General features: G+C 48.3%; 1 protein-coding gene and 6 long non-coding RNA genes across 8 annotated transcripts; 1 reads left to right on the top strand and 6 right to left on the bottom strand.

Moving 5' to 3' along the window:
- Nucleotides 1–7261: 7261 nt before the first annotated feature.
- Nucleotides 7262–10381, bottom strand: LOC122390455. The gene is made up of 2 exons (XR_006258156.1): nucleotides 10343–10381; nucleotides 7262–8104 (listed from the first exon to the last, which is right to left on the bottom strand). It is a non-coding gene; the product is annotated as an uncharacterized LOC122390455 (long non-coding RNA).
- An 18086-nt stretch (nucleotides 10382–28467) lies between these two features.
- LOC122390452 lies at nucleotides 28468–31588 on the bottom strand. The gene is made up of 2 exons (XR_006258154.1): nucleotides 31550–31588; nucleotides 28468–29311 (listed from the first exon to the last, which is right to left on the bottom strand). It is a non-coding gene; the product is annotated as an uncharacterized LOC122390452 (long non-coding RNA).
- A 17825-nt stretch (nucleotides 31589–49413) lies between these two features.
- LOC122390449 lies at nucleotides 49414–53302 on the bottom strand. Its single transcript, XR_006258151.1, has 2 exons — nucleotides 53251–53302; nucleotides 49414–50254 (listed from the first exon to the last, which is right to left on the bottom strand). It is a non-coding gene; the product is annotated as an uncharacterized LOC122390449 (long non-coding RNA).
- Nucleotides 53303–54897: 1595 nt separating this feature from the next.
- Nucleotides 54898–58786, bottom strand: LOC122390448. Its single transcript, XR_006258150.1, has 2 exons — nucleotides 58735–58786; nucleotides 54898–55738 (listed from the first exon to the last, which is right to left on the bottom strand). It is a non-coding gene; the product is annotated as an uncharacterized LOC122390448 (long non-coding RNA).
- A 17627-nt stretch (nucleotides 58787–76413) lies between these two features.
- Nucleotides 76414–80302, bottom strand: LOC122390447. The gene is made up of 2 exons (XR_006258149.1): nucleotides 80251–80302; nucleotides 76414–77254 (listed from the first exon to the last, which is right to left on the bottom strand). It is a non-coding gene; the product is annotated as an uncharacterized LOC122390447 (long non-coding RNA).
- Nucleotides 80303–90680: 10378 nt separating this feature from the next.
- Nucleotides 90681–93801, bottom strand: LOC122390453. The gene is made up of 2 exons (XR_006258155.1): nucleotides 93763–93801; nucleotides 90681–91524 (listed from the first exon to the last, which is right to left on the bottom strand). It is a non-coding gene; the product is annotated as an uncharacterized LOC122390453 (long non-coding RNA).
- A 10863-nt stretch (nucleotides 93802–104664) lies between these two features.
- Nucleotides 104665–143037, top strand: LOC122390441 (corticotropin-releasing factor receptor 1-like). 2 transcript variants are annotated; one of them, XM_043383395.1, is made up of 11 exons: nucleotides 109206–109427; nucleotides 111602–112085; nucleotides 117873–118031; nucleotides 118597–118697; nucleotides 118934–119040; nucleotides 123880–124009; nucleotides 125515–125671; nucleotides 126801–126931; nucleotides 131663–131748; nucleotides 136648–136786; nucleotides 140212–143037. In XM_043383395.1, exons 2-11 carry the CDS (start codon nucleotides 111614–111616, stop codon nucleotides 140500–140502), a joined length of 1773 nt encoding a protein of 590 aa, XP_043239330.1. In that variant the 5' UTR covers nucleotides 109206–109427; nucleotides 111602–111613; the 3' UTR covers nucleotides 140503–143037. The 2 variants fall into 2 exon arrangements, with proteins under 2 accessions (XP_043239331.1, XP_043239330.1); XM_043383396.1 differs by lacking the exons at nucleotides 109206–109427; nucleotides 111602–112085 and adding an exon at nucleotides 104665–105206.
- Nucleotides 143038–144179: the final 1142 nt, after the last annotated feature.

Raw genomic sequence — 144179 nt, 5'->3', positions numbered from 1 at the left:
GCCGGTCCCCCGATGGTACCATACCATAGATGGTAAACAGGTTAGTTCACATTCCCGCCGCTATACGGGCGGCGGCGGCGCCACCTGTCCTCGTGACCGCCTGACACCGTAACGATATAGGTCTGAGCTCAAATCTCGGTAATGTCGTGCTTTTTTACTATATTTCTCAAAAACGGCAGCACGTGCAATAATGTTGTATATATCATTGGAAAGAGCATCAAAAGTTGTATAAAATATCAACTTTTGACTTAAACATATCTTAAACGTAAAAAGTTATTAAGCAGCGAAGACGCTCCCATTGACTTTCCATGTTAAAATTTTTCATTTTTAAACGAGCTTCAAAAGAGCAAACGAATTCTGACAGCTTAACGAAGCATAACAACATGTTCTATGGTCTTTTCTCAACAAGTCCTGAAAGTTTAAACAAAATCGTATCATATAATTTTGTACAATGAGCGAATGAAAATGTCTCTGCAAAAACGCCCATTGACTTAACATGGGGAGCGAAAAAAATTCAACTTTGACCTCGTGCAAAGACACGTTACGAAGTTCTGAGGGGTATACGGCGCACACCAGCGTGTACCCAAACGTGTTTGCCATAAAATGCTGGGAAGAAAACCACCTCTTCCTTGGCTCGTTTTCCCGCCATTGGCGATCGCGCAAAAAGTGTCCAAAACCCCGTTGACTTAACATGGGGAAAATGGAATCGCACGTGCCACGTGCCACGAGGTTTTAAGCGAGTAGCGACCGGTGCCATCAGGTAGATCGCCCCGGGAGCCCATACACTGAAATTTTTAAGAAAATCGAGCCACAAGTTTAGGCCTGACCCAAGTTGCCCCAATTCGCGGCCAGACATGCAAAACATAGCCCGGAGAAGGACCGCTCCGGTTGTTTTTCAATAGAAAAACACAATTCTAACGAATAGTGTTTGTCTTTTCAAACAACCTGCGGTTACCAGCATCTGCGATGCTGGGCTCCGCATCGCGGGACCGCAGGTTGTTTGAGCAAGCACCTTTGTAAACGCAGCAAAAACGCCCGCCGCCAAACGAGAGGATGAGCCTTGCACGTGCAGACCGGAGTCGGTGTGTTACAAACTGACGTGCACGGCACCCTACTCGCTGATCTATAGCGGTGTGCCAAATTTGAGTGTAATCGGCTCGGCCATTTTCGAGATCTGGAAGCGTCACCCTGCACGTGCGCACGTGCAAGCTGTGTCCAATTGCATTGTGCATGGGACCCTATTCGCCGGTCCCTAGCGGTGTACCAAATTCGAGCTCAATCGGCCCAGCCGTTTTCAAGATCTTGAAACGACCCCTCCACGTGCGCACGTGCAGTTGCATCTCAACCGTGACACATGGAAATACATACTAACTGACTTGTGCACGGCACCCTACTGATCGATCTCTAGATGTTTGCCGAATTTGAGTGCAATCGGTCCAGCCGTTCTTGAAATCTGGAAGCGTCACCCTGCACGTGCGCACGTGCAAGATGGGTCCAAACTGACTTGCGCACGGCACCCTACTAATCGGTCTCTAGCGGTGTACCAAATTTGAACTCAATCGGCCCGGCCGTTCTCGAGATCTGGAAGCGTCACCCTGCACGTGCGCACGTGCAGTTGCACCCCAATCGTGGCACATGGAAATACATACTAAATGACTGCAACCTACTGATCGGTATCAAGCGTTATGCCAAATTTGAACACAATCGGTCCAGCCGTTCTCGAGATCTGGAAGCGTCACCCTGCACGTGCGCACGTGCAGTTGCACCCCTACCAAGACACATGGAAATGCATCGCCTGGAAAGTGTCTACCTCCATGCCAAGTTTTAGCGCAATCGGCCCAGTAATTACCGCGAGCTATTGCGCTTATTACAAAACAGGCACCTCTTGGCTTTGCACGTGGAACGTGCGTTAGGGGTCACCCATATGCATCGAGAGTAGCACACTATGTGAAAGAAGGGAAAAAGCTACCCCACACAAAAAAACCGCACGTGTATCAGCCCAGTGGTTGCCGAGATATAAGTCGTACAAAAACGTCCCCACGGCGGCCGGCCGCTATTTAGCAGTAAAATCGTGTCGCATCCTTCTATTAGAGGTATCCCCGTCACCTGTTCGTATACTGTCTGAGCAAAGGCCATACGTTACGGTCCAAACTCCATAGTGAGGCGGACATACGAATTTACGAGAGTTTAGCGACGAAATGATTCACTTAATTGTTAAGTAATGGGTACCATTAGGTAGACCATAAATTTTATCTAGCATCTCACCGTAGATGCAGTAAAAAGTGCTTTACTTTTCAATGTATGTAAAGACTTGCTCAGCTCAATCAGTTCACTCTGTATTGGCTCAAGCCGTATCATGCGAACGCAATACAAACTAGAGCACCGACAGCGCAGCGCTCCCCAACTCACTGCTCGCCCAGTCCACCCGGGCCGCCGCCACGACGGCCCCCCCCCCCCCGCAAGTAGGCATCCCGCACTGCACCGACAGCCGCGGGCGACCAGCTGACCGGCCAGCTGACCGGCCAGCAGCCGGCGGGCGGCAAGCCACGGATGGCCGACCCGCCGGCGCGGCGAGGGAGGGGAGGGACGCAGCTGAAAGACCCGACTACATATATATCAAAGAATGATACATTATATGTAATCATCGATGACGCGACATAAATCTGCTTTATTGGGTTTAGCGGTGTAGTCTGTGATGCCATCACAATGAAAATAGCCTAGTTTTGTAGAGCATCAAATTCTGATTCCATAACGACTCTCGCTAGTCCATTTTCAATTGTAAATAAGCCTTTTATTGCGATGCAAAGTCCCGAAATGGTGCCGACGGCGGCCGGTCCCCCGATGGTACCATACCATAGATGGTAAACAGGTTAGTTCACATTCCCGCCGCTATGCGGGCGGCGGCGGCGCCACCTGTCCTCGTGTCCGCCTGACACCGTAACGATATAGGTCTGAGCTCAAATCTCGGTAATGTCGTGCTTTTTTACTATATTTCTCAAAAACGGCACCACGTGCAATAAAGTTGTATATATCATTGGAAAGAGCATCAAAAGTTGTATAACCTATCAACTTTTCACATAAATATATCTCAACTGTAAAAAGTTATTAAGCAGCAAAGACGCTCCCATTGACTTTCCATGTTAAAATTTTTCATTTTTAAACGAGCCTAAAAAGAACAAACGAATTTGCACAGCTTAAAGAAGCATAACAACATGTTCTATGGTCTTTTCTCAACAAGTCCTGGAAGTTTAAACAAAATCGTATCATATAATTTTGTACAATGAGCGAATGAAAAAGTCTCTGCAAAAATGCCCATTGACTTAACATGGGGAGCGAAAAAAGTTCAACTTTGACCTCGTGCAAAGTCACGTTACGAAGTTCTGAGGGGTATACGGCGCACACTAGCGTGTACCCAAACGTGTTTGCCATAAAATGCTGGGAAGAAAACCACCTCTTCCTTGGCTCGTTTTCCCGCTATTCGCGATCGCGCAAAAAGTGTCCAAAACCCCATTGACTTAACATGGGGAAAATGGAATCGCACGTGCCACGTGCCACGAGGTTTTAAGCGAGTAGCGACCGAAGCCATCAGGTAGATCGCCTGCGGGAGCCCATACACTGAAATTTTTAAGAAAATCGAGCCACAAGTTTAGGCCTGACCCAAGTTGCCCCAATTCGCGGCCAGACATGCAAAACATAGCCCGGAGAAGGACCGCTCCGGTTGTTTTTCAATAGAAAAACACAATTCTAACGAATAGTGTTTGTCTTTTCAAACAACCTGCGGTTACCAGCATCTGCGATGCTGGGCTCCGCATCGCGGGACCGCAGGTTGTTTGAGCAAGCACCTTTGTAAACGCAGCAAAAACGCCCGCCGCCAAACGAGAGGATGAGCCTTGCACGTGCAGACCGGAGTCGGTGTGTTACAAACTGACGTGCACGGCACCCTACTCGCTGATCTATAGCGGTGTGCCAAATTTGAGTGTAATCGGCTCGGCCATTTTCGAGATCTGGAAGCGTCACCCTGCACGTGCGCACGTGCAAGCTGTGTCCAATTGCATTGTGCATGGGACCCTATTCGCCGGTCCCTAGCGGTGTACCAAATTCGAGCTCAATCGGCCCAGCCGTTTTCAAGATCTTGAAACGACCCCTCCACGTGCGCACGTGCAGTTGCATCTCAACCGTGACACATGGAAATACATACTAACTGACTTGTGCACGGCACCCTACTGATCGATCTCTAGATGTTTGCCGAATTTGAGTGCAATCGGTCCAGCCGTTCTTGAAATCTGGAAGCGTCACCCTGCACGTGCGCACGTGCAAGATGGGTCCAAACTGACTTGCGCACGGCACCCTACTAATCGGTCTCTAGCGGTGTACCAAATTTGAACTCAATCGGCCCGGCCGTTCTCGAGATCTGGAAGCGTCACCCTGCACGTGCGCACGTGCAGTTGCACCCCAATCGTGGCACATGGAAATACATACTAAATGACTGCAACCTACTGATCGGTATCAAGCGTTATGCCAAATTTGAACACAATCGGTCCAGCCGTTCTCGAGATCTGGAAGCGTCACCCTGCACGTGCGCACGTGCAGTTGCACCCCTACCAAGACACATGGAAATGCATCGCCTGGAAAGTGTCTACCTCCATGCCAAGTTTTAGCGCAATCGGCCCAGTAATTACCGCGAGCTATTGCGCTTATTACAAAACAGGCACCTCTTGGCTTTGCACGTGGAACGTGCGTTAGGGGTCACCCATATGCATCGAGAGTAGCACACTATGTGAAAGAAGGGAAAAAGCTACCCCACACAAAAAAAACCGCACGTGTATCAGCCCAGTGGTTGCCGAGATATAAGTCGTACAAAAACGTCCCCACGGCGGCCGGCCGCTATTTAGCAGTAAAATCGTGTCGCATCCTTCTATTAGAGGTATCCCCGTCACCTGTTCGTATACTGTCTGAGCAAAGGCCATACGTTACGGTCCAAACTCCATAGTGAGGCGGACATACGAATTTACGAGAGTTTAGCGACGAAATGATTCACTTAATTGTTAAGTAATGGGTACCATTAGGTAGACCATAAATTTTATCTAGCATCTCACCGTAGATGCAGTAAAAAGTGCTTTACTTTTCAATGTATGTAAAGACTTGCTCAGCTCAATCAGTTCACTCTGTATTGGCTCAAGCCGTATCATGCGAACGCAATACAAACTAGAGCACCGACAGCGCAGCGCTCCCCAACTCACTGCTCGCCCAGTCCACCCGGGCCGCCGCCACGACGGCCCCCCCCCCCCCGCAAGTAGGCATCCCGCACTGCACCGACAGCCGCGGGCGACCAGCTGACCGGCCAGCTGACCGGCCAGCAGCCGGCGGGCGGCAAGCCACGGATGGCCGACCCGCCGGCGCGGCGAGGGAGGGGAGGGACGCAGCTGAAAGACCCGACTACATATATATCAAAGAATGATACATTATATGTAATCATCGATGACGCGACATAAATCTGCTTTATTGGGTTTAGCGGTGTAGTCTGTGATGCCATCACAATGAAAATAGCCTAGTTTTGTAGAGCATCAAATTCTGATTCCATAACGACTCTCGCTAGTCCATTTTCAATTGTAAATAAGCCTTTTATTGCGATGCAAAGTCCCGAAATGGTGCCGACGGCGGCCGGTCCCCCGATGGTACCATACCATAGATGGTAAACAGGTTAGTTCACATTCCCGCCGCTATGCGGGCGGCGGCGGCGCCACCTGTCCTCGTGTCCGCCTGACACCGTAACGATATAGGTCTGAGCTCAAATCTCGGTAATGTCGTGCTTTTTTACTATATTTCTCAAAAACGGCACCACGTGCAATAAAGTTGTATATATCATTGGAAAGAGCATCAAAAGTTGTATAACCTATCAACTTTTCACATAAATATATCTCAACTGTAAAAAGTTATTAAGCAGCAAAGACGCTCCCATTGACTTTCCATGTTAAAATTTTTCATTTTTAAACGAGCCTAAAAAGAACAAACGAATTTGCACAGCTTAAAGAAGCATAACAACATGTTCTATGGTCTTTTCTCAACAAGTCCTGGAAGTTTAAACAAAATCGTATCATATAATTTTGTACAATGAGCGAATGAAAAAGTCTCTGCAAAAATGCCCATTGACTTAACATGGGGAGCGAAAAAAGTTCAACTTTGACCTCGTGCAAAGTCACGTTACGAAGTTCTGAGGGGTATACGGCGCACACTAGCGTGTACCCAAACGTGTTTGCCATAAAATGCTGGGAAGAAAACCACCTCTTCCTTGGCTCGTTTTCCCGCTATTCGCGATCGCGCAAAAAGTGTCCAAAACCCCATTGACTTAACATGGGGAAAATGGAATCGCACGTGCCACGTGCCACGAGGTTTTAAGCGAGTAGCGACCGAAGCCATCAGGTAGATCGCCTGCGGGAGCCCATACACTGAAATTTTTAAGAAAATCGAGCCACAAGTTTAGGCCTGACCCAAGTTGCCCCAATTCGCGGCCAGACATGCAAAACATAGCCCGGAGAACGACCGCTCCGGTTGTTTTTCAATAGAAAAACACAATTCTAACGAATAGTGTTTGTCTTTTCAAACAACCTGCGGTTACGCAGCAAAAACGCCCGCCGCCAAACGAGAGGATGAGCCTTGCACGTGCAGACCGGAGTCGGTGTGTTACAAACTGACGTGCACGGCACCCTAAACTAATAGTATTACCGCAGGGAACACGACGCATTTATAGCCGATACATTTGCTTTTTTTCTTAAATAAGATTGAAACATTGCGAGTACTGGCTTTTCGCCTAGCAGTTGGGCGTGAGGTGAGTGACGATAAAAATTATTTCGCTCTCCCTTGCTCCTGCACCTGCGGAAAGTGGATGGATGGGCATTGGATACTTACTGGAAGGGTGTAATAAGGGCAATACACCACTTCATGCTCCGATAATTGCATTACGTCTATGACGGTGTAAAGTAAAGAATAAAGATGTGTGAAGAAATAGACATCTGACAATTGGCTGACTTCCCTGCCTCCCGGCCGCTACTCAGGTCCACCACTCGCCGTTGTCAGTGCACGGTTTTTCTAGCAAGCTCCAGCCTAGTATTGATCTTATTCAGTATTTACGGTACGAAGATTTGATAACGGAATGTGACGTTTCCACATCATGCTTGATGGTTGAAGTTTGCACCGTTAACAACTACCAAGTCAAGTCGCAGCCCCAGTCATCTGGCACGTCTCTGTCATCGAATAAAGCCAATGAACAAGAAAGTTATTATTTTCCAGCATAAATGAAAATATATAACACTGCTACAGGCGGTACGCGGATGTCATGCACATTACACACAACGATTCAATCGAATAAAAACTGGATTAACCATAAATCAGCACTGGATTAACCATAAATAATAACAGTACAGCACCAAACACTTGAGATGCACATTATAGTACTTTAGAATGCACAGAGGAGTAATGAGACTAAAAGTTTTAACACGCCCTATCTTAAAAAAATATTGAACGAGATATTTCCACAGTGCAAAAACAAAACCGAAATCCGACAAAAAACCGATTCCAGGTTCAATGTCCACAGATTTAAAAACAAAACTTTCAAGTGCCCCCATGGTAAAAAAAAAAAATGACCAAAGACGGAATTGTAACAAAGAATAAATAAAGATATGTGCGGCAAACGAAGGGCGGCACTGGACGAGCGTCTGCACAAAGTAGGCGCACAGAGTTACTCCTTAGCCCAGCGGGCAGCAGCAAATGAATTACAACCAAAGGAAGAATATGCATTAGTCTATTAAGGCTCATCGCACCATGACGAGGCACAGCTAGGATAACGCGATTCGCCTGCGTCCTCCAGGCGAGAAGCACCTCGAGTAGGCTGCCGTGTCTTGACCAACTGCCGCATCCGTCGTCCGCGCCGCAGGCCTCCCAGTAGTGCCTCGGAGTAGTGCCTCCATCGCATCGGCCGTCGACCGGCGTGGGGCCCGGATGTGACTAGTGCAGCTCCGTGGGGTGCCCTGCCGCGCTCTGCCGAGTGTGCAGAGAGCAGGTAGACTGGTGGCGGTGAAGAAAACAAGCAGTTATCTTCTTTCGGGATCTGTAAAGAAGCATTCTACTAAAAACTACATCCAAAACGTTTTCCATATTTTTTTTTTTACAGAACACAATGCAGTAGCCAAAATAGATATGAAGTATGTGAAGACAACAGTCTACTGCCATTAGATAACTGATCCTGATGGACAAATACATTAGATACTAGTAAATCATAAGGTGGTTCAAAGGCACACTTTGCAGCTCCAGTAAAAAATCACTGTTTTTCATACTTCATACTGTAAGGGGAAAGGGTGGGGTGGGGATGCAGCCAAGAGTGCATCATATGGGGTTGTAGTGGTCGGACCATCTGGAGCAATAGCCTGTTTTTGCCGTTTTTAATGTTAACCCTATGGCGCACATGAGCACGCGCCACGGGCGCACCCCCGGCCGAATCGTGCCCAAAAGCTAATACGACCTGTTGAATTACATGACCCACGAGTCGTGAAAATTTCACCCTCGTGCGTCAATCGACGGCGCCGCAATATCCGTTTTGGGGCATCACGCCGCCTATAAGCCTCGCAAAAGCGTCCGCACGGCCGGCCGGCCGGCCGGCCGGCCGCTCATACTCAGAAATTTCCGTTAATCTAAGGAAAGACTTCGCTCGCTTCGCTCGCTCCGTAACAAAAGTGACACCTCTCCGTTTTACACGTGTCACGTGCAGTGGAGGTCACCCGCAAGCATTGTCCATAGTAAATACTTGTAAGAAGAGTATACGCTACCCCACACAAAAACCGCAAGTGTAACAGTGTCCGTCCCCCTCCCCGGCGCCGTTTTCCTCCAGGGGAGGCGCCCCAGCCGCCGTACTGGGGCGTAGCGGAGTCCGTGCTTTTAGCACAGCAAAATATCCACCCAGGCTAGATTAACGTCACGACAACCTAGGATTAAGAGTGGCTAGACTTCAGACTTCATGCAGACTTAACATTGAAGTATTATATATGCAACTAAATGACACACATGGTGTTTGTTCTAACCTTCTCAACAGAAAGTGAACGTGTCAGGACAGCACCCCTTGGTGACCATTATATTCAAGGGGTGCAGGAACTGATTCCCCAGGGGTGAAGCGATAGAAGCAAAAACATGAGTCACTAGTTCCCTCCTGTGTCTTCCCTCCTGCAGAAAAAAAAATACATGTGTGATGCCCAATGTGACTGATAACTGCATATTATAAAGCTGGAAATATTGTACAAAGTTGTGACAACACAAGCAAACTATGCATGTCACTGCTCTTGTATAACTTTTCTATTTTTATTGCTATATGAGACCTCACAAGACACAAAAATATGCATGGTTAGAAAGTGGGTAACAATACATTTCAAATGAACTAAGCAGATTATTTCTAAGCTCCTTTAAGTCCCAATTTCTGCTATATTTCGCTTGTTGTCACTTCATATTTTGAACTCAAGGTGCCTTGTGGATTTACCTCAGGTATGTAGGTAAATCCACAAGGATTTATGGGCTTTACCACAGTTGAGTAGCTGCTCCCTCAATTTAAGTTTCTCGTTAAATTTCATTGAGGCGTTGCAAGATGGGCTGAAGCCGAATCCTCTTCCCTGTTTAGCTGATGCTCATAATACCTGAACATTTTTAATTCCAATTTTTATAGCTGTTAACAATTGGTAAAGGCCCATGTACCTAGACAACAATGACTTTACAGAAGAAACCCCTGGCTGTGTTTCATGGGCGCGCTGCCAGCCGCTGCCAGCGCATTCCGCGTGAGCTAGCGTCAACCTCCGGTAGTGTTGGAGGTATAGGCTTGTTGATGTCTCTATGGAAGCCAAAAGCGGCTGGCAGAGTGCTGTGATATGCTGTGATACACCACCCTTATTTTTGCACAATAATGCTGTGATAACTGTTCCTGCAAAAAATATAAGGTGAAGTGAAGTAAAATCAGGTCAAACATTAATATATACCCGAAAATAGCAGTGTTTGGAGTACCTATATTCACATTACCAATAATATAAAATCAGGTCAAACATTAATATATACCAGAAAATAGCAGTGTTTGCCGTTTGGAGTACCTATATTCACATTACCAATAATATGATACACAACAGGCCATAGAAAACCAGTGAATCAGAATGTTGAATTGTACCCCAATTTCAATATCAATATGGCACTTGGCAATAACAGTTAAACACACCGTTTTTGATGTTAAATCAACAGAGAAAACTCCTGAACATAAAAAATGATCAGAATGTATAATAAGGATAACAGTATAAATAAAAATCGACGACATCAGCACCTATCATCGCCGTTCCACATTCACCACTCCCCATTCCACGCACAGATTGTTTACTCCTTGGTTTACCCCGTGTTCGCAGTCTCCCTGACGACGGAGATTCTTTACGCCCACCGACCAATCACGTTCAAGATCAGCGGGGCTTGGCCGCAGTTCTCGAACGCTATTTGCCAGATTAAGCAGGACCTTCGTCGTCAGTAAACTGTGAACACGGCGTTACATATTTCGCTATGGTAACAAAAGCGCCAGAATTGACTACCAGAATTGGATCCGAAGGTCAAATGGGTCACGTGACTGACAAGTTCAGATGGACAACACCAGGAAAACGGAACAACGTGCAATAACGTTCTATATATCATTGGAAAGAGCATCAAAAGTTGTATAAAATATCAACTTTTGACTTAAACATATCTTAAACGTAAAAAGTTATTAAGCATCAAAGACGCTCCCATTGACTTTCAAAGTTAAAATTTTTCATTTTTAAACGAGCTTCAAAAGAGCAAACGAATTCTGACAGCTTAACGAAGCATAACACCATGTTCTATGGTCTTTTCTCAACAAGTCCTGAAAGTTTAAACAAAATCGTATCATATAATTTTGTACAATGAGCGAATGAAAAAGTCTCTGCAAAAACGCCCATTGACTTAACATGGGGAGCGAAAAAAATTCAACTTTGACCTCGTGCAAAGACACGTTACGAAGTTCTGAGGGGTATACGGCGCACACCAGCGTGTACCCAAACGTGTTTGCCATAAAATGCTGGGAAGAAAACCACCTCTTCCTTGGCTCGTTTTTCCGCTATTCCCGATCGCGCAAAAAGTGTCCAAAACCCCGTTGACTTAACATGGGGAAAATGGAATCGCACGTGCCACGTGCCACGAGGTTTTAAGCGAGTAGCGACCGGTGCCAACAGGTAGATCGCCTGCGGGAGCCCATACCAGCATCTGCGATGCTGGGCTCCGCATCGCGGGACCGCAGGTTGTTTGAGCAAGCACCTTTGTAAACGCAGCAAAAACGCCCGCCGCCAAACGAGAGGATGAGCCTTGCACGTGCAGACCGGAGTCGGTGTGTTACAAACTGACGTGCACGGCACCCTACTCGCTGATCTATAGCGGTGTGCCAAATTTGAGTGTAATCGGCTCGGCCATTTTCGAGATCTGGAAGCGTCACCCTGCACGTGCGCACGTGCAAGCTGTGTCCAATTGCATTGTGCATGGGACCCTATTCGCCGGTCCCTAGCGGTGTACCAAATTCGAGCTCAATCGGCCCAGCCGTTTTCAAGATCTTGAAACGACCCCTCCACGTGCGCACGTGCAGTTGCATCTCAACCGTGACACATGGAAATACATACTAACTGACTTGTGCACGGCACCCTACTGATCGATCTCTAGATGTTTGCCGAATTTGAGTGCAATCGGTCCAGCCGTTCTTGAAATCTGGAAGCGTCACCCTGCACGTGCGCACGTGCAAGATGGGTCCAAACTGACTTGCGCACGGCACCCTACTAATCGGTCTCTAGCGGTGTACCAAATTTGAACTCAATCGGCCCGGCCGTTCTCGAGATCTGGAAGCGTCACCCTGCACGTGCGCACGTGCAGTTGCACCCCAATCGTGGCACATGGAAATACATACTAAATGACTGCAACCTACTGATCGGTATCAAGCGTTATGCCAAATTTGAACACAATCGGTCCAGCCGTTCTCGAGATCTGGAAGCGTCACCCTGCACGTGCGCACGTGCAGTTGCACCCCTACCAAGACACATGGAAATGCATCGCCTGGAAAGTGTCTACCTCCATGCCAAGTTTTAGCGCAATCGGCCCAGTAATTACCGCGAGCTATTGCGCTTATTACAAAACAGGCACCTCTTGGCTTTGCACGTGGAACGTGCGTTAGGGGTCACCCATATGCATCGAGAGTAGCACACTATGTGAAAGAAGGGAAAAAGCTACCCCACACAAAAAAACCGCACGTGTATCAGCCCAGTGGTTGCCGAGATATAAGTCGTACAAAAACGTCCCCACGGCGGCCGGCCGCTATTTAGCAGTAAAATCGTGTCGCATCCTTCTATTAGAGGTATCCCCGTCACCTGTTCGTATACTGTCTGAGCAAAGGCCATACGTTACGGTCCAAACTCCATAGTGAGGCGGACATACGAATTTACGAGAGTTTAGCGACGAAATGATTCACTTAATTGTTAAGTAATGGGTACCATTAGGTAGACCATAAATTTTATCTAGCATCTCACCGTAGATGCAGTAAAAAGTGCTTTACTTTTCAATGTATGTAAAGACTTGCTCAGCTCAATCAGTTCACTCTGTATTGGCTCAAGCCGTATCATGCGAACGCAATACAAACTAGAGCACCGACAGCGCAGCGCTCCCCAACTCACTGCTCGCCCAGTCCACCCGGGCCGCCGCCACGACGGCCCCCCCCCCCCCGCAAGTAGGCATCCCGCACTGCACCGACAGCCGCGGGCGACCAGCTGACCGGCCAGCTGACCGGCCAGCAGCCGGCGGGCGGCAAGCCACGGATGGCCGACCCGCCGGCGCGGCGAGGGAGGGGAGGGACGCAGCTGAAAGACCCGACTACATATATATCAAAGAATGATACATTATATGTAATCATCGATGACGCGACATAAATCTGCTTTATTGGGTTTAGCGGTGTAGTCTGTGATGCCATCACAATGAAAATAGCCTAGTTTTGTAGAGCATCAAATTCTGATTCCATAACGACTCTCGCTAGTCCATTTTCAATTGTAAATAAGCCTTTTATTGCGATGCAAAGTCCCGAAATGGTGCCGACGGCGGCCGGTCCCCCGATGGTACCATACCATAGATGGTAAACAGGTTAGTTCACATTCCCGCCGCTATGCGGGCGGCGGCGGCGCCACCTGTCCTCGTGTCCGCCTGACACCGTAACGATATAGGTCTGAGCTCAAATCTCGGTAATGTCGTGCTTTTTTACTATATTTCTCAAAAACGGCACCACGTGCAATAAAGTTGTATATATCATTGGAAAGAGCATCAAAAGTTGTATAACCTATCAACTTTTCACATAAATATATCTCAACTGTAAAAAGTTATTAAGCAGCAAAGACGCTCCCATTGACTTTCCATGTTAAAATTTTTCATTTTTAAACGAGCCTAAAAAGAACAAACGAATTTGCACAGCTTAAAGAAGCATAACAACATGTTCTATGGTCTTTTCTCAACAAGTCCTGGAAGTTTAAACAAAATCGTATCATATAATTTTGTACAATGAGCGAATGAAAAAGTCTCTGCAAAAATGCCCATTGACTTAACATGGGGAGCGAAAAAAGTTCAACTTTGACCTCGTGCAAAGTCACGTTACGAAGTTCTGAGGGGTATACGGCGCACACTAGCGTGTACCCAAACGTGTTTGCCATAAAATGCTGGGAAGAAAACCACCTCTTCCTTGGCTCGTTTTCCCGCTATTCGCGATCGCGCAAAAAGTGTCCAAAACCCCATTGACTTAACATGGGGAAAATGGAATCGCACGTGCCACGTGCCACGAGGTTTTAAGCGAGTAGCGACCGAAGCCATCAGGTAGATCGCCTGCGGGAGCCCATACACTGAAATTTTTAAGAAAATCGAGCCACAAGTTTAGGCCTGACCCAAGTTGCCCCAATTCGCGGCCAGACATGCAAAACATAGCCCGGAGAAGGACCGCTCCGGTTGTTTTTCAATAGAAAAACACAATTCTAACGAATAGTGTTTGTCTTTTCAAACAACCTGCGGTTACCAGCATCTGCGATGCTGGGCTCCGCATCGCGGGACCGCAGGTTGTTTGAGCAAGCACCTTTGTAAACGCAGCAAAAACGCCCGCCGCCAAACGAGAGGATGAGCCTTGCACGTGCAGACCGGAGTCGGTGTGTTACAAACTGACGTGCACGGCACCCTACTCGCTGATCTATAGCGGTGTGCCAAATTTGAGTGTAATCGGCTCGGCCATTTTCGAGATCTGGAAGCGTCACCCTGCACGTGCGCACGTGCAAGCTGTGTCCAATTGCATTGTGCATGGGACCCTATTCGCCGGTCCCTAGCGGTGTACCAAATTCGAGCTCAATCGGCCCAGCCGTTTTCAAGATCTTGAAACGACCCCTCCACGTGCGCACGTGCAGTTGCATCTCAACCGTGACACATGGAAATACATACTAACTGACTTGTGCACGGCACCCTACTGATCGATCTCTAGATGTTTGCCGAATTTGAGTGCAATCGGTCCAGCCGTTCTTGAAATCTGGAAGCGTCACCCTGCACGTGCGCACGTGCAAGATGGGTCCAAACTGACTTGCGCACGGCACCCTACTAATCGGTCTCTAGCGGTGTACCAAATTTGAACTCAATCGGCCCGGCCGTTCTCGAGATCTGGAAGCGTCACCCTGCACGTGCGCACGTGCAGTTGCACCCCAATCGTGGCACATGGAAATACATACTAAATGACTGCAACCTACTGATCGGTATCAAGCGTTATGCCAAATTTGAACACAATCGGTCCAGCCGTTCTCGAGATCTGGAAGCGTCACCCTGCACGTGCGCACGTGCAGTTGCACCCCTACCAAGACACATGGAAATGCATCGCCTGGAAAGTGTCTACCTCCATGCCAAGTTTTAGCGCAATCGGCCCAGTAATTACCGCGAGCTATTGCGCTTATTACAAAACAGGCACCTCTTGGCTTTGCACGTGGAACGTGCGTTAGGGGTCACCCATATGCATCGAGAGTAGCACACTATGTGAAAGAAGGGAAAAAGCTACCCCACACAAAAAAACCGCACGTGTATCAGCCCAGTGGTTGCCGAGATATAAGTCGTACAAAAACGTCCCCACGGCGGCCGGCCGCTATTTAGCAGTAAAATCGTGTCGCATCCTTCTATTAGAGGTATCCCCGTCACCTGTTCGTATACTGTCTGAGCAAAGGCCATACGTTACGGTCCAAACTCCATAGTGAGGCGGACATACGAATTTACGAGAGTTTAGCGACGAAATGATTCACTTAATTGTTAAGTAATGGGTACCATTAGGTAGACCATAAATTTTATCTAGCATCTCACCGTAGATGCAGTAAAAAGTGCTTTACTTTTCAATGTATGTAAAGACTTGCTCAGCTCAATCAGTTCACTCTGTATTGGCTCAAGCCGTATCATGCGAACGCAATACAAACTAGAGCACCGACAGCGCAGCGCTCCCCAACTCACTGCTCGCCCAGTCCACCCGGGCCGCCGCCACGACGGCCCCCCCCCCCCCGCAAGTAGGCATCCCGCACTGCACCGACAGCCGCGGGCGACCAGCTGACCGGCCAGCTGACCGGCCAGCAGCCGGCGGGCGGCAAGCCACGGATGGCCGACCCGCCGGCGCGGCGAGGGAGGGGAGGGACGCAGCTGAAAGACCCGACTACATATATATCAAAGAATGATACATTATATGTAATCATCGATGACGCGACATAAATCTGCTTTATTGGGTTTAGCGGTGTAGTCTGTGATGCCATCACAATGAAAATAGCCTAGTTTTGTAGAGCATCAAATTCTGATTCCATAACGACTCTCGCTAGTCCATTTTCAATTGTAAATAAGCCTTTTATTGCGATGCAAAGTCCCGAAATGGTGCCGACGGCGGCCGGTCCCCCGATGGTACCATACCATAGATGGTAAACAGGTTAGTTCACATTCCCGCCGCTATGCGGGCGGCGGCGGCGCCACCTGTCCTCGTGTCCGCCTGACACCGTAACGATATAGGTCTGAGCTCAAATCTCGGTAATGTCGTGCTTTTTTACTATATTTCTCAAAAACGGCACCACGTGCAATAAAGTTGTATATATCATTGGAAAGAGCATCAAAAGTTGTATAACCTATCAACTTTTCACATAAATATATCTCAACTGTAAAAAGTTATTAAGCAGCAAAGACGCTCCCATTGACTTTCCATGTTAAAATTTTTCATTTTTAAACGAGCCTAAAAAGAACAAACGAATTTGCACAGCTTAAAGAAGCATAACAACATGTTCTATGGTCTTTTCTCAACAAGTCCTGGAAGTTTAAACAAAATCGTATCATATAATTTTGTACAATGAGCGAATGAAAAAGTCTCTGCAAAAATGCCCATTGACTTAACATGGGGAGCGAAAAAAGTTCAACTTTGACCTCGTGCAAAGTCACGTTACGAAGTTCTGAGGGGTATACGGCGCACACTAGCGTGTACCCAAACGTGTTTGCCATAAAATGCTGGGAAGAAAACCACCTCTTCCTTGGCTCGTTTTCCCGCTATTCGCGATCGCGCAAAAAGTGTCCAAAACCCCATTGACTTAACATGGGGAAAATGGAATCGCACGTGCCACGTGCCACGAGGTTTTAAGCGAGTAGCGACCGAAGCCATCAGGTAGATCGCCTGCGGGAGCCCATACACTGAAATTTTTAAGAAAATCGAGCCACAAGTTTAGGCCTGACCCAAGTTGCCCCAATTCGCGGCCAGACATGCAAAACATAGCCCGGAGAACGACCGCTCCGGTTGTTTTTCAATAGAAAAACACAATTCTAACGAATAGTGTTTGTCTTTTCAAACAACCTGCGGTTACCAGCATCTGCGATGCTGGGCTCCGCATCGCGGGACCGCAGGTTGTTTGAGCAAGCACCTTTGTAAACGCAGCAAAAACGCCCGCCGCCAAACGAGAGGATGAGCCTTGCACGTGCAGACCGGAGTCGGTGTGTTACAAACTGACGTGCACGGCACCCTACTCGCTGATCTATAGCGGTGTGCCAAATTTGAGTGTAATCGGCTCGGCCATTTTCGAGATCTGGAAGCGTCACCCTGCACGTGCGCACGTGCAAGCTGTGTCCAATTGCATTGTGCATGGGACCCTATTCGCCGGTCCCTAGCGGTGTACCAAATTCGAGCTCAATCGGCCCAGCCGTTTTCAAGATCTTGAAACGACCCCTCCACGTGCGCACGTGCAGTTGCATCTCAACCGTGACACATGGAAATACATACTAACTGACTTGTGCACGGCACCCTACTGATCGATCTCTAGATGTTTGCCGAATTTGAGTGCAATCGGTCCAGCCGTTCTTGAAATCTGGAAGCGTCACCCTGCACGTGCGCACGTGCAAGATGGGTCCAAACTGACTTGCGCACGGCACCCTACTAATCGGTCTCTAGCGGTGTACCAAATTTGAACTCAATCGGCCCGGCCGTTCTCGAGATCTGGAAGCGTCACCCTGCACGTGCGCACGTGCAGTTGCACCCCAATCGTGGCACATGGAAATACATACTAAATGACTGCAACCTACTGATCGGTATCAAGCGTTATGCCAAATTTGAACACAATCGGTCCAGCCGTTCTCGAGATCTGGAAGCGTCACCCTGCACGTGCGCACGTGCAGTTGCACCCCTACCAAGACACATGGAAATGCATCGCCTGGAAAGTGTCTACCTCCATGCCAAGTTTTAGCGCAATCGGCCCAGTAATTACCGCGAGCTATTGCGCTTATTACAAAACAGGCACCTCTTGGCTTTGCACGTGGAACGTGCGTTAGGGGTCACCCATATGCATCGAGAGTAGCACACTATGTGAAAGAAGGGAAAAAGCTACCCCACACAAAAAAACCGCACGTGTATCAGCCCAGTGGTTGCCGAGATATAAGTCGTACAAAAACGTCCCCACGGCGGCCGGCCGCTATTTAGCAGTAAAATCGTGTCGCATCCTTCTATTAGAGGTATCCCCGTCACCTGTTCGTATACTGTCTGAGCAAAGGCCATACGTTACGGTCCAAACTCCATAGTGAGGCGGACATACGAATTTACGAGAGTTTAGCGACGAAATGATTCACTTAATTGTTAAGTAATGGGTACCATTAGGTAGACCATAAATTTTATCTAGCATCTCACCGTAGATGCAGTAAAAAGTGCTTTACTTTTCAATGTATGTAAAGACTTGCTCAGCTCAATCAGTTCACTCTGTATTGGCTCAAGCCGTATCATGCGAACGCAATACAAACTAGAGCACCGACAGCGCAGCGCTCCCCAACTCACTGCTCGCCCAGTCCACCCGGGCCGCCGCCACGACGGCCCCCCCCCCGCAAGTAGGCATCCCGCACTGCACCGACAGCCGCGGGCGACCAGCTGACCGGCCAGCTGACCGGCCAGCAGCCGGCGGGCGGCAAGCCACGGATGGCCGACCCGCCGGCGCGGCGAGGGAGGGGAGGGACGCAGCTGAAAGACCCGACTACATATATATCAAAGAATGATACATTATATGTAATCATCGATGACGCGACATAAATCTGCTTTATTGGGTTTAGCGGTGTAGTCTGTGATGCCATCACAATGAAAATAGGCGCCTAGTTTTGTAGAGCATCAAATTCTGATTCCATAACGACTCTCGCTAGTCCATTTTCAATTGTAAATAAGCCTTTTATTGCGATGCAAAGTCCCGAAATGGTGCCGACGGCGGCCGGTCCCCCGATGGTACCATACCATAGATGGTAAACAGGTTAGTTCACATTCCCGCCGCTATGCGGGCGGCGGCGGCGCCACCTGTCCTCGTGTCCGCCTGACACCGTAACGATATAGGTCTGAGCTCAAATCTCGGTAATGTCGTGCTTTTTTACTATATTTCTCAAAAACGGCACCACGTGCAATAAAGTTGTATATATCATTGGAAAGAGCATCAAAAGTTGTATAACCTATCAACTTTTCACATAAATATATCTCAACTGTAAAAAGTTATTAAGCAGCAAAGACGCTCCCATTGACTTTCCATGTTAAAATTTTTCATTTTTAAACGAGCCTAAAAAGAACAAACGAATTTGCACAGCTTAAAGAAGCATAACAACATGTTCTATGGTCTTTTCTCAACAAGTCCTGGAAGTTTAAACAAAATCGTATCATATAATTTTGTACAATGAGCGAATGAAAAAGTCTCTGCAAAAACGCCCATTGACTTAACATGGGGAGCGAAAAAAATTCAACTTTGACCTCGTGCAAAGACACGTTACGAAGTTCTGAGGGGTATACGGCGCACACCAGCGTGTACCCAAACGTGTTTGCCATAAAATGCTGGGAAGAAAACCACCTCTTCCTTGGCTCGTTTTTCCGCTATTCCCGATCGCGCAAAAAGTGTCCAAAACCCCGTTGACTTAACATGGGGAAAATGGAATCGCACGTGCCACGTGCCACGAGGTTTTAAGCGAGTAGCGACCGGTGCCAACAGGTAGATCGCCTGCGGGAGCCCATACACTGAAATTTTTAAGAAAATCGAGCCACAAGTTTAGGCCTGACCCAAGTTGCCCCAATTCGCGGCCAGACATGCAAAACATAGCCCGGAGAAGGACCGCTCCGGTTGTTTTTCAATAGAAAAACACAATTCTAACGAATAGTGTTTGTCTTTTCAAACAACCTGCGGTTATACGGATGGCCGACCCGCCGGCGCGGCGAGGGAGGGGAGGGACGCAGCTGAAAGACCCGACTACATATATATCAAAGAATGATACATTATATGTAATCATCGATGACGCGACATAAATCTGCTTTATTGGGTTTAGCGGTGTAGTCTGTGATGCCATCACAATGAAAATAGCCTAGTTTTGTAGAGCATCAAATTCTGATTCCATAACGACTCTCGCTAGTCCATTTTCAATTGTAAATAAGCCTTTTATTGCGATGCAAAGTCCCGAAATGGTGCCGACGGCGGCCGGTCCCCCGATGGTACCATACCATAGATGGTAAACAGGTTAGTTCACATTCCCGCCGCTATGCGGGCGGCGGCGGCGCCACCTGTCCTCGTGTCCGCCTGACACCGTAACGATATAGGTCTGAGCTCAAATCTCGGTAATGTCGTGCTTTTTTACTATATTTCTCAAAAACGGCACCACGTGCAATAAAGTTGTATATATCATTGGAAAGAGCATCAAAAGTTGTATAACCTATCAACTTTTCACATAAATATATCTCAACTGTAAAAAGTTATTAAGCAGCAAAGACGCTCCCATTGACTTTCCATGTTAAAATTTTTCATTTTTAAACGAGCCTAAAAAGAACAAACGAATTTGCACAGCTTAAAGAAGCATAACAACATGTTCTATGGTCTTTTCTCAACAAGTCCTGGAAGTTTAAACAAAATCGTATCATATAATTTTGTACAATGAGCGAATGAAAAAGTCTCTGCAAAAATGCCCATTGACTTAACATGGGGAGCGAAAAAAGTTCAACTTTGACCTCGTGCAAAGTCACGTTACGAAGTTCTGAGGGGTATACGGCGCACACTAGCGTGTACCCAAACGTGTTTGCCATAAAATGCTGGGAAGAAAACCACCTCTTCCTTGGCTCGTTTTCCCGCTATTCGCGATCGCGCAAAAAGTGTCCAAAACCCCATTGACTTAACATGGGGAAAATGGAATCGCACGTGCCACGTGCCACGAGGTTTTAAGCGAGTAGCGACCGAAGCCATCAGGTAGATCGCCTGCGGGAGCCCATACACTGAAATTTTTAAGAAAATCGAGCCACAAGTTTAGGCCTGACCCAAGTTGCCCCAATTCGCGGCCAGACATGCAAAACATAGCCCGGAGAAGGACCGCTCCGGTTGTTTTTCAATAGAAAAACACAATTCTAACGAATAGTGTTTGTCTTTTCAAACAACCTGCGGTTATCAAAGAAACATTATATACAGGGTGATCCAAAAAAATTGGAACCCCTAACTTAAAATTTCTGTTGTTTCAGAAATTTTTCACTTTATTGATAAATTGCAAACACCATTAGAAAGAGCGTTCAATTCTCTATCAAACCAAGTTGATTGTACTTACTTATTATTATAAATATTGCCCTAGACATATGCCTATAAATTTGTGTCACGAAACTCAGTGAAACGGTTTTGAACATTCTATGCGCGAATCAGTGATTGACGGTTTGCTGTTCTGACCATGTCGCTTGTTGGAGGTTCATGAATAAAAATAGCTCATTCACGTGCTATTGTAAGGAAAGAAAAGGCTGACGGCCTGCTGGGACCAGTTGTCCCCCAGAGACTGCTGGCCCGCGCAGTCGGGGCTGTCCCCAAGCAACTGCAGGCCTTCGTGACGGCCCCCGGAGCTCGCGTTGAGCACATGCTGTGATGAACTGCAGAAGCTAGGACGCGTGTATCTGTTCTACTGTGTGCTTCTGTGTTAACTTTTATGAAATAAAATTGAATTTGGATGTGGTGTTATTCGCAAAAAGACAACAGATAGAGTGCTAACGGATTTCAGCGCATTGTTAACATTTGGCGATTGCGTTTCACTCAGTTTTCTGACTTTCATTCCAAAAGCTAAAAGTGTGCCAATGCTTTACAACATACATACACCAATTTGACGTGATTTTATAGAGGATTTAATGCTCTTTCTAATGGTGCTCGCAATTTGTCAATAAAGTGAATACTTTCGGACTTAGAGACATTTTAAGTTAGGGGTTCCAAATTTTTTGGATCACCCTGTATGTAATCATCGACGTGACATAAATCTGCTTTATTGGGGTTAGCGGTGTAGTCTGTGATGCCATCACAATGAAAATAGCCTAGTTTTGTAGAGCATCAAATTCTGATTCCATAACGACTCTCGCTAGTCTATTTTCAATTGTAAATAAGCCTTTTATTGCGATGCAAAGTCCCGAAATGGTGCCGACGGCGGCCGGTCCCCCGATGGTACCATACCATAGATGGTAAACAGGTTAGTTCACATTCCCGCCGCTATGCGGGCGGCGGCGGCGCCACCTGTCCTCGTGTCCGCCTGACACCGTAACGATATAGGTCTGAGCTCAAATCTCGGTAATGTCGTGCTTTTTGACGAAATTTCTCAAAAACGGCAGCACGTGCAATAACGTTGTATATATCATTGGAAAGAGCATCAAAAGTTGTATAAAATATCAACTTTTGACTTAAACATATCTTAAACGTAAAAAGTTATTAAGCAGCAAAGACGCTCCCATTGACTTTCCATGTTAAAATTTTTCATTTTTAAACGAGCTTCAAAAGAGCAAACGAATTCTGACAGCTTAACGAAGCATAACAACATGTTCTATGGTCTTTTCTCAACAAGTCCTGAAAGTTTAAACAAAATCGTATCATATAATTTTGTACAATGAGCGAATGAAAAAGTCTCTGCAAAAACGCCCATTGACTTAACATGGGGAGCGAAAAAAGTTCAATTTTGACCTCGTGCAAAGACACGTTACGAAGTTCTGAGGGGTATACGGCGCACACTAGCGTGTACCTGAACGTGTTTGCCATAAAATGCTGGGAAGAAAACCACCTCCTTCTTGGCTCGTTTTTCCGCTATTGGCGATCGCGCAAAAAGTGTCCAAAACCCCGTTGACTTAACATGGGGAAAATGGAATCGCACGTGCCACGTGCCACGAGGTTTTAAGCGAGTAGCGACCGGTGCCATCAGGTAGATCGCCCCCGAGAGCCCATACACTGAACTTTTTACGAAAATCGCAATGCACGTTTAGGCCCCACCCAAAATGTCTCGATTCGCTGCCAGACTTGCAAAACATAGCCCGGAGAAGGACCGCTCCGGTTGTTTTTCAATAGAAAAACACAATTCTAACGAATAGTGTTTGTCTTTTCAAACAACCTGCGGTTAGCCCGGAGAAGGACCGCTCCGGTTGTTTTTCAATAGAAAAACACAATTCTAACGAATAGTGTTTGTCTTTTCAAACAACCTGCGGTTAGAGCAAGCACCTCTGTAACGCCGCAAAAACGCCACCCGCCAAACGAGAGGATAAGCCTTGCACGCGCAGATCGGAGTGGGTGTGCTACGAAATGACGTGCACTGCACTCTGCTAACCGGTCTCTAGCGGTGTGCCAAATTTGAGTGCAATCGGCCCAGCCGTTCCTGAGATCTAAAAGCGTCACCCTACACGTGCGCACGTGCAAGCTGGGTCCCAATTGACTTGTGCACGGCACTCTATTCGCCGGTCTCTAGCGGTGTACCGAATTTAATCTGAATCGGCCCAGCCGTTTCCAAGATCTTGAAGCGACCCCTACACGTGCGCACGTGCAGTTGCACCCCAACCGTGGCACATGAGAATACATACTAACTGACTTGCGCACGGCACCCTACTGATCGGTGTCTAAAACTGTGCCAAATTTGAATGCAATCGGCCCGGCCGTTCCTGAGATCTGGAAGCGTCACCCTGCACGTGCGCACGTGCAACCTGGGACCCAACTGATCTTTGCAATGCACCCTACTACGCGGTCTCTGGCGGTGTGCAAAATTTGAACTCAATCGGCCCGGCCGGTCACGAGATCTGGAAGCGTCACCCTGCACGTGCGCACGTGCAGCGGCACCCCTACCGTGGCACATGAAAATGGATCGCCTGGTAGGTGACTACCTGCATGCCAAGTTTCAGCGCAATCGGCCCAGTAATTACCGAGTTATTGTACTTATTACAAAACTGACACCTCTCCGTTTTACACGTGTCACGTGCAGTAGAGGTTACCCGCATGCATCGTCCATAGTAAAATACTTCTAAGAAGGGTATACGCTACCCCACACAAAAAACCGCAAGTGTATTGGTCCAGTGGCTGCGGAGATATAAGTCGTACAAAAACGTCCCCACGGCGGCCGGCTGCTAATGTTTAGTATTAAATCGCATCCTTCAATGGGAGGTATCCCCGTCACCTGTTCGTATACTGCCTGAGCCATGACCATATATAGGTCTGAGCTCAAATCTCGGTAAAGTCGTGCTTTTTTACCAAATTCCTCAAAAACGGCACAACGTGCAATAACGTTCTATATATCATTGGAAAGAGCATCAAAAGTTGTATAAGCTATCAACTTTTCACTTAAATATATCTCAACTGTAAAAAGTTATTAAGCAACAAAGACGCTCCCATTGACTTTCAATGTTAAAATTTTTCATTTTTAAAGAAGGCTAAAGACAACAAACGAATTCTGACAGCTTAACGAAGCATAACAACATGTTCTATGGTCTTTTCTCAACAAGTCCTGAAAGTTTAAACAAAATCGTATCATATAATTTTGTACAATGAGCGAATGAAAAAGTCTCTGCAAAAACGCCCATTGACTTAACATGGGGAGCGAAAAAAGTTCAACTTTGACCTCGTGCAAAGACACGTTACGAAGTTCTGAGGGGTATACGGCGCACACTAGCGTGTACCCAAACGTGTTTGCCATAAAATGCTGGGAAGAAAACCACCTCTTCCTTGGCTCGTTTTCCCGCCATTGGCGATCGCGCAAAAAGTGTCCAAAACCCCATTGACTTAACATGGGGAAAATGGAATCGCACGTGCCACGTGCCACGAGGTTTTAAGCAGTAGCGACCGGTGCCATCAGGTAGATCGCCTGCGGGAGCCCATACCCTGAAATTTTTACGAAGATTGAGGGATTCGTTTAGGAGAGGCTCAACTTGTCTCGATTCGCGGCCAGACTTGCAAAACATAGCCCGGAGAAGGACCGCTCCGGTTGTTTTTCAATAGAAAAACACAATTCTAACGAATAGTGTTTGTCTTTTCAAACAACCTGCGGTTAGTGCCATCAGGTAGATCGCCTGCGGGAGCCCATACCCTGAAATTTTTACGAAGATTGAGGGATTCGTTTAGGAGAGGCTCAACTTGTCTCGATTCGCGGCCAGACTTGCAAAACATAGCCCGGAGAAGGACCGCTCCGGTTGTTTTTCAATAGAAAAACACAATTCTAACGAATAGTGTTTGTCTTTTCAAACAACCTGCGGTTATTTTCAAGATCTTGAAACGACCCCTCCACGTGCGCACGTGCAGTTGCATCTCAACCTTGACACATGGAAATACATACTAACTGACTTGTGCACGGCACCCTACTGATCGATCTCTAGATGTTTGCCGAATTTGAGTGCAATCGGTCCAGCCGTTCTTGAGATCTGGAAGCGTCACCCTGCACGTGCGCACGTGCAAGATGGGTCCAAACTGACTTGCGCACGGCAGTCGGCACCCTACTAATCGGTCTCTAGCGGTGTACCAAATTTGAACTCAATCGGCCCGGCCGTTCTCGAGATCTGGAAGCGTCACCCTGCACGTGCGCACGTGCAGTTGCACCCCAATCGTGGCACATGGAAATACATACTAAATGACTGCAACCTACTGATCGGTATCAAGCGTTATGCCAAATTTGAACACAATCGGTCCAGCCGTTCTCGAGATCTGGAAGCGTCACCCTGCACGTGCGCACGTGCAGTTGCACCCCTACCAAGACACATGGAAATGCATCGCCTGGAAAGTGTCTACCTCCATGCCAAGTTTTAGCGCAATCGGCCCAGTAATTACCGCGAGCTATTGCGCTTATTACAAAACAGGCACCTCTTGGCTTTGCACGTGGAACGTGCGTTAGGGGTCACCCATATGCATCGAGAGTAGCACACTATGTGAAAGAAGGGAAAAAGCTACCCCACACAAAAAACCGCACGTGTATCAGCCCAGTGGTTGCCGAGATATAAGTCGTACAAAAACGTCCCCACGGCGGCCGGCCGCTATTTAGCAGTAAAATCGTGTCGCATCCTTCTATGGGAGGTATCCCCGTCACCTGTTCGTATACTGTCTGAGCAAAGGCCATACGTTACGGTCCAAACTCCATAGTGAGGCGGACATACGAATTTACGAGAGTTTAGCGACGAAATGATTCACTTAATTGTTAAGTAATGGGTACCATTAGACCATAAATTTTATCTAGCATCTCACCGTAGATGCAGTAAAAAGTGCTTTACTTTTCAATGTATATAAAGACTTGCTCAGCTCAATCAGTTCACTCTGTATTGGCTCAAGCCGTATCATGCGAACGCAATACAAACTAGAGCACCGACAGCGCAGCGCTCCCCAACTCACTGCTCGCCCAGTCCACCCGGGCCGCCGCCACGACGGCCCCCCGCAAGTAGGCATCCCGCACTGCACCGACAGCCGCGGGCGACCAGCTGACCGGCCAGCTGACCGGCCAGCAGCCGGCGGGCGGCAAGCCGCGGATGGCCGACCCGCCGGCGCGGCGAGGGAGGGGAGGGACGCAGCTGAAAGACCCGACTACATATATATCAAAGAAACATTATATGTAATCATCGATGACGCGACATAAATCTGCTTTATTGGGTTTAGCGGTGTAGTCTGTGATGCCATCACAATGAAAATAGCCTAGTTTTGTAGAGCATCAAATTCTGATTCCATAACGACTCTCGCTAGTCCATTTTCAATTGTAAATAAGCCTTTTATTGCGATGCAAAGTCCCGAAATGGTGCCGACGGCGGCCGGTCCCCCGATGGTACCATACCATAGATCAGAGGGCTGTTCACGGGCCCTGTGTGCGGTCGGACCGCACACAGCCTCCAAGCTCCGCCCACTGCGTCCCTACGTCAGCCATCCGTCACCGCACACAGCGATCGCTGTGGCCGGTCGGGACTGGCCACAGCGGACCGTCCACCGCACGCAGCCGTGACGTCAGAACCGCCTACCCATCCCCTACCCCCACGCCTGCTGGACGCACCGCACACAGCGCACGCAGCAGTGTGCGGTGCCCGTGAACACCCCTCTGGTAAACAGGTTAGTTCACATTCCCGCCGCTATGCGGGCGGCGGCGGCGCCACCTGTCCTCGTGTCCGCCTGACACCGTAACGATATAGGTCTGAGCTCAAATCTCGGTAATGTCGTGCTTTTTTACTATATTTCTCAAAAACGGCACCACGTGCAATAAAGTTGTATATATCATTGGAAAGAGCATCAAAAGTTGTATAACCTATCAACTTTTCACTTAAATATATCTCAACTGTAAAAAGTTATTAAGCAGCAAAGACGCTCCCATTCACTTTCCATGTTAAAATTTTTCATTTTTAAACGAGCCTTAAAAGAACAAACGAATTTGCACAGCTTAAAGAAGCATAACAACATGTTCTATGGTCTTTTCTCAACAAGTCCTGAAAGTTTAAACAAAATCGTATCATATAATTTTGTACAATGAGCGAATGAAAAAGTCTCTGCAAAAACGCCCATTGACTTAACATGGGGAGCGAAAAAAGTTCAACTTTGACCTCGTGCAAAGACACGTTACGAAGTTCTGAGGGGTATACGGCGCACACTAGCGTGTACCCAAACGTGTTTGCCATAAAATGCTGGGAAGAAAACCACCTCTTCCTTGGCTCGTTTTTCCGCTATTCCCGATCGCGCAAAAAGTGTCCAAAACCCCATTGACTTAACATGGGGAAAATGGAATCGCACGTGCCACGTGCCACGAGGTTTTAAGCGAGTAGCGACCGGTGCCAACAGGTAGATCGCCTGCGGGAGCCCATACACTGAAATTTTTAAGAAAATCGAGCCACAAGTTTAGGCCTGACCCAAGTTGCCCCAATTCGCGGCCAGACTTGCAAAACATAGCCCGGAGACGGACCGCTCCGGTTGTTTTTCAATAGAAAAACACAATTCTAACGAATAGTGTTTGTCTTTTCAAACAACCTGCGGTTACGCAGCAAAAACGCCCGCCGCCAAACGAGAGGATGAGCCTTGCACGTGCAGACCGGAGTCGGTGTGTTACAAACTGACGTGCACGGCACCCTAAACTAATAGTATTACCGCAGGGAACACGACGCATTTATAGCCGATACATTTGCTTTTTTTCTTAAATAAGATTGAAACATTGCGAGTACTGGCTTTTCGCCTAGCAGTTGGGCGTGAGGTGAGTGACGATAAAAATTATTTCGCTCTCCCTTGCTCCTGCACCTGCGGAAAGTGGATGGATGGGCATTGGATACTTACTGGAAGGGTGTAATAAGGGCAATACACCACTTCATGCTCCGATAATTGCATTACGTCTATGACGGTGTAAAGTAAAGAATAAAGATGTGTGAAGAAATAGACATCTGACAATTGGCTGACTTCCCTGCCTCCCGGCCGCTACTCAGGTCCACCACTCGCCGTTGTCAGTGCACGGTTTTTCTAGCAAGCTCCAGCCTAGTATTGATCTTATTCAGTATTTACGGTACGAAGATTTGATAACGGAATGTGACGTTTCCACATCATGCTTGATGGTTGAAGTTTGCACCGTTAACAACTACCAAGTCAAGTCGCAGCCCCAGTCATCTGGCACGTCTCTGTCATCGAATAAAGCCAATGAACAAGAAAGTTATTATTTTCCAGCATAAATGAAAATATATAACACTGCTACAGGCGGTACGCGGATGTCATGCACATTACACACAACGATTCAATCGAATAAAAACTGGATTAACCATAAATCAGCACTGGATTAACCATAAATAATAACAGTACAGCACCAAACACTTGAGATGCACATTATAGTACTTTAGAATGCACAGAGGAGTAATGAGACTAAAAGTTTTAACACGCCCTATCTTAAAAAAATATTGAACGAGATATTTCCACAGTGCAAAAACAAAACCGAAATCCGACAAAAAACCGATTCCAGGTTCAATGTCCACAGATTTAAAAACAAAACTTTCAAGTGCCCCCATGGTAAAAAAAAAAAAATGACCAAAGACGGAATTGTAACAAAGAATAAATAAAGATATGTGCGGCAAACGAAGGGCGGCACTGGACGAGCGTCTGCACAAAGTAGGCGCACAGAGTTACTCCTTAGCCCAGCGGGCAGCAGCAAATGAATTACAACCAAAGGAAGAATATGCATTAGTCTATTAAGGCTCATCGCACCATGACGAGGCACAGCTAGGATAACGCGATTCGCCTGCGTCCTCCAGGCGAGAAGCACCTCGAGTAGGCTGCCGTGTCTTGACCAACTGCCGCATCCGTCGTCCGCGCCGCAGGCCTCCCAGTAGTGCCTCGGAGTAGTGCCTCCATCGCATCGGCCGTCGACCGGCGTGGGGCCCGGATGTGACTAGTGCAGCTCCGTGGGGTGCCCTGCCGCGCTCTGCCGAGTGTGCAGAGAGCAGGTAGACTGGTGGCGGTGAAGAAAACAAGCAGTTATCTTCTTTCGGGATCTGTAAAGAAGCATTCTACTAAAAACTACATCCAAAACGTTTTCCATATTTTTTTTTTACAGAACACAATGCAGTAGCCAAAATAGATATGAAGTATGTGAAGACAACAGTCTACTGCCATTAGATAACTGATCCTGATGGACAAATACATTAGATACTAGTAAATCATAAGGTGGTTCAAAGGCACACTTTGCAGCTCCAGTAAAAAATCACTGTTTTTCATACTTCATACTGTAAGGGGAAAGGGTGGGGTGGGGATGCAGCCAAGAGTGCATCATATGGGGTTGTAGTGGTCGGACCATCTGGAGCAATAGCCTGTTTTTGCCGTTTTTAATGTTAACCCTATGGCGCACATGAGCACGCGCCACGGGCGCACCCCCGGCCGAATCGTGCCCAAAAGCTAATACGACCTGTTGAATTACATGACCCACGAGTCGTGAAAATTTCACCCTCGTGCGTCAATCGACGGCGCCGCAATATCCGTTTTGGGGCATCACGCCGCCTATAAGCCTCGCAAAAGCGTCCGCACGGCCGGCCGGCCGGCCGGCCGGCCGCTCATACTCAGAAATTTCCGTTAATCTAAGGAAAGACTTCGCTCGCTTCGCTCGCTCCGTAACAAAAGTGACACCTCTCCGTTTTACACGTGTCACGTGCAGTGGAGGTCACCCGCAAGCATTGTCCATAGTAAATACTTGTAAGAAGAGTATACGCTACCCCACACAAAAAACCGCAAGTGTAACAGTGTCCGTCCCCCTCCCCGGCGCCGTTTTCCTCCAGGGGAGGCGCCCCAGCCGCCGTACTGGGGCGTAGCGGAGTCCGTGCTTTTAGCACAGCAAAATATCCACCCAGGCTAGATTAACGTCACGACAACCTAGGATTAAGAGTGGCTAGACTTCAGACTTCATGCAGACTTAACATTGAAGTATTATATATGCAACTAAATGACACACATGGTGTTTGTTCTAACCTTCTCAACAGAAAGTGAACGTGTCAGGACAGCACCCCTTGGTGACCATTATATTCAAGGGGTGCAGGAACTGATTCCCCAGGGGTGAAGCGATAGAAGCAAAAACATGAGTCACTAGTTCCCTCCTGTGTCTTCCCTCCTGCAGAAAAAAAAATACATGTGTGATGCCCAATGTGACTGATAACTGCATATTATAAAGCTGGAAATATTGTACAAAGTTGTGACAACACAAGCAAACTATGCATGTCACTGCTCTTGTATAACTTTTCTATTTTTATTGCTATATGAGACCTCACAAGACACAAAAATATGCATGGTTAGAAAGTGGGTAACAATACATTTCAAATGAACTAAGCAGATTATTTCTAAGCTCCTTTAAGTCCCAATTTCTGCTATATTTCGCTTGTTGTCACTTCATATTTTGAACTCAAGGTGCCTTGTGGATTTACCTCAGGTATGTAGGTAAATCCACAAGGATTTATGGGCTTTACCACAGTTGAGTAGCTGCTCCCTCAATTTAAGTTTCTCGTTAAATTTCATTGAGGCGTTGCAAGATGGGCTGAAGCCGAATCCTCTTCCCTGTTTAGCTGATGCTCATAATACCTGAACATTTTTAATTCCAATTTTTATAGCTGTTAACAATTGGTAAAGGCCCATGTACCTAGACAACAATGACTTTACAGAAGAAACCCCTGGCTGTGTTTCATGGGCGCGCTGCCAGCCGCTGCCAGCGCATTCCGCGTGAGCTAGCGTCAACCTCCGGTAGTGTTGGAGGTATAGGCTTGTTGATGTCTCTATGGAAGCCAAAAGCGGCTGGCAGAGTGCTGTGATATGCTGTGATACACCACCCTTATTTTTGCACAATAATGCTGTGATAACTGTTCCTGCAAAAAATATAAGGTGAAGTGAAGTAAAATCAGGTCAAACATTAATATATACCCGAAAATAGCAGTGTTTGGAGTACCTATATTCACATTACCAATAATATAAAATCAGGTCAAACATTAATATATACCAGAAAATAGCAGTGTTTGCCGTTTGGAGTACCTATATTCACATTACCAATAATATGATACACAACAGGCCATAGAAAACCAGTGAATCAGAATGTTGAATTGTACCCCAATTTCAATATCAATATGGCACTTGGCAATAACAGTTAAACACACCGTTTTTGATGTTAAATCAACAGAGAAAACTCCTGAACATAAAAAATGATCAGAATGTATAATAAGGATAACAGTATAAATAAAAATCGACGACATCAGCACCTATCATCGCCGTTCCACATTCACCACTCCCCATTCCACGCACAGATTGTTTACTCCTTGGTTTACCCCGTGTTCGCAGTCTCCCTGACGACGGAGATTCTTTACGCCCACCGACCAATCACGTTCAAGATCAGCGGGGCTTGGCCGCAGTTCTCGAACGCTATTTGCCAGATTAAGCAGGACCTTCGTCGTCAGTAAACTGTGAACACGGCGTTACATATTTCGCTATGGTAACAAAAGCGCCAGAATTGACTACCAGAATTGGATCCGAAGGTCAAATGGGTCACGTGACTGACAAGTTCAGATGGACAACACCAGGAAAACGGAACAACGTGCAATAACGTTCTATATATCATTGGAAAGAGCATCAAAAGTTGTATAAAATATCAACTTTTGACTTAAACATATCTTAAACGTAAAAAGTTATTAAGCATCAAAGACGCTCCCATTGACTTTCAAAGTTAAAATTTTTCATTTTTAAACGAGCTTCAAAAGAGCAAACGAATTCTGACAGCTTAACGAAGCATAACACCATGTTCTATGGTCTTTTCTCAACAAGTCCTGAAAGTTTAAACAAAATCGTATCATATAATTTTGTACAATGAGCGAATGAAAAAGTCTCTGCAAAAACGCCCATTGACTTAACATGGGGAGCGAAAAAAATTCAACTTTGACCTCGTGCAAAGACACGTTACGAAGTTCTGAGGGGTATACGGCGCACACCAGCGTGTACCCAAACGTGTTTGCCATAAAATGCTGGGAAGAAAACCACCTCTTCCTTGGCTCGTTTTCCCGCCATTGGCGATCGCGCAAAAAGTGTCCAAAACCCCGTTGACTTAACATGGGGAAAATGGAATCGCACGTGCCACGTGCCACGAGGTTTTAAGCGAGTAGCGACCGGTGCCAACAGGTAGATCGCCTGCGGGAGCCCATACACTGAAATTTTTAAGAAAATCGAGCCACAAGTTTAGGCCTGACCCAAGTTGCCCCAATTCGCGGCCAGACATGCAAAACATAGCCCGGAGAAGGACCGCTCCGGTTGTTTTTCAATAGAAAAACACAATTCTAACGAATAGTGTTTGTCTTTTCAAACAACCTGCGGTTACAGCATCTGCGATGCTGGGCTCCGCATCGCGGGACCGCAGGTTGTTTGAGCAAGCACCTTTGTAAACGCAGCAAAAACGCCCGCCGCCAAACGAGAGGATGAGCCTTGCACGTGCAGACCGGAGTCGGTGTGCTACGAACTGACGTGCACGGCATCCTATTCGCCGGTCTATAGCGGTGTGCCAAATTTGAGTGCAATCGACCCGGCCGTTTTCGAGATCTGGAAGCGACACCCTGCACGTGCGCACGTGCAGCCTGGGCCCCAATTGACTTGTGCACGGCACTCTATTCGCCAGTTTCTAGCGATGTACCAAATTTAATCTGAATCGGCCCAGCCGTTTCCAAGATCGGGAAACGACCCCTACACGTGCGCACGTGCAGCTGCACCCCAACCGCGGCACATGAAAATACATACTTACGGACTTGTGCACGGCACCCTACTAACCAGTCTCTAGTGGTATGCCAAATTTGAGCACAGTCGGCCCGGCCGTTCTCGAGATCTGGAAGCGTCGTCCTGCACGTGCGCACGTGCAAAATGAGTCCCATCTGATTTGTGCACGGCACCCTACTCGCCGATCCCTAACGGTGTGCCAACTTTGATCACAATCGGCCCAGCCGTTCTCGAGATCTGGAAGCGTCACCCTGCCCGTGCGCACGTGCAGCGGCACCCCAACCGTGACACATGGAAATGCATTGCGCGGCAGGTGCCTACAACCATACCAAGTATCAGCGCAATCGGCAAACTAACTACAGAGTTATTAGACTTGTTAACGAACTGACACCTCTTCGTTTTGCACGTGGCACGTGCATTAGGGGTCACCCATACGCATCGAGAATAGCACAATACGTGTAAGAAAGGGAGGAGCTGTCCCACACAAAAGACCGCGAGTGAAGCGGTCAAGCGGTTGTGGAGATATAACCTTTGCAAAGGCGCCCCACAACGGCCGACTGCTAATATTCAGCAATAATCAGTGTCGCGTCCGCACATGGGAGGTGTCCCCTTCACCTGTTCGTATATTCTAATGTGGTTGGGTTCAAGTCACAGTCGAGCCCTGCTTTTTTACAACTTTTCTTGAAAACGGCACACCGTGCAGTGACGTTCTATACATCAGTGGAAAGAGCATCAAAAGTTGTATATTATATTAACTTTTCACCTATGTATATTACTAACGATAAAAGTTATAGAGGAATAAAGACGCACCCATTGACTTTCCATGTTAAAAATTTTCATTTTCAAACGAACTTTATTAGAAAAAACGATTTCTGCCAGCTTAACGAAGCATACCAACATGTACTATGCTCCTTTCTCTACAAGATATAAGAGTTTGGGCGAAATCTATCTCTAAAATTTTGTACAAAGATCGAATGAAAATGTCTCTGCAAAGTCTCGACATCGCCGTCCATTGACTTAACATGGGACACAGCAAAATTCCAACTTTGACCTCGTGCAAAGACACGTTCCGAGATTCTGAGGGGTATACAGCGCACACTGGCGTGTACCGGAACGTGTTTGCCATAAAATGCTGGGAAGAAAACCACCCCTTTCTTGGCTCGTTTTTCCGCCATTCGCGATCGCGCAAAAAGTGTCCAAACCCCCATTGACTTAACATGGGGAAAATGGAATCGCACGTGCCACGTGCCACGAGGTTTTAAGCGAGTAGCGACCGGTGCCATCAGGTAGATCGCCTCCGGGAGCCCATACACTGAACTTTTTACGAAGATTGTACATTTCGTCTAGGCCCCAATCAAGATGTCTCGATTCGCTGCCAGACTTGCAAAACATAGCCCGGAGAACGACCGCTCCGGTTGTTTTTCAATAGAAAAACACAATTCTAACGAATAGTGTTTGTCTTTTCAAACAACCTGCGGTTACCCGCCGCCAAACGAGAGGATGAGCCTTGCACGTGCAGACCGGAGTCGGTGTGCTACGAACTGACGTGCACGGCATCCTATTCGCCGGTCTATAGCGGTGTGCCAAATTTGAGTGCAATCGACCCGGCCGTTTTCGAGATCTGGAAGCGACACCCTGCACGTGCGCACGTGCAGCCTGGGCCCCAATTGACTTGTGCACGGCACTCTATTCGCCAGTTTCTAGCGATGTACCAAATTTAATCTGAATCGGCCCAGCCGTTTCCAAGATCGGGAAACGACCCCTACACGTGCGCACGTGCAGCTGCACCCCAACCGCGGCACATGAAAATACATACTTACGGACTTGTGCACGGCACCCTACTAACCAGTCTCTAGTGGTATGCCAAATTTGAGCACAGTCGGCCCGGCCGTTCTCGAGATCTGGAAGCGTCGTCCTGCACGTGCGCACGTGCAAAATGAGTCCCATCTGATTTGTGCACGGCACCCTACTCGCCGATCCCTAACGGTGTGCCAACTTTGATCACAATCGGCCCAGCCGTTCTCGAGATCTGGAAGCGTCACCCTGCCCGTGCGCACGTGCAGCGGCACCCCAACCGTGACACATGGAAATGCATTGCGCGGCAGGTGCCTACAACCATACCAAGTATCAGCGCAATCGGCAAACTAACTACAGAGTTATTAGACTTGTTAACGAACTGACACCTCTTCGTTTTGCACGTGGCACGTGCATTAGGGGTCACCCATACGCATCGAGAATAGCACAATACGTGTAAGAAAGGGAGGAGCTGTCCCACACAAAAGACCGCGAGTGAAGCGGTCAAGCGGTTGTGGAGATATAACCTTTGCAAAGGCGCCACACAACGGCCGACTGCTAATATTCAGCAATAATCAGTGTCGCGTCCGCACATGGGAGGTGTCCCCTTCACCTGTTCGTATATTCTAATGTGGTTGGGTTCAAGTCACAGTCGAGCCCTGCTTTTTTACAACTTTTCTTGAAAACGGCACACCGTGCAGTGACGTTCTATACATCAGTGGAAAGAGCATCAAAAGTTGTATATTATATTAACTTTTCACCTATGTATATTACTAACGATAAAAGTTATAGAGGAATAAAGACGCACCCATTGACTTTCCATGTTAAAAATTTTCATTTTCAAACGAACTTTATTAGAAAAAACGATTTCTGCCAGCTTAACGAAGCATACCAACATGTACTATGCTCCTTTCTCTACAAGATATAAGAGTTTGGGCGAAATCTATCTCTAAAATTTTGTACAAAGATCGAATGAAAATGTCTCTGCAAAGTCTCGACATCGCCGTCCATTGACTTAACATGGGACACAGCAAAATTCCAACTTTGACCTCGTGCAAAGACACGTTCCGAGATTCTGAGGGGTATACAGCGCACACTGGCGTGTACCGGAACGTGTTTGCCATAAAATGCTGGGAAGAAAACCACCCCTTTCTTGGCTCGTTTTTCCGCCATTCGCGATCGCGCAAAAAGTGTCCAAACCCCCATTGACTTAACATGGGGAAAATGGAATCGCACGTGCCACGTGCCACGAGGTTTTAAGCGAGTAGCGACCGGTGCCATCAGGTAGATCGCCTCCGGGAGCCCATACACTGAACTTTTTACGAAGATTGTACATTTCGTCTAGGCCCCAATCAAGATGTCTCGATTCGCTGCCAGACTTGCAAAACATAGCCCGGAGAACGACCGCTCCGGTTGTTTTTCAATAGAAAAACACAATTCTAACGAATAGTGTTTGTCTTTTCAAACAACCTGCGGTTACCGGCATCTGCGATGCCGGGCTCCGCATCGCGGGACCGCAGGTTGTTTGAGCAAGCACCTTTGTAAACGCAGCAAAAACGCCCGCCACCAAACGAGAGAATGAGCCTTGCACGTGCAGACCGGAGTCGGTGTGCTACGGACTGACGTGCACTGCACCCTATTCGCCGGTCTATAGCGGTGTGCCAAATTTGAGTGCAATCGACCCGGTCGTTTTCGAGATCTGGAAGCGACACCCTGCACGTGCGCACGTGCAGCCTAGGCCCCAATTGACTTGTGCACGGCACTCTATTCGCCGGTTTCTAGCGGTGTACCAAATTGGAGCTCAATCAGCCCCGTCAATTTCAAGATCTGGAAGCGACCCCTACACGTGCGCTGGTGCAACTGCACCCCAACCGTGGCACATGAAAATACATACTAACTGACTTGTGCACGGCACCCTACTAACCAGTCTCTAGCGGTATGCCAAATTTCAGCAGAGTCGGCCCAGCCGTTCTTGAGATCTGGAAGCGTCAGCCTGCACGTGCGCACGTGCATAGCGGGTCCCATCTGACTTGTGCACGGCACCCTACTTACCAGCCTCTAGCGGTGTGCCAAGTTTGATCACAATCGGCCCAGCCGTTCTCGACATCTGGAAGCGTCACCCTGCCCGTGCGCACGTGCAGTTGCACCCCTACCAAGACACGTGGAAATGCATCGCCTGGAATGTGTCTACCTCCATGCCAAGTTTTAGCGCAATCGGCCCAGTAATTACCGCGAGCTATTGCACTTATTACAAAACAGGCACCTCTTGGCTTTGCACGTGGAACGTGCGTTAGGGGTCACCCATATGCATCGAGAGTAGCACACTATGTGAAAGAAGGAAAAAAGCTACCCAACACAAAAAACCGCACGTGTATCAGCCCAGTGGTTGCCGAGATATAAGTCGTACAAAAACGTCCCCACGGCGGCCGGCCGCTATTTAGCAGTAAAATCGTGTCGCATCCTTCTATGGGAGGTATCCCCGTCACCTGTTCGTATACTGTCTGAGCAAAGACCATACGTTACGGTCCAAACTCCATAGTGAGGCGGACATACGAATTTACGAGAGTTTAGCGACGAAATGATTCACTTAATTGTTAAGTAATGGGTACCATTAGGTAGACCATAAATTTTATCTAGCATCTCACCGTAGATGCAGTAAAAAGTGCTTTACTTTTCAATGTATATAAAGACTTGCTCAGCTCAATCAGTTCACTCTGTATTGGCTCAAGCCGTATCATGCGAACGCAATGCAAACTAGAGCACCGACAGCGCAGCGCTCCCCAACTCACTGCTCGCCCAGTCCACCCGGGCCGCCGCCACGACGGCCCCCCGCAAGTAGGCATCCCGCACTGCACCGACAGCCGCGGGCGACCAGCTGACCGGCCAGCTGACCGGCCAGCAGCCGGCGGGCGGCAGGGCGCGGATGGCCGACCCGCCGGCGCGGCGAGGGAGGGGAGGAACGCAGCTGAAAGACCCGACTACATATATATCAAAGAAACATTATATGTAATCATCGATGACGCGACATAAATCTGCTTTATTGGGGTTAGCGGTGTAGTCTGTGATGCCATCACAATGAAAATAGGCGCCTAGTTTTGTACAGCATCAAATTCTGATTCCATAACGACTCTCGCTAGTCCATTTTCAATTGTAAATAAGCCTTTTATTGCGATGCAAAGTCCCGAAATGGTGCCGACGGCGGCCGGTCCCCCGATGGTACCATACCATAGATGGTAAACAGGTTAGTTCACATTCCCGCCGCTATGCGGGCGGCGGCGGCGCCACCTGTCCTCGTGTCCGCCTGACACCGTAACGATATAGGTCTGAGCTCAAATCTCGGTAATGTCGTGCTTTTTTACTATATTTCTCAAAAACGGCACCACGTGCAATAAAGTTGTATATATCATTGGAAAGAGCATCAAAAGTTGTATAAAATATCAACTTTTCACTTGAATATGTCTTCAAGGTACAAAGTTATTAAGCACCAAAGACGCTCCCATTGACTTTCCATGTTAAAATTTTTCATTTTTAAAGAAGCCTAAAGACAACAAACGAATTTGCACAGCTTAAAGAAGCATAACAACATGTTCTATGGTCTTTTCTCAACAAGTCCTGAAAGTTTAAACAAAATCGTATCATATAATTTTGTACAATGAGCGAATGAAAAAGTCTCTGCAAAAACGCCCATTGACTTAACATGGGGAGCGAAAAAAGTTCAACTTTGACCTCGTGCAAAGACACGTTACGAAGTTCTGAGGGGTATACGGCGCACACTAGCGTGTACCTGAACGTGTTTGCCATAAAATGCTGGGAAGAAAACCACCTCTTCCTTGGCTCGTTTTCCCGCTATTCGCGATTGCGCAAAAAGTGTCCAAAACCCCGTTGACTTAACATGGGGAAAATGGAATCGCACGTGCCACGTGCCACGAGGTTTTAAGCGAGTAGCGACCGGTGCCAACAGGTAGATCGCCTGCGGGAGCCCATACACTGAAATTTTTAAGAAAATCGAGCCACAAGTTTAGGCCTGACCCAAGTTGCCCCAATTCGCGGCCAGACTTGCAAAACATAGCCCGGAGACGGACCGCTCCGGTTGTTTTTCAATAGAAAAACACAATTCTAACGAATAGTGTTTGTCTTTTCAAACAACCTGCGGTTACAAAACATAGCCCGGAGAACGACCGCTCCGGTTGTTTTTCAATAGAAAAACACAATTCTAACGAATAGTGTTTGTCTTTTCAAACAACCTGCGGTTACATACGTTACGGTCCAAACTCCATAGTGAGGCGGACATACGAATTTACGAGAGTTTAGCGACGAAATGATTCACTTAATTGTTAAGTAATGGGCACCATTAGACCATAAATTTTATCTAGCATCTCACCGTAGATGCAGTAAAAAGTGCTTTACTTTTCAATGTATATAAAGACTTGCTCAGCTCAATCAGTTCACTCTGTATTGGCTCAAGCCGTATCATGCGAACGCAATACAAACTAGAGCACCGACAGCGCAGCGCTCCCCAACTCACTGCTCGCCCAGTCCACCCGGGCCGCCGCCACGACGGCCCCCCGCAAGTAGGCATCCCGCACTGCACCGACAGCCGCGGGCGACCAGCTGACCGGCCAGCTGACCGGCCAGCAGCCGGCGGGCGGCAAGCCGCGGATGGCCGACCCGCCGGCGCGGCGAGGGAGGGGAGGGACGCAGCTGAAAGACCCGACTACATATATATCAAAGAAACATTATATGTAATCATCGATGACGCGACATAAATCTGCTTTATTGGGTTTAGCGGTGTAGTCTGTGATGCCATCACAATGAAAATAGCCTAGTTTTGTAGAGCATCAAATTCTGATTCCATAACGACTCTCGCTAGTCCATTTTCAATTGTAAATAAGCCTTTTATTGCGATGCAAAGTCCCGAAATGGTGCCGACGGCGGCCGGTCCCCCGATGGTACCATACCATAGATCAGAGGGCTGTTCACGGGCCCTGTGTGCGGTCGGACCGCACATAGCCTCCAAGCTCCGCCCACTGCGTCCCTACGTCAGCCTTCCGTCACCGCACACAGCGATCGCTGTGGCCGGTCGGGACTGGCCACAGCGGACCGTCCACCGCACGCAGCCGTGACGTCAGAACCGCCTACCCATCCCCTACCCCCACGCCTGCTGGACGCACCGCACACAGCGCACGCAGCAGTGTGCGGTGCCCGTGAACACCCCTCTGGTAAACAGGTTAGTTCACATTCCCGCCGCTATGCGGGCGGCGGCGGCGCCACCTGTCCTCGTGTCCGCCTGACACCGTAACGATATAGGTCTGAGCTCAAATCTCGGTAATGTCGTGCTTTTTTACTATATTTCTCAAAAACGGCACCACGTGCAATAAAGTTGTATATATCATTGGAAAGAGCATCAAAAGTTGTATAACCTATCAACTTTTCACTTAAATATATCTCAACTGTAAAAAGTTATTAAGCAGCAAAGACGCTCCCATTCACTTTCCATGTTAAAATTTTTCATTTTTAAACGAGCCTAAAAAGAACAAACGAATTTGCACAGCTTAAAGAAGCATAACAACATGTTCTATGGTCTTTTCTCAACAAGTCCTGAAAGTTTAAACAAAATCGTATCATATAATTTTGTACAATGAGCGAATGAAAAAGTCTCTGCAAAAACGCCCATTGACTTAACATGGGGAGCGAAAAAAGTTCAACTTTGACCTCGTGCAAAGACACGTTACGAAGTTCTGAGGGGTATACGGCGCACACCAGCGTGTACCCAAACGTGTTTGCCATAAAATGCTGGGATGAAAACCACCCCTTCCTTGGCTCGTTTTCCCGCTATTCGCGATTGCGCAAAAAGTGTCCAAAACCCCGTTGACTTAACATGGGGAAAATGGAATCGCACGTGCCACGTGCCACGAGGTTTTAAGCGAGTAGCGACCGGTGCCAACAGGTAGATCGCCTGCGGGAGCCCATACACTGAAATTTTTAAGAAAATCGAGCCACAAGTTTAGGCCTGACCCAAGTTGCCCCAATTCGCGGCCAGACATGCAAAACATAGCCCGGAGAAGGACCGCTCCGGTTGTTTTTCAATAGAAAAACACAATTCTAACGAATAGTGTTTGTCTTTTCAAACAACCTGCGGTTACACTGAAATTTTTAAGAAAATCGAGCCACAAGTTTAGGCCTGACCCAAGTTGCCCCAATTCGCGGCCAGACATGCAAAACATAGCCCGGAGAAGGACCGCTCCGGTTGTTTTTCAATAGAAAAACACAATTCTAACGAATAGTGTTTGTCTTTTCAAACAACCTGCGGTTACCAGCATCTGCGATGCTGGGCTCCGCATCGCGGGACCGCAGGTTGTTTGAGCAAGCACCTCTGTAACGTCGCAAAAGCGCCCGCCGCCAAACGAGAGGATGAGCCTTGCACGTGCAGACCGGAATGGGTGTGCTACGAAATGACGTGCACTGCACTCTGCTAACCGGTCTCTAGCGGTGTGCCAAATTTGAGTGCAATCGACCCGGCCGTTTTCGAGATCTGGAAGCGACACCCTGCACGTGCGCACGTGCAAAATGGTCCCATCTGACTTTTGCACGGCACCCTATTCGCCGGTCTCTAGCGGTGTACCAAATTTGAGCTCAATCGGCCCGGCCGTTCTCGAGATCTGAAAGTGTCACCCTGCACGTGCGCACGTGCAGCTGCATCCCAACCGTGACCCATGAAAATACATACTAACTGACTTGCGCACGGCACCCTACTGATCGGTCTCTAAAGGTGTGCCAAATTTGAATGCAATCGGTCCGGCCGTTCCTGAGATCTGGAAGCGTCACCCTGCACGTGCGCACGTGCAACCTGGGACCCAACTGATCTGTGCAAGGCACCCTACTACGCGGTCTCTGACGGTGTGCCAAATTTGAACTCAATCGGCCCGGCCGGTCACGAGATCTGGAAGCGTCACCCTGCACGTGCGCACGTGCAGCGGCACCCCTACCGTGGCACATGAAAATGGATCGCCTGGTAGGTGACTACCTGCATGCCAAGTTTCAGCGCAATTGGCCCAGTAATTACCGAGTTATTGCACTTATTACAAAACTGACACCTGTCCGTATTACACGTGTCACGTGCAGTAGGGGTCACTCGCATGCATCGTCCATAGTAAAATACTTCTAAGAAGGGTATACGCTACCCCACACAAAAAAAAACCGCAAGTGTATTGGTCCAGTGGCTGCGGAGATATAAGTCGTACAAAAACGTCCCCACGGCGGCCGGCTGCTAATGTTTAGTATTAAATCGCATCCTTCAATGGGAGGTATCCCTGTCACCTGTTCGTATACTGTCTGAGCCAAGACCATATATAGGTCTGAGCTCAAATCTCGGTAAAGTCGTGCTTTTTTACCAAATTCCTCAAAAACGGCACAACGTGCAATAACTTTCTATATATCATTGGAAAGAGCATCAAAAGTTGTATAACCTATCAACTTTTCACTTAAATATATCTCAACTGTAAAAAGTTATTTAGCAGCAAAGACGCTCCTATTGACTTTCCATGTTAAAATTTTTCATTTTTAAACGAGCCTAAAAAGAACAAACGAATTTGCACAGCTTAAAGAAGCATAACAACATGTTCTATGGTCTTTTCTCAACAAGTCTTGAAAGTTTAAACAAAATCGTATCATATAATTTTGTACAATGAGCGAATGAAAAAGTCTCTGCAAAAACGCCCATTGACTTAACATGGGGAGCGAAAAAAGTTCAACTTTGACCTCGTGCAAAGACACGTTACGAAGTTCTGAGGGGTATACGGCGCACACTAGCGTGTACCCAAACGTGTTTGCCATAAAATGCTGGGAAGAAAACCACCTCTTCCTTGGCTCGTTTTCCCGCCATTGGCGATCGCGCAAAAAGTGTCCCAAACCCCGTTGACTTAACATGGGGAAAATGGAATCGCACGTGCCACGTGCCACGAGGTTTTAAGCGAGTAGCGACCGGTGCCATCAGGTAGATCGCCTCCGGGAGCCCATACCCTGAACTTTTTACGAAGATTGAGCGATTCGTCTAGGCTGGAATCAAGATGTCTCGATTCGCTGCCAGACTTGCAAAACATAGCCCGGAGAAGGACCGCTCCGGTTGTTTTTCAATAGAAAAACACAATTCTAACGAATAGTGTTTGTCTTTTCAAACAACCTGCGGTTATTACGAAGATTGAGCGATTCGTTTAGGCCCCGGTCAAGTTGTACTGATTCGCGGCCAGACTTGCAAAACATAGCCCGGAGAACGACCGCTCCGGTTGTTTTTCAATAGAAAAACACAATTCTAACGAATAGTGTTTGTCTTTTCAAACAACCTGCGGTTAAATTTGAGTGCAATCGGTCCAGCCGTTCTTGAAATCTGGAAGCGTCACCCTGCACGTGCGCACGTGCAAGATGGGTCCAAACTGACTTGCGCACGGCACCCTACTAATCGGTCTCTAGCGGTGTACCAAATTTGAACTCAATCGGCCCGGCCGTTCTCGAGATCTGGAAGCGTCACCCTGCACGTGCGCACGTGCAGTTGCACCCCAATCGTGGCACATGGAAATACATACTAAATGACTGCAACCTACTGATCGGTATCAAGCGTTATGCCAAATTTGAACACAATCGGTCCAGCCGTTCTCGAGATCTGGAAGCGTCACCCTGCACGTGCGCACGTGCAGTTGCACCCCTACGAAGACACATGGAAATGCATCGCCTGGAAAGTGTCTACCTCCATGCCAAGTTTTAGCGCAATCGGCCCAGTAATTACCGCGAGCTATTGCGCTTATTACAAAACAGGCACCTCTTGGCTTTGCACGTGGAACGTGCGTTAGGGGTCACCCATATGCATCGAGAGTAGCACACTATGTGAAAGAAGGGAAAAAGCTACCCCACACAAAAAAAACGCACGTGTATCAGCCCAGTGGTTGCCGAGATATAAGTCGTACAAAAACGTCCCCACGGCGGCCGGCCGCTATTTAGCAGTAAAATCGTGTCGCATCCTTCTATTAGAGGTATCCCCGTCACCTGTTCGTATACTGTCTGAGCAAAGGCCATACGTTACGGTCCAAACTCCATAGTGAGGCGGACATACGAATTTACGAGAGTTTAGCGACGAAATGATTCACTTAATTGTTAAGTAATGGGTACCATTAGGTAGACCATAAATTTTATCTAGCATCTCACCGTAGATGCAGTAAAAAGTGCTTTACTTTTCAATGTATGTAAAGACTTGCTCAGCTCAATCAGTTCACTCTGTATTGGCTCAAGCCGTATCATGCGAACGCAATACAAACTAGAGCACCGACAGCGCAGCGCTCCCCAACTCACTGCTCGCCCAGTCCACCCGGGCCGCCGCCACGACGGCCCCCCCCCCCCCGCAAGTAGGCATCCCGCACTGCACCGACAGCCGCGGGCGACCAGCTGACCGGCCAGCTGACCGGCCAGCAGCCGGCGGGCGGCAAGCCACGGATGGCCGACCCGCCGGCGCGGCGAGGGAGGGGAGGGACGCAGCTGAAAGACCCGACTACATATATATCAAAGAATGATACATTATATGTAATCATCGATGACGCGACATAAATCTGCTTTATTGGGTTTAGCGGTGTAGTCTGTGATGCCATCACAATGAAAATAGCCTAGTTTTGTAGAGCATCAAATTCTGATTCTATAACGACTCTCGCTAGTCCATTTTCAATTGTAAATAAGCCTTTTATTGCGATGCAAAGTCCCGAAATGGTGCCGACGGCGGCCGGTCCCCCGATGGTACCATACCATAGATGGTAAACAGGTTAGTTCACATTCCCGCCGCTATGCGGGCGGCGGCGGCGCCACCTGTCCTCGTGTCCGCCTGACACCGTAACGATATAGGTCTGAGCTCAAATCTCGGTAATGTCGTGCTTTTTTACTATATTTCTCAAAAACGGCACCACGTGCAATAAAGTTGTATATATCATTGGAAAGAGCATCAAAAGTTGTATAACCTATCAACTTTTCACATAAATATATCTCAACTGTAAAAAGTTATTAAGCAGCAAAGACGCTCCCATTGACTTTCCATGTTAAAATTTTTCATTTTTAAACGAGCCTAAAAAGAACAAACGAATTTGCACAGCTTAAAGAAGCATAACAACATGTTCTATGGTCTTTTCTCAACAAGTCCTGGAAGTTTAAACAAAATCGTATCATATAATTTTGTACAATGAGCGAATGAAAAAGTCTCTGCAAAAATGCCCATTGACTTAACATGGGGAGCGAAAAAAGTTCAACTTTGACCTCGTGCAAAGTCACGTTACGAAGTTCTGAGGGGTATACGGCGCACACTAGCGTGTACCCAAACGTGTTTGCCATAAAATGCTGGGAAGAAAACCACCTCTTCCTTGGCTCGTTTTCCCGCTATTCGCGATCGCGCAAAAAGTGTCCAAAACCCCATTGACTTAACATGGGGAAAATGGAATCGCACGTGCCACGTGCCACGAGGTTTTAAGCGAGTAGCGACCGAAGCCATCAGGTAGATCGCCCCCGGGAGCCCATACCCTGAAATTTTTACGAAAATCGCAATGCACGTTTAGGCCCCGGTCAAGTTGCCCCAATTCGCGGCCAGACTTGCAAAACATAGCCCGGAGACGGACCGCTCCGGTTGTTTTTCAATAGAAAAACACAATTCTAACGAATAGTGTTTGTCTTTTCAAACAACCTGCGGTTACGGGACCGCAGGTTGTTTGAGCAAGCACCTTTGTAAACGCAGCAAAAACGCCCGCCGCCAAACGAGAGGATGAGCCTTGCACGTGCAGACCGGAGTCGGTGTGCTACGGACTGACGTGCACGGCACCCTATTCGCCGGTCTATAGCGGTGTGCCAAATTTGAGTGCAATCGACCCGGCCGTTTTCGAGATCTGGAAGCGACACCCTGCACGTGCGCACGTGCAGCCTGGGCCCCAATTGACTTGTGCACGGCACTCTATTCGCCGGTTTCTAGCGATGTACCAAATTTAATCTGAATCGGCCCAGCCGTTTCCAAGATCTGGAAGCGACCCATACAGGTGCGCACGTGCAGCTGCACCCCAACCGCGGCACATGAAAATACATACTTACTGACTTGTGCACGGCACCCTACTAACCAGTCTCTAGTGGTATGCCAAATTTGAGCACAGTCGGTCCAGCCGTTCTTGAGATATGGAAGCGTCAGCCTGCACGTGCGCACGTGCAAACTGGGTCCCATCTGACTTGTGCACGGCACCCTACTCGCCGAGCCCTAACGGTGTGCCAACTTTGATCACAATCGGCCCAGCCGTTCTCGAGATCTGGAATCGTCACCCTGCCCGTGCGCACGTGCAGCGGCACCCCAACCGTGACACATGGAAATGCATCGCCTGGAAAGTGTCTACGTCCATGCCAAGTTTTAGCGCAATCGGCCCAGTAATAAGCGAGCTATTGCGCTTATTACAAAACAGGCACCTCTTGGCTTTGCACGTGGAACGTGCGTTAGGGGTCACCCATATGCATCGAGAGTAGCACACTATATGAAAGAAGGGAAAAAGCTACCCCACACAAAAAAACCGTAAGTGTATCAGCCCAGTGGTTGCCGAGATATAAGTGGTACAAAAACGTCCCCAGACTCCCCACGGTGGCCGGCCGCTATTTAGCAGTAAAATCGTGTCGCATCCTTCTATGGGAGGTATCCCCGTCACCTGTTCGTATACTGTCTGAGCAAAGGCCATACGTTACGGTCCAAACTCCATAGTGAGGCGGACATACGAATTTACGAGAGTTTAGCGACGAAATGATTCACTTAATTGTTAAGTAATCGGTACCATTAGGTACGCCATAAATTTTCTCTAGCATCTCACCGTAGATGCAGCAAAAAGTGCTTTACTTTTCAATGTATATAAAGACTTGCTCAGCTCAATCAGTTCACTCTGTATTGGCTCAAGCCGTATCATGCGAGCGCAATACAAACTAGAGCACCAGACAGCGCAGCGCTCCCCAACTCACTGCTCGCCCAGTCCACCCGGGCCGCCGCCACGACGGCCCCCCGCAAGTAGGCATCCCGCACTGCACCGACAGCCGCGGGCGACCAGCTGACCGGCCAGCTGACCGGCCAGCAGCCGGCGGGCGGCAAGCCGCGGATGGCCGACCCGCCAGCGCGGCGAGGGAGGGGAGGGACGCAGCTGAAAGACCCGACTACATATATATCAAAGAAACATTATATGTAATCATCGATGACGCGACATAAATCTGCTTTATTGGGGTTAGCGGTGTAGTCTGTGATGCCATCACAATGAAAATAGCCTAGTTTTGTAGAGCATCAAATTCTGATTCCATAACGACTCTCGCTAGTCCATTTTCAATTGTAAATAAGCCTTTTATTGCGATGCAAAGTCCCGAAATGGTGCCGACGGCGGCCGGTCCCCCGATGGTACCATACCATAGATGGTAAACAGGTTAGTTCACATTCCCGCCGCTATACGGGCGGCGGCGGCGCCACCTGTCCTCGTGACCGCCTGACACCGTAACGATATAGGTCTGAGCTCAAATCTCGGTAATGTCGTGCTTTTTTACTATATTTCTCAAAAACGGCAGCACGTGCAATAATGTTGTATATATCATTGGAAAGAGCATCAAAAGTTGTATAAAATATCAACTTTTGACTTAAACATATCTTAAACGTAAAAAGTTATTAAGCAGCGAAGACGCTCCCATTGACTTTCCATGTTAAAATTTTTCATTTTTAAACGAGCTTCAAAAGAGCAAACGAATTCTGACAGCTTAACGAAGCATAACAACATGTTCTATGGTCTTTTCTCAACAAGTCCTGAAAGTTTAAACAAAATCGTATCATATAATTTTGTACAATGAGCGAATGAAAATGTCTCTGCAAAAACGCCCATTGACTTAACATGGGGAGCGAAAAAAATTCAACTTTGACCTCGTGCAAAGACACGTTACGAAGTTCTGAGGGGTATACGGCGCACACCAGCGTGTACCCAAACGTGTTTGCCATAAAATGCTGGGAAGAAAACCACCTCTTCCTTGGCTCGTTTTCCCGCCATTGGCGATCGCGCAAAAAGTGTCCAAAACCCCGTTGACTTAACATGGGGAAAATGGAATCGCACGTGCCACGTGCCACGAGGTTTTAAGCGAGTAGCGACCGGTGCCATCAGGTAGATCGCCCCCGGGAGCCCATACACTGAAATTTTTAAGAAAATCGAGCCACAAGTTTAGGCCTGACCCAAGTTGCCCCAATTCGCGGCCAGACATGCAAAACATAGCCCGGAGAAGGACCGCTCCGGTTGTTTTTCAATAGAAAAACACAATTCTAACGAATAGTGTTTGTCTTTTCAAACAACCTGCGGTTATAGGCTGGAATCAAGTTGCCCCAATTCGCTGCCAGACTTGCAAAACATAGCCCGGAGAAGGACCGCTCCGGTTGTTTTTCAATAGAAAAACACAATTCTAACGAATAGTGTTTGTCTTTTCAAACAACCTGCGGTTAAACTAATAGTAAAACGTGTTTGCCATAAAATGCTGGGAAGAAAACCACCTCTTCCTTGGCTCGTTTTCCCGCCATTGGCGATCGCGCAAAAAGTGTCCAAAACCCCGTTGACTTAACATGGGGAAAATGGAATCGCACGTGCCACGTGCCACGAGGTTTTAAGCGAGTAGCGACCGGTGCCATCAGGTAGATCGCCCCCGGGAGCCCATACACTGAAATTTTTAAGAAAATCGAGCCACAAGTTTAGGCCTGACCCAAGTTGCCCCAATTCGCGGCCAGACATGCAAAACATAGCCCGGAGAAGGACCGCTCCGGTTGTTTTTCAATAGAAAAACACAATTCTAACGAATAGTGTTTGTCTTTTCAAACAACCTGCGGTTATAGGCTGGAATCAAGTTGCCCCAATTCGCTGCCAGACTTGCAAAACATAGCCCGGAGAAGGACCGCTCCGGTTGTTTTTCAATAGAAAAACACAATTCTAACGAATAGTGTTTGTCTTTTCAAACAACCTGCGGTTAAACTAATAGTATTACCGCAGGGAACACGACGCATTTATAGCCGATACATTTGCTTTTTTTCTTAAATAAGATTGAAACATTGCGAGTACTGGCTTTTCGCCTAGCAGTTGGGCGTGAGGTGAGTGACGATAAAAATTATTTCGCTCTCCCTTGCTCCTGCACCTGCGGAAAGTGGATGGATGGGCATTGGATACTTACTGGAAGGGTGTAATAAGGGCAATACACCACTTCATGCTCCGATAATTGCATTACGTCTATGACGGTGTAAAGTAAAGAATAAAGATGTGTGAAGAAATAGACATCTGACAATTGGCTGACTTCCCTGCCTCCCGGCCGCTACTCAGGTCCACCACTCGCCGTTGTCAGTGCACGGTTTTTCTAGCAAGCTCCAGCCTAGTATTGATCTTATTCAGTATTTACGGTACGAAGATTTGATAACGGAATGTGACGTTTCCACATCATGCTTGATGGTTGAAGTTTGCACCGTTAACAACTACCAAGTCAAGTCGCAGCCCCAGTCATCTGGCACGTCTCTGTCATCGAATAAAGCCAATGAACAAGAAAGTTATTATTTTCCAGCATAAATGAAAATATATAACACTGCTACAGGCGGTACGCGGATGTCATGCACATTACACACAACGATTCAATCGAATAAAAACTGGATTAACCATAAATCAGCACTGGATTAACCATAAATAATAACAGTACAGCACCAAACACTTGAGATGCACATTATAGTACTTTAGAATGCACAGAGGAGTAATGAGACTAAAAGTTTTAACACGCCCTATCTTAAAAAAATATTGAACGAGATATTTCCACAGTGCAAAAACAAAACCGAAATCCGACAAAAAACCGATTCCAGGTTCAATGTCCACAGATTTAAAAACAAAACTTTCAAGTGCCCCCATGGTAAAAAAAAAATGACCAAAGACGGAATTGTAACAAAGAATAAATAAAGATATGTGCGGCAAACGAAGGGCGGCACTGGACGAGCGTCTGCACAAAGTAGGCGCACAGAGTTACTCCTTAGCCCAGCGGGCAGCAGCAAATGAATTACAACCAAAGGAAGAATATGCATTAGTCTATTAAGGCTCATCGCACCATGACGAGGCACAGCTAGGATAACGCGATTCGCCTGCGTCCTCCAGGCGAGAAGCACCTCGAGTAGGCTGCCGTGTCTTGACCAACTGCCGCATCCGTCGTCCGCGCCGCAGGCCTCCCAGTAGTGCCTCGGAGTAGTGCCTCCATCGCATCGGCCGTCGACCGGCGTGGGGCCCGGATGTGACTAGTGCAGCTCCGTGGGGTGCCCTGCCGCGCTCTGCCGAGTGTGCAGAGAGCAGGTAGACTGGTGGCGGTGAAGAAAACAAGCAGTTATCTTCTTTCGGGATCTGTAAAGAAGCATTCTACTAAAAACTACATCCAAAACGTTTTCCATATTTTTTTTTTACAGAACACAATGCAGTAGCCAAAATAGATATGAAGTATGTGAAGACAACAGTCTACTGCCATTAGATAACTGATCCTGATGGACAAATACATTAGATACTAGTAAATCATAAGGTGGTTCAAAGGCACACTTTGCAGCTCCAGTAAAAAATCACTGTTTTTCATACTTCATACTGTAAGGGGAAAGGGTGGGGTGGGGATGCAGCCAAGAGTGCATCATATGGGGTTGTAGTGGTCGGACCATCTGGAGCAATAGCCTGTTTTTGCCGTTTTTAATGTTAACCCTATGGCGCACATGAGCACGCGCCACGGGCGCACCCCCGGCCGAATCGTGCCCAAAAGCTAATACGACCTGTTGAATTACATGACCCACGAGTCGTGAAAATTTCACCCTCGTGCGTCAATCGACGGCGCCGCAATATCCGTTTTGGGGCATCACGCCGCCTATAAGCCTCGCAAAAGCGTCCGCACGGCCGGCCGGCCGGCCGGCCGGCCGCTCATACTCAGAAATTTCCGTTAATCTAAGGAAAGACTTCGCTCGCTTCGCTCGCTCCGTAACAAAAGTGACACCTCTCCGTTTTACACGTGTCACGTGCAGTGGAGGTCACCCGCAAGCATTGTCCATAGTAAATACTTGTAAGAAGAGTATACGCTACCCCACACAAAAAACCGCAAGTGTAACAGTGTCCGTCCCCCTCCCCGGCGCCGTTTTCCTCCAGGGGAGGCGCCCCAGCCGCCGTACTGGGGCGTAGCGGAGTCCGTGCTTTTAGCACAGCAAAATATCCACCCAGGCTAGATTAACGTCACGACAACCTAGGATTAAGAGTGGCTAGACTTCAGACTTCATGCAGACTTAACATTGAAGTATTATATATGCAACTAAATGACACACATGGTGTTTGTTCTAACCTTCTCAACAGAAAGTGAACGTGTCAGGACAGCACCCCTTGGTGACCATTATATTCAAGGGGTGCAGGAACTGATTCCCCAGGGGTGAAGCGATAGAAGCAAAAACATGAGTCACTAGTTCCCTCCTGTGTCTTCCCTCCTGCAGAAAAAAAAATACATGTGTGATGCCCAATGTGACTGATAACTGCATATTATAAAGCTGGAAATATTGTACAAAGTTGTGACAACACAAGCAAACTATGCATGTCACTGCTCTTGTATAACTTTTCTATTTTTATTGCTATATGAGACCTCACAAGACACAAAAATATGCATGGTTAGAAAGTGGGTAACAATACATTTCCGCTCATACTCAGAAATTTCCGTTAATCTAAGGAAAGACTTCGCTCGCTTCGCTCGCTCCGTAACAAAAGTGACACCTCTCCGTTTTACACGTGTCACGTGCAGTGGAGGTCACCCGCAAGCATTGTCCATAGTAAATACTTGTAAGAAGAGTATACGCTACCCCACACAAAAAACCGCAAGTGTAACAGTGTCCGTCCCCCTCCCCGGCGCCGTTTTCCTCCAGGGGAGGCGCCCCAGCCGCCGTACTGGGGCGTAGCGGAGTCCGTGCTTTTAGCACAGCAAAATATCCACCCAGGCTAGATTAACGTCACGACAACCTAGGATTAAGAGTGGCTAGACTTCAGACTTCATGCAGACTTAACATTGAAGTATTATATATGCAACTAAATGACACACATGGTGTTTGTTCTAACCTTCTCAACAGAAAGTGAACGTGTCAGGACAGCACCCCTTGGTGACCATTATATTCAAGGGGTGCAGGAACTGATTCCCCAGGGGTGAAGCGATAGAAGCAAAAACATGAGTCACTAGTTCCCTCCTGTGTCTTCCCTCCTGCAGAAAAAAAAATACATGTGTGATGCCCAATGTGACTGATAACTGCATATTATAAAGCTGGAAATATTGTACAAAGTTGTGACAACACAAGCAAACTATGCATGTCACTGCTCTTGTATAACTTTTCTATTTTTATTGCTATATGAGACCTCACAAGACACAAAAATATGCATGGTTAGAAAGTGGGTAACAATACATTTCAAATGAACTAAGCAGATTATTTCTAAGCTCCTTTAAGTCCCAATTTCTGCTATATTTCGCTTGTTGTCACTTCATATTTTGAACTCAAGGTGCCTTGTGGATTTACCTCAGGTATGTAGGTAAATCCACAAGGATTTATGGGCTTTACCACAGTTGAGTAGCTGCTCCCTCAATTTAAGTTTCTCGTTAAATTTCATTGAGGCGTTGCAAGATGGGCTGAAGCCGAATCCTCTTCCCTGTTTAGCTGATGCTCATAATACCTGAACATTTTTAATTCCAATTTTTATAGCTGTTAACAATTGGTAAAGGCCCATGTACCTAGACAACAATGACTTTACAGAAGAAACCCCTGGCTGTGTTTCATGGGCGCGCTGCCAGCCGCTGCCAGCGCATTCCGCGTGAGCTAGCGTCAACCTCCGGTAGTGTTGGAGGTATAGGCTTGTTGATGTCTCTATGGAAGCCAAAAGCGGCTGGCAGAGTGCTGTGATATGCTGTGATACACCACCCTTATTTTTGCACAATAATGCTGTGATAACTGTTCCTGCAAAAAATATAAGGTGAAGTGAAGTAAAATCAGGTCAAACATTAATATATACCCGAAAATAGCAGTGTTTGGAGTACCTATATTCACATTACCAATAATATAAAATCAGGTCAAACATTAATATATACCAGAAAATAGCAGTGTTTGCCGTTTGGAGTACCTATATTCACATTACCAATAATATGATACACAACAGGCCATAGAAAACCAGTGAATCAGAATGTTGAATTGTACCCCAATTTCAATATCAATATGGCACTTGGCAATAACAGTTAAACACACCGTTTTTGATGTTAAATCAACAGAGAAAACTCCTGAACATAAAAAATGATCAGAATGTATAATAAGGATAACAGTATAAATAAAAATCGACGACATCAGCACCTATCATCGCCGTTCCACATTCACCACTCCCCATTCCACGCACAGATTGTTTACTCCTTGGTTTACCCCGTGTTCGCAGTCTCCCTGACGACGGAGATTCTTTACGCCCACCGACCAATCACGTTCAAGATCAGCGGGGCTTGGCCGCAGTTCTCGAACGCTATTTGCCAGATTAAGCAGGACCTTCGTCGTCAGTAAACTGTGAACACGGCGTTACATATTTCGCTATGGTAACAAAAGCGCCAGAATTGACTACCAGAATTGGATCCGAAGGTCAAATGGGTCACGTGACTGACAAGTTCAGATGGACAACACCAGGAAAACGGAACAACGTGCAATAACGTTCTATATATCATTGGAAAGAGCATCAAAAGTTGTATAAAATATCAACTTTTGACTTAAACATATCTTAAACGTAAAAAGTTATTAAGCATCAAAGACGCTCCCATTGACTTTCAAAGTTAAAATTTTTCATTTTTAAACGAGCTTCAAAAGAGCAAACGAATTCTGACAGCTTAACGAAGCATAACACCATGTTCTATGGTCTTTTCTCAACAAGTCCTGAAAGTTTAAACAAAATCGTATCATATAATTTTGTACAATGAGCGAATGAAAAAGTCTCTGCAAAAACGCCCATTGACTTAACATGGGGAGCGAAAAAAATTCAACTTTGACCTCGTGCAAAGACACGTTACGAAGTTCTGAGGGGTATACGGCGCACACCAGCGTGTACCCAAACGTGTTTGCCATAAAATGCTGGGAAGAAAACCACCTCTTCCTTGGCTCGTTTTTCCGCTATTCCCGATCGCGCAAAAAGTGTCCAAAACCCCGTTGACTTAACATGGGGAAAATGGAATCGCACGTGCCACGTGCCACGAGGTTTTAAGCGAGTAGCGACCGGTGCCAACAGGTAGATCGCCTGCGGGAGCCCATACACTGAAATTTTTAAGAAAATCGAGCCACAAGTTTAGGCCTGACCCAAGTTGCCCCAATTCGCGGCCAGACATGCAAAACATAGCCCGGAGAAGGACCGCTCCGGTTGTTTTTCAATAGAAAAACACAATTCTAACGAATAGTGTTTGTCTTTTCAAACAACCTGCGGTTATTACCGCAGGGAACACGACGCATTTATAGCCGATACATTTGCTTTTTTTCTTAAATAAGATTGAAACATTGCGAGTACTGGCTTTTCGCCTAGCAGTTGGGCGTGAGGTGAGTGACGATAAAAATTATTTCGCTCTCCCTTGCTCCTGCACCTGCGGAAAGTGGATGGATGGGCATTGGATACTTACTGGAAGGGTGTAATAAGGGCAATACACCACTTCATGCTCCGATAATTGCATTACGTCTATGACGGTGTAAAGTAAAGAATAAAGATGTGTGAAGAAATAGACATCTGACAATTGGCTGACTTCCCTGCCTCCCGGCCGCTACTCAGGTCCACCACTCGCCGTTGTCAGTGCACGGTTTTTCTAGCAAGCTCCAGCCTAGTATTGATCTTATTCAGTATTTACGGTACGAAGATTTGATAACGGAATGTGACGTTTCCACATCATGCTTGATGGTTGAAGTTTGCACCGTTAACAACTACCAAGTCAAGTCGCAGCCCCAGTCATCTGGCACGTCTCTGTCATCGAATAAAGCCAATGAACAAGAAAGTTATTATTTTCCAGCATAAATGAAAATATATAACACTGCTACAGGCGGTACGCGGATGTCATGCACATTACACACAACGATTCAATCGAATAAAAACTGGATTAACCATAAATCAGCACTGGATTAACCATAAATAATAACAGTACAGCACCAAACACTTGAGATGCACATTATAGTACTTTAGAATGCACAGAGGAGTAATGAGACTAAAAGTTTTAACACGCCCTATCTTAAAAAAATATTGAACGAGATATTTCCACAGTGCAAAAACAAAACCGAAATCCGACAAAAAACCGATTCCAGGTTCAATGTCCACAGATTTAAAAACAAAACTTTCAAGTGCCCCCATGGTAAAAAAAAAATGACCAAAGACGGAATTGTAACAAAGAATAAATAAAGATATGTGCGGCAAACGAAGGGCGGCACTGGACGAGCGTCTGCACAAAGTAGGCGCACAGAGTTACTCCTTAGCCCAGCGGGCAGCAGCAAATGAATTACAACCAAAGGAAGAATATGCATTAGTCTATTAAGGCTCATCGCACCATGACGAGGCACAGCTAGGATAACGCGATTCGCCTGCGTCCTCCAGGCGAGAAGCACCTCGAGTAGGCTGCCGTGTCTTGACCAACTGCCGCATCCGTCGTCCGCGCCGCAGGCCTCCCAGTAGTGCCTCGGAGTAGTGCCTCCATCGCATCGGCCGTCGACCGGCGTGGGGCCCGGATGTGACTAGTGCAGCTCCGTGGGGTGCCCTGCCGCGCTCTGCCGAGTGTGCAGAGAGCAGGTAGACTGGTGGCGGTGAAGAAAACAAGCAGTTATCTTCTTTCGGGATCTGTAAAGAAGCATTCTACTAAAAACTACATCCAAAACGTTTTCCATATTTTTTTTTTACAGAACACAATGCAGTAGCCAAAATAGATATGAAGTATGTGAAGACAACAGTCTACTGCCATTAGATAACTGATCCTGATGGACAAATACATTAGATACTAGTAAATCATAAGGTGGTTCAAAGGCACACTTTGCAGCTCCAGTAAAAAATCACTGTTTTTCATACTTCATACTGTAAGGGGAAAGGGTGGGGTGGGGATGCAGCCAAGAGTGCATCATATGGGGTTGTAGTGGTCGGACCATCTGGAGCAATAGCCTGTTTTTGCCGTTTTTAATGTTAACCCTATGGCGCACATGAGCACGCGCCACGGGCGCACCCCCGGCCGAATCGTGCCCAAAAGCTAATACGACCTGTTGAATTACATGACCCACGAGTCGTGAAAATTTCACCCTCGTGCGTCAATCGACGGCGCCGCAATATCCGTTTTGGGGCATCACGCCGCCTATAAGCCTCGCAAAAGCGTCCGCACGGCCGGCCGGCCGGCCGGCCGGCCGCTCATACTCAGAAATTTCCGTTAATCTAAGGAAAGACTTCGCTCGCTTCGCTCGCTCCGTAACAAAAGTGACACCTCTCCGTTTTACACGTGTCACGTGCAGTGGAGGTCACCCGCAAGCATTGTCCATAGTAAATACTTGTAAGAAGAGTATACGCTACCCCACACAAAAAACCGCAAGTGTAACAGTGTCCGTCCCCCTCCCCGGCGCCGTTTTCCTCCAGGGGAGGCGCCCCAGCCGCCGTACTGGGGCGTAGCGGAGTCCGTGCTTTTAGCACAGCAAAATATCCACCCAGGCTAGATTAACGTCACGACAACCTAGGATTAAGAGTGGCTAGACTTCAGACTTCATGCAGACTTAACATTGAAGTATTATATATGCAACTAAATGACACACATGGTGTTTGTTCTAACCTTCTCAACAGAAAGTGAACGTGTCAGGACAGCACCCCTTGGTGACCATTATATTCAAGGGGTGCAGGAACTGATTCCCCAGGGGTGAAGCGATAGAAGCAAAAACATGAGTCACTAGTTCCCTCCTGTGTCTTCCCTCCTGCAGAAAAAAAAATACATGTGTGATGCCCAATGTGACTGATAACTGCATATTATAAAGCTGGAAATATTGTACAAAGTTGTGACAACACAAGCAAACTATGCATGTCACTGCTCTTGTATAACTTTTCTATTTTTATTGCTATATGAGACCTCACAAGACACAAAAATATGCATGGTTAGAAAGTGGGTAACAATACATTTCCGCTCATACTCAGAAATTTCCGTTAATCTAAGGAAAGACTTCGCTCGCTTCGCTCGCTCCGTAACAAAAGTGACACCTCTCCGTTTTACACGTGTCACGTGCAGTGGAGGTCACCCGCAAGCATTGTCCATAGTAAATACTTGTAAGAAGAGTATACGCTACCCCACACAAAAAACCGCAAGTGTAACAGTGTCCGTCCCCCTCCCCGGCGCCGTTTTCCTCCAGGGGAGGCGCCCCAGCCGCCGTACTGGGGCGTAGCGGAGTCCGTGCTTTTAGCACAGCAAAATATCCACCCAGGCTAGATTAACGTCACGACAACCTAGGATTAAGAGTGGCTAGACTTCAGACTTCATGCAGACTTAACATTGAAGTATTATATATGCAACTAAATGACACACATGGTGTTTGTTCTAACCTTCTCAACAGAAAGTGAACGTGTCAGGACAGCACCCCTTGGTGACCATTATATTCAAGGGGTGCAGGAACTGATTCCCCAGGGGTGAAGCGATAGAAGCAAAAACATGAGTCACTAGTTCCCTCCTGTGTCTTCCCTCCTGCAGAAAAAAAAATACATGTGTGATGCCCAATGTGACTGATAACTGCATATTATAAAGCTGGAAATATTGTACAAAGTTGTGACAACACAAGCAAACTATGCATGTCACTGCTCTTGTATAACTTTTCTATTTTTATTGCTATATGAGACCTCACAAGACACAAAAATATGCATGGTTAGAAAGTGGGTAACAATACATTTCAAATGAACTAAGCAGATTATTTCTAAGCTCCTTTAAGTCCCAATTTCTGCTATATTTCGCTTGTTGTCACTTCATATTTTGAACTCAAGGTGCCTTGTGGATTTACCTCAGGTATGTAGGTAAATCCACAAGGATTTATGGGCTTTACCACAGTTGAGTAGCTGCTCCCTCAATTTAAGTTTCTCGTTAAATTTCATTGAGGCGTTGCAAGATGGGCTGAAGCCGAATCCTCTTCCCTGTTTAGCTGATGCTCATAATACCTGAACATTTTTAATTCCAATTTTTATAGCTGTTAACAATTGGTAAAGGCCCATGTACCTAGACAACAATGACTTTACAGAAGAAACCCCTGGCTGTGTTTCATGGGCGCGCTGCCAGCCGCTGCCAGCGCATTCCGCGTGAGCTAGCGTCAACCTCCGGTAGTGTTGGAGGTATAGGCTTGTTGATGTCTCTATGGAAGCCAAAAGCGGCTGGCAGAGTGCTGTGATATGCTGTGATACACCACCCTTATTTTTGCACAATAATGCTGTGATAACTGTTCCTGCAAAAAATATAAGGTGAAGTGAAGTAAAATCAGGTCAAACATTAATATATACCCGAAAATAGCAGTGTTTGGAGTACCTATATTCACATTACCAATAATATAAAATCAGGTCAAACATTAATATATACCAGAAAATAGCAGTGTTTGCCGTTTGGAGTACCTATATTCACATTACCAATAATATGATACACAACAGGCCATAGAAAACCAGTGAATCAGAATGTTGAATTGTACCCCAATTTCAATATCAATATGGCACTTGGCAATAACAGTTAAACACACCGTTTTTGATGTTAAATCAACAGAGAAAACTCCTGAACATAAAAAATGATCAGAATGTATAATAAGGATAACAGTATAAATAAAAATCGACGACATCAGCACCTATCATCGCCGTTCCACATTCACCACTCCCCATTCCACGCACAGATTGTTTACTCCTTGGTTTACCCCGTGTTCGCAGTCTCCCTGACGACGGAGATTCTTTACGCCCACCGACCAATCACGTTCAAGATCAGCGGGGCTTGGCCGCAGTTCTCGAACGCTATTTGCCAGATTAAGCAGGACCTTCGTCGTCAGTAAACTGTGAACACGGCGTTACATATTTCGCTATGGTAACAAAAGCGCCAGAATTGACTACCAGAATTGGATCCGAAGGTCAAATGGGTCACGTGACTGACAAGTTCAGATGGACAACACCAGGAAAACGGAACAACGTGCAATAACGTTCTATATATCATTGGAAAGAGCATCAAAAGTTGTATAAAATATCAACTTTTGACTTAAACATATCTTAAACGTAAAAAGTTATTAAGCATCAAAGACGCTCCCATTGACTTTCAAAGTTAAAATTTTTCATTTTTAAACGAGCTTCAAAAGAGCAAACGAATTCTGACAGCTTAACGAAGCATAACACCATGTTCTATGGTCTTTTCTCAACAAGTCCTGAAAGTTTAAACAAAATCGTATCATATAATTTTGTACAATGAGCGAATGAAAAAGTCTCTGCAAAAACGCCCATTGACTTAACATGGGGAGCGAAAAAAATTCAACTTTGACCTCGTGCAAAGACACGTTACGAAGTTCTGAGGGGTATACGGCGCACACCAGCGTGTACCCAAACGTGTTTGCCATAAAATGCTGGGAAGAAAACCACCTCTTCCTTGGCTCGTTTTTCCGCTATTCCCGATCGCGCAAAAAGTGTCCAAAACCCCGTTGACTTAACATGGGGAAAATGGAATCGCACGTGCCACGTGCCACGAGGTTTTAAGCGAGTAGCGACCGGTGCCAACAGGTAGATCGCCTGCGGGAGCCCATACACTGAAATTTTTAAGAAAATCGAGCCACAAGTTTAGGCCTGACCCAAGTTGCCCCAATTCGCGGCCAGACATGCAAAACATAGCCCGGAGAAGGACCGCTCCGGTTGTTTTTCAATAGAAAAACACAATTCTAACGAATAGTGTTTGTCTTTTCAAACAACCTGCGGTTACCCGGCATCTGCGATGCCGGGCTCCGCATCGCGGGACCGCAGGTTGTTTGAGCAAGCACCTTTGTAAACGCAGCAAAAACGCCCGCCACCAAACGAGAGGATGAGCCTTGCACGTGCAGACCGCAGTCGGTGTGCTACGGACTGACGTGCACGGCACCCTATTCGTCGGTCTATAGCGGTGTGCCAAATTTGAGTGCAATCGACCCGGCCGTTTTCGAGATCTGGAAGCGACACCCTGCACGTGCGCACGTGCAGCCTAGGCCCCAATTGACTTGTGCACGGCACTCTATTCGCCGGTTTCTAGCGGTGTACCAAATTGGAGCTCAATCAGCCCCGTCAATTTCAAGATCTGGAAGCGACCCCTACACGTGCGCTGGTGCAACTGCACCCCAACCGTGGCACATGAAAATACATACTAACTGACTTGTGCACGGCACCCTACTAACCAGTCTCTAGCGGTATGCCAAATTTCAGCAGAGTCGGCCCAGCCGTTCTTGAGATCTGGAAGCGTCAGCCTGCACGTGCGCACGTGCATAGCGGGTCCCATCTGACTTGTGCACGGCACCCTACTTACCAGCCTCTAGCGGTGTGCCAAGTTTGATCACAATCGGCCCAGCCGTTCTCGACATCTGGAAGCGTCACCCTGCCCGTGCGCACGTGCAGTTGCACCCCTACCAAGACACGTGGAAATGCATCGCCTGGAATGTGTCTACCTCCATGCCAAGTTTTAGCGCAATCGGCCCAGTAATTACCGCGAGCTATTGCACTTATTACAAAACAGGCACCTCTTGGCTTTGCACGTGGAACGTGCGTTAGGGGTCACCCATATGCATCGAGAGTAGCACACTATGTGAAAGAAGGAAAAAAGCTACCCAACACAAAAAACCGCACGTGTATCAGCCCAGTGGTTGCCGAGATATAAGTCGTACAAAAACGTCCCCACGGCGGCCGGCCGCTATTTAGCAGTAAAATCGTGTCGCATCCTTCTATGGGAGGTATCCCCGTCACCTGTTCGTATACTGTCTGAGCAAAGACCATACGTTACGGTCCAAACTCCATAGTGAGGCGGACATACGAATTTACGAGAGTTTAGCGACGAAATGATTCACTTAATTGTTAAGTAATGGATACCATTAGGTAGACCATAAATTTTATCTAGCATCTCACCGTAGATGCAGTAAAAAGTGCTTTACTTTTCAATGTATATAAAGACTTGCTCAGCTCAATCAGTTCACTCTGTATTGGCTCAAGCCGTATCATGCGAACGCAATGCAAACTAGAGCACCGACAGCGCAGCGCTCCCCAACTCACTGCTCGCCCAGTCCACCCGGGCCGCCGCCACGACGGCCCCCCGCAAGTAGGCATCCCGCACTGCACCGACAGCCGCGGGCGACCAGCTGACCGGCCAGCTGACCGGCCAGCAGCCGGCGGGCGGCAGGGCGCGGATGGCCGACCCGCCGGCGCGGCGAGGGAGGGGAGGAACGCAGCTGAAAGACCCGACTACATATATATCAAAGAAACATTATATGTAATCATCGATGACGCGACATAAATCTGCTTTATTGGGGTTAGCGGTGTAGTCTGTGATGCCATCACAATGAAAATAGGCGCCTAGTTTTGTAGAGCATCAAATTCTGATTCCATAACGACTCTCGCTAGTCCATTTTCAATTGTAAATAAGCCTTTTATTGCGATGCAAAGTCCCGAAATGGTGCCGACGGCGGCCGGTCCCCCGATGGTACCATACCATAGATGGTAAACAGGTTAGTTCACATTCCCGCCGCTATGCGGGCGGCGGCGGCGCCACCTGTCCTCGTGTCCGCCTGACACCGTAACGATATAGGTCTGAGCTCAAATCTCGGTAATGTCGTGCTTTTTTACTATATTTCTCAAAAACGGCACCACGTGCAATAAAGTTGTATATATCATTGGAAAGAGCATCAAAAGTTGTATAAAATATCAACTTTTCACTTGAATATGTCTTCAAGGTACAAAGTTATTAAGCACCAAAGACGCTCCCATTGACTTTCCATGTTAAAATTTTTCATTTTTAAAGAAGCCTAAAGACAACAAACGAATTTGCACAGCTTAAAGAAGCATAACAACATGTTCTATGGTCTTTTCTCAACAAGTCCTGAAAGTTTAAACAAAATCGTATCATATAATTTTGTACAATGAGCGAATGAAAAAGTCTCTGCAAAAACGCCCATTGACTTAACATGGGGAGCGAAAAAAGTTCAACTTTGACCTCGTGCAAAGACACGTTACGAAGTTCTGAGGGGTATACGGAGCACACTAGCGTGTACCTGAACGTGTTTGCCATAAAATGCTGGGAAGAAAACCACCTCCTTCTTGGCTCGTTTTCCCGCTATTCGCGATCGCGCAAAAAGTGTTCAAAACCCCATTGACTTAACATGGGGAAAATGGAATCGCACGTGCCACGTGCCACGAGGTTTTAAGCGAGTAGCGACCGGTGCCATCAGGTAGATCGCCTCCGGGAGCCCATACACTGAACTTTTTACGAAAATCGCAATGCACGTTTAGGCCCCGGTCAAGTTGCCCCAATTCGCGGCCAGACTTGCTAAACATAGCCCGGAGAAGGACCGCTCCGGTTGTTTTTCAATAGAAAAACACAATTCTAACGAATAGTGTTTGTCTTTTCAAACAACCTGCGGTTACCGGCATCTGCGATGCCGGGCTCCGCATCGCGGGACCGCAGGTTGTTTGAGCAAGCACCTTTGTAAACGCAGCAAAAACGCCCGCCACCAAACGAGAGGATGAGCCTTGCACGTGCAGACCGCAGTCGGTGTGCTACGGACTGACGTGCACGGCACCCTATTCGTCGGTCTATAGCGGTGTGCCAAATTTGAGTGCAATCGACCCGGCCGTTTTCGAGATCTGGAAGCGACACCCTGCACGTGCGCACGTGCAGCCTAGGCCCCAATTGACTTGTGCACGGCACTCTATTCGCCGGTTTCTAGCGGTGTACCAAATTGGAGCTCAATCAGCCCCGTCAATTTCAAGATCTGGAAGCGACCCCTACACGTGCGCTGCACTGGTGCAACTGCACCCCAACCGTGGCACATGAAAATACATACTAACTGACTTGTGTACGGCACCCTACTAACCAGTCTCTAGCGGTATGCCAAATTTCAGCAGAGTCGGCCCAGCCGTTCTTGAGATCTGGAAGCGTCAGCCTGCACGTGCGCACGTGCATAGCGGGTCCCATCTGACTTGTGCACGGCACCCTACTTACCAGCCTCTAGCGGTGTGCCAAGTTTGATCACAATCGGCCCAGCCGTTCTCGACATCTGGAAGCGTCACCCTGCCCGTGCGCACGTGCAGTTGCACCCCTACCAAGACACGTGGAAATGCATCGCCTGGAATGTGTCTACCTCCATGCCAAGTTTTAGCGCAATCGGCCCAGTAATTACCGCGAGCTATTGCACTTATTACAAAACAGGCACCTCTTGGCTTTGCACGTGGAACGTGCGTTAGGGGTCACCCATATGCATCGAGAGTAGCACACTATGTGAAAGAAGGAAAAAAGCTACCCAACACAAAAAACCGCACGTGTATCAGCCCAGTGGTTGCCGAGATATAAGTCGTACAAAAACGTCCCCACGGCGGCCGGCCGCTATTTAGCAGTAAAATCGTGTCGCATCCTTCTATGGGAGGTATCCCCGTCACCTGTTCGTATACTGTCTGAGCAAAGACCATACGTTACGGTCCAAACTCCATAGTGAGGCGGACATACGAATTTACGAGAGTTTAGCGACGAAATGATTCACTTAATTGTTAAGTAATGGGTACCATTAGGTAGACCATAAATTTTATCTAGCATCTCACCGTAGATGCAGTAAAAAGTGCTTTACTTTTCAATGTATATAAAGACTTGCTCAGCTCAATCAGTTCACTCTGTATTGGCTCAAGCCGTATCATGCGAACGCAATGCAAACTAGAGCACCGACAGCGCAGCGCTCCCCAACTCACTGCTCGCCCAGTCCACCCGGGCCGCCGCCACGACGGCCCCCCGCAAGTAGGCATCCCGCACTGCACCGACAGCCGCGGGCGACCAGCTGACCGGCCAGCTGACCGGCCAGCAGCCGGCGGGCGGCAGGGCGCGGATGGCCGACCCGCCAGCGCGGCGAGGGAGGGGAGGAACGCAGCTGAAAGACCCGACTACATATATATCAAAGAAACATTATATGTAATCATCGATGACGCGACATAAATCTGCTTTATTGGGGTTAGCGGTGTAGTCTGTGATGCCATCACAATGAAAATAGGCGCCTAGTTTTGTACAGCATCAAATTCTGATTCCATAACGACTCTCGCTAGTCCATTTTCAATTGTAAATAAGCCTTTTATTGCGATGCAAAGTCCCGAAATGGTGCCGACGGCGGCCGGTCCCCCGATGGTACCATACCATAGATGGTAAACAGGTTAGTTCACATTCCCGCCGCTATGCGGGCGGCGGCGGCGCCACCTGTCCTCGTGTCCGCCTGACACCGTAACGATATAGGTCTGAGCTCAAATCTCGGTAATGTCGTGCTTTTTTACTATATTTCTCAAAAACGGCACCACGTGCAATAAAGTTGTATATATCATTGGAAAGAGCATCAAAAGTTGTATAAAATATCAACTTTTCACTTGAATATGTCTTCAAGGTACAAAGTTATTAAGCACCAAAGACGCTCCCATTGACTTTCCATGTTAAAATTTTTCATTTTTAAAGAAGCCTAAAGACAACAAACGAATTTGCACAGCTTAAAGAAGCATAACAACATGTTCTATGGTCTTTTCTCAACAAGTCCTGAAAGTTTAAACAAAATCGTATCATATAATTTTGTACAATGAGCGAATGAAAAAGTCTCTGCAAAAACGCCCATTGACTTAACATGGGGAGCGAAAAAAGTTCAACTTTGACCTCGTGCAAAGACACGTTACGAAGTTCTGAGGGGTATACGGAGCACACTAGCGTGTACCTGAACGTGTTTGCCATAAAATGCTGGGAAGAAAACCACCTCCTTCTTGGCTCGTTTTCCCGCTATTCGCGATCGCGCAAAAAGTGTTCAAAACCCCATTGACTTAACATGGGGAAAATGGAATCGCACGTGCCACGTGCCACGAGGTTTTAAGCGAGTAGCGACCGGTGCCATCAGGTAGATCGCCCCCGAGAGCCCATACACTGAAATTTTTAAGAAAATCGAGCCACAAGTTTAGGCCTGACCCAAGTTGCCCCAATTCGCGGCCAGACATGCAAAACATAGCCCGGAGAAGGACCGCTCCGGTTGTTTTTCAATAGAAAAACACAATTCTAACGAATAGTGTTTGTCTTTTCAAACAACCTGCGGTTATTTGCAAGTGGTTAGGTCCTACCAGGACCTACCAGGTCCTAAACTCGAACCTACCAGGTACGCTCGCTTCGCTCGCTCCGTAACTAAGGGCTTCCGGCTACGATTGCCTGATCAGCGAGTGTAAGCCAGTGTTTTTGCTACACCTTTTGGCAAACGCAAGACACCAACGGATCCAGTGGCTGAGAGAGGACCACCAAGACTGATGATTACAGCCGTTTTCAAGATCTTGAAACGACCCCTCCACGTGCGCACGTGCAGTTGCATCTCAACCGTGACACATGGAAATACATACTAACTGACTTGTGCACGGCACCCTACTGATCGATCTCTAGATGTTTGCCGAATTTGAGTGCAATCGGTCCAGCCGTTCTTGAGATCTGGAAGCGTCACCCTGCACGTGCGCACGTGCAAGATGGGTCCAAACTGACTTGCGCACGGCAGTCGGCACCCTACTAATCGGTCTCTAGCGGTGTACCAAATTTGAACTCAATCGGCCCGGCCGTTCTCGAGATCTGGAAGCGTCACCCTGCACGTGCGCACGTGCAGTTGCACCCCAATCGTGGCACATGGAAATACATACTAAATGACTGCAACCTACTGATCGGTATCAAGCGTTATGCCAAATTTGAACACAATCGGTCCAGCCGTTCTCGAGATCTGGAAGCGTCACCCTGCACGTGCGCACGTGCAGTTGCACCCCTACCAAGACACATGGAAATGCATCGCCTGGAAAGTGTCTACCTCCATGCCAAGTTTTAGCGCAATCGGCCCAGTAATTACCGCGAGCTATTGCGCTTATTACAAAACAGGCACCTCTTGGCTTTGCACGTGGAACGTGCGTTAGGGGTCACCCATATGCATCGAGAGTAGCACACTATGTGAAAGAAGGGAAAAAGCTACCCCACACAAAAAACCGCACGTGTATCAGCCCAGTGGTTGCCGAGATATAAGTCGTACAAAAACGTCCCCACGGCGGCCGGCCGCTATTTAGCAGTAAAATCGTGTCGCATCCTTCTATGGGAGGTATCCCCGTCACCTGTTCGTATACTGTCTGAGCAAAGGCCATACGTTACGGTCCAAACTCCATAGTGAGGCGGACATACGAATTTACGAGAGTTTAGCGACGAAATGATTCACTTAATTGTTAAGTAATGGGTACCATTAGACCATAAATTTTATCTAGCATCTCACCGTAGATGCAGTAAAAAGTGCTTTACTTTTCAATGTATATAAAGACTTGCTCAGCTCAATCAGTTCACTCTGTATTGGCTCAAGCCGTATCATGCGAACGCAATACAAACTAGAGCACCGACAGCGCAGCGCTCCCCAACTCACTGCTCGCCCAGTCCACCCGGGCCGCCGCCACGACGGCCCCCCGCAAGTAGGCATCCCGCACTGCACCGACAGCCGCGGGCGACCAGCTGACCGGCCAGCTGACCGGCCAGCAGCCGGCGGGCGGCAAGCCGCGGATGGCCGACCCGCCGGCGCGGCGAGGGAGGGGAGGGACGCAGCTGAAAGACCCGACTACATATATATCAAAGAAACATTATATGTAATCATCGATGACGCGACATAAATCTGCTTTATTGGGTTTAGCGGTGTAGTCTGTGATGCCATCACAATGAAAATAGCCTAGTTTTGTAGAGCATCAAATTCTGATTCCATAACGACTCTCGCTAGTCCATTTTCAATTGTAAATAAGCCTTTTATTGCGATGCAAAGTCCCGAAATGGTGCCGACGGCGGCCGGTCCCCCGATGGTACCATACCATAGATCAGAGGGCTGTTCACGGGCCCTGTGTGCGGTCGGACCGCACATAGCCTCCAAGCTCCGCCCACTGCGTCCCTACGTCAGCCTTCCGTCACCGCACACAGCGATCGCTGTGGCCGGTCGGGACTGGCCACAGCGGACCGTCCACCGCACGCAGCCGTGACGTCAGAACCGCCTACCCATCCCCTACCCCCACGCCTGCTGGACGCACCGCACACAGCGCACGCAGCAGTGTGCGGTGCCCGTGAACACCCCTCTGGTAAACAGGTTAGTTCACATTCCCGCCGCTATGCGGGCGGCGGCGGCGCCACCTGTCCTCGTGTCCGCCTGACACCGTAACGATATAGGTCTGAGCTCAAATCTCGGTAATGTCGTGCTTTTTTACTATATTTCTCAAAAACGGCACCACGTGCAATAAAGTTGTATATATCATTGGAAAGAGCATCAAAAGTTGTATAACCTATCAACTTTTCACTTAAATATATCTCAACTGTAAAAAGTTATTAAGCAGCAAAGACGCTCCCATTCACTTTCCATGTTAAAATTTTTCATTTTTAAACGAGCCTAAAAAGAACAAACGAATTTGCACAGCTTAAAGAAGCATAACAACATGTTCTATGGTCTTTTCTCAACAAGTCCTGAAAGTTTAAACAAAATCGTATCATATAATTTTGTACAATGAGCGAATGAAAAAGTCTCTGCAAAAACGCCCATTGACTTAACATGGGGAGCGAAAAAAGTTCAACTTTGACCTCGTGCAAAGACACGTTACGAAGTTCTGAGGGGTATACGGCGCACACCAGCGTGTACCCAAACGTGTTTGCCATAAAATGCTGGGAAGAAAACCACCTCTTCCTTGGCTCGTTTTTCCGCTATTCCCGATCGCGCAAAAAGTGTCCAAAACCCCGTTGACTTAACATGGGGAAAATGGAATCGCACGTGCCACGTGCCACGAGGTTTTAAGCGAGTAGCGACCGGTGCCAACAGGTAGATCGCCTGCGGGAGCCCATACACTGAAATTTTTAAGAAAATCGAGCCACAAGTTTAGGCCTGACCCAAGTTGCCCCAATTCGCGGCCAGACATGCAAAACATAGCCCGGAGAAGGACCGCTCCGGTTGTTTTTCAATAGAAAAACACAATTCTAACGAATAGTGTTTGTCTTTTCAAACAACCTGCGGTTACCAGCATCTGCGATGCTGGGCTCCGCATCGCGGGACCGCAGGTTGTTTGAGCAAGCACCTCTGTAACGTCGCAAAAGCGCCCGCCGCCAAACGAGAGGATGAGCCTTGCACGTGCAGACCGGAATGGGTGTGCTACGAAATGACGTGCACTGCACTCTGCTAACCGGTCTCTAGCGGTGTGCCAAATTTGAGTGCAATCGACCCGGCCGTTTTCGAGATCTGGAAGCGACACCCTGCACGTGCGCACGTGCAAAATGGTCCCATCTGACTTTTGCACGGCACCCTATTCGCCGGTCTCTAGCGGTGTACCAAATTTGAGCTCAATCGGCCCGGCCGTTCTCGAGATCTGAAAGTGTCACCCTGCACGTGCGCACGTGCAGCTGCATCCCAACCGTGACCCATGAAAATACATACTAACTGACTTGCGCACGGCACCCTACTGATCGGTCTCTAAAGGTGTGCCAAATTTGAATGCAATCGGTCCGGCCGTTCCTGAGATCTGGAAGCGTCACCCTGCACGTGCGCACGTGCAACCTGGGACCCAACTGATCTGTGCAAGGCACCCTACTACGCGGTCTCTGACGGTGTGCCAAATTTGAACTCAATCGGCCCGGCCGGTCACGAGATCTGGAAGCGTCACCCTGCACGTGCGCACGTGCAGCGGCACCCCTACCGTGGCACATGAAAATGGATCGCCTGGTAGGTGACTACCTGCATGCCAAGTTTCAGCGCAATTGGCCCAGTAATTACCGAGTTATTGCACTTATTACAAAACTGACACCTGTCCGTATTACACGTGTCACGTGCAGTAGGGGTCACTCGCATGCATCGTCCATAGTAAAATACTTCTAAGAAGGGTATACGCTACCCCACACAAAAAAAAAACCGCAAGTGTATTGGTCCAGTGGCTGCGGAGATATAAGTCGTACAAAAACGTCCCCACGGCGGCCGGCTGCTAATGTTTAGTATTAAATCGCATCCTTCAATGGGAGGTATCCCTGTCACCTGTTCGTATACTGTCTGAGCCAAGACCATATATAGGTCTGAGCTCAAATCTCGGTAAAGTCGTGCTTTTTTACCAAATTCCTCAAAAACGGCACAACGTGCAATAACTTTCTATATATCATTGGAAAGAGCATCAAAAGTTGTATAACCTATCAACTTTTCACTTAAATATATCTCAACTGTAAAAAGTTATTTAGCAGCAAAGACGCTCCTATTGACTTTCCATGTTAAAATTTTTCATTTTTAAACGAGCCTAAAAAGAACAAACGAATTTGCACAGCTTAAAGAAGCATAACAACATGTTCTATGGTCTTTTCTCAACAAGTCTTGAAAGTTTAAACAAAATCGTATCATATAATTTTGTACAATGAGCGAATGAAAAAGTCTCTGCAAAAACGCCCATTGACTTAACATGGGGAGCGAAAAAAGTTCAACTTTGACCTCGTGCAAAGACACGTTACGAAGTTCTGAGGGGTATACGGCGCACACTAGCGTGTACCCAAACGTGTTTGCCATAAAATGCTGGGAAGAAAACCACCTCTTCCTTGGCTCGTTTTCCCGCCATTGGCGATCGCGCAAAAAGTGTCCCAAACCCCGTTGACTTAACATGGGGAAAATGGAATCGCACGTGCCACGTGCCACGAGGTTTTAAGCGAGTAGCGACCGGTGCCATCAGGTAGATCGCCTCCGGGAGCCCATACCCTGAACTTTTTACGAAGATTGAGCGATTCGTCTAGGCTGGAATCAAGATGTCTCGATTCGCTGCCAGACTTGCAAAACATAGCCCGGAGAAGGACCGCTCCGGTTGTTTTTCAATAGAAAAACACAATTCTAACGAATAGTGTTTGTCTTTTCAAACAACCTGCGGTTATTACGAAGATTGAGCGATTCGTTTAGGCCCCGGTCAAGTTGTACTGATTCGCGGCCAGACTTGCAAAACATAGCCCGGAGAACGACCGCTCCGGTTGTTTTTCAATAGAAAAACACAATTCTAACGAATAGTGTTTGTCTTTTCAAACAACCTGCGGTTAAATTTGAGTGCAATCGGTCCAGCCGTTCTTGAAATCTGGAAGCGTCACCCTGCACGTGCGCACGTGCAAGATGGGTCCAAACTGACTTGCGCACGGCACCCTACTAATCGGTCTCTAGCGGTGTACCAAATTTGAACTCAATCGGCCCGGCCGTTCTCGAGATCTGGAAGCGTCACCCTGCACGTGCGCACGTGCAGTTGCACCCCAATCGTGGCACATGGAAATACATACTAAATGACTGCAACCTACTGATCGGTATCAAGCGTTATGCCAAATTTGAACACAATCGGTCCAGCCGTTCTCGAGATCTGGAAGCGTCACCCTGCACGTGCGCACGTGCAGTTGCACCCCTACGAAGACACATGGAAATGCATCGCCTGGAAAGTGTCTACCTCCATGCCAAGTTTTAGCGCAATCGGCCCAGTAATTACCGCGAGCTATTGCGCTTATTACAAAACAGGCACCTCTTGGCTTTGCACGTGGAACGTGCGTTAGGGGTCACCCATATGCATCGAGAGTAGCACACTATGTGAAAGAAGGGAAAAAGCTACCCCACACAAAAAAAACGCACGTGTATCAGCCCAGTGGTTGCCGAGATATAAGTCGTACAAAAACGTCCCCACGGCGGCCGGCCGCTATTTAGCAGTAAAATCGTGTCGCATCCTTCTATTAGAGGTATCCCCGTCACCTGTTCGTATACTGTCTGAGCAAAGGCCATACGTTACGGTCCAAACTCCATAGTGAGGCGGACATACGAATTTACGAGAGTTTAGCGACGAAATGATTCACTTAATTGTTAAGTAATGGGTACCATTAGGTAGACCATAAATTTTATCTAGCATCTCACCGTAGATGCAGTAAAAAGTGCTTTACTTTTCAATGTATGTAAAGACTTGCTCAGCTCAATCAGTTCACTCTGTATTGGCTCAAGCCGTATCATGCGAACGCAATACAAACTAGAGCACCGACAGCGCAGCGCTCCCCAACTCACTGCTCGCCCAGTCCACCCGGGCCGCCGCCACGACGGCCCCCCCCCCCCGCAAGTAGGCATCCCGCACTGCACCGACAGCCGCGGGCGACCAGCTGACCGGCCAGCTGACCGGCCAGCAGCCGGCGGGCGGCAAGCCACGGATGGCCGACCCGCCGGCGCGGCGAGGGAGGGGAGGGACGCAGCTGAAAGACCCGACTACATATATATCAAAGAATGATACATTATATGTAATCATCGATGACGCGACATAAATCTGCTTTATTGGGTTTAGCGGTGTAGTCTGTGATGCCATCACAATGAAAATAGCCTAGTTTTGTAGAGCATCAAATTCTGATTCTATAACGACTCTCGCTAGTCCATTTTCAATTGTAAATAAGCCTTTTATTGCGATGCAAAGTCCCGAAATGGTGCCGACGGCGGCCGGTCCCCCGATGGTACCATACCATAGATGGTAAACAGGTTAGTTCACATTCCCGCCGCTATGCGGGCGGCGGCGGCGCCACCTGTCCTCGTGTCCGCCTGACACCGTAACGATATAGGTCTGAGCTCAAATCTCGGTAATGTCGTGCTTTTTTACTATATTTCTCAAAAACGGCACCACGTGCAATAAAGTTGTATATATCATTGGAAAGAGCATCAAAAGTTGTATAACCTATCAACTTTTCACATAAATATATCTCAACTGTAAAAAGTTATTAAGCAGCAAAGACGCTCCCATTGACTTTCCATGTTAAAATTTTTCATTTTTAAACGAGCCTAAAAAGAACAAACGAATTTGCACAGCTTAAAGAAGCATAACAACATGTTCTATGGTCTTTTCTCAACAAGTCCTGGAAGTTTAAACAAAATCGTATCATATAATTTTGTACAATGAGCGAATGAAAAAGTCTCTGCAAAAATGCCCATTGACTTAACATGGGGAGCGAAAAAAGTTCAACTTTGACCTCGTGCAAAGTCACGTTACGAAGTTCTGAGGGGTATACGGCGCACACTAGCGTGTACCCAAACGTGTTTGCCATAAAATGCTGGGAAGAAAACCACCTCTTCCTTGGCTCGTTTTCCCGCTATTCGCGATCGCGCAAAAAGTGTCCAAAACCCCATTGACTTAACATGGGGAAAATGGAATCGCACGTGCCACGTGCCACGAGGTTTTAAGCGAGTAGCGACCGAAGCCATCAGGTAGATCGCCCCCGGGAGCCCATACCCTGAAATTTTTACGAAAATCGCAATGCACGTTTAGGCCCCGGTCAAGTTGCCCCAATTCGCGGCCAGACTTGCAAAACATAGCCCGGAGACGGACCGCTCCGGTTGTTTTTCAATAGAAAAACACAATTCTAACGAATAGTGTTTGTCTTTTCAAACAACCTGCGGTTACGGGACCGCAGGTTGTTTGAGCAAGCACCTTTGTAAACGCAGCAAAAACGCCCGCCGCCAAACGAGAGGATGAGCCTTGCACGTGCAGACCGGAGTCGGTGTGCTACGGACTGACGTGCACGGCACCCTATTCGCCGGTCTATAGCGGTGTGCCAAATTTGAGTGCAATCGACCCGGCCGTTTTCGAGATCTGGAAGCGACACCCTGCACGTGCGCACGTGCAGCCTGGGCCCCAATTGACTTGTGCACGGCACTCTATTCGCCGGTTTCTAGCGATGTACCAAATTTAATCTGAATCGGCCCAGCCGTTTCCAAGATCTGGAAGCGACCCATACAGGTGCGCACGTGCAGCTGCACCCCAACCGCGGCACATGAAAATACATACTTACTGACTTGTGCACGGCACCCTACTAACCAGTCTCTAGTGGTATGCCAAATTTGAGCACAGTCGGTCCAGCCGTTCTTGAGATATGGAAGCGTCAGCCTGCACGTGCGCACGTGCAAACTGGGTCCCATCTGACTTGTGCACGGCACCCTACTCGCCGAGCCCTAACGGTGTGCCAACTTTGATCACAATCGGCCCAGCCGTTCTCGAGATCTGGAATCGTCACCCTGCCCGTGCGCACGTGCAGCGGCACCCCAACCGTGACACATGGAAATGCATCGCCTGGAAAGTGTCTACGTCCATGCCAAGTTTTAGCGCAATCGGCCCAGTAATAAGCGAGCTATTGCGCTTATTACAAAACAGGCACCTCTTGGCTTTGCACGTGGAACGTGCGTTAGGGGTCACCCATATGCATCGAGAGTAGCACACTATATGAAAGAAGGGAAAAAGCTACCCCACACAAAAAAACCGTAAGTGTATCAGCCCAGTGGTTGCCGAGATATAAGTGGTACAAAAACGTCCCCAGACTCCCCACGGTGGCCGGCCGCTATTTAGCAGTAAAATCGTGTCGCATCCTTCTATGGGAGGTATCCCCGTCACCTGTTCGTATACTGTCTGAGCAAAGGCCATACGTTACGGTCCAAACTCCATAGTGAGGCGGACATACGAATTTACGAGAGTTTAGCGACGAAATGATTCACTTAATTGTTAAGTAATCGGTACCATTAGGTACGCCATAAATTTTCTCTAGCATCTCACCGTAGATGCAGCAAAAAGTGCTTTACTTTTCAATGTATATAAAGACTTGCTCAGCTCAATCAGTTCACTCTGTATTGGCTCAAGCCGTATCATGCGAGCGCAATACAAACTAGAGCACCAGACAGCGCAGCGCTCCCCAACTCACTGCTCGCCCAGTCCACCCGGGCCGCCGCCACGACGGCCCCCCGCAAGTAGGCATCCCGCACTGCACCGACAGCCGCGGGCGACCAGCTGACCGGCCAGCTGACCGGCCAGCAGCCGGCGGGCGGCAAGCCGCGGATGGCCGACCCGCCAGCGCGGCGAGGGAGGGGAGGGACGCAGCTGAAAGACCCGACTACATATATATCAAAGAAACATTATATGTAATCATCGATGACGCGACATAAATCTGCTTTATTGGGGTTAGCGGTGTAGTCTGTGATGCCATCACAATGAAAATAGCCTAGTTTTGTAGAGCATCAAATTCTGATTCCATAACGACTCTCGCTAGTCCATTTTCAATTGTAAATAAGCCTTTTATTGCGATGCAAAGTCCCGAAATGGTGCCGACGGCGGCCGGTCCCCCGATGGTACCATACCATAGATGGTAAACAGGTTAGTTCACATTCCCGCCGCTATACGGGCGGCGGCGGCGCCACCTGTCCTCGTGACCGCCTGACACCGTAACGATATAGGTCTGAGCTCAAATCTCGGTAATGTCGTGCTTTTTTACTATATTTCTCAAAAACGGCAGCACGTGCAATAATGTTGTATATATCATTGGAAAGAGCATCAAAAGTTGTATAAAATATCAACTTTTGACTTAAACATATCTTAAACGTAAAAAGTTATTAAGCAGCGAAGACGCTCCCATTGACTTTCCATGTTAAAATTTTTCATTTTTAAACGAGCTTCAAAAGAGCAAACGAATTCTGACAGCTTAACGAAGCATAACAACATGTTCTATGGTCTTTTCTCAACAAGTCCTGAAAGTTTAAACAAAATCGTATCATATAATTTTGTACAATGAGCGAATGAAAATGTCTCTGCAAAAACGCCCATTGACTTAACATGGGGAGCGAAAAAAATTCAACTTTGACCTCGTGCAAAGACACGTTACGAAGTTCTGAGGGGTATACGGCGCACACCAGCGTGTACCCAAACGTGTTTGCCATAAAATGCTGGGAAGAAAACCACCTCTTCCTTGGCTCGTTTTCCCGCCATTGGCGATCGCGCAAAAAGTGTCCAAAACCCCGTTGACTTAACATGGGGAAAATGGAATCGCACGTGCCACGTGCCACGAGGTTTTAAGCGAGTAGCGACCGGTGCCATCAGGTAGATCGCCCCCGGGAGCCCATACACTGAAATTTTTAAGAAAATCGAGCCACAAGTTTAGGCCTGACCCAAGTTGCCCCAATTCGCGGCCAGACATGCAAAACATAGCCCGGAGAAGGACCGCTCCGGTTGTTTTTCAATAGAAAAACACAATTCTAACGAATAGTGTTTGTCTTTTCAAACAACCTGCGGTTATAGGCTGGAATCAAGTTGCCCCAATTCGCTGCCAGACTTGCAAAACATAGCCCGGAGAAGGACCGCTCCGGTTGTTTTTCAATAGAAAAACACAATTCTAACGAATAGTGTTTGTCTTTTCAAACAACCTGCGGTTAAACTAATAGTAAAACGTGTTTGCCATAAAATGCTGGGAAGAAAACCACCTCTTCCTTGGCTCGTTTTCCCGCCATTGGCGATCGCGCAAAAAGTGTCCAAAACCCCGTTGACTTAACATGGGGAAAATGGAATCGCACGTGCCACGTGCCACGAGGTTTTAAGCGAGTAGCGACCGGTGCCATCAGGTAGATCGCCCCCGGGAGCCCATACACTGAAATTTTTAAGAAAATCGAGCCACAAGTTTAGGCCTGACCCAAGTTGCCCCAATTCGCGGCCAGACATGCAAAACATAGCCCGGAGAAGGACCGCTCCGGTTGTTTTTCAATAGAAAAACACAATTCTAACGAATAGTGTTTGTCTTTTCAAACAACCTGCGGTTATAGGCTGGAATCAAGTTGCCCCAATTCGCTGCCAGACTTGCAAAACATAGCCCGGAGAAGGACCGCTCCGGTTGTTTTTCAATAGAAAAACACAATTCTAACGAATAGTGTTTGTCTTTTCAAACAACCTGCGGTTAAACTAATAGTATTACCGCAGGGAACACGACGCATTTATAGCCGATACATTTGCTTTTTTTCTTAAATAAGATTGAAACATTGCGAGTACTGGCTTTTCGCCTAGCAGTTGGGCGTGAGGTGAGTGACGATAAAAATTATTTCGCTCTCCCTTGCTCCTGCACCTGCGGAAAGTGGATGGATGGGCATTGGATACTTACTGGAAGGGTGTAATAAGGGCAATACACCACTTCATGCTCCGATAATTGCATTACGTCTATGACGGTGTAAAGTAAAGAATAAAGATGTGTGAAGAAATAGACATCTGACAATTGGCTGACTTCCCTGCCTCCCGGCCGCTACTCAGGTCCACCACTCGCCGTTGTCAGTGCACGGTTTTTCTAGCAAGCTCCAGCCTAGTATTGATCTTATTCAGTATTTACGGTACGAAGATTTGATAACGGAATGTGACGTTTCCACATCATGCTTGATGGTTGAAGTTTGCACCGTTAACAACTACCAAGTCAAGTCGCAGCCCCAGTCATCTGGCACGTCTCTGTCATCGAATAAAGCCAATGAACAAGAAAGTTATTATTTTCCAGCATAAATGAAAATATATAACACTGCTACAGGCGGTACGCGGATGTCATGCACATTACACACAACGATTCAATCGAATAAAAACTGGATTAACCATAAATCAGCACTGGATTAACCATAAATAATAACAGTACAGCACCAAACACTTGAGATGCACATTATAGTACTTTAGAATGCACAGAGGAGTAATGAGACTAAAAGTTTTAACACGCCCTATCTTAAAAAAATATTGAACGAGATATTTCCACAGTGCAAAAACAAAACCGAAATCCGACAAAAAACCGATTCCAGGTTCAATGTCCACAGATTTAAAAACAAAACTTTCAAGTGCCCCCATGGTAAAAAAAAAATGACCAAAGACGGAATTGTAACAAAGAATAAATAAAGATATGTGCGGCAAACGAAGGGCGGCACTGGACGAGCGTCTGCACAAAGTAGGCGCACAGAGTTACTCCTTAGCCCAGCGGGCAGCAGCAAATGAATTACAACCAAAGGAAGAATATGCATTAGTCTATTAAGGCTCATCGCACCATGACGAGGCACAGCTAGGATAACGCGATTCGCCTGCGTCCTCCAGGCGAGAAGCACCTCGAGTAGGCTGCCGTGTCTTGACCAACTGCCGCATCCGTCGTCCGCGCCGCAGGCCTCCCAGTAGTGCCTCGGAGTAGTGCCTCCATCGCATCGGCCGTCGACCGGCGTGGGGCCCGGATGTGACTAGTGCAGCTCCGTGGGGTGCCCTGCCGCGCTCTGCCGAGTGTGCAGAGAGCAGGTAGACTGGTGGCGGTGAAGAAAACAAGCAGTTATCTTCTTTCGGGATCTGTAAAGAAGCATTCTACTAAAAACTACATCCAAAACGTTTTCCATATTTTTTTTTTACAGAACACAATGCAGTAGCCAAAATAGATATGAAGTATGTGAAGACAACAGTCTACTGCCATTAGATAACTGATCCTGATGGACAAATACATTAGATACTAGTAAATCATAAGGTGGTTCAAAGGCACACTTTGCAGCTCCAGTAAAAAATCACTGTTTTTCATACTTCATACTGTAAGGGGAAAGGGTGGGGTGGGGATGCAGCCAAGAGTGCATCATATGGGGTTGTAGTGGTCGGACCATCTGGAGCAATAGCCTGTTTTTGCCGTTTTTAATGTTAACCCTATGGCGCACATGAGCACGCGCCACGGGCGCACCCCCGGCCGAATCGTGCCCAAAAGCTAATACGACCTGTTGAATTACATGACCCACGAGTCGTGAAAATTTCACCCTCGTGCGTCAATCGACGGCGCCGCAATATCCGTTTTGGGGCATCACGCCGCCTATAAGCCTCGCAAAAGCGTCCGCACGGCCGGCCGGCCGGCCGGCCGGCCGCTCATACTCAGAAATTTCCGTTAATCTAAGGAAAGACTTCGCTCGCTTCGCTCGCTCCGTAACAAAAGTGACACCTCTCCGTTTTACACGTGTCACGTGCAGTGGAGGTCACCCGCAAGCATTGTCCATAGTAAATACTTGTAAGAAGAGTATACGCTACCCCACACAAAAAACCGCAAGTGTAACAGTGTCCGTCCCCCTCCCCGGCGCCGTTTTCCTCCAGGGGAGGCGCCCCAGCCGCCGTACTGGGGCGTAGCGGAGTCCGTGCTTTTAGCACAGCAAAATATCCACCCAGGCTAGATTAACGTCACGACAACCTAGGATTAAGAGTGGCTAGACTTCAGACTTCATGCAGACTTAACATTGAAGTATTATATATGCAACTAAATGACACACATGGTGTTTGTTCTAACCTTCTCAACAGAAAGTGAACGTGTCAGGACAGCACCCCTTGGTGACCATTATATTCAAGGGGTGCAGGAACTGATTCCCCAGGGGTGAAGCGATAGAAGCAAAAACATGAGTCACTAGTTCCCTCCTGTGTCTTCCCTCCTGCAGAAAAAAAAATACATGTGTGATGCCCAATGTGACTGATAACTGCATATTATAAAGCTGGAAATATTGTACAAAGTTGTGACAACACAAGCAAACTATGCATGTCACTGCTCTTGTATAACTTTTCTATTTTTATTGCTATATGAGACCTCACAAGACACAAAAATATGCATGGTTAGAAAGTGGGTAACAATACATTTCCGCTCATACTCAGAAATTTCCGTTAATCTAAGGAAAGACTTCGCTCGCTTCGCTCGCTCCGTAACAAAAGTGACACCTCTCCGTTTTACACGTGTCACGTGCAGTGGAGGTCACCCGCAAGCATTGTCCATAGTAAATACTTGTAAGAAGAGTATACGCTACCCCACACAAAAAACCGCAAGTGTAACAGTGTCCGTCCCCCTCCCCGGCGCCGTTTTCCTCCAGGGGAGGCGCCCCAGCCGCCGTACTGGGGCGTAGCGGAGTCCGTGCTTTTAGCACAGCAAAATATCCACCCAGGCTAGATTAACGTCACGACAACCTAGGATTAAGAGTGGCTAGACTTCAGACTTCATGCAGACTTAACATTGAAGTATTATATATGCAACTAAATGACACACATGGTGTTTGTTCTAACCTTCTCAACAGAAAGTGAACGTGTCAGGACAGCACCCCTTGGTGACCATTATATTCAAGGGGTGCAGGAACTGATTCCCCAGGGGTGAAGCGATAGAAGCAAAAACATGAGTCACTAGTTCCCTCCTGTGTCTTCCCTCCTGCAGAAAAAAAAATACATGTGTGATGCCCAATGTGACTGATAACTGCATATTATAAAGCTGGAAATATTGTACAAAGTTGTGACAACACAAGCAAACTATGCATGTCACTGCTCTTGTATAACTTTTCTATTTTTATTGCTATATGAGACCTCACAAGACACAAAAATATGCATGGTTAGAAAGTGGGTAACAATACATTTCAAATGAACTAAGCAGATTATTTCTAAGCTCCTTTAAGTCCCAATTTCTGCTATATTTCGCTTGTTGTCACTTCATATTTTGAACTCAAGGTGCCTTGTGGATTTACCTCAGGTATGTAGGTAAATCCACAAGGATTTATGGGCTTTACCACAGTTGAGTAGCTGCTCCCTCAATTTAAGTTTCTCGTTAAATTTCATTGAGGCGTTGCAAGATGGGCTGAAGCCGAATCCTCTTCCCTGTTTAGCTGATGCTCATAATACCTGAACATTTTTAATTCCAATTTTTATAGCTGTTAACAATTGGTAAAGGCCCATGTACCTAGACAACAATGACTTTACAGAAGAAACCCCTGGCTGTGTTTCATGGGCGCGCTGCCAGCCGCTGCCAGCGCATTCCGCGTGAGCTAGCGTCAACCTCCGGTAGTGTTGGAGGTATAGGCTTGTTGATGTCTCTATGGAAGCCAAAAGCGGCTGGCAGAGTGCTGTGATATGCTGTGATACACCACCCTTATTTTTGCACAATAATGCTGTGATAACTGTTCCTGCAAAAAATATAAGGTGAAGTGAAGTAAAATCAGGTCAAACATTAATATATACCCGAAAATAGCAGTGTTTGGAGTACCTATATTCACATTACCAATAATATAAAATCAGGTCAAACATTAATATATACCAGAAAATAGCAGTGTTTGCCGTTTGGAGTACCTATATTCACATTACCAATAATATGATACACAACAGGCCATAGAAAACCAGTGAATCAGAATGTTGAATTGTACCCCAATTTCAATATCAATATGGCACTTGGCAATAACAGTTAAACACACCGTTTTTGATGTTAAATCAACAGAGAAAACTCCTGAACATAAAAAATGATCAGAATGTATAATAAGGATAACAGTATAAATAAAAATCGACGACATCAGCACCTATCATCGCCGTTCCACATTCACCACTCCCCATTCCACGCACAGATTGTTTACTCCTTGGTTTACCCCGTGTTCGCAGTCTCCCTGACGACGGAGATTCTTTACGCCCACCGACCAATCACGTTCAAGATCAGCGGGGCTTGGCCGCAGTTCTCGAACGCTATTTGCCAGATTAAGCAGGACCTTCGTCGTCAGTAAACTGTGAACACGGCGTTACATATTTCGCTATGGTAACAAAAGCGCCAGAATTGACTACCAGAATTGGATCCGAAGGTCAAATGGGTCACGTGACTGACAAGTTCAGATGGACAACACCAGGAAAACGGAACAACGTGCAATAACGTTCTATATATCATTGGAAAGAGCATCAAAAGTTGTATAAAATATCAACTTTTGACTTAAACATATCTTAAACGTAAAAAGTTATTAAGCATCAAAGACGCTCCCATTGACTTTCAAAGTTAAAATTTTTCATTTTTAAACGAGCTTCAAAAGAGCAAACGAATTCTGACAGCTTAACGAAGCATAACACCATGTTCTATGGTCTTTTCTCAACAAGTCCTGAAAGTTTAAACAAAATCGTATCATATAATTTTGTACAATGAGCGAATGAAAAAGTCTCTGCAAAAACGCCCATTGACTTAACATGGGGAGCGAAAAAAATTCAACTTTGACCTCGTGCAAAGACACGTTACGAAGTTCTGAGGGGTATACGGCGCACACCAGCGTGTACCCAAACGTGTTTGCCATAAAATGCTGGGAAGAAAACCACCTCTTCCTTGGCTCGTTTTTCCGCTATTCCCGATCGCGCAAAAAGTGTCCAAAACCCCGTTGACTTAACATGGGGAAAATGGAATCGCACGTGCCACGTGCCACGAGGTTTTAAGCGAGTAGCGACCGGTGCCAACAGGTAGATCGCCTGCGGGAGCCCATACACTGAAATTTTTAAGAAAATCGAGCCACAAGTTTAGGCCTGACCCAAGTTGCCCCAATTCGCGGCCAGACATGCAAAACATAGCCCGGAGAAGGACCGCTCCGGTTGTTTTTCAATAGAAAAACACAATTCTAACGAATAGTGTTTGTCTTTTCAAACAACCTGCGGTTATTTGCAAGTGGTTAGGTCCTACCAGGACCTACCAGGTCCTAAACTCGAACCTACCAGGTACGCTCGCTTCGCTCGCTCCGTAACTAAGGGCTTCCGGCTACGATTGCCTGATCAGCGAGTGTAAGCCAGTGTTTTTGCTACACCTTTTGGCAAACGCAAGACACCAACGGATCCAGTGGCTGAGAGAGGACCACCAAGACTGATGATTACAGCCGTTTTCAAGATCTTGAAACGACCCCTCCACGTGCGCACGTGCAGTTGCATCTCAACCGTGACACATGGAAATACATACTAACTGACTTGTGCACGGCACCCTACTGATCGATCTCTAGATGTTTGCCGAATTTGAGTGCAATCGGTCCAGCCGTTCTTGAGATCTGGAAGCGTCACCCTGCACGTGCGCACGTGCAAGATGGGTCCAAACTGACTTGCGCACGGCAGTCGGCACCCTACTAATCGGTCTCTAGCGGTGTACCAAATTTGAACTCAATCGGCCCGGCCGTTCTCGAGATCTGGAAGCGTCACCCTGCACGTGCGCACGTGCAGTTGCACCCCAATCGTGGCACATGGAAATACATACTAAATGACTGCAACCTACTGATCGGTATCAAGCGTTATGCCAAATTTGAACACAATCGGTCCAGCCGTTCTCGAGATCTGGAAGCGTCACCCTGCACGTGCGCACGTGCAGTTGCACCCCTACCAAGACACATGGAAATGCATCGCCTGGAAAGTGTCTACCTCCATGCCAAGTTTTAGCGCAATCGGCCCAGTAATTACCGCGAGCTATTGCGCTTATTACAAAACAGGCACCTCTTGGCTTTGCACGTGGAACGTGCGTTAGGGGTCACCCATATGCATCGAGAGTAGCACACTATGTGAAAGAAGGGAAAAAGCTACCCCACACAAAAAACCGCACGTGTATCAGCCCAGTGGTTGCCGAGATATAAGTCGTACAAAAACGTCCCCACGGCGGCCGGCCGCTATTTAGCAGTAAAATCGTGTCGCATCCTTCTATGGGAGGTATCCCCGTCACCTGTTCGTATACTGTCTGAGCAAAGGCCATACGTTACGGTCCAAACTCCATAGTGAGGCGGACATACGAATTTACGAGAGTTTAGCGACGAAATGATTCACTTAATTGTTAAGTAATGGGTACCATTAGACCATAAATTTTATCTAGCATCTCACCGTAGATGCAGTAAAAAGTGCTTTACTTTTCAATGTATATAAAGACTTGCTCAGCTCAATCAGTTCACTCTGTATTGGCTCAAGCCGTATCATGCGAACGCAATACAAACTAGAGCACCGACAGCGCAGCGCTCCCCAACTCACTGCTCGCCCAGTCCACCCGGGCCGCCGCCACGACGGCCCCCCGCAAGTAGGCATCCCGCACTGCACCGACAGCCGCGGGCGACCAGCTGACCGGCCAGCTGACCGGCCAGCAGCCGGCGGGCGGCAAGCCGCGGATGGCCGACCCGCCGGCGCGGCGAGGGAGGGGAGGGACGCAGCTGAAAGACCCGACTACATATATATCAAAGAAACATTATATGTAATCATCGATGACGCGACATAAATCTGCTTTATTGGGTTTAGCGGTGTAGTCTGTGATGCCATCACAATGAAAATAGCCTAGTTTTGTAGAGCATCAAATTCTGATTCCATAACGACTCTCGCTAGTCCATTTTCAATTGTAAATAAGCCTTTTATTGCGATGCAAAGTCCCGAAATGGTGCCGACGGCGGCCGGTCCCCCGATGGTACCATACCATAGATCAGAGGGCTGTTCACGGGCCCTGTGTGCGGTCGGACCGCACATAGCCTCCAAGCTCCGCCCACTGCGTCCCTACGTCAGCCTTCCGTCACCGCACACAGCGATCGCTGTGGCCGGTCGGGACTGGCCACAGCGGACCGTCCACCGCACGCAGCCGTGACGTCAGAACCGCCTACCCATCCCCTACCCCCACGCCTGCTGGACGCACCGCACACAGCGCACGCAGCAGTGTGCGGTGCCCGTGAACACCCCTCTGGTAAACAGGTTAGTTCACATTCCCGCCGCTATGCGGGCGGCGGCGGCGCCACCTGTCCTCGTGTCCGCCTGACACCGTAACGATATAGGTCTGAGCTCAAATCTCGGTAATGTCGTGCTTTTTTACTATATTTCTCAAAAACGGCACCACGTGCAATAAAGTTGTATATATCATTGGAAAGAGCATCAAAAGTTGTATAACCTATCAACTTTTCACTTAAATATATCTCAACTGTAAAAAGTTATTAAGCAGCAAAGACGCTCCCATTCACTTTCCATGTTAAAATTTTTCATTTTTAAACGAGCCTAAAAAGAACAAACGAATTTGCACAGCTTAAAGAAGCATAACAACATGTTCTATGGTCTTTTCTCAACAAGTCCTGAAAGTTTAAACAAAATCGTATCATATAATTTTGTACAATGAGCGAATGAAAAAGTCTCTGCAAAAACGCCCATTGACTTAACATGGGGAGCGAAAAAAGTTCAACTTTGACCTCGTGCAAAGACACGTTACGAAGTTCTGAGGGGTATACGGCGCACACCAGCGTGTACCCAAACGTGTTTGCCATAAAATGCTGGGAAGAAAACCACCTCTTCCTTGGCTCGTTTTTCCGCTATTCCCGATCGCGCAAAAAGTGTCCAAAACCCCGTTGACTTAACATGGGGAAAATGGAATCGCACGTGCCACGTGCCACGAGGTTTTAAGCGAGTAGCGACCGGTGCCAACAGGTAGATCGCCTGCGGGAGCCCATACACTGAAATTTTTAAGAAAATCGAGCCACAAGTTTAGGCCTGACCCAAGTTGCCCCAATTCGCGGCCAGACATGCAAAACATAGCCCGGAGAAGGACCGCTCCGGTTGTTTTTCAATAGAAAAACACAATTCTAACGAATAGTGTTTGTCTTTTCAAACAACCTGCGGTTACCAGCATCTGCGATGCTGGGCTCCGCATCGCGGGACCGCAGGTTGTTTGAGCAAGCACCTTTGTAAACGCAGCAAAAACGCCCGCCGCCAAACGAGAGGATGAGCCTTGCACGTGCAGACCGGAGTCGGTGTGCTACGGACTGACGTGCACGGCACCCTATTCGCCGGTCTATAGCGGTGTGCCAAATTTGAGTGCAATCGACCCGGCCGTTTTCGAGATCTGGAAGCGACACCCTGCACGTGCGCACGTGCAGCCTGGGCCCCAATTGACTTGTGCACGGCACTCTATTCGCCGGTTTCTAGCGATGTACCAAATTTAATCTGAATCGGCCCAGCCGTTTCCAAGATCTGGAAGCGACCCCTACAGGTGCGCACGTGCAGCTGCACCCCAACCGCGGCACATGAAAATACATGCTTACTGACTTGTGCACGGCACCCTACTAACCAGTCTCTAGTGGTATGCCAAATTTGAGCACAGTCGGTCCAGCCGTTCTTGAGATATGGAAGCGTCAGCCTGCACGTGCGCACGTGCAAACTGGGTCCCATCTGACTTGTGCACGGCACCCTACTCGCCGAGCCCTAACGGTGTGCCAACTTTGATCACAATCGGCCCAGCCGTTCTCGAGATCTGGAATCGTCACCCTGCCCGTGCGCACGTGCAGCGGCACCCCAACCGTGACACATGGAAATGCATCGCCTGGAAAGTGTCTACCTCCATGCCAAGTTTTAGCGCAATCGGCCCAGTAATTACCGAGCTATTGCGCTTATTACAAAACAGGCACCTCTTGGCTTTGCACGTGGAACGTGCGTTAGGGGTCACCCATATGCATCGAGAGTAGCACACTATATGAAAGAAGGGAAAAAGCTACCCCACACAAAAAACCGTAAGTGTATCAGCCCAGTGGTTGCCGAGATATAAGTCGTACAAAAACGTCCCCAGACTCCCCACGGCGGCCGGCCGCTATTTAGCAGTAAAATCGTGTCGCATCCTTCTATGGGAGGTATCCCCGTCACCTGTTCGTATACTGTCTGAGCAAAGTCCATACGTTACGGTCCAAACTCCATAGTGAGGCGGACATACGAATTTACGAGAGTTTAGCGACGAAATGATTCACTTAATTGTTAAGTAATGGGTACCATTAGGTAGGCCATAAATTTTCTCTAGCATCTCACCGTAGATGCAGTAAAAAGTGCTTTACTTTTCAATGTATATAAAGACTTGCTCAGCTCAATCAGTTCACTCTGTATTGGCTCAAGCCGTATCATGCGAGCGCAATACAAACTAGAGCACCAGACAGCGCAGCGCTCCCCAACTCACTGCTCGCCCAGTCCACCCGGGCCGCCGCCACGACGGCCCCCCGCAAGTAGGCATCCCGCACTGCACCGACAGCCGCGGGCGACCAGCTGACCGGCCAGCTGACCGGCCAGCAGCCGGCGGGCGGCAAGCCGCGGATGGCCGACCCGCCGGCGCGGCGAGGGAGGAGAGGGAGGCAGCTGAAAGACCCGACTACAAACATATATTTATCCAAAGAAACATTACATGTAATCATCGATGACGCGACATAAATCTGCTTTATTGGGGTTAGCGGTGTAGTCTGTGATGCCATCACAATGAAAATAGCCTAGTTTTGTAGAGCATCAAATTCTGATTCCATAACGACTCTCGCTAGTCCATTTTCAATTGTAAATAAGCCTTTTATTGCGATGCAAAGTCAAAACTAAGCCCGAAATGGTGCCGACGGCGGCCGGTCCCCCCGATGGTCCCCCATACCATAGATGGTAAACAGGTTAGTTCACATTCCCGCCGCTATGCTGGCGGCGGCGGCGCCACCTGTCCTCGTGTCCGCCTGGCACCGTAACGATATAGGTCTGAGCTCAAATCTCGGCAATGTCGTGTTTTTTTACGAAATTTCTCAAAAACGGCAGCACGTGCAATAACGTTGTATATATCATTGGAAAGAGCATCAAAAGTTGCATAAAATATCAACTTTTGACTTAAACATATCTTAAACGTAAAAAGTTATTAAGCAGCAAAGACGCTCCCATTGACTTTCCATGTTAAAATTTTTCATTTTTAAACGAGCTTCAAAAGAGCAAACGAATTCTGACAGCTTAACGAAGCATAACAACATATTCTATGGTCTTTTCTCAACAAGTCCTGAAAGTTTAAACAAAATCGTATCATATAATTTTGTACAATGAGCGAATGAAAATGCCTCTGCAAAAACGTCCATTGACTTAACATGGGGAGCGAAAAAAGTTCAACTTCAAACTCGTGCAACTCAAGTTAACGAATTCTGACGGGTATACGGCGCACACTGGCGTGTACCAGAACGTGTTTGCCATAAAATGCTGGGAAGAAAACCACCTCCTTCTTGGCTCGTTTTCCCGCCATTGGCGATCGCGCAAAAAGTGTCCAAAACCCCGTTGACTTAACATGGGGAAAATGCAATTGCACGTGGCACGCGCAATGATTTTTGTTGCGAGTAGCGACCGGTACCATCAGGTAGATCACCTGCAAAAGTCTATACCCTGAAATTTTTACGATCCTAAACGCAAAACTCTAGGCTGCGACCAAGTTGCCCCAATCTCAGGCCAACTTTGCAAACATAGCCCGGAGAAGGACCGCTCCGGTTGTTTTTCAATAGAAAAACACAATTCTAACGAATAGTGTTTGTCTTTTCAAACAACCTGCGGTTATAACTACGTGCTCATCTGATAATGACTTCAACTTTGGACTCTCCAGGGCACGTTAGGCTTCGAGCCATTCCCGTACCTACGGGGCCAGACCACCCCAGTTGGGCGGAAGATCCGGACTCCCTCTACAATACCAGTCCCTCAGCTCTGTCCCTCGCCTCCACCGTCCTTATCCACCCACAGGCCAATCAATCCTCCGTACCAGCATCTGCGATGCTGGGCTCCGCATCGCGGGACCGCAGGTTGTTTGAGCAAGCACCTTTGTAAACGCAGCAAAAACGCCCGCCGCCAAACGAGAGGATGAGCCTTGCACGTGCAGACCGGAGTCGGTGTGTTACAAACTGACGTGCACGGCACCCTACTCGCTGATCTATAGCGGTGTGCCAAATTTGAGTGTAATCGGCTCGGCCATTTTCGAGATCTGGAAGCGTCACCCTGCACGTGCGCACGTGCAAGCTGTGTCCAATTGCATTGTGCATGGGACCCTATTCGCCGGTCCCTAGCGGTGTACCAAATTCGAGCTCAATCGGCCCAGCCGTTTTCAAGATCTTGAAACGACCCCTCCACGTGCGCACGTGCAGTTGCATCTCAACCGTGACACATGGAAATACATACTAACTGACTTGTGCACGGCACCCTACTGATCGATCTCTAGATGTTTGCCGAATTTGAGTGCAATCGGTCCAGCCGTTCTTGAAATCTGGAAGCGTCACCCTGCACGTGCGCACGTGCAAGATGGGTCCAAACTGACTTGCGCACGGCACCCTACTAATCGGTCTCTAGCGGTGTACCAAATTTGAACTCAATCGGCCCGGCCGTTCTCGAGATCTGGAAGCGTCACCCTGCACGTGCGCACGTGCAGTTGCACCCCAATCGTGGCACATGGAAATACATACTAAATGACTGCAACCTACTGATCGGTATCAAGCGTTATGCCAAATTTGAACACAATCGGTCCAGCCGTTCTCGAGATCTGGAAGCGTCACCCTGCACGTGCGCACGTGCAGTTGCACCCCTACCAAGACACATGGAAATGCATCGCCTGGAAAGTGTCTACCTCCATGCCAAGTTTTAGCGCAATCGGCCCAGTAATTACCGCGAGCTATTGCGCTTATTACAAAACAGGCACCTCTTGGCTTTGCACGTGGAACGTGCGTTAGGGGTCACCCATATGCATCGAGAGTAGCACACTATGTGAAAGAAGGGAAAAAGCTACCCCACACAAAAAAACCGCACGTGTATCAGCCCAGTGGTTGCCGAGATATAAGTCGTACAAAAACGTCCCCACGGCGGCCGGCCGCTATTTAGCAGTAAAATCGTGTCGCATCCTTCTATTAGAGGTATCCCCGTCACCTGTTCGTATACTGTCTGAGCAAAGGCCATACGTTACGGTCCAAACTCCATAGTGAGGCGGACATACGAATTTACGAGAGTTTAGCGACGAAATGATTCACTTAATTGTTAAGTAATGGGTACCATTAGGTAGACCATAAATTTTATCTAGCATCTCACCGTAGATGCAGTAAAAAGTGCTTTACTTTTCAATGTATGTAAAGACTTGCTCAGCTCAATCAGTTCACTCTGTATTGGCTCAAGCCGTATCATGCGAACGCAATACAAACTAGAGCACCGACAGCGCAGCGCTCCCCAACTCACTGCTCGCCCAGTCCACCCGGGCCGCCGCCACGACGGCCCCCCCCCCCCGCAAGTAGGCATCCCGCACTGCACCGACAGCCGCGGGCGACCAGCTGACCGGCCAGCTGACCGGCCAGCAGCCGGCGGGCGGCAAGCCACGGATGGCCGACCCGCCGGCGCGGCGAGGGAGGGGAGGGACGCAGCTGAAAGACCCGACTACATATATATCAAAGAATGATACATTATATGTAATCATCGATGACGCGACATAAATCTGCTTTATTGGGTTTAGCGGTGTAGTCTGTGATGCCATCACAATGAAAATAGCCTAGTTTTGTAGAGCATCAAATTCTGATTCCATAACGACTCTCGCTAGTCCATTTTCAATTGTAAATAAGCCTTTTATTGCGATGCAAAGTCCCGAAATGGTGCCGACGGCGGCCGGTCCCCCGATGGTACCATACCATAGATGGTAAACAGGTTAGTTCACATTCCCGCCGCTATGCGGGCGGCGGCGGCGCCACCTGTCCTCGTGTCCGCCTGACACCGTAACGATATAGGTCTGAGCTCAAATCTCGGTAATGTCGTGCTTTTTTACTATATTTCTCAAAAACGGCACCACGTGCAATAAAGTTGTATATATCATTGGAAAGAGCATCAAAAGTTGTATAACCTATCAACTTTTCACATAAATATATCTCAACTGTAAAAAGTTATTAAGCAGCAAAGACGCTCCCATTGACTTTCCATGTTAAAATTTTTCATTTTTAAACGAGCCTAAAAAGAACAAACGAATTTGCACAGCTTAAAGAAGCATAACAACATGTTCTATGGTCTTTTCTCAACAAGTCCTGGAAGTTTAAACAAAATCGTATCATATAATTTTGTACAATGAGCGAATGAAAAAGTCTCTGCAAAAATGCCCATTGACTTAACATGGGGAGCGAAAAAAGTTCAACTTTGACCTCGTGCAAAGTCACGTTACGAAGTTCTGAGGGGTATACGGCGCACACTAGCGTGTACCCAAACGTGTTTGCCATAAAATGCTGGGAAGAAAACCACCTCTTCCTTGGCTCGTTTTCCCGCTATTCGCGATCGCGCAAAAAGTGTCCAAAACCCCATTGACTTAACATGGGGAAAATGGAATCGCACGTGCCACGTGCCACGAGGTTTTAAGCGAGTAGCGACCGAAGCCATCAGGTAGATCGCCTGCGGGAGCCCATACACTGAAATTTTTAAGAAAATCGAGCCACAAGTTTAGGCCTGACCCAAGTTGCCCCAATTCGCGGCCAGACATGCAAAACATAGCCCGGAGAACGACCGCTCCGGTTGTTTTTCAATAGAAAAACACAATTCTAACGAATAGTGTTTGTCTTTTCAAACAACCTGCGGTTACGCAGCAAAAACGCCCGCCGCCAAACGAGAGGATGAGCCTTGCACGTGCAGACCGGAGTCGGTGTGTTACAAACTGACGTGCACGGCACCCTAAACTAATAGTATTACCGCAGGGAACACGACGCATTTATAGCCGATACATTTGCTTTTTTTCTTAAATAAGATTGAAACATTGCGAGTACTGGCTTTTCGCCTAGCAGTTGGGCGTGAGGTGAGTGACGATAAAAATTATTTCGCTCTCCCTTGCTCCTGCACCTGCGGAAAGTGGATGGATGGGCATTGGATACTTACTGGAAGGGTGTAATAAGGGCAATACACCACTTCATGCTCCGATAATTGCATTACGTCTATGACGGTGTAAAGTAAAGAATAAAGATGTGTGAAGAAATAGACATCTGACAATTGGCTGACTTCCCTGCCTCCCGGCCGCTACTCAGGTCCACCACTCGCCGTTGTCAGTGCACGGTTTTTCTAGCAAGCTCCAGCCTAGTATTGATCTTATTCAGTATTTACGGTACGAAGATTTGATAACGGAATGTGACGTTTCCACATCATGCTTGATGGTTGAAGTTTGCACCGTTAACAACTACCAAGTCAAGTCGCAGCCCCAGTCATCTGGCACGTCTCTGTCATCGAATAAAGCCAATGAACAAGAAAGTTATTATTTTCCAGCATAAATGAAAATATATAACACTGCTACAGGCGGTACGCGGATGTCATGCACATTACACACAACGATTCAATCGAATAAAAACTGGATTAACCATAAATCAGCACTGGATTAACCATAAATAATAACAGTACAGCACCAAACACTTGAGATGCACATTATAGTACTTTAGAATGCACAGAGGAGTAATGAGACTAAAAGTTTTAACACGCCCTATCTTAAAAAAATATTGAACGAGATATTTCCACAGTGCAAAAACAAAACCGAAATCCGACAAAAAACCGATTCCAGGTTCAATGTCCACAGATTTAAAAACAAAACTTTCAAGTGCCCCCATGGTAAAAAAAAAAAAATGACCAAAGACGGAATTGTAACAAAGAATAAATAAAGATATGTGCGGCAAACGAAGGGCGGCACTGGACGAGCGTCTGCACAAAGTAGGCGCACAGAGTTACTCCTTAGCCCAGCGGGCAGCAGCAAATGAATTACAACCAAAGGAAGAATATGCATTAGTCTATTAAGGCTCATCGCACCATGACGAGGCACAGCTAGGATAACGCGATTCGCCTGCGTCCTCCAGGCGAGAAGCACCTCGAGTAGGCTGCCGTGTCTTGACCAACTGCCGCATCCGTCGTCCGCGCCGCAGGCCTCCCAGTAGTGCCTCGGAGTAGTGCCTCCATCGCATCGGCCGTCGACCGGCGTGGGGCCCGGATGTGACTAGTGCAGCTCCGTGGGGTGCCCTGCCGCGCTCTGCCGAGTGTGCAGAGAGCAGGTAGACTGGTGGCGGTGAAGAAAACAAGCAGTTATCTTCTTTCGGGATCTGTAAAGAAGCATTCTACTAAAAACTACATCCAAAACGTTTTCCATATTTTTTTTTTACAGAACACAATGCAGTAGCCAAAATAGATATGAAGTATGTGAAGACAACAGTCTACTGCCATTAGATAACTGATCCTGATGGACAAATACATTAGATACTAGTAAATCATAAGGTGGTTCAAAGGCACACTTTGCAGCTCCAGTAAAAAATCACTGTTTTTCATACTTCATACTGTAAGGGGAAAGGGTGGGGTGGGGATGCAGCCAAGAGTGCATCATATGGGGTTGTAGTGGTCGGACCATCTGGAGCAATAGCCTGTTTTTGCCGTTTTTAATGTTAACCCTATGGCGCACATGAGCACGCGCCACGGGCGCACCCCCGGCCGAATCGTGCCCAAAAGCTAATACGACCTGTTGAATTACATGACCCACGAGTCGTGAAAATTTCACCCTCGTGCGTCAATCGACGGCGCCGCAATATCCGTTTTGGGGCATCACGCCGCCTATAAGCCTCGCAAAAGCGTCCGCACGGCCGGCCGGCCGGCCGGCCGGCCGCTCATACTCAGAAATTTCCGTTAATCTAAGGAAAGACTTCGCTCGCTTCGCTCGCTCCGTAACAAAAGTGACACCTCTCCGTTTTACACGTGTCACGTGCAGTGGAGGTCACCCGCAAGCATTGTCCATAGTAAATACTTGTAAGAAGAGTATACGCTACCCCACACAAAAAACCGCAAGTGTAACAGTGTCCGTCCCCCTCCCCGGCGCCGTTTTCCTCCAGGGGAGGCGCCCCAGCCGCCGTACTGGGGCGTAGCGGAGTCCGTGCTTTTAGCACAGCAAAATATCCACCCAGGCTAGATTAACGTCACGACAACCTAGGATTAAGAGTGGCTAGACTTCAGACTTCATGCAGACTTAACATTGAAGTATTATATATGCAACTAAATGACACACATGGTGTTTGTTCTAACCTTCTCAACAGAAAGTGAACGTGTCAGGACAGCACCCCTTGGTGACCATTATATTCAAGGGGTGCAGGAACTGATTCCCCAGGGGTGAAGCGATAGAAGCAAAAACATGAGTCACTAGTTCCCTCCTGTGTCTTCCCTCCTGCAGAAAAAAAAATACATGTGTGATGCCCAATGTGACTGATAACTGCATATTATAAAGCTGGAAATATTGTACAAAGTTGTGACAACACAAGCAAACTATGCATGTCACTGCTCTTGTATAACTTTTCTATTTTTATTGCTATATGAGACCTCACAAGACACAAAAATATGCATGGTTAGAAAGTGGGTAACAATACATTTCAAATGAACTAAGCAGATTATTTCTAAGCTCCTTTAAGTCCCAATTTCTGCTATATTTCGCTTGTTGTCACTTCATATTTTGAACTCAAGGTGCCTTGTGGATTTACCTCAGGTATGTAGGTAAATCCACAAGGATTTATGGGCTTTACCACAGTTGAGTAGCTGCTCCCTCAATTTAAGTTTCTCGTTAAATTTCATTGAGGCGTTGCAAGATGGGCTGAAGCCGAATCCTCTTCCCTGTTTAGCTGATGCTCATAATACCTGAACATTTTTAATTCCAATTTTTATAGCTGTTAACAATTGGTAAAGGCCCATGTACCTAGACAACAATGACTTTACAGAAGAAACCCCTGGCTGTGTTTCATGGGCGCGCTGCCAGCCGCTGCCAGCGCATTCCGCGTGAGCTAGCGTCAACCTCCGGTAGTGTTGGAGGTATAGGCTTGTTGATGTCTCTATGGAAGCCAAAAGCGGCTGGCAGAGTGCTGTGATATGCTGTGATACACCACCCTTATTTTTGCACAATAATGCTGTGATAACTGTTCCTGCAAAAAATATAAGGTGAAGTGAAGTAAAATCAGGTCAAACATTAATATATACCCGAAAATAGCAGTGTTTGGAGTACCTATATTCACATTACCAATAATATAAAATCAGGTCAAACATTAATATATACCAGAAAATAGCAGTGTTTGCCGTTTGGAGTACCTATATTCACATTACCAATAATATGATACACAACAGGCCATAGAAAACCAGTGAATCAGAATGTTGAATTGTACCCCAATTTCAATATCAATATGGCACTTGGCAATAACAGTTAAACACACCGTTTTTGATGTTAAATCAACAGAGAAAACTCCTGAACATAAAAAATGATCAGAATGTATAATAAGGATAACAGTATAAATAAAAATCGACGACATCAGCACCTATCATCGCCGTTCCACATTCACCACTCCCCATTCCACGCACAGATTGTTTACTCCTTGGTTTACCCCGTGTTCGCAGTCTCCCTGACGACGGAGATTCTTTACGCCCACCGACCAATCACGTTCAAGATCAGCGGGGCTTGGCCGCAGTTCTCGAACGCTATTTGCCAGATTAAGCAGGACCTTCGTCGTCAGTAAACTGTGAACACGGCGTTACATATTTCGCTATGGTAACAAAAGCGCCAGAATTGACTACCAGAATTGGATCCGAAGGTCAAATGGGTCACGTGACTGACAAGTTCAGATGGACAACACCAGGAAAACGGAACAACGTGCAATAACGTTCTATATATCATTGGAAAGAGCATCAAAAGTTGTATAAAATATCAACTTTTGACTTAAACATATCTTAAACGTAAAAAGTTATTAAGCATCAAAGACGCTCCCATTGACTTTCAAAGTTAAAATTTTTCATTTTTAAACGAGCTTCAAAAGAGCAAACGAATTCTGACAGCTTAACGAAGCATAACACCATGTTCTATGGTCTTTTCTCAACAAGTCCTGAAAGTTTAAACAAAATCGTATCATATAATTTTGTACAATGAGCGAATGAAAAAGTCTCTGCAAAAACGCCCATTGACTTAACATGGGGAGCGAAAAAAATTCAACTTTGACCTCGTGCAAAGACACGTTACGAAGTTCTGAGGGGTATACGGCGCACACCAGCGTGTACCCAAACGTGTTTGCCATAAAATGCTGGGAAGAAAACCACCTCTTCCTTGGCTCGTTTTCCCGCCATTGGCGATCGCGCAAAAAGTGTCCAAAACCCCGTTGACTTAACATGGGGAAAATGGAATCGCACGTGCCACGTGCCACGAGGTTTTAAGCGAGTAGCGACCGGTGCCAACAGGTAGATCGCCTGCGGGAGCCCATACACTGAAATTTTTAAGAAAATCGAGCCACAAGTTTAGGCCTGACCCAAGTTGCCCCAATTCGCGGCCAGACATGCAAAACATAGCCCGGAGAAGGACCGCTCCGGTTGTTTTTCAATAGAAAAACACAATTCTAACGAATAGTGTTTGTCTTTTCAAACAACCTGCGGTTACTAGGCCCCAATTGACTTGTGCACGGCACTCTATTCGCCGGTTTCTAGCGGTGTACCAAATTGGAGCTCAATCAGCCCCGTCAATTTCAAGATCTGGAAGCGACCCCTACACGTGCGCTGGTGCAACTGCACCCCAACCGTGGCACATGAAAATACATACTAACTGACTTGTGCACGGCACCCTACTAACCAGTCTCTAGCGGTATGCCAAATTTCAGCAGAGTCGGCCCAGCCGTTCTTGAGATCTGGAAGCGTCAGCCTGCACGTGCGCACGTGCATAGCGGGTCCCATCTGACTTGTGCACGGCACCCTACTTACCAGCCTCTAGCGGTGTGCCAAGTTTGATCACAATCGGCCCAGCCGTTCTCGACATCTGGAAGCGTCACCCTGCCCGTGCGCACGTGCAGTTGCACCCCTACCAAGACACGTGGAAATGCATCGCCTGGAATGTGTCTACCTCCATGCCAAGTTTTAGCGCAATCGGCCCAGTAATTACCGCGAGCTATTGCACTTATTACAAAACAGGCACCTCTTGGCTTTGCACGTGGAACGTGCGTTAGGGGTCACCCATATGCATCGAGAGTAGCACACTATGTGAAAGAAGGAAAAAAGCTACCCAACACAAAAAACCGCACGTGTATCAGCCCAGTGGTTGCCGAGATATAAGTCGTACAAAAACGTCCCCACGGCGGCCGGCCGCTATTTAGCAGTAAAATCGTGTCGCATCCTTCTATGGGAGGTATCCCCGTCACCTGTTCGTATACTGTCTGAGCAAAGACCATACGTTACGGTCCAAACTCCATAGTGAGGCGGACATACGAATTTACGAGAGTTTAGCGACGAAATGATTCACTTAATTGTTAAGTAATGGGTACCATTAGGTAGACCATAAATTTTATCTAGCATCTCACCGTAGATGCAGTAAAAAGTGCTTTACTTTTCAATGTATATAAAGACTTGCTCAGCTCAATCAGTTCACTCTGTATTGGCTCAAGCCGTATCATGCGAACGCAATGCAAACTAGAGCACCGACAGCGCAGCGCTCCCCAACTCACTGCTCGCCCAGTCCACCCGGGCCGCCGCCACGACGGCCCCCCGCAAGTAGGCATCCCGCACTGCACCGACAGCCGCGGGCGACCAGCTGACCGGCCAGCTGACCGGCCAGCAGCCGGCGGGCGGCAGGGCGCGGATGGCCGACCCGCCGGCGCGGCGAGGGAGGGGAGGAACGCAGCTGAAAGACCCGACTACATATATATCAAAGAAACATTATATGTAATCATCGATGACGCGACATAAATCTGCTTTATTGGGGTTAGCGGTGTAGTCTGTGATGCCATCACAATGAAAATAGGCGCCTAGTTTTGTACAGCATCAAATTCTGATTCCATAACGACTCTCGCTAGTCCATTTTCAATTGTAAATAAGCCTTTTATTGCGATGCAAAGTCCCGAAATGGTGCCGACGGCGGCCGGTCCCCCGATGGTACCATACCATAGATGGTAAACAGGTTAGTTCACATTCCCGCCGCTATGCGGGCGGCGGCGGCGCCACCTGTCCTCGTGTCCGCCTGACACCGTAACGATATAGGTCTGAGCTCAAATCTCGGTAATGTCGTGCTTTTTTACTATATTTCTCAAAAACGGCACCACGTGCAATAAAGTTGTATATATCATTGGAAAGAGCATCAAAAGTTGTATAAAATATCAACTTTTCACTTGAATATGTCTTCAAGGTACAAAGTTATTAAGCACCAAAGACGCTCCCATTGACTTTCCATGTTAAAATTTTTCATTTTTAAAGAAGCCTAAAGACAACAAACGAATTTGCACAGCTTAAAGAAGCATAACAACATGTTCTATGGTCTTTTCTCAACAAGTCCTGAAAGTTTAAACAAAATCGTATCATATAATTTTGTACAATGAGCGAATGAAAAAGTCTCTGCAAAAACGCCCATTGACTTAACATGGGGAGCGAAAAAAGTTCAACTTTGACCTCGTGCAAAGACACGTTACGAAGTTCTGAGGGGTATACGGCGCACACTAGCGTGTACCTGAACGTGTTTGCCATAAAATGCTGGGAAGAAAACCACCTCTTCCTTGGCTCGTTTTCCCGCTATTCGCGATTGCGCAAAAAGTGTCCAAAACCCCGTTGACTTAACATGGGGAAAATGGAATCGCACGTGCCACGTGCCACGAGGTTTTAAGCGAGTAGCGACCGGTGCCAACAGGTAGATCGCCTGCGGGAGCCCATACACTGAAATTTTTAAGAAAATCGAGCCACAAGTTTAGGCCTGACCCAAGTTGCCCCAATTCGCGGCCAGACTTGCAAAACATAGCCCGGAGACGGACCGCTCCGGTTGTTTTTCAATAGAAAAACACAATTCTAACGAATAGTGTTTGTCTTTTCAAACAACCTGCGGTTACTTCAATATCCAGCACGGAGCCTGCACAGGGCGCACATCACGCCAAAGCCTCGGCCCGACGATGCAGAGCTTGAGTAACGACGGCGCTCCATCAGCCGCTGAGACGGCTCTCCATCAGCCGCCGACTTTTCCGCGAGCCGTCAGCGGCGGCTCAGCAGCGCGAATATCGCCAGAGTCCACGGGCCGTCGGCCGGCGCCGCTGCCCTGACAACAAGGGCGTCCAATCTGATTTGTTCGGTGGACGCAGCTCTACGCCCGTTCCAAACGGATATAAGGCTGCTGCTAGTGCTGAGCCTACGAGAAGGTTCTGTTTCGTTGGCACGCGGGTTGGACCCAGCACAATGCGGTAACGCCGTGTGTTTTCTGGTGCTCTTGACTGCCGCCTGTCGACGATCGACTGTCCTGATGTCATTGTCCTGCTGTCGCCTGTCCCGCTGTCACCGCTACATCCCAGCTCTCCCAGCGCCGCCTCTCAGAGGACTCCGTGGTTTGGAGGACGTTTCATGACGCTCGCGATGGAGCTCGCCCGGATCATCCCACTACGTCCACGCAGCGCCTACGTCAGCGCAACAGGCAAACACTATTACGGCGGCGGTGGGCGCTTAGCCCGCGGTCTGGAATCGGCTCGGATAATGAGCAAACATAGCCCCGGGACCTTCGAGCATAGCAAGCGCATGGTCCGATACCATTCCATAAGGTTTCTTGGAACGAACATGAAAATTAAACCAACACCGATAAAAATGTTCTTGCAAGAGCCGGTAAAAAGTAGTACTATCACTACTAGTTATTATATTATACAGTAGAATCCGCTTAATAAATCCTCGGATAATAAATCCAGCCGCTTACTGTGGCCACTTGAGCTGTCCACGGATTTCTCCAAAGAAGCATAACTGATCCCGGTAATAAAGCCACCGCTTAAAATCCAAAACACCTTGTCATTAAGGTGAATTTATTAAGTGGATTCCACTGTACTGCAATTTACCGAAATTTATTTTTATGAATAAGAATGGGTGGAATGTTGTCAATAAAATGAAACTTGGTTACACATAAATGCACAGCGTTGAATAGTAAGGTAACGGCAACTTAGTACATACCTAACAATAAGTCATTTTCAGCATAGCAAAGCACCGGTACTCAATAGAAATCATTTAACTGGTCCCAAGGGTTCGACTCTCGAACTGACATGGCGGGCAATGCGCGGGAAGGACGAAGGACGTCGGTCCATTGTTTATTCATAAGTGACGGCCAAAATCTGTGCAAAATGAATGTAATGTCACCAGCAAACTGAGGGCAGATTGTTAAAGCTTTTAAGCAGAATGACTTGAGTGAATGACTTGAGTGAAAAGAAAACTCATGTTGAGTCACCCACCTTGGATGTAAATTTTGTGTAAAGGCTAATAGGATACTAATCATAAAAATAATAATCGAAATATAAATTAAGACTTATCAATCGAATCTATATCCATGCATGAGACAGTATGTATTTGTGTGTGTGTCTGATGCATTTGCCATTTGCAAAAACATTAGACGATCTCTATTTCGAAGCATCCATGCAGCCTGCTCATCTGTAGTTGTTAGGCTGCCGACCCGTAAAGAGGCCAGTGCTGTGCTTCGTCAGAAGCTATTAGTCTTTGAAATTTCCCGAAAACGAAGTTTTACCATTATGTGAGCAGCTAGACCGCAAAAAGGCAATGAGCATTTTGCTTTGATCACACAGTCGGTCTTGTAATGTATCTGCCGTTGCGAACGGAACAAGCTGATATCCGAGCAGGGAAACGAGCAAAGCAATCAGGTCAGGAAAAGGACGTCTCAGGAATTCCATCTCTGCTCAATCATCACCAGAATCTAAGTAAATTACTGTCAAGGTCAAGCAGCAGCAGCAGCAGCAGCAGCAGCAGCAGCAGCAGCAGCAGCAGCAGCAATTAGAAGTTATAAAGTTCGAAGAGGTTTTGAAATTTTATCATCTTTTTACAATTATGCAGTCCGTAACAATCAACACTTTTTATGTGAACTCTGAAACCAAAAATGAGAATAAGAAATGAGGTGCACACTGCGCAGGCTATCGGCGAACATCACAAAATGGTGGCATGATGCACCTGTGACACAACTTTCTTCCTCGCTTGACGTTAGACCGCGCTTACTGCACCTTCCCAGTTGATGTAGAGGCTCTATCGGGGAATCTCTGCCCGCCGACTGGGTCGGACCGTTTCGGTAATTTTGTTTTCAGTGCATGTGGCGCAGTTCGAGTAACCCGTGCGCGCGTGTGCGGCCGCCCGGTCGTCCGTCCCCACGACCGGTCGTACCCCGCAGCCGGCGCTGCCTATAATAGCGGCCGGCCGCCGCCCGCGCCGGTCCAACTATGCACGCCACCAGCCGCTCAAAGCCGGCCCGAAGCGTTCAATTTAGATCGGGGCCGCTGCCGATGAGTTAGCCCGGACGGGCAATGACTAGGTGGGTTCTATCGGTGCGGCCAGGCGGCGGCGACGGCGGTGGTGGCGACGCGCCGTTCCGGCCCGCCACTGCACAGTGGGACGGCGCTGTGGTGTGGGGGGTGTCTGACGCACAGAACTACAACGAATAGCAAAGCCATGCAAAAATGCGGAGTTTTTAATAATCTTGTTGGACTACAGTTCGGAACGCTCAGCATAAAACAAGCTCAAAATGACGCTTGCGCCTTGCAGCCATAGGCGGCGGAAAGGGGAGGGCACCGCGCGGGGCACCGTGCCCCCCTTTGATTTTGGCATTTTAACATAGGCCCTATGGGCGTTGCATGGAACGAATGGGACCAAAAGTCGGCATTGCCCCCCCCCCCCCTTAATTGAAGGTGTTCCGCCGCTACTGCTTGCAGCCATGACCACACGCGATCACCCCTTGTGAGGCATCAAGCACCCCACAGTGCCTCCCACCGCGTCGCCGCGGCGGCAACACGGAGCCTCCGCAATAGCAGGTCCTGGGAAAACCACAGCCTCCTTTATATTTGCACACAGCCCGGAGCTAGGGGAACGGTTAATGAACGTATAGTGCGTCATAAAGACGCTCCATGTGACCAGAAATAAATATGGTATGACAATAAATGTATGCTTGGACAATAAGGGGAGTTTCGTAACGCACGCTGTGATTGATATTGTTATACCTACCTACCGGGTGACGTGCTCCTTTTTCAGAAGATGGGTTCGCAGAAGTCAAATGGTGAATCAGAATAAGGCAATGAGAAACAAAGCCAACGACAGCCAAAAAATGATTTTTTTTTAGAAGACATACAGGTCACATTCAGTCCGGTGTATCATTTTTTAATGCTTCTGTTTAGTTCTGCCCCGATTTTGTACAAAAAGTATCTCGAATATGCAATCGATTTTTTTTATCTCGATTCACAGTACTCTTCAGGATGATGGTTAATTAGGCTGTTCTTGTAATTCAAAGGATGGACCCACTTTAGAATGCATTGGCCTGAGTTGGCGTGCATACACCCAGTGAAATGCATCATATTTGATTAATTCATTGGCTTCTCACTGAAATGGCTTTAGGTGTGCCTGCATCTGACATCAAAGCTTTTTAAATGTATGATACTGTTTTAGGCTTAACAGTCTCGGCACATGTTTAAGTTACGGCAGCTATTAACTCTCGCCGGCCGAGGGGGTGCCGTCCCCCATTAGGTTTTTTCTCGATAGCTCCGAACACGCTGGCGATAGAGAGCTGAAACTTGGCATACCTAACCTTTGATTCAAGCCGGATCTTTTGACACCAACCGCATTTTCGGGTCAGGTCAGGTCACTGACCTATGACTTCATAAGTGAACCTCTGCACGGTCTTCAGATGACGCAACTTCGCAACGCCCTCACTGCCACTTGCCAGAGGAGCTTTCACAGGGAAATGAAACTTGCGGGATCTAGTATCCATTATGAGTCTCACAACTTGTATATCTCGGATTTTTCCTAAAGGTCATATGAGGTCAGGTCATTTTCGTGACCTCACCATTATAAGTCAATGAGGAAAAATGAAAACTGCTATTCTGGCGCCGGGAACGATCTCCAACTATCTCAAGCACACAGAATGGTGATTTGATGCACTCCTTGCAAGGTTAGATGCGTCACTTTTCCCATGTTGACCTTGCGTGACGTCATTTATGACGTCATCAAGGTCATATTAGTTTTTCGTCAATAACTCTTGAGCAAATTGAGCTAGCGAGTCGGGAAAGCCACCAATGAACTCAAAACGACCTGCCGAATCGAATGATATGCGACATGACCTCTTTCAACCAACTTCGTGACCTGGGGGTGCTGGCATGGTATCAGGTGAGAGTCGAGGCCTGAGGGCACGACGGACGGTTGTTGGTACTGCAGGTCGCTGGTAGTAAATCCGCACACACTGACTAGGAAATCACTGCCTGAAGCCGACAGAGCTGTCCCAACTTTAGTCGAACGGCGTTCAATTCCGGTATCCCAATTGCATTGGGCGCAGCTCTGCACTATGTACTAGTATATGCAGTGTAAGATCTAAATTACCTACTTTTTGATCAGCCATGAATAAAGCATCCGCGTCGCCTTAAATTCAGTGTCTCCCCTGAACTAACTGGAGTACTTGCATTTTTACTGCCTCTGTTATTGCATTTTCTCCTTTTACTTGTGTCAAAGTAGAGCTTACTCTGCTTTTTTCCTAGGCCGTCTTTTTTAATCGTGTTGGGAAAAAGTGTCCAGTGGACGTCTTACCCTCGACGGCAAGATAAGCAATAAGATTAATGTGGACAGCTAACGATACCACACGAAATGAGCAAATATAATGATACTAGCCGTTTTCACGACGGGCTATCCGGCGAATGCACCTGATTTGACCAAATCTGCACCTAATTTCTTTTACAGCAAATATCTTCATTTAATGAATTTATTTCAGTGTTTTAATCGATGATGCTCTCTGATAATATGACAAAGCAGGCATATAAGCAATTAGTGCAACCCTAGCTGATAGCTGCTAAGAGACACACTGAACCTGATTTGACCAAATCTGCACCTGATCTGCACCAGATGTGCACCATATGTGTACCTGATGGCCGTCGTGAAAACGGCTACTAAATTGTTTTATCAACGCACAGGCAATAAGGCAAGGCAACCGCAAACCAAAATTAGCTTCGTTAGCTTGGTACAGCAGTGGTCAAAGTTACAGAAGGTTCGAAAGACGGATTCCTAACTAATAGGGAAACACTTTTAATAAACTTTCTAGCACCTTACATAATACCTTGAGTCCACCCGGATCAGTGAGCTGGTTTTGTCAGTTGTTGGACTCGCCGTTTGCCAGCGTGATTACGGACAGCTTCGCAATCCAATTCCCCGCGAGAGTAATCAACAAACGCAGTTGAAACTTGCCTGATTTGATGATCCAATTTGGGACGAGTGTGGGCCGCTGCCGTTCGCGGACAGGCTCATTAGTCTCTGTTTCGGACGGTGGTCTGTGCAGAGGCTCACGTTAGGGCCGCTTCACCGCACTGCGCACCAGTTGGCCTTTTTTAACTCGTCGCTAATGGTCAGGCAGGTGATGGCGATGTCCTGGGTGTCGGCGCCAGAGTACGCCACTTTAATCCAGTCGCTTTCTTGTTCGTTGCACACACACACGCTGCTTACGGAATCAAGGAGGTTTCCACACCGACCTATGCAGCGCTGGTTTACACGTAGTGGTTAGCCTTTTTTAACTAAATGCCTTCACTGATCAACTATATAGTCTAAGATCGACGCATGGCAGGCTCCTTTGACGTAGGTAGGTATATATTTTAAATTGGGCGAGAATAGTAGCATTGGCCATGAGCTGCCACCCAAAATTAAGACAAAACACCAGTTACAAACACCAGTTTGCTACCGTTTAAGCTTGCTTGTTTTATTAACTCAAACTTTTGCATCCATCGTTGGAGACGCATGACGCTCAGTAAGACGGATATTAATCTTGTTTCGCTTCCACTCATCGGTCCGTATTAAACCACACTCATTCAGTATATCCACGCACTTCCTCGCCAAGCCGCAATAAGGCCATATTAACAGACATGCTAACGTATGATCCAATCAGGACCCTGTTCCGTTTATGCGGCGCTCGCATCACCAGCGCACATAAGCCGTTCACGTGATTGGTCGCATATTTTACCGTCTTACCGAAATCATCCTTCGGCCGCCGGATGGGCGGGGTAAGGCGACTTCCGTGTCGCCGACCCCAGATCGAATCTCCACAGTGGCACGGGCGGCGGGGCGATCACCGATGCGTTGGAAGCCGGAGTGCCTTTCCGATAGTATTCGCTGCCGGTGCCGCGGCGCAGAATCGCACCACTGACCGCCAGACAAAGCCGCCGGATTCTGCGAATTCAGGCAGACTAGAGGCTTGGTGTAGAGGTTTCCGATCTTCGGTCATCGACAGAAAGGGTGACGGTGACAGCGGAGTGCCGGGGAAATTTCATCGGCCAAAGAGCCAACACAAATTCGGCAGGATGACACTCAGGCCACCGCTAGAAGATGGATCGGCAGGTCCGACATGTTAGTCTAATTCATTGACTTTCGCTGAACTGTTGCATTATTCATGACAAATATCAACTTGATCGAAAACTTGAAAAGGATTGAGCAGAGGAAGAGCTATGTAAAATATTATATTCAAATTTCAAAATACCAAATTAATGACTGAAATGCATTGGCATTGCTCATAATCCTGTGTGTGCACTGTGCCACAGATAACAGTAGTGCACATTACCATTCGTTCCCTCATGAATCCATAGCTAGCCAAATTATGTAATCAAATGATAGTCACGCTGGTGTAATTTTTGCTTTATTAGTAGTAATCAGTGAAACAGAGGTCATGGTTGGTTGGTTGGGAACCATGGGTCAGAGGTTGATTCATGGGAACACGCCATATATTTACCCATATTGTCAGTTGATAAGCTTTCTGTCTGGCAGGTTTGAACCATATCAACATTGGAAAATGTTCAGTACGCCATAGAAATACGAGTGCGTGAAATTTAGGTGTACCTGATTCGAATGAAACGAGAAGCACCGTAGAGAGGGGTTCTTCAGATGTGGCATAACAGTTATTCTACACTGTAAATTGTTTTACTAATTTCCTAGTTATCCGGCCACTTTTCAGTAACAAAATGCGAGTAGACTTGACTCGCATTTTGTTAGTCAAAAGTGGCCGGATACCTAAGAAATTAGTACACATTTTTACAGTGTACCTTCAGAGCTTTTCAATCGACTTCAACCTTCTGCCGACCACACTCATACGTTCACTTTCCTACTCTTTTGAGTCTTTGCTGTCTCTTTGCGAATCTGTTGCGTGTTTTTTGCGCATTGCAGGCCGGCAGGTGGCCTGTCCGAGTTTGCGGCCCGTTCTCCGCGCCGCTGTGTGTCTCCTCGTTAGTCGCCGGCAGTTGCCGATTCTCGCGGCCCGCGGCGACTCCCACGTCGGTCGCGACGGCGCCCCGCCGCTGCCGTCGCAGTCTGTCGTCGCCGGTGCCGACGTGAGGTGGTGCGCGGAGAGCTCGCGCGAGGGACCGTCCCGCTGACAGACACCGACTCGGACCCTGCGTCGAACGGGACGGAGTGTGTCTCGGGTGGCCTCTGACTGTTTCGGTGGTGGTGAGGTGTGACAGGTTCTGGAACTAGGAGCATCGAGCGGCAATAGTCGAACTGTCCAACTGCCGTGAACTGGGTCCGCAGATCGGGCATCGTACTGTGGAATTTGTGGCAATTGTGGAGCACGCTGTGAACCGTATTGGTGCAGTGAACTCGACAAGACTCGTGGATATACAGTGTGTTGTCTGTTCGCGCAGCTCGGTGACGGTGCCATTGGTGGTCCAGTGACAAATCGTGACTGACTGCTTTAGTGTACCGAAAATGGCGACATCAGACCAGTCTCCCTGTGAGCAGAATACAGTTGATGGAGACCTCAACAACAGTAAGTACTTGCTGATGAATTAATTATGCTAATAAACTCTGCGCATACATATATACGTTACAAAGATGATAGGCGAGATTTATTCAATACTTCTTTGGTTACCAACAAACTATTCCACTCCAATGCGTACGCATTTTGTTTAAAATTTGTCAACGGAAATTCGTTTAGACTTGTGCGTAAAAGAATTATAAAGTGAGTGTAAGGTACGCAGGAATAACATTTTGATAAACGGTTTTTGCGTCACTCGCGATTTAAAGTAGGTTCTTAGTGATTGTCGCATACCTATAAAACGTGAGGTGACAATACAATTTCCAAATCAGTATGTAAGAGAAATATAACTTATTTGACGAAATGTCCATTGTTGTGAGACTACCGAAGCCTCGAAGTTCACGATCAAAATGCTTTATTAGCAAACAGTCCATTTAAAAGCCATGTAATAGAATCAGCGCAGGGGCGTCTCATTCTCTCAGTTAGCCAGCTGTGATGAAATGTGGGCATATTTTCCAAGCCAGTCATATCAAATAGTTTAAAGATAACTCATCAATAAAAGCTCATATATAATTATATGCGCTGATTTAGTATTACGCATTCCATAGTGCGTTTGTGACTCACCATTGTATCGTTAACATTTCAAACATTTCAAACATTTCATCAGCAATTCTTTGAATACATATAGGACAGCTTGTAGCAGCTTGACAACCTATGGACAACTTGTAGCACCTTCAACTCTGCATAATACAAGCATCTCCTTCAATCAACCGACAAATGTGTTTGCAATGTATTTTTTCTCGTAAAATGCATTAACAAAAGAAAAGAAAGTTGTATGGTAACTATCCAATATTAACTCTAATGTAAATTAAACATGCTATTACTACTCAAACAATTCGAACTCACGCCGATTGCCGAACTGAATGCCACCCGCATTGATAGGCATAGGGAATCTGTTCTGGACCATCGGCTCCATTCGTTCAGAACGTTGTGCTGATATGGGCCGAAAAGCAAAACGAGTCTGCCATCCTTCTGTTGTCTGTGGCCAAAAATAAGGCTGGATGGGCAGTTTTAGCGAATTCGAAAATAAGTGTAACGCGTTATCATAGGTACTAAAAGGCGCTCAAAATATTACTGCACTCATTACAGCACAATCCATTAGTAAAAAGTAAATAAATAAAAAGACTTCAACAGTGTACCTGTATTACTTTTTGTCAAATTTTCTTTTTCAGCCATGCTTCAAATGAACTGTAATATTTCAGACAAGCGAGCAACACGCTCCGCGTGTTTTTAATCGTATTACCTTCGTTTGAACGTCTTAGGCTACGCGAGTCAAGGTCCAAAACCATTCACTGAACTGTATAAATTGCATTCAGTGCCTACACAGTGATCCAGAATGTAGCTATGATTAGGCGATGACCCGCAGACTCGATTAGCTCAGTGTAAAGGCGTAGTATGGATAGTTCGATCGGAAGACTAAATAAGACTTAGCCCTCGCCCGGCGAGGGAGGGTTTGTCATATCTCTGAGGCAGCATTTTGACACCCCCTGAAAATGTCAGGTCTCAGTCATTTCAGGTCAGGTCACCCTGGTCACAAAAACAGTACAAGGTCAGAGTAAGCGCCCTCATCTCATTCTCCTAATGTAAATTGTCCAGCGTTTGAGTGATTCCATACATTGCACAATGCACAATGCACACTGCACATGCAATATGCATTCCAGCTCAGAGTGGATTTCCTCGACGTTATAAGTACTCGATGTCGATGTTGATTCCTGAAATTAAGACTTTGGTCGTTTACGATCAGCAGCAACAGCGAAAGAACATCTTTTCTGAGGACTGTCTTCCCACCGCTCTGTTCAGAAAGAATGCCTGTCTCTCCCGGGCCTCGTAAGCGTTGATTGACTAACTACCGACGTGAGCAAACAAGTGTCCGAATTTTCAGACGGAACTACCCCTGCAGTGGTACAAACAGCCGAGCAGCGGTCCAGCGGTGTTTTTCGTGTTTGAGTGCGTCACGGACAGCTTCTGAGCAGCTGGTGTAACCGAATTCGTAGCTGTGCGGCAAGCAACAAAATGTGCTGCTACAGGGATGTTCACGAAAAACTGACACATTTTATTTCCGAATTACGAGAAAACACTTGCCCTCAGAACGGTGATCATGCTATGGGCAAATAGAGTGGACTTCTAAGTTTGCATTGACATATTTTGGGATCATGTCATTTTCGTTTCTAAGAAGTTACAACGTACTAGAGGTACAGGTTTACGCGATAACTGTATGTTTTGATATGTATGATTAACGGATGCATTAGTTTGGGTGTAGAAACTTGCATTTTTATTGGTATGATTTTTGTAGAACTGGGTAACTGCTTTTAATTGAACTGTAAAGTATGATGGTGATGCATGCGAGTTGTTCGAGCCCTTTGTAAGTTAGGATGTTACTGAACGCAACCCTACCCTACCCTACCCCTACACTACCCTACCCTGCCCTACCCTACCCTACCCTACCCTACCCCTACACTACCCTACCCTACTCCTACACTACCCTACCCTACCCTACCTTACCACTACCCTACCTACCCTACCCTACCTACCCTACCCTACCCTACCCTACCTACCCTACCCTACCCTACCCTACTCCTACCCTACGCTACCCCACCCTACCCTACCCTACCCTACCCTTACCCTACCCTACTCCTACACTACCCTACCCTACCCTACCCGACCCTACCCTACCCTACCCTTACACTACCCTACCCTACCCTACCCTACCCTACCCTACCCTACCCTACCCCTACCCTACTCCTACCCTACCCTACCCTACCCTACCCTTACCCTACCCTACCCTACCCTACCCTACCCTACCCTACCTAACTGTACCCTACTTAACTCTACCCTACCCTACCCTACACTACCCTACCCTACCCTACCCTACAATCCCCTACCCAACCCTAACCTACAATCCCCTACCCTACCCTACCCTACCCCACCCTACAATCCCCTACCCTACCCTACAATCCCCTACCCAACCCTACCCTACAATCCCCTACGCTACCCTACCCTACCCTACCCTACACTACACTTCCACCGACAGTCCAAGTTTCAGCTAAATCGGCCCAGAAACGGCTGAGATATTGCAAAAACAAATTAATTGTACTTACTGGCGAATCCCCTTGGCGAGCGGTGCCTTGTGTCGGCCTTCGTTGGCTCTGATGCTTTTCACTCAGTTTTCTAAGCGAACAACTGAGCCTAAAGCACGTGCCCTCTGCTCGGCGCCGGTCGCGGCCCCACCACGTGCACACCGCTGAACCCACCCCCTCGAAAATTTAATACGACAAATGAGTGCATGCGTCCGACTTGCAGTGAAAATTTCACCCCCGTAGCCCTTACCGTTCCCGAGCAATAGCGTGTTTTTGCCGATTCTAATGTTAACCCTATGGGCGCGCGAGCACGCGCCGCGGGCGCACCCCCGGCCGCATCATGCCCAAAATTTAATACGACCTACGTGTAAAGGTGGCCCACATCGCTGTAAAATTTCAAGGCCGTAGGTCAACAGACGCCGCCGCAATAAGCGCTACAAAGTGACTACGTCGCACACGGCGGCGGGGTACTTTTTAGGATTTATAATATAGATTTTGCAGATGACGAGTTTTTGGAGCAGTGCACGACTCAGCCCGAAACAGGAAATTATTCCCCGTTTTTGGGCAACGTGCCTGGAGAATTGCAACACCTCTCACTGCACTCGTCGGGAGGTTTGATGTCCTTTGGGCCGCTGCTACAGATCATGTCACTCACGTGACCCCACAGGAATAGTCCACGGAGTTGAGGTAGAGCGAAATGGCCGGCTATGGGTGAGAGGTGATGCGCGAGACAAGTGCCCTCTCCCCCCTGTTCTCGTGTGAGACCGATGATCGCCGTTACTGTACGTAGGGTGGCCCTGACGTGCCAGAACCACCAAATGGTGTAGACGTCGACCCATTTCCGCTACAGTAGCTAACAGAAGCTGTTAAATGGTCTTTCAGGGGCCCTGGCACCTGGAAAGCATTTATCGGTCAGCCGTGCGGCAACGTAGTACAGTGCGATATATATTAACCGTACCGTAAAGTGAAATCTACCGTACCGGAGACAGGCGTAGTTGGCGCATGCGCCGTACGAGCGCATCGCCTAGCCGCCATTGTCGCTTCAGAGCTCAACCGCAGCGGACACGAGTGGTTTCTGCGAGTGATTTCTTCTGTCGTGAGTACACATTACGGGCGTTATGAGCCACGCTTGAGAGCACAAGCAGCTATAGCCCGGTGAATTCCCTGTGTTGGGTGCGTGTCCAGGCTGCGGCAGTAAATCACAGTATCAGTTACGCCTCGCCTGCCGTATTTTTCCGGATCGTGTCCGTCAATCGGCGGTTGCCGTTGCTTACAAGCGCTATGCTAGATGCTCTGCCCCTGCTCTATGTATGGTATATATTTTTGCCGGCACCGTTCCGGCCCCGTGTCTGTTCCGTGTGGCGTCCGGCCCCAACGTGCTCTATGGTGCTTGTTCTGGGCCGACCCCCATTTCCTGGCCAGATGGTTCCAACATGGCGCATCTTCCCTTCCCTTCCACGGCGGCGGGTATCATCGGTGGGACAGCCGCGGGGCGGCGTGGTTCCACGGGACGGGATTGGTCGGCTCGGGGGCTACGTCATCGCACTTCCCGCGCCGCTCGCGCCACCTATGATCCGGCCGCTTTCCATTGTCTTTCATAGGGTCGGGTAGCTTTCGTTCGCGCAGCGGAAAGGTCCCGCGCGCCGGCATATTAGTCTACGGTCCGGTGGTGTAGTGGTTAGCGTCGTCGCGTTCAGCGCGGGGATTTCGGGTTCGATTCCCGGTTGGACCTAAACTTTTATAGGGCTTGGTTTGAGCCTCGTTAATGGCAAAGTTTTTTCACAGATTCTCTATTGCCGCTTTGGCGCGTGTGGGCGGTTTTCGTCGTACTTTCAGCCTCCAATTCCCGTTATGTTCTCGGCGTGTATCATTGCCTGTTGGCCCGTTCTATGTTGTGGTCGAACCCCTGCAGTTTGCAGCCGTCTGTGATGACGCTGTTGCGCCGGTGCGCGGTCTGCCGGTGGGCTGCACTGGCAGCCGGGGTGTCCAGCCCGCAGGTTGGGATGCGCTGTCTGTCCTGGCTCCGGTCCACCGTCCGGCGCGGTGTTCGGAGTCCCTGCCAGGGGCACGTGCTGGCCTGTTGCCAGCTATGTTTCCATCGCCAGGTGGAACCCGTCGGGGTGTTGCATGAGACCCTACAGCGGAACACATGACCGCCGCTCCCGCCGGTGTGACCTGTGGGTCACTTTCATTGGGATGATCCGTGAGCTTGACCCGGCTATTCGCCGTGTCGCTCCCCTGGTCCTGCTCGGTAGGCCCCGTGCACTACCAATGGGCCAGCGTTTGTTCCGTGATTTCCTGGCCCATACAAACGGGGTTAGCGCTATCCGTCCCGGCTCTGTTACTTCGTCTGGCGAGGTGTTCGGAGTCTCTGCCTGGGGCACGTCACGGCAGGTTCTGCTCCACGGGATTCGTTGCATGCATCGCCCTTAGCGCTCCCGGATTTCGCTCCCTTGACCCGGCTCGGCGCACCGACGGGCTCAGTTATTCCATTATGTCCCGGAAAGTAACGGGGATCGGCATATGTATGTTTTCGAATATATTTGTACTGGCCATGCTTCGCATGTCGCAACATTACGTGTTAACTACCCGAGCCGTGACAACGCTATGACTTGGCTGTCCTCGCCCTGTTGTTCCAGGTCATGCTAATAGTAGTCGGCGTCAGTTTCGCGTATTGGGCGGGCCGCCGAAGAGGGCTGCACGGGCGGGTCCGCACGGCGGGCTGGCGCGGGGCCCGTATTGCCGACGACGGGTTTCGGCGGTGGGCAATTGCGACCGTCCGGCAGCTCCGTCCCACGCAGGTCCTGCTGGTTGCTGGCGGCAACGACGTCGCCTCCAATCCGTTTAGCCCTCGCGTGCTCGTGCAGCTCTTTCGGGAGCTGGCGCTCGGGATCTTTGCCGCTGGCGCCCGTCAGTTACACCTGCTGCCGATTCCGCCGCGAGCAGTCTGCCGGCGTGGGCCGGTCTCGGTGGCGGCGTTTCGTCGTCGGCGGCGGCTGATGAACCTCCTCCTCCGGCGGCTATGCGGGAAACACCGCGAGGACTTCCCAGTGACCCTCTGCCCTTCCAACCAGCGATGGGCTTTGTGGGCGCCGATGGGGTCCACCCTTCCGGGGAGGGCTGGGCATGCCTCATCGATCTGATAAATGCGACCGCCGCCTCTACCCTCCTCATCTGAGGGCGCCCCACTGACTGGTGTGTTCGGCATAACACGTGTGCACTGTGATGTCAATACAGGACCGTCTAACCGTCGTGTGTTTCTCGTTTCATGACTACCGAGCCATGCCGAAGGCGCGCGCGCCGGTGCGCGGCCGCGCAGTGAGCCAGCCGGACGGCGCTGCGCGCGCCCGCCGCCAATCCACGCGGCGCCAGTCCGGCGCGTCAGTCCCCGCCGGGCCCCGGCGGCGAGCAGCCGCGCCGCCCCGCGGCAGACAGCCGTCGGAGCCAGCCGCTACGCAGCGGCCCGCTGTCGCCGGGCAGGCGGTCGTGCTCGACGCCGCTCAGTTGCGGGCCGTCGTCGCAGACGTCGTGCGGGACGCGCTGCTGACCGTCGGCCCGACCGCTGCCTGTGGCTCTACCGGGCTCGCGGGCTGCCGCGACGCCGCCGGACCCTCAGCACAGCAGGATACGCCGCCGACCACTACACGTTCGCCATCGCCGCCGCCGGCGCTGCCGCCGCCAATGGCACCGCCGCCGCCGCCTCTACCACCACCATCGGCGACACCTCCGACCGGCTCTCCGCCACATCTGCCAGGTACAAGCGCCGGGCTGGGGCTAGAGCTGTGTGAAGATACCTCGGCGGTGGCGCCGGCATTGCGGAGCAGGATCCAGGCGGACAAATTCGTCGATCTAGCTCTACTACTCGATTCCTATGACCGGTCCGCTACCGAGCGTCCACCCTCCTTCCAGCTGGTCGACGGCACCTTGCGCGCCGCTCCTCGCGTGACACGCCCAATTACCTCGTTCGGTGCGTGGAGCATCGCATTTACGCGGTTTGCCGGCATCTACGCCGAGGCGCACCCAGACGCGGCGGTGGGCCTTCTCGCTTACATGCGGCAGGTTGGCTCCCTGTCCGTGAGCGGTCTGGGCGTCGCATGGCGCGACTTTGATGAGACCTTTCGGCGGGCACGCGAATCAGACCCCGCTCGTCACCCTTGGGGTGCCACCGCCGCTACGTCCCCCTTATGGCTCATGGCCATAGCCAGGGGTGTTGGCGGCGTGGCCAGAGCCGCTCCGGTTCCGCAGCGACAAGCGGCCGCTGGATCTCGATTTCGGCCATGCTTCGCATACAATGGCCAACAGGGCTGCTCGGCCCGCGTCTGTCGGTTCACTCATGCCTGCCGTACATGCCGCGGCAGTCACCCGGCACATCAGTGTGCCACTCGACCTGCCCGGCCGGTGCACAGACGCGCCGGCCCCGGCAGCGCCGCCGCCGGTGCAGCCGGCTCCCGCTAAACCATCTTGTACATCTGCCGTCGCCTTTTCGCCGATGGTGCCGGCCGACACGCTCCACCAGCTTCTGTCCGGCTACAATGAAGAGTTGCGCCACTATCTAGTGTCGGGGTTTCGCTCTGGATTTTCCACTGGCTCTGCCATAACCGGGACAGGGGGGTCAACACACAACCTTCCTTCCTGTGATCTCGCACCTCAAATTATTGACGATTACGTATCTTCGGAGCTGAAGGCCGGCCGCCTCGCCGGTCCGTTTGCCGCTGACGGGCCCTCCCCGGTTAAGCGTATCTCACCCATCGGTCTGGTGCCAAAAAAGTCGCCGGGCTCCTTCCGCGTGATCCATCACCTATCTTTCCCGGCCGGTGAGTCTATCAATGACTACATACCACGCGAGTTCACGGCCGTGCAATACGGTTCCTTGGACGAGGCGGTGGAGTACATCTCCCATTTTGACCACGCATTTTTGGCTAAATCTGACATCGTGCAAGCCTTCCGCCTACTGCCCACGACCGAACGTGATTCTGCGCTACTCGGCTTCCGCTGGCGCGGGCTGATCTACGCCGACCGTGCGCTGCCCATGGGGTGTGCAAGCAGTGCTCAGATTTTTCAGACTTTCAGCGACGCGCTGGTATGGATAGCGCAGCGCCACTTCGGCGCCGGCCACATCGTCGCCGTGCTGGACGATTTTCTTTTTATCGGCGCGTCGAAGTCGGCATGTGCGTCGTCCCTGCGGGGCTTCACGGCCATGTGCCACCTCCTCAACGTCCCCCTCCATCCCGACAAGACGGTGCTGCCCTGCCAGCGGCTCACATTTTTAGGGGTGGAGCTGGACGTCGCAGAACGGGTTTTGCGCCTGCCCACCGATAAAGTGGAGCGAGCAAGGGATGCCGTGGCCGACCTCAGCCGGCGGCGGAAAGCACCCCTACGGCAAGTTCAGACCTGCATTGGGCTGTTGAACTTTGCGTGCCTCGCAGTGCCGCTCGGCCGGCCGTTCCTTCGTCGTCTCTCCGATCTCTGCGCCGGTGTCCGTCGGCCGCACCACCGCGTCTCCCTCACCAGGGCGTCGCGCCTCGACATGTCAGCCTGGCTTCTATTCCTGCAGCACTTCAACGGGCGTTCGCTGCTCGATGAGCGGCGCTGGACGCAGGCGGCCGCGGTGTGTCTGGAGACCGACGCCTCTGCCGGGGTGGGTCTCGGGGCCATCTGCGGCTCACGCTGGCTGCTCGGGACGTGGCCCGAATGGCTTCAAGGCGCCGATATCGGAGTGCTAGAGCTCGTCGCCGTCGTCGTTGCTATGCACGTGTGGGCATCAGACTTGACCCGCCGCTGCGTCATAGTCCGATCGGACAACAGCGGCGTCGTCGCGGCCATTAACTCGCAGTCATCGCGGTCCCCTGCCGCAATGCGCTGGCTCCGCCACCTCTTTCTCATCACCATGCGGTACAATATTCTAGTGCGTGCTAACCATGTCCCCGGTATTCGGAACGTCGCTCCTGACGCTCTCTCCCGGGGTCTCACGCAGGTGTTCCGGGAAGTGCGGCCGTCGGCCGACGCGGAGCCGACATCATGGGACTGGGCCGACTTCGCTATGCTGCAGACGTGACTGCACTGGAGGCAGCGGCCTTGGCACCGGCAACAGCGCGTGCTTACCGCGGGACGTGGGACCGCGTCCGCCATTTTATCGGCATCGGCCCGGCCATTCCCCTCTTCCCAATCGCCACTGCGACGGTGGTCGACTTCATCGGGGCCTGTTTCCGGGCTGGCAGTGGGGCCTCAGCATTAGCCAGCCATTGTTCGGCGATCGCTTACGGCCACCGCATCCGTGGCTTGGCTGATCCCACCGCCGATTTTCGGGTGCGCAAATTGCTCGCCGGGGCTCGGCGGTTGCGTCCATCACGAGACACGCGTACTGCCGTCACCCTCGACGAGCTCGGCCGCCTGTGCGCGGCGGTGAGCCGACTGCCGCTGCCCGCTGTCGACAGGGCCGCCTTTCGTGCCATATGCTCCCTGGCTTTTTTCGGCATGCTGCGGCCCGGAGAAGTCGTGTTGGGTGCCAACCCCGCCCACACCGTCCGTGTGCACCACGTAAGTGTGCACCGGGACGGCTTGTCGCTCACCATTCCCTCATCCAAAACGTCGCCGGTGCCGTTCACTACCGAGCTTGTGGCTCGCCCTGATCTGGCCTGTTGCCCTGTGCGTGCGGTGCAGGAATTTCTGAGCGTGCGCCCGGTCGGCCGCCACAGCGATTTCCTGTTCCTCTCGGGCAGCGGCCGTCCCATTACTACCCGACAGCTCACCCAAGTCGTGAGACAGGCGGGGCGCCTGGCGGGGCTAGATGTTCGGCGACTTGCCGGGCATTGCTTCCGCATAGGCGGCGCTTCATACGGCGCTCAGCTCGGCATGACCGAGTTGCAGCTCAAGGAGGCCGGCCGATGGGCGTCATCGGCCGTTCGGCGGTATCTGCGGCTCCCCGTCTCACTATCGCAGCTGGCCGCTCCCCCCGCTCGTCAGCATCCCCACTGAGGTCGTGCCAGTTCCGCTTCGCACAGACATTTCCGTCCTTCCGACACGGCGGCGTCCGGGACGGGCCCGGCCGCGGAGACGGGTATGTCAGCCGCACAAGCTCAGCCGCGCACAGCGTATCGCGCGAGCTGGCTCACCAAAAAACCAGATGGACGTGAATACAGTCCCATTGTCACACTGCATCTGGTTTTGTTGCAAGCGCGAGCTCGACGGATAAATGGTCTTTCAGGGGCCCTGGCACCTGGAAAGCATTTATCGGTCAGCCGTGCGGCAACGTAGTACAGTGCGATATATATTAACCGTACCGTAAAGTGAAATCTACCGTACCGGAGACAGGCGTAGTTGGCGCATGCGCCGTACGAGCGCATCGCCTAGCCGCCATTGTCGCTTCAGAGCTCAACCGCAGCGGACACGAGTGGTTTCTCCCACCACCGGCCCCATGCGCCCTGCCGTTAATTAAGGTGTTAGGTATTGAGTGTTTATTATGCGTCGCCTACCGGATTGTATTCCTGTGTGCCATGTGGTCACCTCACCAAAAAACCAGATGGACGTGAATACAGTCCCATTGTCACACTGCATCTGGTTTTGTTGCAAGCGCGAGCTCGACGGATAAAAGATGGCACGGTACCACTCTACAGTGACTGCCAGCATGCGGCCATGGTTTCTGACATCAGCACTTCCAAGCCTGCCAATTTTGGCATTCCTTAGGAATTTGCCCACAATATGCCAATAGTATAAAACATAATCCATCCAAACATTAATATGTCAAATTTTAGACGAATTCGTAGACTGGTTCAGTCGTGGTGGCAGATGGCAGCCGCGAGAGCTTCATTGTTTTTCCGTTAAGTTTTGTCGCCAAGTCAAATTTCCCCATTTTAACGCTTTCTTATTTATTTGGAAGCTCATGTGATGCTAACTAAAGGAGCTATGCAGATACAAAACTTTTTTCAACAGGCTTTCGAATGGCATGCAAGTCAAGTCTCCGTGAGCTCTCACATGCTCACAAAGTCGTTTTAAAATGTGTCAGTTTTTCGTGAACATCCCTGTACTTTCATAAACTGCTTCGTTGCAAAGGAACGCATGTACCCTTTTTTCTTTCCTCCTTGATCATACTTTTTTCATTGTGTCATTTTGACACTTGATTGTGATCCATTTCACAGTTCAAGTGTTCCATATAATTGTATTGCCACTTTTTTAGCAAGGCTGGGTAATATCTTATTGATGTTATACGTTGAAGTGTGCTCTTATCGGTTATGCCAAATTTCGCGACGGTGAGCAGAACTGTTGCAACGTTTTGCAGTTTACTGATGCAATATGCAAATGCATTCTTCAAAATAGGGCTTTCGTGAACCACTCCCTGTCCGCCAAACGGTTTCACTTATTACATATGCCCTCAAATGAAATAACACAGGCCTGCAGCGCAGGAAATGAACGGCAGAATGAGGACACATCCGCTAACGAGGAAATGTTTCGCAGAAACTCGCCTGAGGCATTCTCACGGGACGTCAATAGTCCTTGCACAGTCACCGGCAACGCAGTGTCAACGAGCGACGTTACATACAGTGCTATACCCGCACTGACGCGCTCAGCGCCTCATGATCTGCTCTCACGTGCACCTCCGTCCCGTTAGTCATAGAAATACACTGGGCAGCACGCAGTGACCGAATGGCTGAGTGGCTGGATTCCAGGTATGCCACACAGCAAGCAGCCAATCAGCCGAGCACTGTGGGGAGTTGGTCGCTGCGGCGGAGGCTCCGACTCCTGCGGGCGCCGCGGTGCCGTACAGGTCACGTTATTCCCGTCCGGGGACCGATCGCCGATGAATGTCGGCCGATTACCGGTGGTAATTAGCCTCGATACCAGCCTAGATATCGCCCCGCCGCGCCGGCCGAACGGACGGAGCTCCCTGTGCCCGGCGAACATAGCTCCGGGCGGCTCAGACTGACGTAGCTCTACCAGCAGCCAATAAGGTCCAGGTTTGCGATCGATGACGTGACAGCTGCACCAATAGGACGGGAATTGACGCAGAGCTGATGCAATGTGTATTTTGTGTCATAGCTCAGACTGACACTGAGTCCCTTATCTGGACTTTGCAGATGTCTTTTCCGAACAATGTAATGAAAGCGACCAATATCAACGCATAGGTATAATACACGTTTTTTTTTCCTGTGAATATGCGCCAGAAATTAAAAAGGACTTAGCAATTACTGTCATAAATACTCAATGATTTATCACCAGCAAAAGAAAATACATTTTCTCCAGGCTATTGTGCACATAACTGTGCACGGTATCGTCCATTGATTGATCATCCACTTTCAACTACTCAACTAGGTACGTTAAGAATGAATGATAGGCATGTATAGGTATACAATTAACAGCATCTTCTGACCACGGCAATATCAAGCTCATCCTCTCGCAAAAATATGTCTTCATATTTTAACTGACATGGCGATGATCTAGATATTGTAGACGAAATCAAATGGTGTCCCTAGCGATCTCCTCCTGCAATATGGCGATGCCCATGCCTGCTCCCGGTCCATTCAACATGGCGCCCATGTGTCGGCAGGCACGCCGTATTGCGAGGCGGTGGTGGACAACCTGGGCCGCTGCTGGCCGCGGACGCCGGCCAACGAGCGGCGAACGGTGCTCTGCAGTGACGTCATCCGACAGGAGATGGTCAACATCGGGGCGCCGCACCTCCCCGAGATCAACATCTCCAGTGATGGTGGGTGGACGGAGCGGCACAGCTGAGCTGCGCGGCGCACAGTGTAACGCAGGTTGTTGTTTCATAAGACAAACACAAACACTATTCGTTAGAAACTTGCTTTTCTGTTGAAAAATGACGTAAGCAGTCCCAAAAATGACATATCTGTCAGCGGACGATGACTTAATTCCGACATCGTCCGTGTAACCGAGCCCCCAAGCCAAGTTCATTATAGTTCCACATTGACTGTGTGTGTGTACCTACGTAAGTGCTGGTAAACGGATGGAAGTGGAACGCTCGTCCCACCAGAGACCAATCGGTAAATACAAAACTGGCCTATAAAGGACTCGGACTGGATGGCCCGTTACTTGGGGCTGGCTAATGGTTAGGCTGACCTAATCCAGGTCGATGGTTGTCACTCTTGGGTCCTTTTCTCTGTGTCGAATAGGCCCATTTGTGGCTTGTGCTTGAAAACGTTTTTTTTCATAAATATACCGCAGTTTTGCGCTGCGCTCAAGTTCAACATTCTCTGTCCGTGTGGCTTACGTAGTTGGTTGACTTTGTTCTTCTGTTTTTTTTTTTTTAGCCGTGGCGTTTCGGGAGTGTGATGCCACCGGCCACTGGAAAGGAGGTGGAAACTGGACAAACTACACACTCTGCATGGGACCTCTGGACGAACTGGAGCAGGTCAGACAGCCGGAACAACATCAATTCATAGATCTCATAGCATTATTCATCGATGTTGTAGTCATAATTAAATGCAGCGTCAATATTGAAACATTAATTCTCAGTATCGGGAGCTTCCTTTGATGTTATGGCGTTGTAATGGAAGTAAGTCATTAGGGACGCTGGTATTAACAGGGTAGGGATATGTTACTGATGTCTGTTGTGGCGCTGACCGGTTGGCCCGCTGGCTTCCCCAGGTGGACGACGGCGGCTCCAGGGCCCTGCTGACCTACATCACGTTCTTCGGCTCGCTGGCCTCGCTGGTCTTTCTCTCCGTGGCCCTCTTCATCTTCTGCTACTTCAGGTGAGTCGGCACCAGAACAGGGCCGCACGATACAGCTGTTATGCATGGTCACTGAAATAGGAAAATTGTCCATAATTTTGGCAATTCTTCTGGCATAATTTCTGCTTTCTTTAAAATTAACTTCTCCGGGCATGTATATTGTGACGGTTTGCTGGTGGCCGGTGCAGATGGCAGATAGCTGCAGGCAGAAGTTCCACCACCTCGACTTGTTTGAAGGCATGCTTAAAAGTTAAGCGGTCCGCTAGCTGCAAAAGTGTATGTCAGCTTTTCGTAATTAACAAAAATATATTATCCATTTTTAAAACGTATCGATTTTCGTGCCTCTTTCACTAAAACTGTCGCGATTCGTTGCTGAGGAAACTGCAGATCGCACAATGAAAATCCTGTAGAGTAGGCTGTGCCGCAGTACACAGAGGCCAGACATTACAGTATCACACTCACAGCGCACGCCACATGCTGGGCTCTCGTTAATCAGAGAGATGATATAAATTCTTGTTAGGTCTTTTGAAGGAATGATTGAAATTTAAAGTCCCACAACCTGTTTGATGTTATGTCTGAAGAACATGGTAATGGAAATTTCCTCCCGGCGTCCTCCCCATAATCAGCCTCCTAATCAGCCTCCTGATGCCCACCTCGCAGTCGTTCGAGCGCGGCCGTAAACCCACGCGTGCCGCGCCGGATGAGGGCCGAACTGGGTCACTCTGCTCTCCGGAGACGGACGCGGGCCGCAGTTCATCAGATCTAGGTGTCCGGAGGTACTCCAGCCGGACGCGTGATAACACCAACTGTCGGCAGCGGCCGCAGAACTGGCGGCTGACGACTCCCGTAGGAGGACAGAGGACACGCTGGTGGATGATTTCCCCAGTTACGACGTAATTTGGGACACCGGTGGAATCCGGTGGACGCGTCACGTGCCTGTAGGAGTCTCGTGCTCCGTGTGGCAAGTCTGACGTATTGCGTACGGCGGATTCTTATCGCTCAGCATTGCTTCATATTTCTTTTTTGCCGTTGAATATTCCTTTGTTATGAATATAAGAATATAAGTTCCAACTAATTAAGGATCTCGGTCACATTCAATTGCGCCATCGTTACGTCTTATTCAGGGACGTTTCTTGCAACAATGCGTAAGCGAGTCATTCTAGCCGCTTTCCTAACTCGATTTAATCTCAGAGCCACAATACCACAATCATATCTGCAAATGAAAGAGCTGGAAGGAAACAGCGGTCTTGCATACAAACGCCGAGTAATCAGCGCTCTCTGAGAAGGCCCAGTGCGGCTGACTGCGTTTCTCGGCCGGAGCTGAGGGCTGGACCGGGCCGGATCGGACCAGGCCGGTCGGCGGGCCAGCGCGCTCTGTTTCACGGTCGTTTAGTCAGCGTCCGACCGATAGGGGCGCTCAGTGCCCGCGGGAGCTGACCGATCAGTCTCCATCGGGTGTGGTTCAGCCGCGCTCGGCGGTCATTTGTGGCGACTGCCCGGCTGGGGTCAGGGGAGCGGCGTCAGGGTGTGGCGCAACGGTAGACTTCAGTCGCCAGACAGCATCTCGTGTGGACCTCAGCCGCCAGACAGAGCTTCATGTGGAATTCAGCTACGAGACAGCGCGTCTTACCGGGGGGAGCGAGCGTCACCCGCGCACTTTTGCGCCGCCCCACCGCGCCGGGTTGAAACAGGCGTCCGTCATGGAGCAGTGGAGTAGGCGTTTGAGACGGATCTGACTGATGCGTCTCTAAAAAAGCCAAGAAATCAAACAGTCCTTGACACAGCGTCCCGCCGCCCACCGGGGTTGAACGGGTGTCGCCCCCGAGCCGGTGCCCCTTCTAGCTGAGACGGTCGTCGCCCCCGAGCTTGTACCCCTTCAGCGTGGGAGAAGTTCCGGTGGGCCGTTAATGGCTACTTTGACGGCCATGGAGCGGAACTGATTCCCGGCGACAATGATCCGCCTTTGGCTGCTTAGTGTTTCGGAATAATGCGATGTTGACGTTTCATAACTCAGTTTTGTCCAAAATTGAGATGAATGGCGTGTCAGATTCACAAGCACGATGCTTTTCTGAGTCAGGTTGCATCAGGTTTTGAGTAAATCAGATTACAAAGGCATTTATGGCCGATTGGCGCACGAGATACTTAAGTGGGTATCATGAGGCGTGTTAGCATTGGCCGATAGCGCCAATCCGATTGGTGGGGCCAGCCTGAAGGCATTCGATGCATTTAAAAGCATTAGTTTATGCAAAACAATAAACTGATGCCTAATGCGAGGTGAAATAATGCTTCTGTAGTATAAATTGATGATAAATTACAATAGCATGCATACCAGTATGTATGCATTATGCAATTTAACATCTTTAGTTTGATAAGTCTGGTTAAGAATAGTCCCTTATAATCACTTATAAGCGTTTATAGTCTGGTTTGAAAAGCAGATTTAATCTTGACGATTACGTCTGATTGTGATGAACAAATCTGTCTTTGGTAATGAACTATGCTGGTATGCCTTACACAGACTGTGGTGCCATTGTGCCCTCAGATGAGTTAGATGAATTACACATATCAAGGCTTAAACATATAGGAGCGCCGTATATCAGTCAAATAATAAAAACAGCTATCATAATTAATTATCCTCCGCTCAGCCGGTTGAGTGCTCCATATTTAGGTGATTTCGGCTCCCATTATTTGACACGACCAGCCGTTTAGCTTTCCCCTCGCTGCCTGCTGCTCCTTTGTGGGTGGCACGCGAGCTGCGTTCGTTCCGCCCCCTCCCCCCTCTCCTCGAGGGAGGGGACACTCATACTGCGTCACGCACTGCATCTGAGAAAGGAGTCAACAACGCGCTGCCGGGGCTCTCCCAAACAAGACCAGCAGCCCTGTACGCCCCTCGGCTAGAGGAATCAACGTATTTTTTTTAAATTTTCTCTAATCAGATGGATATTGGCGAAAACGATATTCGTAAATTCTACCTGTCGGCCTTTAACTCATAACTCAAACAAAAATGAAAACGCCGAGCAGCTGCTGCAAGCTGCAGCTTGTTGCAAGCTTGTTGCTTGTTGTTGTTGTTGTTGTTGTTGTTGTTGTTGTTGTTGTTGTTGTTGTTGTTGTTGTTGTTGTTGCAAGCACTTTGCAAGCGGCTGTCGGCCGCTCGACCGAGCGGCTGAGTGTCCCAGCAGCTTGCGGAGCTGGCAGGCCGCTGTCGAGCGAGCCCATACCAGTCTTCAGACGCCGCTCTTTGGATCTCGCAGTGGCGTTCAGTCGCAGATCGTCTAAATAGTCCGGAGCGAGCCTCTCCTGCCAGCGTTAGCCGGATTTGATATATTAACATCAGCCTGTTGAGTGTTGACCATCATCAGGAAGCATATTATCATATTATCATGAAGCGAGTGATAGCATTTACCGCGCTGCTTCCATTGGAACTTCTATTTAATATCAATCGTCAATGATGTACGGTTAAGTACAAGATAACTGGGTATGTACAGTGTGCACCTTTGCTCACTGAAATAGCCTTTATCCGGGTATTTCTTTATTTCAATGACCACGTTTCCATGGGCATGCTCGTGATCCGGATTGCTAAATTTATATCGCATGATTTTCCTCGCACCATTCGTTGCAAGCTTTAAGTTACAGTAGATTAGCTATATCTAATCGCTCAATCCCTTATTCTAATTCACATATAGCGTTTTCGGTCTAAATTGACATACCGATTATCCCATCCGAATCACCGGTGCCCATGGAAACCGGTAGATAAATAAAAAAAACTTATTTAAATCTCGATCGCAAGTCTACCGAGGCCAGCGACCAGACAGACAGTGAAGTGGAGGAAATTCAAACAAACGTAAGTATTGGAATCGGTCCCGCATAGGGAGACCTTTGATGCGGCGCCACAGCCAGCCCATCTGTGTCACAGATATTGCCTCCGATTCAGACCAAAACGAAACAAATAACACGCATCAGTGGCAATATACTTTCGCAATTTCCGGAAAATGCACAGGGTTCGGGCAAAACTGGGTCCGTTTTCAGCCACATATGTTAAAGCGAATGCAAGGATTGATGCAAACCAATGTTTTCGGTATGCTACACCACTGGTTTTACAGAAAATGCTTGACCAGGCTATTTTCTTGTGCCTGAGAAAGAGAAAAGTGGGTGTGGTAAAGAAGTTTTACCAGTGCTAGAAGTGAATGCAGTGCACTTCCATTATCGATGCTCAGCAGATATCTCATATAAGTGTCCGCACAGCAGTCAGTAAATCACGACCAAATTGGAGCCGTTGGGGCTATGAGAAATTGGATGTTGTTCGAGTCACGTGTGGCGTGGTGTTCTGACCATCAATGTCTGGTCCATATCTATGGCTAAAGGTCCGGCAGCGCTGCAGGAGGCTCGGTCATGTGGGCCGCGGACGACAGAGGCTGATTGATGAAGCAGTTATCGGGCCGTTTGTGAGCCTTTCGAATCCGAACAGATTCATAAGTAATCCTGATTAACTGTTGATTTCCCTGTCCGTACCACTAGAAGCTGTTTATTTTTGGATGGATATGCTCGGACGTTATGATAGGTGTACCGACCTGACCTGTGAGAAAAGTTGCATGCTATATCATTTATTCATTTTATTCACACCAATTCATTCATCTCCAACACATGCTGCGTAAGTGATTTTTATGCGAGTTCATACGCATTCTTTAAAAACGCACTCTTAGCTGTGACAGAATCTAGAGTAACAGGGAATCTACATATATCTATCGCCGCTATGCATCCCCTTCTTAAGCTGCGCAATCTTCACGCTTTCCCTCGAGAGCGCACAATCTATGGTAATTCCTCAATACATATTAGCGGCTAACATTCAGCGTTCTCTGGTTGCAGGTGTCTCCAGTGCAGCCGATTGTCTGTTCACAAGAACCTGATCGTGGCGCTGATGCTGTGTAACATCCTGATGATCATCATGACGGAGCCTTTCATCACTGGACGCGGCGGCGGGACCTACAGGGACGTGGTGAGTGCCGGGACGGAGTGCCTATGAGTGGCATGGAGTGGCGAGACGGAGGGCGTACAGAGACGTGATGAGTGCCGGGACGGAGGGCGTACAGGGACGTGGTGAGCGCCAAGACCGAGTGCCGATAAGTGGCAGGGAGTGTCGGCCGGGGCATCTACAGTGGAGAGTACCGGAAAAGTTCCAGTTTCAGTTTGTTTAGTTTTGAGCATTTCGGCCGAAGAGGCCCTTTCAAGCCTTACCGGACGGAGAACCCACGGAGACGATAGAAGTGCGGTGCATTACGCAACCGTCTTGCTATCCGGCGTGCCGCAGTCCCCCCTCCCCTCCCTCTATTCGATACGTAGCTACACGAGTGGCCGGCTCGGTTGGTCGTTATTTTCACCGGCTTTATGGCGTTCGGCGTCAGAAGGCATAATTGAGAGGAAATTCGAGCTCGTTCGAATGTAAGCCGCCCCTTGGCATGAATAAGTGCGGCGCAGTGCGGTTCGTTGGCCAGAGAGATAGCCATGATTTGCTCATTCTATTCTCAGAGCATACCATTCCTTCAGTGCTTTGAATGTCTCAAAAGCATTACTGTTTTGCATATTGCAACGGAAATGAAGGCCGCAAGGTTGAAACGCCTAAGTTGCGGCCAAAGCAACAAAAGTAGTTGGTGGGATGAACACTCATAAGGTCGTTTGAGCTCAAAATAGACTGTCATAGAAGCCTTTATGACCTCCGTGATCACGCTAGCGCACAATTATCACTGCCAGGGGAAAACTAACGTGACGCAATTAGCTACAAGAGCAGAGCTAACTTTGCCGTTCGCTGACATCTTTCGCAGAAAGTGGGACTTCCCCTCATACATGATTGGAACGCAATGAGAGTAATCAAATTTTGTAATTAGTTCCATGATTTAATTTCTAAGGCTCATTCTGAAACGATAAAACGGTTAAATGGCCTATGACACTGGCAGCACGGCGGCAAGATTCAGCTCATTGCAACAAGAGAAACTCTGTATTAGCGCAGTACAATGTATGATATTATTACAATATATTATTAACAAAAAAAAAATTATTAGCGCAACACTGCACCCCTGAAAATTCCCTGCACATGACGCCGTGTCACAATGCGCAATGCGCATGCTTTGTCTAGTGGTCAAGTGACAAGGCTTAATATCACTCAATGCTGGTTAGGCTTTCATTTTGACTAGCAGATTCGCTGGCAATGACAATGCCTCATTAATATTTACACGGCATAGCACATGTTTTTCTGCGTTCACCTCACCGTCCACCAGAAATAACTACAGTGACCTCAACGAGCCAGTGACCCAGTGAGCTGCAGTGACCTCAGTGACACAAAATGGCCTCAGTGACCTCTATTACCCCACGGTGGCCCCTGTTACCCCAGTGATATCAGTGACGCCCAGTGATCTCATTAATCTCAGTGACCCTCAGTGAACTCAGTGCCTCCTCATTGAACTCAGTGACCTGTCAGTGACCCAGTGACTGGTCGCGTCCCCGCAGGAATGGCTCTGCAAGGTGATCGTGTCACTGCAGATGTACGGCCGTATTTCGGCCATCATGTGGATGTGGAACGAGGGTTTCTTCCTACACTCCCGCATCACCGTCTCCATCTTCGACTCGCGCGCGCCCTTCAAGTTTCTCCACCTGGTCGGATGGGGTGAGTTCGCCAAGATGTCTGTGATGCTGTTAGGTAGTTTGTAAGATAGTGTTCGCTGACTTGACCAGACGCGACAGCTCTTCCATTGACAGAAGACGAGAGAAGGGAGAAGTTTTTCTTTTGTCGCAGTTTTTACTTCGTAGCGCAAGCAAGAAATGCAGAAGAGTCAAAATGCTGCGCATGCAAATGGGATATGTTTCAGAGAAGTGTAATTAAACAATCTAGAGGCACAAACAGTATATATTACCTACCTGCAATTGGCCGAAAATTACCTAGGTTGCTGCGATTGTCAACAATCAATTGTATGTCAATTAATTTTCCGAACTCTAAACACTACTCCGTCTTATTTTATTTTTCGTTAGTCCATCCTTGGATGATCCACTGCGTGATTTATTTTATGGATTAGCTGCATCATTTCTCAGAGCCTTCAGAAGAGCAATATCATCTGTGCCCGGCCCGCATGACCGGAATAAATTGACCGGCCGAACCTTTTGGAATAACGGTATCGCAGTTTAACGGATTTTACCCGGGCGCACCATCGGTGCAGCTATCCATCTGGCAAGCTTAGTGGATACAATATCTACAATTGACAGCTCATGGTTCAGGCATCTTTTGGTGAAGAAGGCTGCGTTCATCAGCATAGACAATGATTGGAAATTATTAAGCATATTCTTGATGCTGACAATTCAGTTTATCTGCGATGTCATTGATTTCTTCGTCTGTCTCTGCAAACATATCTGCATTTTATGTATAGTATCCAGGTCCCTGCAAATATATCTGCATTTTATGCACAGTATTCAGTGACGTCTTATGCTTGCTGTCGGCAGGCCTGTCTGCCGTGTTCGTCATAGCCTGGGCGCTGATGACGGCACCCAGTGACGTCATTTGTTTGCTGTCGGCAGGTCTGTCTGCCGTGTTCGTCATAGCCTGGGCGCTGATGACGGTACCCAGTGACGTCATTTGTTTGCTGTTTGCAGGCCTGTCTGCCGTGTTCGTCATAGCCCGGGCGCTGATGATGGTATCCAGTGACGTCATATGTGTTTGCTGTCGGTAGGCCTGTCTGCCGTGTTCGTCATAGCCTGGGCGCTGATGACGGTACCCAGTGACGTCATTTGTTTGCTGTTTGCAGGCCTGTCTGCCGTGTTCGTCATAGCCTGGGCGCTGGTCACGGAGCGGGCGCTGCCACACAACTGTTGGAACGGATACGCTCAGCTGCCAGAGGTCTGGCTTCTCATCGCCCCGATGATCACAGCGCTGGGGGTGAGTTATAAGTGCCGTATGGCTGCCACGAGTGTCGTGTGTGTTGTGAGTGCCGTGAGGTCGATAAATCTTTAGCTTTTCTCGAAGACATAAATCGCTAGCTTTCTCGGAAACATGCATGTGATAGAGGCTAGCAATCACTGCATCATCCCGGCTGGCATTCAGAAGGTTAGAAGCTCACAAACGCACAAACCAATCTGAAGATGCACAAATTTAATTGGCACTAAACTGTGTTTGCTTGTTGAGCGTCAAGAACTGTTTTGCAACCTCCTTATATTTCAGAAACGACTGAAACTGCTGTGCGTTATGATCCCTCTACTGTGTTTTTATCAACGGAACGTCGCTCATCAAAGGCGCGTTTTGTGCTTTTCTCGAAGATCACCGGGCGCTATTTACCAATGGCTACGCAAGTGCTATCGGCACAAAAATGATCGTCCTTATTTATGTGGTGATTCTCTGTGCACTGATCAAACGAAGGATATTCGTACTTGATCGGCAGGTGCTTCTTACGGCCAAGCAGAGCTTAAATAATTTTCACAGGCGTTTCGTCGCTCATTGTCTCGGTACCTGTGCGCAATACGTCCTGATATCTTTAAGCACTGAGTCCCTGTGCCTTTGCTAACCGAATTACCACGAGTTTTTCTCACCATGGACTCCCACGCAAATCTGATGTCACTGAAATAAGCCAGATCTGAACATGTGGTTTTAGAGCGCTGGGCTAAAGCTACTGTGAAGCTACGGATACTGTGAAGTGCCAGTGGGTATTTCAGCGGCTGCTAATGGACAATCTATCTATATTATAAATCCTAAAAAGTACCCCGCCGCCGCCCACGCCGTGTGCGACGTAGTCACTTTGTAGCGCTTATTGCGGCGGCGTCTGTTGACCTACGGCCGTGAAATTTTACAGCGATGTGGGCCACCTTTACACGTAGGTCGTATTAAATTTTGGACATGATGCGGCCGAGGGTGCGCCCTTGGCGCGTGCTCGCGTGCCCATAGGGTTAACATTAGAAATGGCAAAAACACACTATTGCTCGGGAACGGTGAGGGCTACGGGGGTGAAATTTTCGCTGTAAGTCGAACGCGTGCACTCATTTGACGTATTAAATTTTCGAGGGGGTTGGTTCAGCGGTGTGCACGTGGTGGGGCCGCGACCGGCGCCGAGCAGAGGGCACGTGCTTTAGGCTCAGTTGTTCGCTTAAAAAACTGAGTGGGCCGGCAGGTCATTGACCTTTGACAACGAAGGCCGACACAAGGCACCGCTCGCCAAGAGGATTTGCCAGTAAATACAATTAATTTATTTTTGCAACATCTCAGCCGTTTCTGGGCCGATTTAGCTGAAACTTGGACTGTCGGTGGTAGTGTAGGGTAGGGTAGGGTAGGGTAGGGTAGGGTAGGGTAGGGTAGGGTAGGGTTGGGTAGGGGATTGTAGGGTAGGGTAGGGTAGGGTAGGGTAGGGAATTGTAGGGTAGGGGTAGGGTAGGGTAGGGTAGGGTAGGGTAGGGTAGGGTAGGGTAGGGTAGGGTAGGGTAGGGTAGGGTAGTGTAGAGGTAGGGTGGGGTAGGGTAGGGTAGGGTAGGTTAGGGTAGTGTAGGGTAGGGTAGGGGTAGGGTAGGGTAGGGTAGGGTAAGGGTAGGGTAGGGTAGTGTAAGGGTAGGGTAGGGTATGGTAGGGTAGGTTAGGGTAGGGTAGGGTAGGGTAAGGTAGGGTATGGTAGGGTAGGGTAGGGTAGGGTAGGGTAAGTTAGGAGTAGGGTAGGGTAGGGTAGGAGTAGGGGTAGGGGTAGGTAGGGTAGGGTAAGGTAGGGTATAGTGTAAGGAGGAAGGGTAGGGTAGTGTAACGGTAGGGTAGGGTAGGGTAGGGTAGGGTAGGGTAGGGTAGGGTAGGGTAGTGTAGGGGTAGGGTAGGGTAGGGTAGGGTACAGTAGGGTAGGGGTAGGGGTAGGGGTAGGGTAGGGTAGGGTAGGGTAGGGTAGTGTAAGGGTAGGGTAGGGTAGGGTAGGGTATAGTAAGGTAGGGTAGTGTAGGGGTAGAGGTAGGGGCAGGGTAGGGTAGGGGTAGGGTAGGGGTAGGGTAGGGTAGGGTAGGGTAGGGTAGGGTAGGGTAGGGGTAGGGGTAGGGTAGGGTAGGGTAGGGTTGAATTGAGTAACATCCTAACTTATTGAGGGCTCGAACAACTCGCATGCATCACCATCATACTTTATAGTTCAATTAAAAGCAGTTACCCAGTTCTACACAAATAATACCAATAAAAATGCAAGTTTCTACACCCAAACTAATGCATCCGTTTATCATACATATCAAAACATACAGTTATCGCGTAAACCTGTACCTCTAGTATATTATAAATCCTAAAAAGTACCCCGCCGTGTGCGACGTAGTCACTTTGTAGCGCTTATTGCGGCGGCGTCTGTTGACCTACGGCCGTGAAATTTTACAGCGATGTGGGCCACCTTTACACGTAGGTCGTATTAAATTTTGGGCATGATGCGGCCGGGGGTGCGACCTTGGCGCGTGCTCGCGTGCCCATAGGGTTAACATTAGAAATGGCAAAAACACACTATTGCTCGGGAACGGTGAGGGCTACGGGGGTGAAATTTTCGCTGTAAGTCGAACGCATGCACTCATTTGACGTATTAAATTTTCGAGGGGATGGGTTCAGCGGTGTGCACGTGGTGGGGCCGCGACCAGCGCCGAGCAGAGTGCACGTGCTTTGGGCTCAGTTGTTCGCTTAAAAAACTGAGTGGGCCGGCAGGTCATTGACCTTTGACAACGAAGGCCGACACAAGGCACCGCTCGCCAAGAGGATTCGCCAGTAAATACAATTAATTTGTTTTTGCAATATCTCAGCCGTTTCTGGGCCGATTTAGCTGAAACTTGGACTGTCGGTGGTAGTGTAGGGTAGGGTAGGGTAGGGTAGGGTAGGGTAGGGTAGGGTTGGGTAGGGGATTGTAGGGTAGGGTAGGGTAGGGTAGGGTAGGGTAGGGAATTGTAGGGTAGGGGTAGGGTAGGTTAGGGTAGGGTAGGGTAGGGTAGTGTAGAGGTAGGGTGGGGTAGGGTAGGGTAGGGTAGGGTAGGTTAGGGTAGTGTAGGGTAGGGGTAGGGTAAGCTGTAGGGTAGGGTAAGGGTAGGGTAGGGTAGGTTAGGGTAGGGTAGGGTAGGGTAGGGTAAGGTAGGGTAGGGTAGGGTAGGGTAGGGTAGGGTAGGGGGTAAGTTAGGAGTAGGGTAGGGTAGGGTAGGGTAGGAGTAGGGGTATGGGTAGGTAGGGTAGGGTAAGGTAGGGTAGTGTAAGGGGGAAGGGTAGGGTAGGGCAGGGAATTGTAGGGTAGGGTAGGGTAGGGTAGGGCAGGGTAGGGTAGGGTAGGGTAGTGTAGGGGTAGGGTAGGGTAGGGTAGGGTACAGTAGGGTAGGGGTAGGGTAGGGTAGGGTAGGGTAGGGTAGGGTAGTGTAAGGGTAGGGTAGGGTAGGGTATGGTAAGGTAGGGTAGTGTAGGGGTAGAGGTAGGGGCAGGGTAGGGTAGGGGTAGGGTAGGGTAGGGGTAGGGTAGGGTAGGGTAGGGGTAGGGTAGGGGTAGGGTAGGGTAGGGTAGGTTAGGGGTAGGGTAGGGTAGGGTAGGGTAGGGTTGAATTGAGTAACATTCTAACTTATTAAGGGCTCGAACAACTCGCATGCATCACCATCATACTTTATAGTCCAATTAAAAGCAGTTACCCAGTTCTACACAAATAATACCAATAAAAATGCAAGTTTCTACACCCAAACTAATGCATCCGTTTATCATACATATCAAAACATACAGTTATCGCGTAAACCTGTACCTCTAGTTTAGTTAGAGCCTTGGCAGTGTCAGCCTGCAATCAGTCCGTAGGCGCCCACTGCACACAGCCAGACAGTGGCTGGCATCACGGCCAAACAGTGGCTGGTATCACGGCCAAACAGTGGCTGGTTCACGGTCAAACAGTGACCTGTATCACGGTCAGACAGTGACTAGTATCACGGTCAGACCATCACTACATAGTATCACGGACAGACAGTGACATGTCTGTTTCGATGATGATAGATAATAGGTGACCCACCACCAAGTCTTCAGCAAACTGCTTTACTTCTTTGCAATATCACTTTTCTTACGCGCTTAGCCAAAAACAGATCCAACCGAAACGGTCTTTCAGATATTACTTAGCTTTCCATGTCGAGGCACATGTTGTCGTCTGAGATTGGGCTGCCTCTTTTACGTCACAAAAACTCGGAAATGTATATAGTCTTTTTCATTAAGGCACTGCGGCTGCTGTTATTTTTTCTTGTCAGTAGTTGCGCGAGACACTGGTTAAATTGTTGTATGCGCTGTCAGTTCTGTTATTGGTTGTCGCTTTATCTATAGCGCCTGCCAACTAGTGTTGACGGACTGTGGGCGGCTGTCAGTTTTTATCCGCTCTCGGCACCGTAAATGCCATTTAATGCACATTGGCGTATGATGACAGGCATATCCGGCGATAATATGGTAATCTGGGATAATACCTAGCGAATAATGCAGTATGCAGCCATATACCAGCATTTCCTTAATGCTTTCAGTATTGCCCGCTGGTACATCCGGTCGAATGTTCTTTACTGGATGAGATGACAGTGCTTACACCGCTAACAAGTCAAGGAATCGTCGTAGAGACGTTGTAGATGACTGAAGAAGGCACGCAATACGGAGTGTATCTGTATGTTTGACTCTCGTGTTTGTTTACAGATCAATATGCTCTTTCTGTTCAACGTGGTGCGCATTCTGGTGACAAGGATGAGGAATAACACTACTATGGAAATGGAGAAAATCAGGTGAGAATTGGAAAAACAAAACAGACAAGTTTTCCAAAGCACAGTGACTGCGCAACATGCCTTTTAATAGCAACGCGTGTGGAAAGTATGAGTAGCACCGTAGCACACAAACTTTTTTTAGCGTTTAAGTGCTGCTGAAAACGCTGAAGTATGTATGTTACAGGCAAAGTGAAAACTCGGGCATTTTGCAAAATGCCTAGGCAATTTGCAAAATGTCTGACCGGCCAGGCATTTTGCAAAATGCCTAGGCAGTTTGCAAACTGCCTGGCCCACCAGGCATTTTGCAAACTGCCTGAAATATTTTCCCAGGCATTTTGCAAAATGCCTGACATCAAACTCGCACTAGCGACGATGTATAGGTAAGCATCATTTGTAACTGCCGCTTACAAAAGTTTATCGCTGTCAATGCGCACCAAGTGAGGGGACACTGCGTTCTCCGGGTAGCGCCGCCGAGTTCAGGTCACTGAGTCCCAGCGGCCGTCGGGTGCCGAGCACCGGGCGTGGTTTCGTGGGTAAACATGCGCTCGGTACAATGATTGTACTGTTTCTAAGGGCTCTTGGTGGCTTTTTTAAATACTGTGGGGGATATTAATCAGAAAAGAACACTTTTCCAATTTACGGAAATTTGATTGTTACACGTTTACATTATCAACCGTCTCTGCCGGAACAGTTGCCCACCAGGGCAGAATGCTGGACATCGCAGCTTTTATACACACGGCTAAACTCCGTATATACGAAAGGTACGGAGACGGTCGCTCAAGTCCATTCAGCGGTGACTCCATCCCGACAGAATTGACGCAAGGTGTAGGTATACAGAGTGCCACGAACTTGATGCACGGTTGGCGCGGTCTTGTCCCTCCATGCCCCTCCTGAGTGCTGAATGGATGTAATTTTAACGGGTCCGGCACCAGGGCATCTGTACCAGGGCACTCTGCATCTAAATCGGCCATCCCCCGGTATCTGAAGATGTTACCCTAAAGCTGAAGCCGCTCAACCTCAGTCTGCAACCCTGACTTACCGTCATCCATAAGTGATGCAGCTGGATTTCGACAAAACCCACCAAATCTGGACCATTCAGGACAGACAATGCTGAGGCCGTGAGGCGATATTAGCCGTTTTCACGACGGCCATCTGGTACACATTTGGTTCACATCTGGTGCAGATTAGGTGCAGATTTTGTCAAATTAGGTTCAGTGCGTCTCTTAGTAGCTATCAGCTAGGGTTGTACTAATTGCTTATATGCCTCCTTTGTCATATTATCAGAGAGCATCATCGGTTAAAACACTGAAATAAATTCATAAAATAAAGATATTTGCTGTAAAAGAGATTAGGTGTAGATTTGGTCAAATTAGGTGCACTCGCCGGATAGCCCGTCGTGAAAACGGCTAATAGAACTCTTCTTAGTCACTAATCGTCCCGACAACCAGTTCTGGGCCAACAGCAGCTCAGAGGCGCTGCACCGTCGAGACGGTGAAGCACCCAATGCGTTAGGCGGTATGTACGGGTGGACATCGATAGCAGCGCCTCTAGCGGTCACTAGGGAAAGCTGGGCTGTAGGCGACGAAATACCGGCTGAGTTTTCACACATTGAATAGGTTTATAGACATCTGTCTTGTGAAAAAGGTGAATTTTTGCCTTCAATATTTCTACAGGCAATTTTAGAAGTGATCTTCACATCGTACAAACCGTTTAGATTATTGTATTCACTTCAAGCCTTCCTTATTGTTCTTGACGATGATACTGGAACTATTTATAATCAGTGTTTCTAGCTTAGTAAGAGAATATAGTGTTCAAACGGTGGAAAAACATAATAGGAAAATTTTAAATGCAATTGTCTCTAATAACTAATCGTAGATTCTCTACACATCAAGGAAAATTTGCATGCTAACTGATAATTCGAAGTTCTTGAGGCCAGATGTTTTCTTCTTTTCTTACGTCGCCTCAATGGCCGCGAATACACTTGTGATAACGCCTATCGGGGCACTGAGGATTCTCGTTTGGGGCATGATGGGCTACAGAGGCCTATTTGAGCTTCACCAGGTGCCGCGGGGACAGACCACGTGGCCGCTGATAACTTGTCAGCGAGGTGCTGGAGAACACTGACGCAACTACGATGCAATACATTTCGGGACACAAGTACAACATCCCGCAACAATTCCGTGACACTCTGTATTCGTGACCGTGGAATGTGTCACATGTGCCCAAAACACATGTGAAATGTGTTGTGGGCACAGTCACAGTGGAACGTTTATGATCAACGCCTGTAGTCAACAAAAACGGTGGAATATATGGAAACTCAGGCATTTTGCAAAATGCCTGGCGGGTCAGGCATTTTGTAAAATGCCTAGGCAGTTTGCAAAATGCCTGGTGAGTCAGGCAGTTTGCAAACTGCCTAGGCAATTTGCAAAATGCCTGGCGGGTCAGGCATTTTGCAAATTGCCTAGGCATTTTGCAAAATGCCCGAGTTTTCACTTTGCCTGTAACATGTATATGTATATTGACATCTGCATGTCCACCTCTGACCTGTGAATAAAAGAAACCCAACTCACATATTTCCTATTGTGTATGCTTAGAACAAAATATCCCATGTCAAATCGTCATTGAGCTGGTTGGCCCATTTTCGATCTCCTTTAGCGCATGCACCACTGAGATAGCTCGTGTGCTGTTCATTGTACACCGCCTCGACCTTGTCCGTTACAGCCCTGTTTATCATTGAACGGTAACTAGCTACCCCTGTGCTGTCAGCCAGTCAATTTCACCTCTGATACAGTGTCCATTTCTTTTCCGGAGGCAAGGCCGATTTATTGAACGATAGAACACCGCGCTATGGCGTTTGAAATGAGATCGGCCTTCAATGCCAGTAATTGTCGTGGAGAATAGGCGATTAATTCAGCTGCAGACGTCAGCTCGTTGATGGTCTATTAATCATGTCAGTGACAGCTCGCGACTTTGGCCAATCCCTGGAATATGTTAATATATGACACCGCTTGCACGTAAATTTATCAGAGGTCGAAAGTGAAGCTTAGCAGCCCGGGGAGCATCGAACGAATCGGCAGAGATATCCAAGCATTGGATTTCTCTGCATTATTTCTGAGTGGCCGCAATTTAAAACACTGGCAATAGCTAGCTGTAAAATGCGAAGGTTTTCAAACGCAGGGTAGTGGTAGACACACTGAGGAAAGCATCTGCAGGACGTCTTAACATTTTCGTGATGTTTGATTCTGCTAATATTTAACTATTTAACTTTAAAGTTACCTAAATATTTGCCAACGGTTTCGGCATTCTCTCACCGATAGGTGTTCACCAAAATAATGCATTATGGTGTATTGTGGTGAAAGGTTTTATTTACTTCGTAAAGATCGGAGCTTGTTTTCGTTTTACATATTTTTGCGGAACGTAAGTTTTGCTTATATTTTGCGTCAGCCGCTGATAATGTCTGAAAGTTATCAGACCATTTAGGCCATCAGACTCACTTCCTTGATCTGCTGCTTCGCGATTAATCTTTGATTCGCGAAGCGCCCCTCGGCGCCGTAGTGTCGTCCGACGCTCGAACCACGCGGAACGAGCCGCGGCGGCGCGGACCAGCCTGAAGTGGTAGGCTGTACCGCAGCGCGCTGGAGCGCCGCGGAACAGTCTATGCTGCCAGTATCTGGCCGGCTTGCTGGACGGGCTGAGGACTGAGGAGGAGCTTCTGAGCAGGGCTGCAGAGTCGATGGGTTTTCAGTGACTCCAACTCCGACTCCGACTCCGGCTTTCAAAAACCAACTCCGACTCCGAATCCGGGCAGAACTGTCGACTCCTATCGACTCCAACTCCGACTCCGATTCCGTCGCCCTGCCAGGTCGTCTGCGTAGTTGATGGATTTTCGGTGACTCCGACTTTGGCTCCTGCTCCTTTTTCCCAAACTGGCTCCGACTCCAACTCCAACTCCGGACAGAATTGTCGACGCCAGCCGACTCCGACTCCAACTCTCACTCTGCAGCCCTGCTTCTGAGCCACGCACAAACGCACCTGTGCCGATCGCTCGGCCGGCCGGCCCGCCGCGCCGTCACGTGGCAGACGGGAAGCAAATTACATTACGGCGCAATTTTGTGCGTGCGAGCTGTTCGCACAACCTTTTAAGTTAGAGTGCTCGCTTTGATGTAATGAGCACAGTCTAATAAGACAATGTGTTATGTTAGTAAAAGTGTAAAGCGATTAAGGAAAAGGAATATAGGTATGCATAGGAGACATTCATTCTTTAGCTCTTAGGCGTGCATATTTCAGTCTAGCAATAAGGCGTTGCTAAGGAATCTGTGACATGATATTAAAGCAAGAGAAATCAGTTCAATGCCTTGTGCTTGAGTTGCATTTCTATATGTTCCTAAAGTATTTAGAAACGAGTTAAAATGATTTATAATCGTATAGTAAGCAACAGTTTGGCTGTGTTGTAAGCTAAATAGCCTTCAACAATCAACATCTTCAGTAACTGATATACCTAATGCATTATGGTACTATAAGATATTCACAAGATCAGGCTGCATCTATCTAAAAGGCCATGTGGAAGAAAACCTTTAACACAATAAGTACTTGACGGAAGCCGCTATAGCCATATGGGCGCGGGTCGCAGACTGGCCGGAATCCTGAGCATTGATCGGCGGCCGGACGACCATCGAGTTGGACGCCCGAGTTATCTCGGCAAACTTCAGCCCGCTGTTGAATGTGGTTACAAGGTCTGAGATTGGGAGCTTGTGCGCCGCAGCGGCCACCTGACCTCCGGGAGTTAACCAGGCCACTTTTCATCGCCGCTATACATGGACGCGAGCCACAGTGATTGGTGAACCAATCAAGTGTCACTTCACACCGGCTTACCAAACGCTGACTCGGAATTTTGAGAACTATCGCCATTGTCTGTTTCAGGAAAGCCATCAAGGCCACGGCGATCCTGTTTCCACTGCTGGGAATTACGAATCTGTTCTTCTTTATTCGACCGTCGGACAACAGAGACTCAAAATACCAGGTGTACCTGATTACAAACTCCATTCTGCACTCTCTACAGGTCAGTCAGATGCCAATACACACTTTTCATTCGGTGTTATAAATGCACCGATTTGCATGTTCAAAATATCATGATAAGGGGAGTATCCGTCCAAGCATACGTGGGTGCATGAGCATTGAGCAACTGAAAGCGCAAAATAGATCAGCTTTTGCCTTGTACACTTGCCGCAAATATGTATATCGGAAAAACGTTTCAACTTTATTTTAATAGGCATATTTAGGACTGTAATACACTTCAGAGTGTATGCGTGTGGTGTAACATTCATATGAAAGAGCGTCGCCAATTATACTGCTTTTGATTTCAGGAATTAAATTTTGGTTGTTTTTGCAGGCCAGGATAGAAAAAGAACATTTTTCACCTAGGTTCGTTTAGCTTGACTCTTGGTTTAGTTCGGCCCAGCCAATTAAGCTGAGGCTGAATTTAAGCTTAATAAACCTTATTAAAAGTATGCACTTGCTCGCACTTGTTTGTCCGTCTATTCATCTTTGAACTTCTTTGATGTTCTACTGCAATATAATATTATATTTATTTTAGTAATCTTCGAGCTTAATTTCAATTAAATGATGCAGTTTTCATAATTATATTTATGGATGTTTTGCACATGACAGCTTTCCTCTTTATGTAAATTTGCTGTTAAGTATATAAGCCATTGAAGTTGTGAGATGCGTTTCAAACAAGCAATCACACGGATGTGCTCAGCTGTAGCGGTGTAGACGTAATAAATGGCGTCTTCCTTCATAAAAAACAGACGTTGATCTGCTCTCATTTCGGCATGTCAAGATAAGGTCGGTTATGATAAATGGACTAGCGACTTACACGCTGGCTGCTTATAAAAAAATCATTCCGCACCAAATAAAGTGGGCCATAAAACAGCACTGGGTGCTAGCTACGTTCGATTATTTTTTGTTTTGTGCATTTGATGCATGTAATGGTTCATGCGAAGAGGCTTTTTTTACAATAATTTCACAAACTTGTCATCAATCTGGTCCATTAACCCTCGCCCGCACATGGGGGGGTGGGTGGTTGCCACCCCCCCCAGGTAGTCTTTCTGCTCTGCACTCAACATTTTTAGAGCTAGAAGGCTGATTTTTCGTATAGCTGCTCCTCTATCCTTTCTTGATGTCCACTGAAAATTTCAAGTTTCTGTGATTTTTGGTTTTGGAGATATGACCTTGTTTTTAAGGTCATGTCATGACCCAAATGGCCAATTCTCAACATCTTGCGTTTGCCATGGGCCTTATGAGCTTTTGACACCCTGATTTCGGCCTTTTTTGCCAGTCTTACCTCCTACCTATCATGGAACATGTTGTTCGACGATGTACAGGGGTCAAGGTCAGGGTCAAGGTCAACCTAGGTCACCTAAGATAATTGCGTTTTAGGCAAGCTGAATTTACTTTTTTGAAGTTTTTTGACTGCATTTTTGGTAAAAGCTTCTCAGATCATGATTTCATGTAATATGGACCCAAAAACAATCGGTGCACACATCAGTATACACACAGACACACACAGACATACAAACACATATAATTGACCTTGACCTAACTTGACCTGAAATGACCTCAGCAGCAAAATTCTGGTCGGGTAGTGTGACAAAGAGGTTCTAGCTGGCTTGGCACCAGAAAACAGCATCGTCATCGGTATTTGATAAGCAGCACACTTGATATCCAACGGTGACCCAAAACAGCAACATTTTTTAGTTTGACCTGACCTGGAAGGTCAATGACTGACCTGAGAAGGTAAAACTGGGTATCATTGGATTCGTCTCTTCCCAAAGAATCTTTTTGGTCTTTACTGCTAAGCTCTATCTCCAACAGGAACGAAATGGCGCGGGGGGGGGGTGGCAACCACCCCCCCATGTGCGTTCTAGGATGGGAAAATGGCATGTGCGGGCGAGGGTTAACAGCACCCTCACACTGTTCAGTATCCTTGAGAGCTCGCTCAAACGATTAATTTGTACAAGTTTCCGGTGTCTGTCTGTCCAGACGTGACAAACGACCAATATTGAGAAGTGTGCGTCGAGGAGCAATAAATATCGCAATGTGATTTACTGCCTTCTGCAGAGGATGGTGTGAACTATCGAGCAAAACATACACTCGGCCAACGTAAAGTAAGACGTTGGCGAAATGCTTGCATTAACCCTAGAACGCCTAGGGGGGGGGTTGTATCAACCCCCCCCCTGAGGTTTTTCGGAAATAGTGCAAAAACGGCGGCGCGCAGCGCCGCCAAATTTTGGGTACCTTATGGGGCAACCTTTGCGCATCTTTTGCCGAAAAAAAATTGATCGGGTCATGTCAGGTCACGGAGTTATGACGTCATAAGAGGTACAGCCTCCGGCCGGATTTTCACAAACTGAGTGCCAACGCCCGAGGTTTTCTGCCGGTGGTACGGACATCGGTTGATGGATCGTGATGAAACTTCCCATGCATGTTGGGGCAAGTATTGGCTATCATATGGTATAAGAAATTTGACCGGGTCAGGTCAGGTCACGGAGCTATGACGTCACAAGGGGAACAGCGTCCGGTACTATTTTTGAAAAGCGCCCGAACCACTATTTTGCTAATTCTTGTCACCTCAATGGGAATATGCAGCAATATTAGCTTCTACAGGGAGCAAATGGACCTCCCAAATCCAAAAATACAATCAAATTTCAAAAATTTAAATTTTGATTTTTCGAATTTCTGCCGCCGACTGTGACCTTGCCGACTTCCGGCGCTCCCAACGCGCCATTTTTAGAGCTAGGGAAACGAAATACATACCAAACGATAGAGAATTGATCAAGGAACACGATGGTGAAGGTTTCAAGTCGATATCTCCCACCGTTTTGCCGCAATCGCCGCCGAAAGTTGAAAAAAGTCTATTTTTCCGAAAATTTGACCTTTGACCGGTCAAAAGTAGGTCAAATGTTGACCTAGGACCAAAAAATATACCACCAATCGCGAGATCTCGTTGAGAGCAATCCGTTGGTTTTTTCCGCTAAGCTCTACGACCTTCCGTTTCGAAACGCCAGGGGGGGGGTCGTAACAACCCCCCCCCTGGTCGTTCGTGTTATGAGAAATGGCCTGGTCGTGCGAGGGTTAAGTCATCACGCGTCACACAATAATTGTCTGCTGAATAATTCAGTGGTCCACAGTAGCTAAAGTCAGTCTCTACAGTGTGCGACTAAAAAGAACTAAAAGTCAGGGTTATAGCATCACGACAGCAATGAAATTACTCACGTATGATAGCAGCATTAGACGGCTCCGGGCGAGAATATTTCCGAGAAGAATGTTTATCTTGTTGATTTACCTTTCCCCAGCCGAACGCAGGAATCATTTTATCGTGTCCTTACCAAGCACACGCTCATAGTGACAGTACAGGTTGACTAGCTCAACACCTTGACGACTCTGTATTTACATCGCTTCCCCTTGCGTTCCCTGCTGTTCCAGGGCATCTTCGTCGCCATCCTGTACTGTTTCCTCAACTCGGAGGTGCGCGTGGCCATCCGCAAGAAGTACTACCGCATCATGGTGACGCACAACAGCAGTCGGTGGTCGCGCAAAAACTCGTGCCGCACCTCCACACTGTTCGTCTCGCAGGCCGACCGGCTCTGCTGCCGCCCCCAGAAGTGGACGACCAGCTGCAGGGGCGGGGCCGCCGCACCCACTGAGGTCAAGGCAGCCGGTCAGCAGACCAACTGGTCGCGGCGGGCCCCGCCGCAGGGCGAGACGGAAATCTGAGGCGGCCATCGCACCACGGGAGATGACGAGAGAACGAGGTAAAAGTGTCGCGGGGTGAGCCTCTTTGAGGCTAGCAGTGCGGGTTGCCGGAAAGAAACTGGGACGAAGTGATAAAAGCAGCAGGTGGTGGAAACACTTGGCACTGAGCCTCGATAACGCTATCATTGACATACGAGCCCGCTGCCTAAACGTCCCCAAGAGTGCTAGGTCTGGGAAGCAGTACTGAAGCTCAACACTACAACCGGAGATGGCGAGCTTCGTGTGAGAAGCCCCGGTGCGGTAGCGAGATCAAATGTCACAATCCAGTCTGCGGAAACTGGCCCCGGCTCGTATTAATATCGTTACGCCGAAGCACCGGACAGAGGACTCTTGCTGTAACAGCGGGGAGACCCCTCGTACTATCGGAGAAAATAACGGATATTATTTCTGATGATGCCACTTCGGGGAATATCGCATCCCAGGAGCGTCACCAAGCGTGTCAGTGTGCGCCAAGCTCCGGCGTGCGAGCCGGTACATTTCGCGTGCACGCAGACGCAACATGTTTTAAACGGCAGTGTCACGTGTAAAACGAATGTAGACATTCGATGAGGGAATGAGCAATGCACTGGGCAATGGACCCTGCGAGCAGCCCAGTGGGCTTCTGTCGGGAAGAATCATTACCGTCATCTCTAGTATTGCCAGCACACGATCATCTCTTGAGTGGCGTGACGTTCGATACGTGAACTCAGCGCCGGGACACCTCGCTCCGATGGCGAGTGTGGTGCGCCTGCTGTTGACATTGTAATTCTCCGCGAGGCCACTCACCATCGGCGCTCGAGATTTACAACCCGCGAGACGCCCGCATACTTGTGAGGGCGAGTGGGAAACTGTGTATCAGGTCTGTACGCGCTGCTCAGAGTATGTCGATCTCTGATTGAGACATCAGGACAACCTTGCATGTGTAATGCTGAGCTTAAGCGCAAATGCATGAGTTTTGTCTGTGTGATATGTGCGTTGAGGTGTAAAGCGTTGATCTGTTACTTACGAGACGAGTGTGCTTGCGAGTTATGAAACATACACGTTACGTGCGTCTTAGAAATGGTGTTAACGGATCTGACACACCCTGATGATATTCTTTGCGATGAATTGCCGTGCTGTTCAAAGATCAAAGTAGCTAGCTGATACGTGCATAGCTTTTCCCAGCCCATGCGAGCACCTCCGGCTTGTCCTTCAATAGGCAAGCCAGTAACGTGAACAGAAATGTTCAACCATCAAAATTATGCGGAAATGATAATGCTCAGAATGGCAAAAGCTACTGTAAAATCGCCGCGGCTGGAATCTTTGTCAGCATCACTAAGAGAAGCATGCAGAGTTGTCAGCCCAAGTGATCGATCCTATGTTCGTATTTAGGCTTTTGAAGGGTTTTCATTATAGGTTAGGTATATCCGGTTTCAGCAAATGTCATAAGTTGTGTTTGATCTCCTGGAGCAAATGTTTCTGTTGGCTCGTTAGCGCTATGTCATGTTATATGTTAATCAGGGCGTCATAGCTGAACGATTTTGCTTATTTTCCGGCAGATTTGGTTTCATTTGAATCCCGAACACATTGCACATTAGAATGCTGATCGATGCTGCGACTGAATAGCAATTGCTATGCTGGCTTATGATTCGTTCGTCATTCATAAGCCATCTAGTCAATTACCACGATTTGTGTCAAATGCAACACGCATGTCGCATTTTATATTTGAGTCTTATAGGTACGCATACGATCGTATGAATCTTTGGGCTACCTAAGATTTAAACGATCATGTGATTTGAAATGTAATGCCATGCTGCGAATAAGTAGATCGACTTTTTCTGCCAGTGTTGCGTGTGGACAAATAGTCGCCCCTTGATGTCGGTGTTGGGTGGCCCCGCTGCGGGATTGCCGGGTGTTCAACGGTGTCCCTGCTGATTGGTGACGTCACTACGATGACGTCACACTAAGTGATGGCGTCGCACTGTGTTCTGATTGTCACTACCACGTCCGTGTGAGCCTCTCCAATCACCGTCCTACCTCGGTCTATTCCAGTCAAGTGTCCCAAGACTGCAGACGTTCCATCGATATACATTGCATGCGTCTTATCTCTCTAGTCCACCGCCCTACCTTTCCACGCAATCAGCCGTCCCAAATTTGACCTCTCCACCTAGTCCACGTCTGACATCCACACAGTCCACACAGTCCACCGTCGCGCGTCGGCCAGTTTTTCTTCTGACCTTTGCGAATGCTCCTGTCAGAACGATCCACGCCGCTCGGTTGGACTCAGATGAGGCCATCACCCCTTCCAGTCTTCTGGGACGGTCTGCAGGGGCTCCGTGCGTGGGGAGCGTTCCGAGCCCCTGCGGCCGTCCCCAGTCCCACCCCTCCATCCCCTCTCCCCTCCCCGTCCCCCCGACCGGTGACGCAGTGTTGTGGGATCATGGTGCTATCTGTATTCGAGGCGTGTCGGCCGGCAGTGTGCTTCTGGGTCCAGTCGACGGAGATTGGACAGTCAGCAAATACACTGGTCCGAGCGCCGCTGTCGTGTCTGAACGGTGTTCGATAGGGTCATGAAAGCGCCGTCCCGGCCGGGCCGGCGTCGACTGCCCGTCGGCTGAGCGGAGCAGTTGGGAACAGTGGACGATATTGGTACGGCAGGCACGGTTGGAAACAGCGGCGACATAGTTTCAGCCCGAGACAGACTCGACCGATCAGAGGGATCGGCGTGTACTGGATTATCGCAGGACGATCCACAATGCTGGATGTGCATCGGTTCTACCTGGGCATGGTTTACATAACACTGAAACAGTGGACAGTGATGCAAAGTGCTGGGAATGTGGACGTTTTTTATAACGTTGGGTCCGTGCACACTGGTCAGTTCTCTAAATCAATTATAATTAGGTAGTTAATTGTCTGAATTTGAAATTTAAAAAGAATATTTTCATCGTGCATACCACTGATATGCGTTTTGTATGCGCTGCGATGCAAAAGAAGCACGGTGACTTTTTCACAGTTGGCACTTAGTTATCGAACGATAAATGATTGCAACGTTCTCATCGGTAGATTATCACAAGTAAACGAAAGCTAGAACTGAGCCGAAGCGGATGTTTTATTTCAATCATTCTCGGAAAGCCATTGTGAATCATCGCTCGGTAATCGGCCTGACCGGGGTCTCAGCGGGATGGACATTGTTAGTAGATAGGCGCAATTCCCCCGAAATAGCTCCGGCTTATGGAGCGCATGCAACGCTCTATTGGGCCCAGATGTGCGCCATTATGTCCAGTATAGTGGAAAACTAATGATTGCTGATCAATTGACGTCATGATCTGATTGCGTAACAACACACGGTCGTTCAGTGGAATGAACGATTATATTTCTATAATGCTGAAATTGCATTTATGTAATGCTAGACATATGTCCAGGGTAATGGTCAAAACTGATCGTTGGTGCGATACGATACAGCTCTGCCCGCACGAGTTCAAATGCAGATTACAATATTGCCTGGAGATAGGTTACTTTCACTATATTCAGGGTTTTGTTCCGTCGAGCGAATGTGTAAATACATCCTCGATAAAAGTGCATTGGGTTAAAAGTTGTGTGCACTATAGATAATAGCCTGTTATAATAAAATTATTGTGTATTTCACTTTATCAACATTTGCTCTAAAAAAAAAAAAATGC

Source organism: Amphibalanus amphitrite, unplaced genomic scaffold (assembly GCF_019059575.1).
Source record: "Amphibalanus amphitrite isolate SeventyFive unplaced genomic scaffold, NRLGWU_Aamphi_draft 000396F_arrow, whole genome shotgun sequence".
NCBI lineage: Eukaryota > Metazoa > Arthropoda > Thecostraca > Balanomorpha > Balanidae > Amphibalanus > Amphibalanus amphitrite.
This window is presented reverse-complemented; position numbering and strand designations above follow the sequence as displayed.

Bases quoted from the DNA above. Each gene is read 5' to 3' on its own strand.
- LOC122390441 (XM_043383395.1), top strand. From the start codon at position 111,614: ATGCCGAAGGCGCGCGCGCCGGTGCGCGGCCGCGCAGTGAGCCAGCCG. The intron at 118,032-118,596 runs GTGGGTGGACGG...TTTTTTTTTTAG, and splicing joins GATCAACATCTCCAGTGATG to CCGTGGCGTTTCGGGAGTGT. The intron at 119,041-123,879 runs GTGAGTCGGCAC...CTCTGGTTGCAG, and splicing joins TTCATCTTCTGCTACTTCAG to GTGTCTCCAGTGCAGCCGAT.